A 144,179-nucleotide genomic window follows, 5' to 3' on the forward strand; every position below is an offset into this window, starting at 1 on the left:
CAGCAAGGCACACTATGGGTAGTATTCAAGAGGACAGCAATCATTTCAATTCTTCCTAGGACTCAATTTCTTTAAGATTTCTCAAAGATGGGATTAAAACAGGGTGGGGTTACTTTCTACCTGAAACAATGACTGCAGTTTGGCTCGCTCTCTCTATATATATGTATAAAAATAAAGGGTGTGCTTCCTTCATCTTCTCAGCCTAAATGGTGCCCCACTCACACATTACCATACAGAAAGTGCTGGTGTCAGAAAGTTTCAAATTATATATCCTGAGCTTAATCATGAAAAATTCAAAATGTGTTTGTGAAAATGACATTCTGGCTTTGCAGACTATTTTAAAAGCTAAAACCTCTTCAGTAACTTATTTTCTGTAAGAAGTGTAAACTCAGTGTCAATCTTAACTGTTAAAAAAAAACACCAATCTTGTGTAATGCTTTTATGTATTTTTAGCTTCAGTATAAACAAAAATAAAGCATTTACTTCCCTACCCCCGTATGTATGGTTACTCAGATTTAACGTGTGTCTGTACCACCCTTTTCCAATGTAATCTTTGAGTCAGCTATTACTATTTTTAAATTTATTTTTATTGCAAAGTCAGATATATATATAGAGGAGGAGAGAGAGGAAGATCCTTCCATCCAATGATTCACTCCCCAAGTGACCACAATGGCCAGTGCTGTGCCAATCCAAAGCCAGGAGCTTCTTCTGGGTCTCCACATGGGTGTAGGATCTCCAGGATTTGGGCCATCCTCGACTGCTTTCAAGGCCACAAGCAGGGAGCTGGATGGGAAGCGGGGCCATCAGGATTAGAAACAGTGCCCATATGGGACTGCAGTGCATACAAGGCAAGGACTTTAGCCGCTAGGCCACTGCACTGGGCCCAAGCCAGCTATTATTAATAAGCATTTATGAGTAATGGATTTTACACTATAATCAATAATAGAAATACAAACAGATCTCTGCACCCTATTTTGAAAAGTGCATGACTAAAAAGACATCGTTCTGATCTTGATATTTCTCATTAGAGCTCTGACTATTAAATATTCTAAAATTTAACAATCACTCATAGGAATGGCACAATGACTCAGTGGCCGAAGCCCTTGCCTTCACGTGCCGGGATCCCATAAGGGTGCAGGTTCCTATCCGACATGCTCCACCTCCCATTCAGCTTGCTGCTTGTGACCTAGGAAAGCAGTAGAGGTTGGTTCAAGGCCTTAGAACCCTGCATGTGCATGGGAGACTGGGAAGAAGCACCTGGCTTCAGATCAGCATAGCTCCAGGCACTGTGGCCACTTCGGGAGTGAAAGAGCAGATTGAAGATCTTGCTGTATCTCCTCTCTATAAATCCTACTTTCAAATAAAAATAAATAAATCTTTTCTTAAATAATTACTCATAAATCTATCAGCTGATAAGATAAAGAGGTCAATGCAATTATGAAACTTTGTTTACAACACTAGAAAACCTCACAGGCCTAATGCAATAGAGAAATTTATTATTTTCTACTGAGTACCTAAAGTATGACAAAGGTTGTACATTAGCAGTTTGAATCTGTGAATCAGAAAACCATATAAACCAAGGAAAGGCTGATCATGATTAAATTTAAATACATGTGAACAATACTTCAAGTATTAGCTGCCATTCCCTCTAAGTTTTTATGCTTAACATACCTGACAACAATTATCTTTCCTCCAACTAATTCATATTGCTGATGTTTTATTGTATTTTGTTTTAATAGTTAAACTTTTAGGCCATCAGAACACTGGTTAGTGTAAGTAAAACGGCTTACATTTTAGCTAAATAACTTGTAAGTAGTCCTGGTCCAATTATTTTGGGCATAAGAGTCCATGCTAGTTAGATAAGGACAATTTTAAAAAGCAAAAATGTTTCTGACAATGATTTGTAACCAACATGTACAAATTATCCCTATAATGCAAAAAACAAAAATCTGATCATGTTTCACAAAGGAATACATACATAAAAGTCTAATTAGTACACACATAAAAGTGATCATTATGAAAAAACCTTGGAGAAATGCATATTTAAATCACAAGATGTCATTTAGACACCCACTATAATAGCAAAAAGCAAAATCAAACGACATGACCATATGTTCATGGAGACGGAAAATCTAGAATACTCATACACTGTCGATAGGGATGTAAAATGGTATGATTACTTTAGAAAAACACTCAGCAATTTTTAGCAATACACCTAACCTATGACCCAACAATTCTCTTCCAAGAAGAATGGAAATTAGCACCCACACAACGATTTCTAGAGAAATGTTCATAGTAACCACAGCTTTATTCATATCTAAAAGTCGGAAACGAACCGAGTACCCATCAGCAGAACAAAGCACACAAATAACTACTAAACAGAAATAAAAAGGGAACTATCAAAACATATTAATGAATCCCAAATACATTATACTGAAAGCAGTACAAAGAGTACAAATTGATTAACTTACACATGGTTTAGGAAACAGAAAACTAATGTGTGATAGTAGTAAAAATTGGAATAAATAATTGCAACCTGAGGGATGTGGATAAAAGAAAGGCTTTACCGGGAAGCAGCATAAAAGAATTTTCAGAGGTTATAACACCTTGATAAGGCCTTGGGCTGCATCGGCTAGGATTTGTCAAAACTCACTAAATCAAATATCTAACCTTTCTTGCACTTTACTGCAAGTAAAATTTACCTTAGAAAAAAGTATTTAAGAAACCCTGAACTTGGGCCCAGCATGGTAGCCTAGTGCCTGAAGTCCTCATCTCGCATGCACGAGGATCCTGTATGGGAGCCAGTTTGTGTCTCAGTGGCCCCGCTTCTGATCTAGCTCCCTGCTTGTGACCTGGGAGGGCAGTTGAGGATGGCCCAAAGCCTTGGGATCCTGCACCCATGTGGGAGACCCAGAAGAGCTCCTGGATCCTGATCAGCTGACCTTCCCATCTGTCTCCTCCTCTCTGTATATCTGGTTTTCCAATACTTTTTTTTTTAAGAAATCCTGAATTTTAGTTAATAATATTCATGTTGAGATGTTTGGGGTGAACTGTACTTAAATTTAGGGGATGGATATTTGAAAAAGTATTGTAAAATATTCATTATGCAATCTAGGTGGTGCATACATATCTTCATTCAAAAATTCTTTCAATTTGCTGTCCTTTTGAAAAAAATGTTCTTTAATTGGAAAGGCAGATGAGATTTTATGGAGAAGAGAGACAGAGCTTCCACCCATTGGTTCCTTCTCCAAATGACTGCAATGGCCAGTGCTGAGCTCATCTGTAGCCAGGAGATTTTTCGGGTCTCCCAAGTGGGTGCAGGGGTCCCAAGGATGTAGGCCATCTTCCACTGCAGGCCACAAACAGGGAGTGGGATGGGGAGTGGAGCAGGCAGGATAGGAACCGGTATCCATATGGGATTCCCAATGATAGCAAGATGAGGATTTAGACACTGAGCCATTGCACTTAGCACAGCTTTCTGTACATTTCAAAACTTTCATAGTATTGGAAAAATAAGCAATGAGTAGTGGGAAAAAAACTAAGTTAACAAAAACCAAATGTATACTGTGATTAGAACAATCAAGAAAGGAAGACCTTCTTGGGGAAAGGAAAAAGTATTTCAGCAGAACTAATGGAAAAAGAAGAAAATACAAAATTCAATTGCTAAAGCAAGCAGAACAAATGAAAAGTATTTTAATTAAGGTGAAAATTTTGAGGTGGCTAATATATTTTAGAGCAAGGAAACTAAACAGTTTCTCTAAGCATTTTAGGACCCTAGTACTGTGGAACATTTTTTCCCCTCACAATTCAGCAATCTGAAAAGCTGTACTTAATACACTCACATATACAGAATTAACAAAAAATCGTTAAGATCTTGCAAGAAAAATTTGCTAATCATGTGAAGGAATTCAGAATCCACAGAACAGTATTAATTTAGAACATTAACTAATAACTTTGTCTGGAAAGGATTTTAATATTTTTTCCAAGTGGCTTGAATCCATCAGAATCCAAACAATTATTTGGGAAAAGAACTTAACACTTTTGCCCACATAAAACTGCCTATGATATTTGAGGTAAGAGAAAATGTTCTATATCAAGATACTTTCCTGAAACTTAACACTGTAGGTAGGATGTGGGGAGACAGGTCATGTTCTGCTTACAAATTGTCAGTTCTTTCATAAATGGAAAAATAAAATGCTCAAAATTTCACATCAAAGGAACCGAAATTGTCCAAGATTTAGAACCGTCTAGATCAAGTGCATGCCACACCTTCTCCAATGGATTAGTTCACCTTCCATGATTTATGTCTGAATTAAACTCTCCATGTCTGCTGTTCACATAACAACGCCATGATTTGTTTGTTTATACTTCCTTTCCAAAGCTAATTAAAAGGTTTTCCCTTGATCAAATCATCCAAGGAAATGAAAGCTGTTTTAAATTCACAACACCTGGGTTTCAAGAGTAAAACAGACTCAATCCTTTCATCTGTTCTTAATCAAGGCAGACAGCTACAATTAGTTTTAAGGATACACAATTGACATAAAAATAAAAATGATTTGATTCTTTTTCCTTAAATTGGAAAAAATTCAATGTTGTATCTTTAGTGTATCAGATTCCTATCATTGACAGGGTGGAGGTAAAGGTTCTCAAATAAACCATAATGCCCGTTTCTCCCTCCTTCCATATTTCTAATGATGCAACTTGGTCAAGACAGGATAGCGTAGGTAACATTAAGGACAACTACAAAGGTAGTAAGTAAGTAAAGAAATATACGATATTTCTGCTACAGGCTTTTAAGTCTTAGAGGTTTGGAATTGCCACAGCACCTACTTTTATCGGGCAGCTGCCCCAACAATCACTGCAGTCTTTTGCTACAGGACAGGTTATCTTCAGCCTTGTCTTCCTTGGGTGAAGACTCACTCCTCAGACCCGGCGCGGTGGTGCAGTGGTTAAGGTCCTTGCCTTGCACGCCCCGGGATCCCATATGGACGCTGGTTCTAATCCTGGCCGCTCCACTTCCCATCCAGCTCCCTGCCTGTGGCCCGGAAAAGCAGCCGAGGACGGTCCAAAGCTTTAGGACCCTACACCCGTGTGGGAGACCTGGAAGAGGCTCCTGGCTTCAGATTGGCATAGCATTGGCCGTTGTGCTCACTTGGGGACTGAATCATCGGACGGAATATCTTCCTCTCTGTCTCTCCTCTCTGTATATCCACCTTTCCAATAAAAATGAAATAAATCTTTTTTTTTAAAGACTCACTCCTCAATTATTTCTTAGAGAAGACATATGAGAACACACAAGCCAAAGAATTTATGACTTAAATAGACCACAAATATAGATTACATTTCATAAATATTAGGTCAATTTAGTATACAAGTTGGCTTCAGGTTTTTAAGAAAATAAAAAGCATCTGATTAAATTACAATAATTGTTAATGGCACTCAGAACAAGGAAGAAACCCACAAGTTTCCAATTGGTAACTAAAGGCAGATGTGCCTATCAAAAGCAGCTGAATTCCAGACTCACATTTTTACTTTTTTTTTTTTTAATTGGAAAGGCAGATATATAGAGGAGCAGATACCGAGAGAAATATCTTTCGCTTGCTGGTTCACTCCCCAAATGGCCGCAACCACCAGAGCTGAGCCGATCCAGGAGCCAGGAGCCTCCTCTGGATCTCCCATGTAGGTGCAGGGTTCCAAACCTTTGGGCCATCCTTGACTGCTTTCCCAGGCCACAAGCAGGAAGCTGGATGAGAAATGGAACAGCCAGGATATGAACCGGTACCCATGGGATCCTGGCAAATGCAAGGTGAGGATCCAGGCACTCTTGCCAGGCCCCAGACTCACATTCTTAAGACAGACTACAACCCTCTTAATAAACTGCCCTTGGAAGCGAATCAGTAAACAAATGACTGTTGAAGATACAGGAAATCACTTGTGACTTACCTACACTTGAGAAATGCTAGCACATTTGAAAAATCTGTGGACAGGGCACAGCCTCATGGTATAAGCCTGACTAAAATCAACATTTACGCAAACCATAATTTAGGGTCTACACAAACTTAAGAATCCAACAAGTTAGAAAAGATGCTAAAACACTAATACACTCAGTTACTTTGTTGCAAACATCAGTGCACTGTCATCTAGTTTTAAGTTTTCTGATGCCAATTTCTAGAGCAAGACTTTACATTGCTAATGTATTCAAAAATTAAGCAATCAGAAGTTTTTTTTTAAAGATTTTTTTTTTTTGTTAAAGTCAGATTTACAAAGAGAGAGAGAGACAGAGAGAGAGAAAGAATCTTCCATCTACTGGTTCATTCCCCCAGTGGATGGAGCCTCTGCAGAGGCTCTAACACCTGGGGGCATATTCGTTATCCACCTGAGATGCAACAGCCAGTCAGTGGCTTTACATGCCACTACACCAGCCCACTAGATCAAGGCTTTTTAATATGGAGCCAGAAACAACTGAATCAATAATGTCTACTTATCTGGGATATCCATCACGTTGCAAAGGGTACATTGAAGATAGGACAACTTCTGGGCAATGGCTTCTGCTTCAGTTTAACGCTCACACACCTCTCACTTCTCAAATGGCTCCTGCTGCCAGTGGTGAAGAATCAGGGATTAAAAATAACAAGCACAGTTAGCCTTTAAATAAACAGGTTTAGGATGGCATTGTGGTTCAGTGGGCCAAGCCAGCCTCTGTGAAGCCAGTAGCCCAAGTGCCAGCTCAAGTCCCAGCTGTTCTATTTCTGACCCAGCTTCCTGTTAATGCACCTGGGAAAGTAAAAGACAGTGCAAGCACTGGGATCTTAACCACTTTGGTGGGAAACTGAACTGAGTTCTAGGTTTCTGGTTTCAGTGAAGCTCAGTCCTGCGTATGGCAGCCACTTGGGGAATGAATTAGTGGACAAAAGATGTCAGTTCTCATTCTCTCTCTCCCTGCTCCCTCCACCAATGCTCCATCGCTCCCTTACTCTAGTCCTCTTTAATTCTGCCTTTCAAATAAATAATTAAAAAAAATAACAAAATGGGTTTTAGGGGGGCAGCCAAAGAACACTTGCTAAACAGCTGTTTGTCAAGTGAAATACTGCAAAACATTTAGGACAAATTGTGCTTCAAAACAGAACTAACTGGAATATGTAACATCTTGTTGGACAGATGAATGGGAAAAGGTAAAGGGGCTGATGACATGTCTCACAAAGACAGACTAGTCAAAGTTAGAGAACAAGTTAAAACTAGCAAGATGAAAAACACTAAGTACAGGACAATGGAAAAGTTGAGATTAATGTTCCATAAATGGATTAACAGATATTTCTGAAAACAAAAATACAATTTTAAAAAGAGCATCCTCAGGAGAAAATAACTAGATACAGCAATATGCATTACAGTGACCTCAGATTGAATGACATTTCAAATAACCCCACAACTACCCCCATCAGCACATGCTATAAATTCACATTCTTTTGCAATCAAAATGCCAGGGGAAAAACATGCTGAAATAATCAAATGTCTGGTATACCCTTTGCAGCCATGAAAAAGTGAAAAAGAAAACCTGACACATTTTGGCAATTTTAAATGCTAGTTTTTATTTACTGCTAACTGTGCAAAGGACACCATTCAATACTGTGCAGTAAAAGTTACATAAATCCAGTATTAAACAATAGCATACGAGATAAATCCAAAGCAGAGCACCAAGTGCCTTTAAAGCTGATTGTCACAGAACACAGTTGAGTCCAAACAAGTCTTAAGAAACCTGAAGAGCACTTTCATTTAATATTGAGCTATCCAGAAGCAAGAGCTACTGGTTTTCTTGTTACCTTTTGTAGAGAAAAGTGAAAGTTATTCCAACTTCACATGGATTAATATGAATGACCTCTAAACCAAGGAAACAACCTGTGTGATTTACTTCTCTTACTAGCCATCATCTAACTTAAAGTCAACAAACCAGCTGACAGGAAAGCAGCTGAATGAAATGAATTGCTCAATATGAGGCTCGTTATTCTGTTGTCTCAATTTCTTCATTCGCAACCCAAAATACTATTACTTAAACTACTATTTTAAACGAAAAAATTTTGAACACAGATACAACAGAAACCATTCTACCCATGTAATCATTGATACACTAACATTAAAGACTTTAAAAAAACAAAAACAGCAAGAAATGGCAGTTCAAGAATACATCATACTGTTGGATCTTACATATTCTGAGGTACATAATGAGGTGAGGAAGGTGAAGCAATATAGCCACCTGGCCCAGGATTTGTAGCACCATGAACTGGAGGAGAACCGACATATGCTGTACCAACTGGATGCCATGGGCTAACACAGGGGTAATCTGGCACAACAGGAAAGCAGGCATCATAACCTGGCAAAGGTGGTTGTCCATAGGGATCTGACATTATTGTATAATAGACTGCTCCATGAGGGATCAATACAGGCTCACCATTTGAGAAAGTATCTGAAATAAAGAATGCATATGGTATATACTTCAGACACAAAAATTCACTGAAACAGATACTCATGGATGTTCTGACAGAAGGAAATTGTATCAACTGTAAGAAAGATCACAGCAATGGCAGCAGGGGAACTTTGCATATAAATATTAGTAACTAAGAGAAAAAAAACCAAAGACAGTAAGAACATTTTTCAAATAAAACATTAAGTGTAAGTATACTATGGTACTTCAAAAGTTAGTAGAAAACTGAATCATATCAAAATCACAATGACATTTCATATCACCTCAGTTTGAATGACTTATCATAAGCTGGTATTACGGTATACTGGGTTAAGCCACCACCTTCAGTCCTGGCACTCCATATGGACACCTGTACAAATCTGAGCTGCTCCATTTCTGATCCAGCCCCTTGCTAATACACCTGAAAAAGCAGTGGGGGATGGCCCAAGTCCTTGTCACCCTTGACTAGCATAGGAGACCTAGAAGAAGATCTGGGCTTCACTTCTTCACCTGAGAAAGCAATATCCATTACAGCCATTTGGGTAGTCAATGAGCAGATACATAAACCTCTTTCTAATTCAGCTCCTCAAATAAATGAAATTCACTTTTTTAAAAAAAATCCACTTCTAAGAATATTCTTTTAAGAAGAATGACATTTAGTCCCTGCCACAAGGCGGGGGCAGAGTCCCAGGCCTTCTCCTGGCCCGGGAACACCTAAAGCCCCTCATGGGTGAGTACCCGTGAGAGATGGCTGGGAGCTGGGGTAAATTTCTAGCTCCGCCCTGCACCCCGCCAGCCAAAAGCTGGCGGCAGGACAGGTCGGGTGGGTCCCAGTCTCAGGGCAAGAGGCGGGCTTAACCCCCCCTCAAGGTGGCACTTGTCGAGGGGCGCTCCTGCCGGACGGAACCCCACCGGGGTCTCGGCCACAGTCCCCGCCACAAGGCGGGGGCAGAGGCCTGGGCTCTGGGCAGCCAGTGCACCAAGTGGTGCCAGGCTCTGCCTGCTGGCCACCCAGCAGCGAGCTTGAGCTCTGGGGTTTTTATGATGTGAAATAGCTGCTTAGGGACACCCATAAATAAGACCAGCATTAGCGTAGGTTAGACACTAATTTCTGGTGATTCCCAGGAACAGGGACATGAAACCTTAATGCAAGTGTGGGACTGAGACCTGAAGGTTTAGACTAAGCAAACCTTAGCCCACAAGCATGATTGGAACACAGGGTGGAGCTCAGGACATGCCCAGCTAGGTTTTGGCTCCAACTGGTCCACATTAACCACAGAGTTGAGCCACAGTGTCTAAGGCAGGGGTCACAACAGGTGGATGGGGCTGCGGTCAGGTCTGGATACAGTTGTCATCTCCCATGGCACAAGTGTGGACTGGAATAAGACGTACCGGGCCAGGCCAGACCGCAACACCTTCTGGTGCTTTGGAGGACCAGGGTAGATGTGGGACAGACTAGGCTAGGTCTCAACCCCAACTGAGCCATATACGAGCTATATGGGGGTGTGGACGAGCCGTGGCTGGGCTGAAACATCCTACAGCAAGAACCAGAATGGGATGAAGGCCAGTTAGGAAAGGCCACTGTTCCTGCTAGGACAGGAGGCGAACTGGCACATGGATCCACTGGTATGCACGAAACCTGGCACTTGGAGGGGTTCTGATGGAGGAGCCCAGGCAACTCCTCTGGCAGGACACAGACCCTGCAGGTCGGCGCAAGAAACATGGAAGGTAACAGCAAAGAGGTCATGGAAAGTGTCCCACTGGCATACATTTGGCATGGTTCGGGGGCAGACCAGGCTGAATCTGTTCACGTCATCCACTGGTAAATCCGAACGCCAGAACAGAGTATGGGTCGAACCAGGTCCGGTCGTGACAAAAGAAATACACAACTTGGAATGCCAAGGTGAGGTAGCCTGAGCTGGATGCAGCCGCAGCGCCCAACCAGCACACACGAGAATCAGGAAGGGAGGAGGCAGAGCTGGCAGGGGAATAAGGGGTGGTTCCCTAGCTGAACAGCTACTTCCACTGAGGAGCATGAGCTGGGTAGGGGGTAGACCAGACCAGGCAGGGCCACAGCACCTGCGCACCTCATGTGAAGCAGATTGGGTGAAAACCAGGCTGGGCTGACTATTCCCACTGGTGCAATCTACAATCAGAGTGGGTGAGGGTTGTTGGGGCTTGGTTGCAGCATCAGCTGGCAGAAGCTGGTACAGGGGGCTAGTCATGTCGAGTTGAACCACAGGGCACAACTGGAGTGGGAGTGACCTGGGAGGGAAATAGTGGGCTCCTCCCTCTTGGGTCATCACCTTCCACAGGAGGGCACGGGAACTAGGACAGGGCCTGGGGTGGCTAGACAGACACCCAACAACATCCGTTAGGGCTGGTTGGATGAGATGGTTGGATGGAATTAGGTCGCAACACCCGTTGGCAAGTATATGAGCAGAAGGGAATGTGGGACAGACTGGACTAGTCTGCCATACATACTGGCAAGCCAGGGTAGGGGGTGGGCCCGGTTGGGGTTACTGTGGGCCGCCCTGACTGGGCTGCAGCTCCTACTGGTTTTTGTGAGGGCCAAGTGTGTCCAGGGCGGAACCAGGCCGGACTGTAACACCCATTGTTTCCAGTGGAGGACATGGATGGAGACAGAACCGACCCAGCAACTGCAACCACCAGCTGATTGGGGCGATGGACTGTGCCGGGTCCTATGCTTGCTAGAACACGCAGGAATCTGGACTGGGAATACCTCAAAATTTCTTTGAGGATCTCCCCAGTTGAGACACCGGACTCAGAGTCCTAACCAAGAAAAGACAGAACAAGTCAACCTCAGCTATCTGTTGGCAGCAAAATACTGGGCAAATGGAGACTCTGGAAGCGACTGTGTCAATCAATGGATTCTTCAACGATCACATCGTGCTTGGAGTGGCGAGACTGGTAGTGATCCATGAATGGTGAACTATTGGAACCACTTGATCGAGTATCTCAGAGCATGCCCCACATCCGGGACTTAGGGTGGGTGGGAAACTAGGTGGGGCTTCTTCCTCTATATCCCCCTTTACCTCAGATACATGAAGGAAGTGGTATGGAAGTGATGGTCTTGCCCATTTCCCTGTAGCCCTTGAACCTTTTTTACCCTAATTAAATATGTAAGGATTGTCAAAATAAAAACATATTAAAAAAAAGAAGAATGGCATTTATCCAAAACAGAGTAAACATTGATGCCATTCTGACCTAGTTATAGTGACTATACGTATTACACACACAAAAAAATCTTTCATTACTTAGGCTAATTGAATTACTTCATTCCACTAACACTGCCACTGCCTCACAGCTTACCACAACTAAAAAGAGCTCTACAAAAGTTGTACAAAGATTCAAGGAAAGTTTACATTTTACTACCATGGGTTGTATCACATCAGCTCACTACGGATAAGATTCTATACTAATAACAAAGAGCATTCCAAAACCATTACTAGGCTCTAAAAAAGGAGGAAAAGGATATTAACATTCCAAATATGTGCCAGGCATAATATATACAGGTCACAATTAGTCCTTGTAAAATAGCTGCTAAGTCAGCTATTTTTCACTTTACAGAAAACCATGTTTAGGGAAATTAAACAACTTAACCATGATCACAGTCATCAAGTAGCAGCAGTGGAATGTAAAACAGATTTGGTTAATTAGTTCACACCATTTGTTCTACCTCCTATTGATTGTTCCCAAAAAGAGGAGTCCAAAGATCCACCCTAAATCTCATCAGAATTATGTTGTAAATGCAATGATGGCAACCATCCTCCACTCTGGCACATAGCAGTTCTGAGATATTTTGGCCTCAGGATCACGTTACATTCTTAAAAATGGAGAACTCCAAGGAGCTTTTATTTATGTGCTTTGTATCAATCAAAATTTAATATACTAAAAATTAAAATGAGAAAGTTAAAACATAAAACAGGAAAATACATAAAAATTATATAGCACAAATCTTTACGAAAAAATAAGTTGATTTTTCCAAGAATTTTTTTAGAAATGAGAAAAATGTCATTTTTTTTATATATGTATGAATTTCCAGTGCATGTCTTAATAGATGACAGCTGGAATTCAAATATACTTCTGTATTCAATCTACTATCTATGTCATTTTGGCTGAAATATATGAAGGAATCTAGCCTCAGAGACATAGCTGAAAAAGAGAAGTTCTTAAATAACAAGGCTTTTCCAATAATTGAAGATATCATTTGATGCTATACCAAAAGTACCAAAGTCATTGTCAATATGGATTTTTCATATCCTGCTATATTAGAATCCACTGTTTTATCTCATATTTTGGTTAGATCCTTTAGAAAACCAAGCAAAGAAAACACAATGCATCGGTAATCAAGAAACTAAAATCACTAAGCTATGCAGATCATACAAATGTTAACATATTTCACTATACATTTTAAGAAACTACTTTCATTGCTACACCAGTTTTATTAACAATATTTTTAATTTATGGGAAGCAGGTTCATGGTGACAGATACAAGTTTTCCAAAATTCTAATTTTTATCTGAAGTTTTCTTTGACAACAAATGCTATTTGCTATTTTTCTAGAAACACAGTCACTAGAAAACCATTTGAGAAAACCATAAGACAGGTCAACTAAGTCTGAATAATCAGTTTGTCTATTATCCTTCAACCAATAAGAACATTCCATGAAATTCAGCTGGTATTACTTAAAACTCAACAGTATAAATACTTTTTCTCAAGTTAATCATCATGCCTCACTCAGTGTGCAGACATGAAATATGAACTCCCATTCTATCACAAAATTATTATACGTAATTATTCAAAGGTAAAGAGTTGGTGAAAATCATAGTATTTTTGATGAAACATTAGAAATAAAACTGGAGTTTCTGTACCATAGTTTGGTGCCAACGCCTCAATCTGTATAGATGCCAACAGTTCTACCCATCACTGACTTTTAAAAAAATTTATTTTGATTGAAAAGATTTACACAGAGAAGGCAAGACAGAAAGATTCTCCATCCCTGGTTCACTCCCCAAACAGCTCCAACAGCCAGAACTAAGGTGCAGGTGCCAAGACCTTGAGCCTCTGTTGCTTTTGCAGGCCATAAGCAGTGAGCTGGATCAGATGTGGAGCAGCTAGGACATGAACTGGTGCCCATGTGAAATACTGGCCATTGTAGGTGCAGTATTAGCCTGTTAAGCCATCGCACTGGCTCCCCATCACCGATTTTTACACCCTCAATGTAAATGTAACATCATGAAAGCAGTGGATAAAATCTTACTGCAGAAGCTTTTGACCTAAAGAATCATTTGAAAGTCTCAGGGATCCCAAGGGACCTACATATCGTACTTTGAGAACAAGTGATACAGAGTATGTACCTAATGAAACATCTGAAGACGATTACTAAATTAGACAAATGATAATCCAATTGTCTTGCTGACAATCTCATTACATACTCACCGTTTGCTGATGCTTCTGCCTGTGTGCCATCTGCTCTCCCTACTTCACTGTATGTGTGAGGAGCACTCTGGTCAATTAGCGGAGGTGGTTCAGGATACACTGGGTAATTCTCTACAGGTAGCTGCTGCATGTGTGGCATATAGACCATGGTGTGCCAGTAGTTGTGGTGATAGCACTTGACAGCAAGAAAAAACAACAAAAAAGTACTGTTCCTTTATATTGTAGTACAATTATACTATATAACTTCCCAATTAAAAAAAATGAGTCATGATTTTCAAGTGTGGTAGCAATGCTTTCAACATAAAAAAGGACATTTAGGAATTTATTGTTTACTACAACTCTGAGATTTCTTTCAGCATCTGTTTTTCATACTTGGAATTCTTTTGGAAAACATCCTATGGAAATTAGAGGTACACACAAATACACATACACAAAGATGACTTTTGTAACATTATTTTTAAAAACAAAAACACTGAACCTTAAGTATTCAGCAACAGAGGACCAGATAATTTAGTCATATATCCACAATAGAAAATTATATAGGAAAAAAACAGCCATCAAATATTTCAAGAAATAGGATACCAAGTTAAAAGATTACAAAAATGTATAGCATATTCCATAGGCAGGAATAAAACAAAGGGCTTATAATGAAATACAAAAGGTACTGTGATTACACAGGTGATTTGATTTTTTAAAATCCAAATGCGCTGCAGTGGGCACTATTGCTTCAAATACATTGAAATACCAAAGTATCTACTCTTGAGTAGGAGTTCAGCCTGGAGGATAAAACACTTGCATCCAACATCAAAGCACCTGGGTACCTGGGCATGATAATCAGCTCCAAACCCTGATTCCAGCTTCTTGCTAATTCAGACCATGAGAAGCAGTGGTGACACAGTTCAAGTACTTGGGTCCCTGCCACTCACGGGGACCTCAACTGAGTTCCTAACTTCCAGCTTCTGCTTAGCCCAGCTCCTGTCATTACGGACATTATGTGAGTCAAGTGGTTGATGGGAGCTTGCATTTGCTTGCACGCATCCTTGCTCTCTGTCTCTGAAACACTTCTTAAAAAAATCTATTCTGCATGTCCTGTGATACTGAAGAGTAGAGAGCATTTTTGAAATCCTTAGTCTTGTGGAACAATGTTTACACATGTAACTAGCAAGCTACCATAACTGAAGGGACAAGTAACTTATCAGTTCTTATAAGCGCATTTAGCAAAAAAAAAGTCTCAAAACTATTCTTCATTTATAACTGTGCACTATTTGGGGAAAGGTTTTCTGGCATGTTGAAAGTTCCTGGGAGGGCCCAGCGGCATGGCCTAATGGTTAAAGTCCTCGCCAAGATCGCACCGCTGGGATCCCATATGGGCGCTGGTTCTAATCCCAGAGGCCCTGCTTCTCATCCAGCTCCCTGCTTGTGGCCCAGGAAAGCATTTGAGAAATGGCCCAAAGCCTTGGGACCCTGCACCCGTCTGGGAGACCTGGAAGAAGTTCCTGGGTCCTGGCTTCGGATTGATTCAGCTCCAGCCATTGCGGTCACTTGGAGAGTGAATCATCAGACTGAAGATACTTTCTGTCTCTCCTCCTCTCTATATATCTGACTTTGCAATAAAAATAAATAAATCTTAAAAAAAGGAAGTTCCTGGGAAATCAGTGTCAAGGTTAAGCATTTCCCAGGAGACTGTAATAGTTAATCAGACAAATCTTTAAAAGACATTATTTCTTCTCAGTAACTATGTTATCTTGCATTATCTGAAGTGGTATTTCAGGAAGAAGACTAAAGATCTCTCACCTAAAATCAAAGACACCTGTAAGTAGTATTAATGCATTTGTCAATATTCATTTCTACAATTCAGGGCAGGGTGAAAACAGCATTTGGAAAATATTCATGAGTATATGAGCACTTCAAAAATAATTTAGCTGATTAAATATTTTTGAGCCAGTCATATTTTATCTGAAATGTATAAATGTCCATAAAAATGCCTTATGTAAGATAAATAACTTCATTCTGTACAGAAAAATAGTACAGGGTTGGTAGGTAATATTAAATGTGAAGGCTAATCTAATATTTGCTAAAGTTGTGCTACTTAGAATCTAGTCCCTACCCTTAAGAGTGAGAGAAACTGTAGCGCTTGGAGGTTAAACTAGAAAACTAACCTAGTTCATATGTTCAGATCTCACAGATAAAACTTCTAGGTTCCTCATACTATTCTTGGATTTTAAAGTTCAAGAGTCTGATAATCAATATAGCTTATATTTTGAGTGTATAGCTTATCAAAGCAATTTTTAACAGGATTCTTACCTGCAAGCCAAGATTGAAATAGTACTGTAGAACTTTTGTATCTAAAATAAAAAAAGTTTAAATTTAGTAATTAGATAGACATAAGCATTTGAAATCTTTTCTCTTTGAGGTATCAATGTAGTAACACTACTCCGATTGTTTCTTCACGGAAATACAACCATTTGCCTGTCATATACATAAGATCAAGCACATATTTTGTTTCTAGTCTTAGTATAGAGTCAACGATAATGCAATTCTACTAACATCTAGGAAAAACTGAGTAAAGGCATTTTCTTACTTGTCTCAACTAAAATTCTACTTTAAAACAACTCTGAAGGGTCCAGCATGATAGCATAGCAGTTAAAGTCCTCGCCTTGAACGCACCAGGATCCCATATGGGCGCGGGTTCTAATCCCAGCAGCTGCACTTCCCATCCAGCTCCCTGCCTGTGGCCTGGGAAAGCAGTTGAGGAGGCCCAGAGCCTTGGGTTCCTGCACCCGCATGGGAGACCCAGAAGAGGCTCCTGGCTCCAGATTAGCTCAGCACCAGCCATTGTAGCCACTTGGGCAGTGAACCATGGGACGGAAGATCTTCCACTCTTTCTCTCCTCCTCTCTGTATATCTGCCTTTCCAATAAAAATAAGTATAAAATCCTAAAAATAAATAAATAAACAAAACAACTCTACAACATAGGCAGGCATTCTGGTCCACAATTACTATAACTATTACATGACACAAATTAATATTCTACTAATGCTGACATTAGTGATGTCTGTTGAGACAACAAAATATGAAACAAATCATCTCTTTTTCTTTACTATGGCTAACATACTATTACTGGAAGAAAAGTAGCATGAACAAAGTTACTCAAAAGAACGTGATTGGTCTGGATGCAAACAGACATACTGGACTCTCAGTGAAACAACTGAAAATATCTTGACAGTAGGATGTTGGACTCTCTCACATTGTCCATATCCACAAGGCGAGGAAACACTTTAAAAACAGCATGATTGGACTTATGATTGCTCATGAGGGACTACCCATTGTAATGTTAGAGGGGAAATCAATGGGAGGGGGCAGAAAACTTGAGAAGGGGACTGGTAGTCCCAGAGCCAATGGAATTGTATCATAAATAAAATAATTTTTGAAATGTGATTGAACTTAAATGAACTAGTTGTAAGGAGAAACTGGAAATTGTCTCAGTATTCCAACTACATCTCTATGTTTTCTGTACTGACTGACCTGAGACACTCATCTTATTGTCTTACCATCACTGTTCTCAAAATCTTAAATAGAAAAATCCATAACAGTATTACTAAGAGATAAAAGATGGAAACAATACCGATGTGAATTAACTGGTAAATGTGATAAATGCATGTAACGGAATATCAGCCATAAAAGAATGAATACATGCTACAACTAAAGGAACCTTGAAAATATCTGCCAGGTGAAATTAACTCATCTCAAAACACCATATATTGCATGATTCCACTTATGTGAAATGTCTAGAATAAGCAAGTCTATAGGGATGCAAACTAGAGTTGAGACTGCTAGGGCCAGAAGGAATATTGACTGCTAAAGGATACAAGATTGTCTTTGAGAAGGTTAACAGAAAAAACAGGAAGAGTGCATGGGTAAAAAATTTGAGCAGTCACCACGCCAATTAAAGATTAGGAGCAGACAACCAGGTGCATAAACATTACATAATTGAAAATATGGCTAGAAAGGAGACTACATCACACTAAATCATAAATGCAATCCTTACTTTCCTCAATTTTATACAAACTGAAGAATCGCTAAAGATTTCTGAAGAGAACAGATACAGAGTGGTCTCAATCACAAAGGTGTTGGGAAGCTACTCTAAATGTTCAGCTGAAGTGATAAAAGGTACCACCTAGGAAGGAGGCAGGGGATTTTTAATAAACCAGTCAAGGTTAACATGCAAAACATTCAATATTATTTTCTATGTTAGCAGATCACAATAAGAAAAGATGTCTTGGTGCCTGACACAATGGCTAAATTCTCACCAAGCGCCAGGACCCCATGTGGGAGCCAATTTGCGTCCCAGCTGCTCCACTTCCCATCCAGCTCCCTGCCTGTGACCTGGGAAAGCAGTCGAGGACGGCCCAAAGCCTTGGGACCTATACCCATGTGGGAGACCACCTGGAAGAAGCTCCTGGCTCTTGGCTCTAGATTAGCTTAGCTCCAGCCATTGTGGCCACTTGGGGAATAAACCAGCAGATGAAGATCTTTCTCTGTACTTCTTTCTCTCTGTAAATCTGCCTTTCGAATAAAAATAAATTTTTTTTTAAGATTTATTTATTTATTGGAAGGTCAAATACATAGAGAGGAGAAGAGACAGAGAGGAAGATCTTCCATCCAATGATTCACTCCCCAAGTGAGCGCAACGGCTGAAGCTGTCCCGATCCGAAGCCAGGATCCAGGAGCCTCTTCCGGGTCTCCCACACGGGTGCAGGGTCCCAAAGCTTTGGGGTGTCCTCAATTGCTTTCCCAGGCCACAAGCAGGGAGCTAGATGGGAAGTGGAGCCGGCGGGATTAGAACCAGCGATCCTGGAGTGTTCAAGGCGAGGACTTTAGCTGCTAGGCCATGCCGCTGGGCCCAATGAAAATAAATCTTAAAAAATTCTATTGACAGAGCATTAAAATTCTGAATACATTTAAGTACATAAAGGATGATTACTACCATCACCACCACCACCGTTACTACTACTACCGCTACTACTACTACTACACACACAGAAAATGGTGAAAATCCAAAGGCAGGCTAAATGAATAGACAGATGATATATGTGCATCTGACAATATGTGTGTAGATTCTAAGAGATAACATTGTTAAAACGGCAATTCTCCCCAAAATATAGATTCAATGCAACCTTAAATTCTTAGAAGGTTTTTTTAAAGAGTTATTTATTTACTTATTTATTGGAAAGTCAGAAATACAGAGAGAAGAGACAAAAAGAAGATCTTCCATCTGTTGATTCACTTCCAAAGTGGCGGCAACAGCCGGAGCAGAACCCAAGCCAGGAGACTGGAGCCTCTTCTGGGTCTCCTACACGTTTACAGGGTTCCATGGTTGTGGGCCATCCTCAACTGCTTTCCCAGGCCACAAGCATGGAGTTGGATGGGAAGTGCGGCTGCCGGGATTAGAACCAGCACCCATATGGGATCCTGGTGTGTTCAAGGTGAGGCCTTTAGCCACTAGGCCATGGCTCTGGGCCCAGATATTTAAAAAAAAACTGGTAAAAAAAAAAAGTACCGGGCCCGGCACGGTGGCGCAAGTGGTTAAAGGTCCTCACCTTGCACACCCGGGATCCCATATAGGTGCCGGTTCTAATCCCGGCAGCCCTGCTTCCCTTCCAGCTCCCTGCCTGTGGCCCAGGAAAGCAGTCGAGGATGGCCCAAAGCTTTGGGAACCTGCGCCCGTGTGGGAGACCCGGAAGAGGCTCCTGGCTTCGGATTGGCATAGTATCGGCCCGTTGCGCTCACTTGGGGAGTGAATCATCGGATGGAAGATCTTCCTCTCTGACTCTCCTCTCTGTATATCCGCCTTTCCAATGAAAAAATAATAAAAATAAATCTTTAAAAAAATAAAAGTACCAACCAAATGAAAATGCAAATGACATAGAAAGCTACAAAATATATAGGTGGTATAAATTACACTACTGAACTTCAAAACTTACTATAAAAAGTGTGATGAGGCTCAAGAATCAAAAAAAATAGATCAATGTAAACAAAAGAGAACTCAGCAATAGATGTGCACTTAAAACAATCATTTCGGGCCTGGCATGGCAGGCTAGTGGCCATGAATGCAAGGCTCGTCAAGGTGGATACAAGACTTGTGGAATCAAAGAGGACCATCTCAAGAAAAGATGCTCAAAGACCAGATGCCCATCTAACTGTGACAAAGATCTTTGTTGGTGGCATTAAAGACACTAAAGATCATCACTTCTGGGACTATTTTGAGCAGTATGAGAGAATCAAAGTGATAAAGATAATGTCTGGTCAAGGCAGTGGTTAGAAGAGGGGTTTTGCTTTTGTGGCCTTTGACAACCCTGACTCTGCGTAAGACTATCCTGCAGTCCCCAGCTGTAGGCAACTGCTTAGATTGCCTTGTACATTGCTGGGAGAAAAGCAGCCAGTCACTGTGTTAACTCCATCAGTGTCCCAGCATAGCTGCCCATGTGGAGAAAGTAAAAAACACTGGGCTGGGACATGACACCATGGCCCCTAGGCATGCTGCACCACTGTGCAATGAGGGTGGGCTGCAGACTGTGCAGGGAAGAAAGTATGGAGACATGTTGAAGCGGGCACCCCAAGAGGTCATTTGACAAGTGAAGAGTGATTTCTGGAGGTATCCACAGACCAGGCCACTGCACTCAAGGGAGCTGAGATGTGGTGTTTTAGAGAGGGATAACCAGAAGGCAAGTCTGGGATAGGCCCAGGCAGCTGCCTATGTGGGAGATCCAGACTAGGCTGAGTAGCATCACCTACTGCCCAATGGTACACGTGAAAGCTGGGGCTGGGGGGACTATGCCTGGCTGGACTATGTTGCTATACCTGCCCGTGAGTGTCAAGGCAGGGGGTGGGACACGTCCTGCTGGGCCACAGCACTCACCAGAACATGAGAGATCTGGATCGGGGGTCAGATTCCATATAGAATTTGTAGGCTCACCTCTGTGGGACTGCAGTATCTGCCAGTTTGTGTGAGAGTTCGGGGTGGTAGTGGTCTGAGCCAGGCTTGATCACAGAACTCAATGATATCTGTGGGAGCCAGGGCTTGGAGAAAGCTGGGGTGGGCTGCAACACCTACTGGAACATGCAAAGATTAGGACAGAGGGCAGACTGAGACAAGCATGGCTGCAGCATCTGCCAACATGTATAAGATCTGGGCCTGGGAGCAGACCAGTTAGGGAAACCTGGGGAACTCCCCTGCCAGACCACAGCTCCTGCTAGAGAACACAAGAGCCAGAGCTGGGGACAGGCCAAGCCATGCAAGGCAAGATTGCAGGACCTGTTGACATGCACAAAAGCCAGAATGGGTAGTCTGACTGGTCTAGGCTACAGCACCCTCTGCAAGTGCTAAGACTTGGTTCAAGTCATATCAAAGTGTGGACTCACCAAACAGGCCTACACCCATCCACCAGTGAGACCTCAGATCTAAGACTTTTAGGTCTAGGGGCAGGTTGGGCCAAGTTAAGCTGCAGCACTCATGGATAAATACAAGAGCAAGATAGGATGTGGGACAGTTCAGGTTAGGACTCAGCACATGCCAGCACATGCAAAAACCAGAGATGGGGGTGAGCTTGATGGGGTTATTGGGGTTTATCCAAACTGGATCAAGGTACCCATTGGTGTGCATGTGGTCGGGGCTATGGTAGATTGGTCTCAGCTAGACAACAGCACCCATCAGTTTACATGAGAAATGGGACTGAGGGCAGAACTGACCAGGCAGTTGCATCTACCATATGCGTGTTGGCTGCTACAGGGGATAGACCAAACCTGACCTTGCACTAGTAGCACTCACAGAGTCAAGACTGAGGTCACCCCAAGCGAGGTTTCTAGGGAACTTCCCAACTATATGTATAGACTCAAACACCAGCCACAAGGAAAACTTTTATGTGATCCAACTTTGTAGTTCATGTATCAGCACTGGGCCCCTCAGTTACTGGTTCATATCCAGATGCACACAGGCAACATGACAGCCAGCTTTCCTAGGCCAGCAGAGAATGCCAAGTGCCTCGTCAGAGGATGGAAAGCAGAACAGGTTGGCCAGCTCTCCTGCCTACGCCACAGAAGACGGAAAGTAGAACAGGTTGGACAACACTCCTGCCCAAGCTTTGTAGCAAGAGTCTGGGTCTATGGATGCACACTGAGGTGGATTTGGTTAGCCCAATAGACCTTGGAAAGATTTTCTAATAAGGCTAACAATGTCTCAGACCTACGAAAGCCACTGAAGGTAACAACCTAAGAACACGCTTCCCCATCTGGCGTCTCTCAAATGACTGCACCCCACCCCCAGATGCTAAGGTTTGAAAGCGGGGAGCAGCCCCCTACCCTATAATGCCCTCCCCCCAGTGGAAACAGAAGAAAAAAAAAAGAAGTGAAACATTTGTCCCGCCCCCTTCCTCCATCCCTTGACCCTCCGCATCCTAATTGCAGACCCACATGGGCTTACATTCTCAACAATGTAAATAATATAAAAATAAAATTAAGAAGAAAAATCATATCGTAGATGGTCCCAACTATAAAGGAAAGAAGGCCCGACTAACAGGAGGTGGCCAATTCTTCAACCACCCCAACAGTAGTTATGTAAACTCTGGTATTGACTGTGGAGGTGGTTTGGGTGGCAATGCCACACTTGGTCATTGAGGAAACTTTAGTGGTCATGGTAGCTTTGGTGGCAGTTGAGGTGATCGTGGTGGTTATGGTGGCAGTGGGGATGATTACATTGCATCTGGTAAGGATGGAAGCAGTTGTGGAGTCATTGGAAGCTACAACGGTTGTGGCAGTTACAACAATCAATTTTCAAATCTGGACTCATTCAGGGAGGACATTTTCAAGGTAGAAGCTGTGACCCCTATGGTGGTGGTGGTAGTGGTGAATATTTTATTAACCACAAAACTAAGGCATGGTGGTTTTAGCAGCACTAATTAAAGCAGTTGTAGAAGGTTCTAATAACCACCAAGGAACAAAACTTAGCAGGAGAGGAGATTCAGTTAAGTAGCAGAGAAGCTACAGGTTACAACAGATTTGTGAACTCAGTGGAGCACAGTAGAGGTAGCAACTAGCTACTACAAAGACAACATGTTTTTTAGACAATACTTGTGTGTGTGGGGGAAAACAAACTTGAGGAACGTAAGGACTATATTTGTGACTAAATGTTATAACAGGTTATAACAGTTTCTGTTCTGTAGAAAATGTAAAGTATTCCAGCAAAGAATTTTAATATAGCTGTTCTTTCTTTCTCTGCACCCATGTAATGGATTGCTAAATTTAGTAGTCTAATCATGACACTGAATAAATGTGTCTTTTTTAAAAAAATGTGCTGCATAAAGTTAAGTCTACGCTGAAGCCATCTTGGTAACTTCCACATAAGTATAAAGTCAGAATTTATCAAGGTGATGCCAAGTTTACAAACCGCTTAGGTAGAGAAGCCACGGTCCTCAAGTACTAACAGTTACTCTTATGTCTCTGAAGATCATAATTAAAATAGCCAACCAAGCAGAGTCACAGGAAAATTTGGTTACCAAAAATGATTGCTGGCACATCCTTTGCAATGTCTAAATTGAATGATAGTACCAGATAAAATTAAAGATGGACTGAAGCTGTGTAACAACCCATTATCATGTGTAATCAGCAAACGATTTAATTCTCAAAAAAAAAAGTCATCTTCACAAGTGGTACTGCTCGAATACTGGATAGCTATCCATAAGCAAAAAACCAATTTTCCTTCCTTCCTTCATTCTCTCTCTCTCTCTTTTTAAGGACATCCCTTGTAACACTGCTTCTCCTATGGTCAAAATTCAGTCAGAATGCTAAATAAAAGACTGCAACCATTTTATACACTTGTGAAAACAATTAAAGAAACAAAACAAAAAAAGCTGACTCCTGTCCTAAAGAAAAATAGTGGAGAAAAGCGAAGTCATTATCAACTACCTACTTGCTGATAATGTAAAAGATATCCTCATCTTCCAACTGCTCCCCTTCTACCTTCCATAGTCACTTTCCTGTAATACTGCTCAAGTCCATTTCTATCTGGCTGCCCATCCAGTCTTCTCAGAGGTGAAGCTAAGAGAAATACACACTAAGATTTTTTTCTAAATCTCAGACCGAAATAATCTTCACCAAGTGTCAAAATCCACTTACCTTGAGGCAGGTCACTGCCACTTGGATCACAGGAATAAGGTGGAGGTGGTGGTGGTGGTGCTAAGGTTGAAGCCTCTCCCAGCTCGAGAGGAGGAATTGGAGGAGGTGGTGGTGGTGCTACTGGTACAGAGGCAGCAGTAGCAGGAGAAATAGGAGAGTGGTATGGATAGGACTGTGAAACAATAACTGAAAAAAAAAAGTACAATGTATAGTGTAATACATTATAAACAGTTTATCTTTTGCTTGTCTTACGTTCTCTACACTGTCATGGAACTCTCAGTGCTTATGGTTTCACTTAAAGACAAACACTTGGAAGGGGGGCCCAATGGTGCAGGATAGCACACTGCGCTGCAGCACAGCAGTTTAATCACCACTTGCAATACTGGTATCTCACACTGGAGAGCTAGTTCAAGTTCTGGCTGGTTCTGGCTTCAATTCAACTTGTTGTTAATGTACCTGGAAAGGTAGAAGACGGCTCAAGTACTCAGATTCCTGCCACCTCTGTGGGAGGACAGGAGTGAGTTTCCATCTCCTGGCTTTGGCCTAGCCCAGAACTGGCTGTTAGATCCTTTGAAGAATAAACCAGCAGAGAGAAGATCTCTCTATACATACAGCACTTCTCTCCAGCCACCATGCCCCCATCCCCACTCTATCACTCCCCCTTTCAAATAATAAAATACTAAAAATTTGGAAGGTTACCTAGCTTAATTCACAATATAAACATAAGGATGTTTTCAGCAATCTGTCACACATACTCAAATCAAAAGATACAGAAGCTAATAAGAAACTAAATTGCACACATTTCATATTTTACTACTTCGTAAGACATTCTACTGATAGCAGTGAAGAAATGGGAAATTTTACATGACTGGCCTATTTCTGAGGAGGTACAGAATCAAAAACAAAATAGGCTATAGTATTTTATCCCTTTGCTATTAATTATGTTAATACAATTTAAAAGCAATACTCAGTATATCACAGTTTTGACTTGAGAAATTAAAATGTAATTACATTTAAATATTAATTTTCTATGATTATAAAGGAGAAACAATGTGGCTCCATCCTAGTTCAAGCACGTATCTGCCTTCTCTCTCACACACACACACAAATATACTAAAATATGCTAGTCAGGTTTGTAACAATTGACAAAAGATGACCGATAGATACAACTCATTAAGTTTAACTAAATCAAATAAGCCTATTTAGAAACTAATGTGCGAAAATTCATCATTGTATGACCTGTGTTATTAGTTTTGCCCTTAAAATAGAAAGTTTAGTATAATCATTCATTAAAGGCTTAAATTCAGAATTTTAGCACAGTGGGTTTAAAACAGGAACAGTCCATACAAGTTTAATTTGTTACTGCAATAATTTAGCAATAAGTAATCCACACTGTTTTCATTCACTGACAAATATTAACAATACTACAATATATCTTTTCTATAGTCACAAGGTAATGGTTATACTATATCCCAGGCTAATCTAAAACTTGGTTATCAATATGGAAAGAAGTCAAGTAGTAAAACTTGCATTAATTAATACAACTCTACTCATTTGTCAAAATTCCTGTAACTCGGTACCCCAAAATGAATTTTTCTGTATATAAACATCATTTTTTTTTTAATTTTCTCAACCGACCACCTGGAGATTTGTTGTGCATTCAGAAATCTACATTTGCAATTTTGGCATAATTTAATTTTTACAATATCGGCAACTGCTCTAAATCTATGACTTTGTTTTCTATAGAACAGCTTATCCAAAGCTCTTATTTTTTTTTAAATTAACACTCATATTAAGTCACATTTAAAAAAAACAAAAAACAAAGCAAATGAAGTAAATTCAACTAGAGTACAATGGAAGAGAATGACTATGATAATTAGGTAAAAAATCCTACTACTAGAGAAACATAGCTAAATAACTTTTCGCAGATCTCAGAGATTCAAAGGGAAAATAATTTGAAGGTTACACTGGTTGAAATCATCTTCCGTATAAAGGCACAGTATGATAATGACTATTTACTACTCTTAGCAAAAAAAAAAAAAATTTTAAGATTTATTTTGTAAATTTAAACCATTATTTTAAAACTAAGAAAAAAGGAAAGAGGGAGGGTGGAGGGAGGGCCAGATGGAGGGAAGGACAAATCAATCTGTTCTTAGAAGTGTATCTGCAAATCACATTAAATTTGTTAAAAACCAATTAAAATTAAATTAAATTTTAAAAGCTTTAAAAAAAAGATTTATTTTTATTGCAAAGTCAGATATACAGAGAGAAGAAGAAACAGAGAGAAAGATCTTCCATCGGATGATTCACTCCCCAATTGACCACGATGCCTGGAGCCGAGCTGATCTGAAGCCAGGAGGCAGGAGCTCTTCCGTGTATCCCACACGGGTGCAGGGTCCCAAGGCTTTGGGCATTCCTCAACTGCTTTCCCAGGCCACAAGCAGGGAGCTGGATGGGAAGTAGGGCCACCAGGACTAGAACCGGTGCCCATATGGGATCCCGGTGTGTTCAAGGCAAGGACTTTGACCGCTAGGCTGGCGCTGGGCCCTCTAAGCAAAAATTTTTACAGTCTCCAGTGACTCTACAGAAACATAAGGATCTCATAGTTAACATGGGCTCTACAGGCTCAAGAGTAACCTTCAAGAGACAGAAACAACATTTTAAAAACACTAGGGGGGGGCCTGGTGCGGTAGCCTAGCAGCTGAAGTCGTCACCTTGGGCGTACCGGGGTAACAATATGGGCGCCAGTTCAGGTCCTGGCAGCCCAGCTTCTCATCCAGCTCCCTGTTTCTGGCCTGGGAAAGCATTTGAGAACAGCCCAAAGCCTTGAGATCCTGCACCCATGTGGGAGACTCGAAGGAGGCTTTGGATTGGCTCAGCACCAGCCATTGTAGCCACTTGGGGAGTGAATCTGTGGACCAAAGATCTTCCTATCTCTCCTCCTCTCTCTATATTTGACTTTCAGATTAAAAATAAATAAATCTGAAAAAAAAACATTATACAAACTTTTCTTAGCCTCTTCACATTTGTATCATCTTTTTTCCAAAATTATAATCCTGGTTCACAAGGTCATAGGATAGTGACAAAATCAAAAGATTCCAGAATCATTCATTTGTTTTAGCTCATATTACATGATCTCAGAATAATTCAAGTACTCGATAAAAGAAAATGATTTGATTACTCAAAGCACTAAAAAAAAAAAATGTCATGACTGTTTTTCATTCTATTTTCTGAAATAGCTATAGCTGCATAACTTCAATATCCAAAAATTAAGGTTTTTTATATAAACTACTTTTTCTCAATTTCTCAGTCCTCATAGCTTGTCTTAATTTTACAGGTAGATTATATATTTAATACTTAAAAATCAGGCCTTACTTGGATATCCCAAACTGCTTTTGTAGTCTAAATCTTCAAGGTCATTCGACAGTACACTGGTGTCCAACACTGCTTTATATAATGGTACAAGTATCTGTTCTGTTCAATACAGTAGCTACTAACTATATATGGCTTTGAGCACCTGGCATGTGGCTAGTGCAACTAAGCAAATAAAGGTTTGCTTTACTGTAATCAAATTTTCACATCCGGTTAGTGATTATTATTGTTTTTTTTAAGAAAGACTTAACAATTACAGAGAGAGAGGGCTCTATCAGCTTCTGGTTAATCCTCAAAGGCTGTAATGGCCAGAGCTGTGCTGGTCTAAAGCTCAGGGCCAGGAGCTATTTTCAGGTCTCCCACATGGATGCAGGGTCCTCTTCTGCCTTTGCAGGCCATAAGCAAGAAGCTGGATCACAAGTGGAGCAACCACAACTCGAACCAGAGCCCATATGGGATGTTGGTGCTGCAAGCAGATTAACAAGCCACAACACACTGCAGTGCCCACCCCCACAGTAATTGTATTGACAGTACAGACCTATTATTTTCTTCAGGAAGCACTCTCCAGAACCACATCCTGATTGTGATGCACTGTTGTTCCTTGTGCTTAAAAATAAGTTGGGCTGACTATACATTCATTGGTTGACAAATTCTTTCCCTGAGTATCCTGTTATTCCACTGACCTCTAGCAGAAAGCATTGCTGTCAATATCTGATTACTATCATCTCATTTCCCTTAAATTCTACAGGTTGTTATTTAGATATGGAACAGACCTTCTTTTTCATTATAGCACAGTAGTTTTACCAGAATATCCCATGGCTGATTATTTTGGGTCAATTTTCTCAGTTATTTTGAGAAATTTCAATGCATACTTTTAAAGTTTTTAAAAATGTGTCATATTTTTTCCTTTTAAAAATGTATTTGAAAGCCATTGTTACAGAGGGATAGAGAAAGAGAAACAGACACACAGAAAGTGATAAATCTTCCATTTGCTGACCCACTCCTCATGGGGCTACAAAGACCAAGGCTGGGCCAGGCTGAAGCCTGAAGCCAGGAGTCTCGTCTAAGTCTCCCACACGAGAAGCAGAGGACCAAATACTTGGACTTCCTTTTGCTCCTTTTCCCAGGCACATTATCAGGGAGTTGGATCAGAGGTAGAGCAGCTGGGACATGAACTAGAGTCCATGTAGTATGCCACCATTACACCATTACCAGCTATACTACAACACTGGCCTCAAGTTTTCAAAATTACAGATTTCGGGGCCTGACGTGATAGTGTAGTGGTTAAAGTCCTTGCCTTGAATGTGTTGGGATCCCATATGGTCACTGCTTCAATCCTGGTGGCCCTGCTTCCCATCCAGCTCCCTGCTTGTGGCCTGGGAAAGCAGTTAAGGATGGCCCAAAGCCTTGGAACCATGCACCCACATGGGAGACCAGAAGAGCTCCTGGCTTCGGATTGGCGAAACACTGGCAGTGAATCATCGGACGGAAGATCTTCCTCTCTTTCTCTGTATCTCCTCCTCTCTGTATATCTGCCTTCCCAATAAAACTAAATCTTAAAAAAAATAATAAAATTAAAAAAAAACCAAAATTACAAGTTTCAAAATTTGTTTTATTTTCTTATTCATTGAGAAACTATCAAGGATTAACAGCTTTTGTCTAGCTTGAATGTCATTTGACAATCTTCTATTTTTAGTTTTAGATTTTTCCTTTCTTATGTTCTTATCCATTTTAAAGTTTTAAAACATTATCTGCTATACGCATTTGTTAAAGCTTGCTATATTTTAGTCTTCATTATAGAAGTGATCTACTTCCCTAATTCTTCAACAAAATTAACAACTCAAAACTCATAAAACGAAGACTGTAATCTAGAATTACCAAGTTCTAGACCTTATAGTCTTGATCAGATTCACAGGAGAATGATTTACTACACAGGAATTTTATAGTAAATGTTTCAGGAATTTATAACTTGAGAAGCATTTCTGTTAGTTTTTGCATAATAAAACAACTCAAAGTCTGAGAAACTGGTACAAGTCCTTTAACTATTCAATGGGTAACAAAGTAAGTATAAATGTTATTAAAATTTTTTGCCACATTTGCAAGAATAAAAAACCTTAAACATTGACTCTCACATCTCAAGGATTCCTCAATGACAAAACAAACTTAAATTTTGACAGTTATCTATTCATTGTAATAGACTGTAATACTTGTGGGAACACATTCTTAAATAGGAAAAGAAGTTTCCAAAGTAAGCAACTGTTGATAACCTACCTGGTATACCTCGTGCGGGTGTAGACATACATAGAGGAGGTAGAGTATTCTGTGTGGAAATTGAAGCGGAACTGGTAGTTTGATCAGCTGCCGTACAGTTAGGTAAGACTGGAGGTGGAACATTATTGGCACAGGAAGCTGCAAGTACCGGAGAACTTCCCATCACCTGTAAGTGCATAAAAAGTTCAGGACTCATAATTTTCGTTTCTCAAGGAGATAGCTTCTCATCTAATACTAAATTTAAGTAAAGACAATGTTTGTTTGGTAACTGAAACACTAAGATGCCTATCTTTACATAAACCCTATGTAGGAAGTTTATTCAAAGATCCTGGCTTACTTTGAAAGTTTCAACATATTTTATTTATATGAAAGGGAGAGATGATATGATATGATATGATATGATATGATATGATATGATATGATATGATATGATATGATATGATATTATCAAACAGAGTATCTACTGTTTCACTCCCCAAATGAACATAATGGCTGGGGCTGGGCTAGGCCAGGCAGAATGGAGGAGCTTCATCTAGGTCACCCACATTGGTTCAGAAGCCAAGCACCTGGACCGTTTTCAGCTACTTTCACAGGTGCATTAGCAGGGAGACAGATCAGAAGTATAGCAGCCAGAACTCGACTCGATGCCTGTATGAGATGCCAGTATTGCAGACAGTGACTTAACCTGATATGCCACAACACTGTCCCAGAAGTGTAACTTTTAAAGCTGTTATCTTTCTGAAAATGTTAATAAGATTCAAAAATTAAGTATCAAATTGCATACAATGAAGTTTCCATCTAGCCTGGCTGCCATTTGCCTACTTATCTTTTCCTCAAATAGGTAACCTGTAAATTTTCTAATGTTATTCCGGAGATTTAATACACATTTAGTTTCTCATTCGAGGCCAAGTGCAGTGCTCAATTGGCTAATCTTCCCCCCTTCAAGAACTGGGATCCCATATGTGTGCCGATTTGCATTCTGGCTACTCCACTTTCCAGCCAGCTCCCTGCTTAATGGCCTGGGAAAGTAGTGGAAGACGGCCCAAAGCCTTGGGACCCTGTAACTACTTGGAGACCCAGAAGAAGCTCCTGGCTCTTGGCTTTGGATCTGATCAGATCTGGCTGTTGTGGCCATTTGGGGAGTGAACCAGTGGATGGAAGCTCTTTCGCTCTGTCTCTATTCTGAGATTACAATTTTTTTCGTCTGCTTATGCCACAACTCTGTAACACACTTCCCCTCAGCACCCAGTACGAGTTTTGCAGATATTAAGTGGCAAGACTTTTCTTGAGCATCCTGTCTTCACAGGTAATTCCATTTCCTTATCATCCATAGAAGTGAGGATAATACCCTCTCTGGTCCTCTAAGACTGCATTCAAAATCACGTGTAATCTCCGTGGCAACAAATCTTCATAAAGCTATTAATCCTGATGTCACCTGATCCCTTAGCAGCAAAGGAAGCTTCTTGAAATATTCCCTTACTGGGGTTTCCACATTAATATACTCTCCTACTTCTCTTCCTTCTTGACTGTTACTTTTCTATCAAATTTGCAAAAGTGAATGATTCACAGGCTCTGTTCTAAATGCTTTTCTCGGGCCCGGCACAATGGCCTAGCAGCTAAAGTCCTCACCCTGAACGCCCCGGGATCCCATATGGGTGCCGGTTCTAATCCTGGCAGCTCCACTTCCCATCCAGCTCCCTGCTTGTGGCCTGGGAAAGCAGTTGAGGATGGCCCAAAGCTTTGGGACCCTGCACCCGCGTGGGAGACCCGGAAGAAGTTCCTGGGTCCTGGCTTTGGATCGGCATAGCGTTGAGCACTGCGCTCACTTGGGGAGTGAATCATCAGATGGAAGATATTCCTGTCTCTCCTCCTCTCTGTATATCTGACTTTCCAATAAATAAATAAATCTTAAAAAAAATAAATAAATGCTTTTCTCAATCTCTTATGATTCCCAAGAAGAGTAGTTACGCCTAGGTCTTCAGGTACTTTTTCCATGCCAACTTCCTATTCTTATGGGGAAGCTTTAAATTTGTTTCAATAAGACAGTTTGGTCATTTACATTAACTCACTCATCACAGAAGAGGTGCACAGTAAACTATGAGTAGTTTAATGACAACACATGGAACAGTGTCTGGGACACAGATTTTCAATCAATTCTATTGAATTGATTTACATAATCACTGTGTCATCTATCATAAGGTATAACGCTACTTAAAAGAATACGATCAGCTGTTTTTATGATAGATATAAAAGAAAATTCATTTTCATTCAGACCTTTTGTTATTTGATAACAGTATACAATTACCTTCTGGGGGTAGCTGTATGAAGTAACTACATCCTGAGGCACAGAACATGGTCTTCTGTCCTGAAGAGACTTTAAGAAACACAGAAAGCAGTGTTTGCATCCTTCTACATCGGCCTTAGATAAGATGCAGTCAATCAGCTAGCCCACCTCTGTCCCAAGCTACATTAGACAGAATGTATTCCATTAAAAAAACTACTACTACTAGTTCTACTTCAAAAACAAGAAAGGGCATCTAGAAACTATTTAAATTTCAGTTACATTTTCAAATCTGCCTTGGGACTAAACACATGTGATCAGAATCTTTAGGTAGGTTATAGAATGACTCCACAGATCAATTTTATTTATTTGGTGTTTCTCTAACAGATTATGAATGTGCAGCTCTTAGGAGAAGTGGTTTATAAAACCCAATTGTAATATTTATTGTGTTTTGATAACTGTTGGAAAATTTAGCAAAAATATGAGAATACTTCAGAAAGAAGAAAAGCAACTTCAAGGAGGCTATTTTGGTCTTAAAAATCAGATTCACATATACTTTTCCATAATATTGACTTTCTATTAAAGTTTTTTTTTAAGATTTATCTATTGATATTGGAAAGGTAGACTTACAGAGAGGAGAGACAAAGAGATGCTATTTCACTCCCCAAGTGGCTGAAATGGTCGGAGCTGAGCTGATCAGAAGCCAGGAACCAAGAACCTCCTTCAGTTCTCCCACATGGGTGTAGGGTTCCAAGGCTTTGAGTCGTCCTATGCTGTTTTCCCAGGCAACAAGCAGGGAGTTGGATGGGAAGTGGAACAGGTGGGATCAAAATCAGCGCCCTCAAGGAATCCTAATGCGTGCAAGGAGATGATTTAGTCACTAGGCTATCACGCCAGGCACTCTATGAAAATTTTGAAGACATGTAATAAAGAATTACCAACTATAGGCCAGAAATTAAAGCAAATAGTCCTTGCATGTAGGAACATAAGAAGGATTGAAGAAACAACTGCTGGGCCTGGCGTGGTAGCCTAGTGGCTGAAGTCCTCACCTTGTAAGTGTCGGGATCCCATATGGGCGCCGGTTCTAATCCCGGCAGCTCCACTTCCCATCCAGCTCCCTGCCTGTGGCCTGGGAAAGCAGTTGAGGATGGCCCAAGGCCTTGGGCCTTGCATCCTTGCACCCATGTGGGAGACCTGGAAGAAGTTCCTGGATCCTGGCTTTGGACTGGCGCAGCACTGGCCATTGTGGCCACTTGGGGAGTGAATCATCGGATGGAAGATCTTCCTCTCTGTCTCTCCTCCTCTCTGTATATCTGACTTTGCAATAAAAATAAATCTCTCAAAAAAAAAAAAAGCAACAACTGCTACAATCCTAAACTGTGAAAGATAAAATTATTATAAGTGAATTTCTCAGTAAAAGAATATATGTGCCAGTACTGAAAACCTTTTAAACAGGATAAAAGCAATCCTTGAATCCACACAGTTACAACCAACTAATGTCTGACTAACGAGCTAAAATCAATCCCTAAAGAAAGGACAATCTCTTCAACAAAAGATTCTGGAAAAATTAGATATCTGAATGCAGAAATATGGAACAAGCTCCTGATATGACATCCTATTAAAAAATCAACTCAAAATTGAGTAGGACATGCATTTATGACCTGAAACCATCAATTTAGCACAGGAAAGCATCAAAGGAAATGCTGTAAGACATAGGCTTAGGCAGACGTTTTGGAAAAGACCCCAGAAACACAGAAAAGCAAAACAAAAATAAACAATTGGGAACACATCAAGCTAAGAAACTTCTGCACAGTAAAACAACAAAGTGAAGAGCCAATAGAAAGAATGGGCAAACGACATAAGCAGGCTGTTTTCAAAGGATGAAATTCAAGTGGCCAACAGACACAGGAATAAATGCTCAGGATTACTAGGCATCAGGGAAATGCAAATAAAAACCACAATAAGATTCTGAAACTGTGTCACATAATGCAATGTAATCAATTAAAAAAAAAAACCACAATGAGAATCCACTTCATCCAATTTTCCAAGTATCAAAAAACAATGAATACCTCGTAACAATATGAGGCAAAAAATACTCCAATACGCTATGGGTTTAAATGTATACTAATATAACCATTATGGAAGTCAATATGACGATTCTACAGAAATCTGAAATTAGATTTACCATGTGACTCCCACTCTTAGGAAATGACCCAAACTAAATGAAATCAGCATATGAAAGAGTTATTTTGACCATCATATTTACTGCAGGTCAACTAACAAAAGGCAAATTAGGGAATCAACCATCAACTGATCACTGGATAAATATATAAAGAATACTACTTATCCATAAAGAATGAAATCTTGTATTCTGCAAGTAAATGGATGTAATTGGAAATGATTATGCTTAGTAAAATAAGCCAGTCCTCAAAATACAAATAGCATGTTTTCACCTATATGTAGTAAGTATATGTGATAAAAACATATATAGGTATGAAATGGACAACCTGTGATTTGATTGTTGTTTGTAGCCCTTGTTTATACTCCTATGGAACTGTCATGTTTCTAGTTCCTACTTTTTGAATATTATGACTAATGGTGCATTAAGCCTGTGATTATGGAGTAGACTGAAATTTTGTTTTTGAAAGAAAGGAGAGTATTGAAATAACCAAGAGACCCTAAAAAGAACAAACCAAAGAACAGTTCCCCATGACCAAGCTGGGGTTCTTCATATTGTCTGCCCAAGATTTCAGAATTGCTATGGGACAATAATTAATGGTTTTACCAATTCACTCTTTCCAGGAATTTATTTAAATTTTCATCCCCTGCTCTATAATTGTAGCTTGAATATGAGTGGGCATGGTTAAATCTTCCATCTTGCTTTAGGCATCACAACCAAGAGGTGTCACACCTGGACCCAATATAGAGAATTTAACACATTACCCAGAAATCCTTGGCTTTGAGTTTGAGTACACTGAACTGTACTTGTAGGTTTATCTCTTCTGGGGTCAACAGGAAATATTTTTTTTGTGGAAGGGAGGTCAAGTTGGATATTGTAATCCTTACCACTGTCAACATTTTGCCTTTCAAGCACAAGGAAACAGGACTTATCAGTTGAATCTGCTCTGGTCAACACAATGAAAACAAGTGCTGTGTGTCACTTCTGTTAGAAGCTCTTCTAGGACTCAACGCACCATTTATCAGTTTTTATTTCCCCTCTTGGCAATCAGAGTGGAGCGTCTATCGTTATGTGTCCCTTAGTGCTTTATAAACCTGTGTTGGATATGTAACAGAACCAAGAAGCACACTGTTGCTGTATTAAATGATTGAGACTTATGTTCCATTTTAACTCATTCAAAAATCAAATACAATCTCCTAAAGACCATCACTACTATGTTAAAATTTTCTCTTATACTAACAACACACATTAGGAATACTCCAGAATAGATCAATTTCAGAAATGCAGTATGATCTCGGATAAGTTATTTAACTTCTGCTTCAATTCACCTAAGAAGTGATAATAATCCTTAACTGCCCTACACATTTGATTTGAATACATTTTTATGTATATTTCCTAGAACAGTGCACTAGTACATAGTAAGAACCACAAGAATTCGCTATTATTAATACCTACCAAGTTTGCTGTAGATGCAGTTGTGCTGTAAACACCTGAAGTTTCATAGTCTGGTTCTAGAAGACAATACTCAAAGTAAAATACAAGCATTATTTTATAACTTGAAATTCAATAAACAATGAATCTCAGATTATATCTACATCTCACTGACCTGAAGGATAAAGATATTCTTCATGATAATCCCCTAGAAAAAAAAAGACAGTAGCATATTTACAAAGATTTTCTTAGTTTCAGAGAACCAAATGTCTAGCACTTACTTTTCCTGTTTTTTTGTTTGTTTGTTTGGTTTTTTTTAGATTTATTTCATTTTTATTGGAAAGGTGGATATACAGAGAGGAGAGACAGAGAAGAAAATCTTCCGTCCGATGATTCACTCCCCAAGTGAGCGCAACGGCCAATGCTATGCCGATCCGAAGCCAGGAGCCTCTTCCGGATCTTCCACATGGGTGCAGGGTCCCAAAGCTTTGGGCCATCCTCAACTGCTTTCCCAGGCCACAGGCAGGGAGCTGGATGGGAAGCGGGGCTGCTGGGATTAGAACCGGCGCCCATATGGGATCTCGGGCAAGCAAGGCAAGGACCTTAACCACTTGCACCACCGCGCCGGGCCCACTTTTCCTGGTTTTTACTCACCTGTTTTTTTCCCTTAAGCTTCATAGCTGTATGTTCAAAACTAAAATGCATACAACCTTAGAAATCATTTCAGCTTTCATGTTAGCTGATACTGAAGCAAAAGATTAGCTATAAACAATACAAATTCTCCTGAAAACGCTCCCTCCTTTTCTAAAGAGAAAATTTTATTTTATATTGTACAATTTTTCAGGAATAACAAAATGCCCTTAAGAGTTCCAGCAAAGTGAATAATCTAGCTGTGTTCAACTTTTCCCAGTGAGGCAGTGCAGTGTGACAGCACACAAGGCCTGGAGCTGGGATTGCCTAGATTTGAATCTTGATTAGCTACATTAGGTAAGTTATGTCATCTTTGGGCCTCAGTTTCTTCACTGTAAAATGGGTAAAAGCACGTAGCTCATATTGGGTTTTGAGGATAAAGCAAAAAATATTTAGAATTTATTTAACGTAATACACTCAAATGGTGATTATAACCTGAGTATAACTCAGTTTCCTGAGGTAGACAATAAAGTGATATGGGATGCCTCATATGTTCTATGCCTGTTTTATATCAATAATATAGCTTCAGTATAATTTTTCCTGAAAGGAAGGCTCAGTATAATGAAGGACCTGGCTATAAGGTTAATGCACTGCTGAAACGAAGAAGTCAATGTTCAACTGGACAGTTTTCCACTACATAAAACTTTACCAGTCTGAACTGAATCTGACTCTTTAGTATAGCACTTATCAGCCACATTTTCAGTCAGCTTCTTTAGACAGCAGCACTGAAGGTGAGAACAGAGATCTGGTTATATTAACTGTGGCACTATGGGCAAGCAGTTTATTTGATGTTACCCAAAGGGCTAAAAAGAGAAGACAGGAAGCATCCTTAAGAACATGCATGCATGGGCCCAGCGGCATGGTCTAGCAGCTAAAGTTCTCGCCTTGAACGCCCCGGCATCCCATAAGGGTGCTGGTTCTAATCCCAGCAGCTCCACTTCCCATCCAGCTTCCTGCTTGTGGCCTGGGAAAGCAGTTGAGGATGGCCCAAAGCTTTGGGACCCTGCACCCGTGTGGGATACCCGGAAGAAGTTCCTGGGTCCTGGCTCCAGATCGGCATAGCATCAGCTGTTGCACTCACTTGGGGAGTGAATCATCGGACGGAAGATCTTCCTCTCTGTATATCTGACTTTCCAATAAATAAATAAATCTTAAAAAAAAAAAAAGAACATGCATGCAGTTTGACACTGTACCACAAATGTCAGCACACACTTAAATAACAGACTAATGGAATTATAACTCCTCATAAAGGACTACACTAATATAACATGGGGAAAATCAATCAGGGGTGGGAATTTGTGTGTGTGTGTGGGGGGGGAAATCCCAGACCCTATATAACTGTACCAAAAATCTATTACACAAACAAATAAATATTTGCATTAAAAAAGAACATGCATGCACACAATTACATTTTCACAAATCAACCTTGTGCTATATTTTTTGCTCCTCAAATTGGTAGAAATATATACTGCATTTTCTTCTACTTAATATAAGAGAAGTCAAGTTGTACAAAATATCTCAGGTCACCTAATCTGAACTGTTCTGCCATATTATCATTTACTAGTAAGATGGAAAAAAATAAACATATCCATGATGGGAAAGCAATATAACATCTGTTGCGGGCATACATGTATGCATACATAGTATCTAGAGTCAGATACACACGAGTCCAAGATCCATCTCTGTCCTCACATAGGGTCAATGCTATTTTAAAAAGTTGTAGAAAACAAATTCAAACAATGCATATTTTACATAAACTTTATGAAGACTCTTATATTACAAAGACCAGAACAGGTAAATCCCTAGACATAAAGAGAACATTGTTACCAATGACTGGCCACAGGGTGGTTACTAAATATGGGAAATAGGTGCAAATGGGTACTAAATTGATTTCTAGAGTGACAAAAATGCTCTAATACTAACTATGATGGTTATGCGATTCTGAATGTAATAAAAATCATTGAATTATACACTTTAAAGAGGTAAAGTTATATACTAACAAAACTGTTACATAAATATTACATATCTGCCATTTATCAACATTATGACCTTGAACATGTCATTTGAATTTCATGTCTCCTCACAGACAAAACAGGAATAACATACCCCTGAGGATATTACAGGAAAAACTATATTAAAGTTATAAACACAATTACTTTAGGATTCAACAAATAGCAGTGTTTACAGGTCCACTAAACTTCTTTGGGTGAAAAGACATTCTAAAACAGTCTTGCAAAATAAAAGGTAGCCATATGAAAAGGCCAAAGTAATTAAACAAATGCTAAGGAGAATTATTTAAAAATGTCTTATCTATTAAGGATATATTTTTATACTACTATCTTATCAAGTAAAAATCATTAAGACCTATGCTAATGCACTCACCATTGAGAGCTGGACTGGGGTCAGAATAGGTTGAACCGGGCTATAGCACATGTTGGTAAATGCCCAGACTGAGGGATGTGCCATCTCAGACTTGGCTGCAGCACTTGTTGCAAAGGACAAGAACTGAGGCCTGAAGTGAGCCTGATAGGGTAACCTCAGAGACTCCCCTGCTGGGCCACTGCTTCCACTAGTAAACGTGTGAGCTGAAAGTGGGGAGGTTGGCCAGGCCAGGCAGCACAGCACCAGCTGACACAAATGAAAGCCAGAACGCGTGTAGGCCAGCAGGCTAGGAGCAGCACTAGCTGGAAAGAGCAAGGACTGGGTTCAAGTCATGTCAGCCTGGACCACAGTATCACCTGGCAGGCACAAGATCCAAGACTGGGAATGGACTCAGTAAGGAAACTGTGGGCACTCTCCCGCTGTGCTATAGCTCCTGCTGGTGTACAGGAGAGCCAGGGCTCGGGATAGGTCAGGCTAGTTAAGGCAGCAGCACCCATCAGCATATGTGCAGGCCGGGGTTAGTGGGGTATAAGGCTGAGCTAAACTGCAATACCCATGGCTGTGCACACAGTTAGATGAGATGCCGGATGGTCGGGGCTAGGCTGCAGCACATTCTGGCACACATAAAAACCAGGGCTGAGGATGGGACTGGTAGGAGGTTATTAGAGGATCGACTGACTAGGTCAGAGCACCTGCGGTGTGTATGAAGATCATGTCTGTAGTGGGCTGGACTGGGCTAAACTGCAGCAACTATCAATTCATGTGAGATGGGAATTTGGGTGAACTGACCAGGCAGCTGCATCCACCAGTATGTGTGCTGGCTGGTGCAGGTGACAGACCAAACCTAACCCTGCACTAGCTGGTGCTCACAGGAGTCAAGTCTGAGGTTACCCTAAGTGAGGTTTCTGGGGAACTTCCCACTTAGATGGCTGGATTGAAATCCTGGCCACAGGGAAAATCACGATACATGGTCCAACCTTGAGGGCATGTATCAAGACTGGGTCTCCTCAGTTGCTGATGCTGGACGGTAAATAGCATGCCCAGATGCAGAGTACGTGACAGCTGCTAGGCTGGTAAAAACAGGATGCTGACCTGTGGAAGGATATTGTGACCTAGAAGGTCAAGGAGCACAGCATTACAACTGATAGGATAACATTTGTATGAGAACAACTGAATGTGTACCATTCGTATAACTAAATGTATAACTAAATGGATGAGAACTGAGTGGATAGCATGTGAATGAGAACACTTGGTGAGATATACAAAAGAGAAGAGTTCCAAACAAGGGTATAGAAACAACTGATGGATTCTGTAGAGAAGCTCAATACCTCCTCTCTTTTCCTATGTGACCCTTGGTCTATAAAAACCTGATGCCAGGGCCCGACGCTGTGGCCTAGCGGCTAAAGTCCTCACCTTGAATGTGTTGGGATCCCATATAGGCGTCGATTCTAATCCCAGTAGCTCCACTTCCCATCCAGCTCCCTGCCTGTGGCCTGGGAAAGCAGTGGAGGATGGCCCAAGGTCTTGGGACCCTGCACCCGTGTGGGATACCCGGAAGAGGTTCCAGGTTCCCGGCTTCAGATCGGCACAGCACGGGCCGTTGTGCTCACTTGGGGAGTGAATCATCAGACGGAAGATATTCCTCTCTGTCTCTCCTCCTCTCTGTATATCTGACTTTGTAATAAAATAAATAAATCTTTTGAAAAACATCTGATGCCAACAATAAACCTCGGCTATTGATCATCAGTCAGAGTCCAGGCGTATTACTATAGGCTCCATGCAACAAGTCCATCGCTGCAGCACAGCGAACACTGGCCTGAGGCAAAGTGAGAATAATCCATGATGGATCATGCAGGCCTTATTTCCTTAAGAAGGTCTGGAATGCCCTACAGGATCCACCCAGACTTTGTCTCAACCCACCATCATGAGTACCCTGCGCTACAGATCATTCCTCATATGTGCAAACCCAGGAGTTACAGCCTTCTCCCATCCCCTGCGCCTAAGATGTATAAAGCCCCAGTGCTGTTCACCCTGGATGGCCATTTCCCTCATACGTCATCCCGCCATGCGGAAGTGGTCCTGAGTCATCTCCCGCCAGGGAGACTCATTCTCCTAATAAAATCCTTCGCCTGAATTAAAAGCCTCTTTTTCTTTCATGTGTCTGAGCTTCCCCTAAACCTAACATTTTGGTGCTGAACCCAGAAAGAAGTGAGGGCCCAGCCTCTGACTCAAGTCAGCTCTACAGGTAGGAGCTCCAATGAACTCTTCCTTTTCTTCAAGGGTCCCTTTGTTTCTGTGGCAAACAGAGAGCGAGGGCCAGAGTGACCACTGAGCCCCCCTGGACGACTCTACCCACCTGGGAAAAGCCCCAGGCAGGCTGTCCCAGGGGTAGGATTCTCTTCCATCTTGCCTTCCATCTCTCCCCTGCACAGAGATGGCCGACTGTCTCACATTTGCTCTCTCTGCTCTCTCTACTCAGGAATCTGAGCTCCCATAATCACTTCTTCTGACTCCAACTTGGACTAACTTGTGAAGGAAACCTCTCATAGCCTCTCAGCCACTGCTGACTCCATACGCCACACTGATCAGATCAACAGTGGCCTATCGCTCGCTGTGGTTGATGGGTAAGTGTAACCTCTCCGCGAGTCCCTTTCCCATTTGTACTCTCAGACTTTGCCCTCTACGAAAATCCCCACTCCCAGGAATCCTCCTGTAAGCTCTGGACTGTAATAGGTTTGGCCCAACTCCCCGTGAGAAGGGTCCGGGAGGACTGTGGCGATGTCCCTTGTCTGACCGACCTTTCTGTGGTTGTGTATCCCACCACCTTGGGCTCTGGACATTATAGCAGGGCGGCAGAGTCCAAGCCCCCTAGCGTTGCCACTTGCCTGCCTCCTAAAAAAAAAAAATCTCAAAAACCCTACCACTTTGACATCTAGCCTAATTTTCTTCTGCAATACAGTTTACACTGGATCCAACTCATTTTCCTCCACAAGGTGGCCTAAAATTGACACAAATTAGGCAATAACTCAATTTGACAAAAAAAAAAAAAAGAAGAAGAAGAAATTTGACCTCTGAATTTTCCATGATCCAGGTAAATTCTGTCACCGCAATGGGAAATGGTTAGGTATTGCCTATGTTCAAATCTGCTTTTTCCTTTATTCTCACCTTCACTCTCAATCCCGCTCACTCTCTGAATTCTGAATCCCCAAACTCTTCACCTGACTCACTCTATTCAATCTGACTTCCAAGCATTCTACCCAGGAAAATCCACCTCTCTTACTTGGCCTCCTCCATATGCTAACCCCCAATCACTTGCTGCCCAACCACCTCAGGGACAAAACTCTGGCTCTTTCCCCCTTCCACCAGCAGCAGTCACAACTGCTCTCCTTGCCCACCCCCCTGGCATCTTTTGTAATTACTCTGTGTTAAACCAGCTACTCCCAGTGGCTGCAGTTTCCCAAAATGTCAGTTTAAACGTTCCTTTCCTCTCTTTGAAATGCGGTGGCAGCAGGTAGGAGGTACGTCAATTAACATCATCTTTAAAAAACTAGCTTGTTACTTTCCAAACTTATTTTGTAACTTAACAGAGCCCACCAAAAACAATGGTTCCTGCTAGAGACCCCCTAGAGCGATTTATGCAGAGTTAAAAGTTTTAATTTAAATATTTTCTAAATGTAATCTTAAGTATTCTTATCCATTTATATTGTATGAACAACATTTGTACTGTGATTAAATATAACTCTTCAAGTATTGTTCACAGCATTCTCTAAAAATGTAGCATTAATAGCAAAGATAAACTGGCATAGAATTAGAATTGAATCCTCTGCTAAATTGTTCCAAGTTATGAGATGAACACATGTAGTAACTTGTGAAGTTTTTTTATTTCCATTTTGGTGACAGACTAGAGACACAGATTTCATATTCTACTGAAGTAATCTTTATGTTCTTTGTCTCTCGTTAAGTTCTCATTGTTAAAAAAACGTGTTATTGGTGAGGAAGGATACAATATTCTTTAGAACACTGCAGCATTTTAAAATTATTTATCATTGATACATGGATACATCAATTTATCATTGATTAGGAATTAAAACCTAATCCTCTATTAAAGCTAGTTTCAAAATACACATTACTGTAACATCTCCTTTTAAATGATTTTATCTAATTGGTGACAATAAATTTTCTATCTAGCTCCAATATGTCCTAGCTCTGACTCTGTTGAATTGTTGAAAGGTGTAAGATGAACCAATGAGCCTCTGCCCACTAATGTTCTCGAGGAACCCTCCCCAAACTTCAACATGTTCCTGAGCCTGTGAATGCACTAAGGTGAATGTAGTTACCCAGTAAACCTTGGGAACATTTTCTCAACCCTGGTGCAATGTCTCAGAAATATCAAAGCTACTCAAGTAACATCCTCGGAACACTGCCATATTGGGGTCTTACTAAGACATCATCTAGCAACTGTCCGCCATTCCTGCTTGCTGATGTAGTTTGACAGCAACCAGTGGTTGCCTCTCTTTCCCCTACTGTGGACACAGGAAGAAAAAAATCCTGAAACATTCGTCCCACTCAGCTTCTTCTGTACAGTGACTTTCCCCACCCTAACCAGAGGCCCACATTGGCTTGCATCCTTTTCAACTATGTAAATATCAAAATAAAAACAAACATTTATGCAAAGAACTAAAAATGTTACACCTAGCTATAGACAACTGCCTAGGCATCCTAGTACCTATGCAAGTGTTCACTGCTGGAAGAAAAGCATCCAAAAGCTGGCAGGCATTCTGGGCCTGGTTAAAACCAAATCTGTGTTTACACTATGGTACCAGCATAGTTGCCTATTCTATTTTTTTTTTCTATTTTTCTTTTTCAAAATTTTCAGTATATGTGGGGAAGGTGGGGAATCCCAGCCCCTAGGCTGCAGATTGCCCAGGAAAGGAGGTCTGGGGACATATTGGGGTGGGAACCACTGAGGGCATGTTTGAAGGGGAGGAATGACTTCTGGGGTCTTCCATGGACTGGGCCACTGTGTCATACAAATATGACACAGGTAGGAAAGGAAACTGATACCCAAGTGGTTTAAAGGGGACAACCAGAGAGCACTTCTGTCTGGGTCAGGCCAGGGTAGCCTCCTACAGGGGAGACCTGGACTGGGCTAAATGGCATCACCTGTCGAGCACTGGTACATGCAAAAGCTGGGGTTGGGGGAATGCCTGGAAGGGCTAGGTTACAGTACCCACCCACATGTCAGAGCAGAGGGTGGGCCACCTCAGACTGGGCCACAGCACTCACTGAATATAAGAGAACTGGATCAGGGGACAATTCTGTAGTGGACCTGTGGGCTTACTTCTGTGGGGTCTGCAGCACCCTCCAGTTTGCATGGAGAGCTAGGGATGGCGACAAGCTGAGACAAGCTGGACTGCAGGACTCAATGACCCTCACATGAACCAGGAAGGGGCCGGAACTGGAAAGGAGTCAGGCTGGGCTAGGCTGCTACACCTGCTAGTGAGAGCTGGGAACTAAGGGTGGGACGGGCCAGTCTGTAGCCCCTGCTGACAAATGCTGAGACTGGGGGCAGGTCATCTCAGACTGGGTTGTAGCACCTGCTGGCACATGCAAGACCAGGGGCTGGTAGTGAGCCTGGTAAGAAAACCTTGGGGACTACCCTGCTGGGCTGCAGCTCCTGCTGGTGAGCACAAGAGCCAGGGCTAGGGATGGGACATGTTAAGGGTGGGCTAGGCTGGGCTAGGTTGTCACAACAGCTAGCACACATGAGAGCCAGAATGGATGCAGGTCAACTGGGTTAGGCTACAGCACCCAATGGTAGGTGCTGGGACTGTGTTTAAATCATGTCAAGTTGGGACATAGTACTCCTGGCTAGCAAACGATACGGGGCTGGGAATGGGCCCAACAGGATTATGGGCACTGCCCTATTGCACTGCAGCTCCTGCTGATGACCAGAAGAGCCAGGGGTGGGAGTGGGCCAGGCTTGGTCAAGGCAGCAGTATCCACTAGCATATGTGAGCTGCCGTCTGGAAGCGGGTCTGGCTGAGCTAAGCCGCATCACACATGGGTGTGCACAAGAACTAGATGGAATGCAGGACAGATTGAGCTAGGATGTAGCACATGCCAGCACACATAAAAACGGGGGTGGGGACAGGCCTGGTGGGGAGATTATTAGGGGTTGTGCCTGAGTAGGCCACAGCGTCCCCTAGTGTGCATGAAGACTGTGCTTGTGATGAGCTGGCCTGGGCTAGGCTGCAGTTCACACAAGAAATGGGGCTGGGGGAAGAACTGACCAGGCAGCTGCATCCATCAGTATGTATTCTGACTGGTACAGATGATGGACTGAACCTGACCCTGCACTGGCTGGCGCATACAAGAGTCACATCTGGGGTCATCCCAGGCAAAGTTCCTCAGGGGACTCCCAAACTAGACCACGGACTCAGACCTCGGACATACAGAAAATCGCAGGATGTGTGGTTCACCCTTGGAGTACATGTATCGGGACTGGGCCTCCCTTAGTTGCTAATGCTCATGCAGGGGACAGCATGTCCAGATGCACACAGAGGATATGACAGCCAGTTCATCTAGGTCAGCAGGGAACGCTGAGTGCCTCTTCAGAGGATGGAAAACAGAATAGGTTGGACAGTTTGGGTCAAGTTGTGCAGCAAGAATCTGAGTCTATGGATGCACGCTGAGGTGGACTTGGTTAGCCAGTAGACCTTGGAAAGATTTTCTCAACAAGACTGACAATGTCTCAGAACTATGAAAAACACTTAAGACACACCTTCGGTGCACTTTTTCCTAAGTAGGGGTCTCTAAGGTATTATCAGATGACTGAACCACATCCCCAGGTGCTAATGTAGTTTGACAGCAAGGAGCAGCCCCCTCCACCTCTCCTACTGCAGAAACAGCAGAAAAAAATATTGAAACATTTGTCCCATCCACCTTCCTCCATGCTTTGACCCTTCCCCACCCTAATCGGAGACCCCATTGGCATCACTCTCAACTATTTAAATATTAAAAATAAAAGTAAATAAAAGAAAGAAAATGAACAATATGATGGCCTATTGAAATAAAAACCTGTCCTGCCAAAGATCCTGTCCTTCAATCAGTCAGCAAGTTCTGAGACAGGACTTAAAAATGAGCTACCAGAACAAGACCCAAACCCAAACCTTTGGTTTATTTCATGGCCCTGATGTACAAACTCACTAAAAACCAACCACCGTTTGAAAAGCATTAACAAAAACGATTTACAAAATATAAGAAACATTAACACTGACTCACCACTGTCACCCTGGCCATTGCTCTCTTCTGAATTCAAGGTCTGTTTTCCTGCAGTATGTCCTCGCCTCGAAACACAGTATCCTGAAGTAGCAGGCACCATTGCAGTGGGTCCTCCATGATTCTGCACCAAAGAAAAACCCACAATTGTATTCTCTGTATAGTCAGAAAACAAGCTAGAAGATATTTTGAAAGGCAATCAGTAATACAGTAAGTAATAATGTGAATTGCTACTGTCAGAGAATTCTATAAGTAAATCCCTCATTATGCATCAAAAGAAAAAAGCAATGAAACTGGAACCAGTACTATAGTTTAGCAGGTTAAGCTGTAACTTGCAGTGCCCACACCCCATATGGTCACCAGTTCAAGTCTCTGCTGCTCCACTTCCAATTTAGCTCTGTTTAATGCACCCAGGAAAGTAGTGGAAGACAGCCCAAATCTTTGGGCCACTTTATTCAAGTGGGAAACTCAGAAGACGTTTCTGACTCCTAGGTTTGGCCTGGCCTAGTTCCAGCTGTTGTGGCTATTTGAGGAATGATCCAGGGGATAGAAGAGCCCTTCCCAATCTTTCCCCTCTCTGTAACTCTTTCAAATAAATAAATATTTCTAAAAAGTAATGACCATCAGAAAATATTAATACATATGTATGTAAGATTATTTGTCTACCTCTCTACTATTATTTAACAACAGCTTAAAATTCTCTTCTCCTAAAAGCTTTAAGATGAAAACTCACATTCTTCAGAAAAGTACTGGGTTGTTCAGACAAAAAGCTAAAATTTATTGACACTGCCTTTACTCAAAAAGAAAAAAAGCAAACAGCTTTATTTAGTAAAGCTTTGACCCACTTACAGGTAAAGTTGGATAAGCAGTGTCATCCCCTTCTTCAACTTCATAAAAAGTAACCGTTTCTTCCAAGCTCCTAGGTATCTGTCCATTTTCTGGGACAAAGCCATACTGACAGTCCTTATTCATACAATGCATCTGGCGGTGACTATGTCTAAAGGAGCTTAAGTAGTTTGGAGAATGAAAAACAAGAAAATATGTTTCTCATTTCTAAACATTTCAAACATTGAAAGTTAATACTTGTAGTCTATGTTATCACTGTTCAGTAATGAAACAGATTTAAATCATTTTTTTCCTGATTTTTGAACCCTTAAAATACTTACCGAGATCTATAGGAGAAATTATCATAGTTTTGGCAGCACCTTTTACCTGGGCCAGAGTAAAAACCAACTTTAGGGCCTGCCATGCTTTGCCTGTTTATAAAGTGGGATGAATCCCTGAGAATAAAGGAAAAAGCGAAAATAAAACTCTCTTATGCCTTTGATATTAAGTAGCAATAAAACACCTTCCTAAAAATATACAACCAGCAAGATTTTCTCTTCCTAACATATTGGCATATGGTCTACCCATTACTAATGGATAGAGCGGCACATGAACATTCACATTCATGACATTTTATCTTCTAGCATCTCTCCAACTTTTAACCCTTCTCTACCCTATGAAATAAATATGCCAACAGATTCATTTGATAAGCATTTAACAATATACATGTTCTATCCTAAATACTTCCTTTAGGCAGAAATCATAAAGAATCTGAACTAATAAGATATTTTTGCATTCTTCCAGAAATTCTAAGATCTAAACAGACATAAGGTATCTGAGAGCCTTTAGTCTTACCTAGGCATCCCATATCCCCGACCTTGTCTCTGAGTTGAGTACTGAGGATGGAAGTGTTCATTAGGCAGGACATTCGCTGCTGTCTGTGAGTAGTGCACTGGATGCTCATGCCCATAATGCATGCCATGCTGAAGCCTGGGTGGGAGGAGGGCGTCTCCCCTGCTATAAGCCATTGTCATATAAACCTCTTTTCCTCGAACTTTCTTGAATATCTTCTTCCGTTGCTTCATGTCCATGTCTAACATAGCTTTCAGGCATACAAACAAGTAGCAAGTAAATTTCACAGCCAAAGCAATACACTTGGCATCCTCTAACTCCCATGTTGCCTCAAACTCTTAAATACTTTAGTCATGAAGAAACCAAACATATACAGGGAGAAAACTTTCGTATTCTGCAATGCTGTACTAGATTTTCCATTTTGAAGGGGAAAATGAGGTAAATTTTACAACGAGTGTGTCTCAGTATTACCTTTATAAGTAAAACTGACCTCTAAATATTAAGTCATCCAGTCACCATCCAATCACCTATATCACCTTTTTTTCTAAGAAATTATGCCTATCAATATTTTTACCTGTTTCTATGGAGGTGTTTTGCCAATTCTGACAAATTTTCCCCTCAAGCTTTAGAGGCTAAAATTTATACCGGCTTAAGTTGACACAAGGTCCCCTAGAACAGTGACTCTCAACCAGGAATAGTTTTCTTCTTCCTTCAAAGTATATTTGACAATTATCTGCAGATGGTTCTAGTATTCTTAAGTAGAAACAGAGGGTGCTGCTGGCAACCTCTGGGTAGAAACTAGCAATACCGCAAAACATTCTACAACAAAGTGTTATCCATTAGAAAACATTTTTTTTTTTAATTACAACGTAAGTGGGGGCAGTATGCTAACATAACAAGACAGTCCTCTGCCTGCATTGCCAGCATGCCATACAGGTTCCAGTTAATGCCTTGGCTACTTTACTTCCAATCCAGCTCCCTGCTTATGGCGTAGGACAGCAGTAGAGGATGGCCCAAAGCTTTAGGGCTCTATACCCGTGTGGGAGACCCAGAAGAAGTCCCGGGTTCCTGGCTTCAGATCGGATCAGTTCTGGCTGTTGCAGCTATTTGAGAGTGAAACAGTAGATGGAAGAGCTCTCTGTAATTCTGACTTTCAAGTGAAAAAATAATTCAAAATAAAAAAAAAAAACAGAAGAAAATGGCTCATAAGAAAGAAAAAGTAAAAGCCTTTTTAGTATACAAACCCATTTCTGGAACATAGCCCCCAGACATTTTCTGGTAACCTCTTCCTTTCCGACTGGTTACAGCATTCCAGGCAGGAATGGGTGTCACTTGGGTAACTGGTTTTAGGTTAGCCAGTGGAACAACATGCCTTAAAGTTAAAAGTACCACCATGAAGCCATTGTAACAAACTCCACTCTTATTTAACACATACACCCTAGACCACCTGCTTCATTTTCTACTACATCTACTTAAACTTATTGACACCAGCCTACCTGTTTCACTTTTTGTTTGTTTAGGGTAGAAAACCTATGTGTGTAGCACTTATCCTATATCTGGAAGAAAAACTGGTAGATTGTAATAGTTCATAAATATTTGCTGCCCCTGCTCAGAGGAGGATTTTATTTTCCCACTCTAATAATGTCAGGCTTTACCAGAAAAACCACTTTGGCCACTAACATGCAATAACATGCAGAAGAATCAGCAGCTGGTTTGTCATATTCTCTTTTCTTTCCATGCTTGTTCTTATAAAAGCACATGTCATTAGAGAGCAACTAAGGACTCATTATGGACATGGTAAAAGAGAGAAATGAAATTTACTGTTTTAAGCTCCTGAGATTTGACTGTTAGGGCAGTACAGCCTCATTTAGTGGTTCTTAAAGTAGACCAATAACATTGCCATCACCTGAAAATTTGTCATAATTTCAAATTCTTAAACACTATTAGATCAGAAAACCCTGGAGGCGTAGAATATTAATCTATTTTCATAAGCCTGCTAGTTAATTCTGATACATGTTTTAGAAGGAGGACTGGTCTAGCTTGACACTGGCAGAGGCTCAGTTAACCAAACATCTTTCCAGTGACTATGAATAGTTTTACATCAGAATTCCCTTGTATTTAATTTTTATATTTCCTATAAGTCAGTTAGTACCTAGAATCTGGAAACTTTTATACAAAAGTGCTACCTAGCCTACATTGTGATTTCTACTTTAACATATTTTTGGTAATTCAATGTAAGACCTCTCAGGTAAATACCAAATAAAATTCTGGTTATTTTATTAGCATCCTATTCTCAAAAGTTAGTATTATAAAAAGCCACCCGGAGCCAAAGATTTTAGTAATTCAATACACTGTTTTGCTCTTACTTTTCTGCCAGTTCTTCAATGAAGACTGTTACAGAATTGTTCTCATTTCCAACTTCCTGAATATGAGCATTATAATATTTTCCACCAGATTCCAAGCGAACCTGAAAGTGGGAAGAGATAGTAAGAACATTTCTAGTCTCATTATTTTAGTATCATGCATTGATAGATGGTTTCTATCAAACACCACTCTTGCCCCAGAGGGCATCAGTGTTTCCTTTGTAAAATAACTGACATCAACACTGCCTGTCTTAGTCAATCAAAGTGACACATGCTGGAAGACAGCTGTAATTAGCCATAAAAGTTCATTATTAAAATGCAACACAAACATCAAAAACATTTTGCTAGCATTTTGTAAATAAGTCTTGCTCAACTTGGGAATGACAGAAAGTTCCATCTCAGACGAATAAATTACTGCTTTTTAAAATGAACTAACCTGACACTTGTCTCCCAAATAGTACTGCCTTCCAGCATACTCCATGTAATCAGATTTTTGAAGTTCTAGGTAAAAGAAAACAAGCATTCAAATTCAATTGAACCAGTTAATGTTCCAATTTTACACCACTCAATTTCCTAATTTATTCTTACCATGATGTTTTCGACAATGCTACAAATAAAATCTATGTGGGGAGGGGAAACACTCCACAAAGGCCATTCTATTGCTCTTTACAGGTTCATTGGTCAGTTTCAAGTAACATGAGAACAATTTTGTACTGATTTTTGTGCTGAAATTCAAATATAATCTGAGTTTATCAAACACAAATAAGGTATAATTTCAAAGTAACATTATCCAGATACTTTTATTTCAAGTATTTATTTGAAAAGCAGAGTTACAGAGACAGATCCATCTACTGGTTTACTCCTAGGCCTCGAGATGCCTAGGGCTGGGTCAGCCTGAAGTCAGCAACTGCATTAGGGTCTCTTGCACGGGTGGCCATGGGCCAAGCACTTGGGTCATCTTCTGCTGATTTCTCAGAGTGCCTGGATTCGAGCCTTGGCTCCAATTCTGATCCCTGACTCTGGGATTCAACAGGTATGGCTCATGTGGTTGTGTTCCTGGCATCCACGGGGGAAACCTGCACATATGGGAGACCTGGATTCAGATCTGAACTGCTGGCGCCAGCCTGGCCCAGCACCAACAGATAACTGGATAGTGAAATTAGCCAATGAGCAATCTTAGTCTTCTTGGAATTAAAAAAAAATTATGAGCATTAAAATGTAAATTTCAGAGAAGGTGTTACAATAAACTGTTTTTCATCATGCAATTTAAAAATACAGAAAAACCTTAGCTATAGGTTACAGAGAAATAGGTTGTAGGTCAGATTTGATTCATAGATGTAACATATTCACTTATCAGTAATAATCTGAATACATTTAAAATGGACTTGTTTCCAGTCACTGAGAGTCAGTCTCTAGCTCTAAAGGATCTTGCAAAGTATACACAAAAATGAAGTCCCAGATAAGCATTACATTCTAAATGATTACTCCCTATGAATCTATTTGTTTCCTTCTTTCAATTTAAATCATATGTGGGGCTAAGATTAAAAGTTCTAGTCTGTTTTTGACAAAAAAAAAAGTTGTAAACATGTCCTAAAGTAACTTCTCTTGGTTCATTTATGTGTTTTTTTCTTGGTTCACTTATGATTTGAAAGAAAGCTGTTGAGGGGCCCAGTACAGTAGCCTAGTGAATAAAGTCCTCGCCCTGCATAAGCCGGGATCCCACATGGGCGTTTTTTTGTGTCCCCGCTGCTCCACTTCCCATCTGGCTCCCTGCTTGCAGCCTGGGAAAGCAGTGAAGGACAGCAAAAAGCCTTGGGATCCTACACCTACATGGCAGACCCAGAGGAATCTCCTGGCTTCAGATCAGCTCAGCTCTGGCAATTGCAGCCACTTGGGGAGGGAACGAGCAGATGAAATATCTTTCTCTGTCTCTCTTTCTCTCTATAAATCTGACTTTACAATAAAAATTGGTTAAATCTTTTAAAACAAAGAGTCTATTGAGTACTTACCTTTTCTGCTGTCCAACCAAACATCAAATTCTACATTACGATAGATTTCTGGATCCAGGGCTTTGAGTACCTTATAGGGGAAGAGCATCTTGGATGGATTTTCTGGAGACTAAAGAGAAATAACCATGCCACAAGCTCACCATCATTAGCTTAAATATGCCTTCTTTCAGTAGTGAAGAAACAAGGATCACCTTTTTAAAATTATGTACAAATGCTCCCTCTTCTTTATTAAAATAATAGCGCAAATTATACTGTATTTTAAACATCAGAAAATTAAAGAAGTAAAACATAGGCCAATGCAATGGATCAATTTGCTAATTCTTCCCCCTTTAAGCACTGGAATCCTACACAGGAACTGGTTCATGTCCCAGTGGCTCCACTTCCCATCCAGCTCCCTGCTTGTGACCTGGGAAAGCAGTCGAGAACGGCCCAAAGCCTTGGGATTCTGTACTGCTTGGGAGACCTAGAAGAAGCTCCAGGCTCCTGGTTCTAGCTTCAGATTAGTTCAGTTCTGGCCACTGCAGCCACTTGGGGAGTGAAGTAGTAGATGAAGATCTTTCCCTCTGTATCTCCTCCTCTCTGTAAATCTGCCTTTCTAATAAAAACAAATCTTTAAAAAAAAGTGAATGCCAACTATATACATAAATTTAGATGGCAGAAGGGAACCATTGCCTGGAAAAACCAACTGAGGATTCTTCTTACAATTAATATAACACAACCCAGAATTAAGAAGTATCTGACAAATGTCATCTTGACATACGCTGATGTGCGTTTCTGTATCCTAAATTTATTGGGAAACATTTGAAATGTTAACTTGTTTTGGTAAGATGGGTATACTTTTCAAAGGAACTATCATTTTTCTTTTGCTTTCTTAGAATTTTACCATATTCAATACTGTCCCAAAATTATCAGCGCTTGGGATTTACGTAGGTTGCTGCATTAGTATTTGCTCTATTAAGTAGCCTCAACCTGAAGGCCCCTTGATCTTAGGCCTATAGAAATGCTAAATATTCTCTCATCCCTTTACCACACCAGGATCATCACCTAGTTTCTTCGGATATACTAGGAGTAAGCATTCTGTTCTTAAACAAACAAAAAAAGTAATATTATCAGAAGATTGATCAAACTAATACCTAAATATTGCATGTATATATTATTTTAACTTGAGAACAGCTTCTGAAATTTGAACAAAATGAAGTACATGGTTTACATCTGAAGCTAAGTGAGACATCCACAAAATAAATAAATAAATAAATAAACCATGAGCAGCAATCCCTGAGTACCATTTAGTTAGAATGGATCACCTGATCTTAATCAGTTTAAGTCATGATGGTATAACTGAAGAGTATGGAAATTATTTTCCATAGAAAATAGCCAACCTTTGATTCTTCTGTCCCTTGATTGCACCCCTCTGGTTTACTTTCAACATTACAGCAGGCACCCCACTCTTCAGGCCTGAAAGATCAAGAGCAAAGAGCTTTACTTAAGTATAGCAGCTACTTATCTAATGACTATACCACCACCTAGTGGCAAAGCAGATCAGTCTCCAAACCAAATATATATTTTTTAAACCCAATATTTGCATGCAAGCTTCCTTTATTTAAGTATGTGTTATGACACATATGGATTACCTCTATATTTCGTATCTCCCATGAGGACATACTTAAGATGCTCCCTGCCTTCAGGTTCACAACTCTGATTCCCCGCTGCTTCTAACCAAGACAGAATGCATGTAATTATGTTACATAAGAACGCAGGGCCCATGTTGTTAGTCTCACGCCTCTGGTGCTCCATAAAGATGCAAGCAGTGATATCCACCAACATGCATGTCAAGGAGATGATGGCTATCTAAGAGCTAAAAAAAAAATCTTAGTCTCAACATATGGAAGAACTGAATGTGCCAAGAACTGAGTTAAAACGTAGATCTTCCCTCAGTGAAAATTCCAGACAGGGACAAGCATATGACATGTAGGTTAAGCTACCAGCTATAATGCTGGAATTGTGTATGAGTGTTGGTTCTGGCTGCTCCACTGCTGATTCAGCTCCCTAACAATTGCCTGGGAAAAACAGCACAAGATGGCCGAAGTGCTTGGGCTACCGCTACCCATGAGGGAGACTAGATGAAGCTCCTATCATTGGCCTGGCCTAGTGCTGCCTGGCCACTGTGGTCACATGAAGAGTCAATCAGCAGATGCAAAATCAATCTAACTTTCAAAGCACACACTTACATACACGAATGAATGAATGAATATTTTAAAAAAGAAATAAAGCTACTAGTCCTAGGGCAGGTATTGCGGCACAGCAAATTAACCTGCTGGTCACATATCCCATTGGGTGCCGCTTAGAGCCCTTGGTGTCCCAGTTTTGATCCAGTTCTCTGTTAATATGTCTGGGAAAGCAGAAGATGGTCCAAGTATTTGGACCTCTGCTGGAAAAAACTCCTGGCTGATACATGGTTGCTACTCCTTGAAGTCCCAAACACATAAAAACTCTACGTAAAAGGAAAAAAATTGCAAGCATCAATCATCCAAGAAATAGAACTGCATAACAAAATCGCAGACGAAGCTAACTGGCACTAAACCTATCTGAATTTCCAGACAGAACTGGAAATCAGGACATTCACTTTATTATCAAACCCAAAGTTTAATTAGATCTATCAGTTGCATCCATGTAAACACACATCTATACTCCCAGAGTACACCAAAGGCAATACTCACAACTTCAAACTCCTGTTAGCACCAGATGCTCTACTAGCTACATGTTTTTCTCAAGCAACAACTCAACCTTGGTAACCAGTAAAAGAAAGATGGTGTGGGTTGATAATCTCCTTTTTTCCTACCAAAAGAATGACCAATAGCCTAGGTACATAAAAATATTTGCAAGTACTCCTTTAAAACTGTAGATTTCAAGGTGCTGGCATTGTGGCTTAAGGAGGGTTAAGCCACCGCTTGCAACACTGACATGCCATAGCAAGTGTCATTTTGAGTTTCAGACATTCTTCTTCCAGTTGAATTGCCTGCAGATGTGCCCCAGGAAGGCAGTTCTTAGGGGCCTTTCACTTGTGAGAAACCAAGATGGAGCACTTTGTTTCTGGCTTTGGTCAGACCCAGACTGGCTACTATATTCATTGGAGGAGTGAACCAGCAGATGGAAAACTGATTTTGTCTATGTGTGTGTTTAAATATATTAATGTTTTATTTTTTTGTACAGGCTTTGTGTTTAAAAATCAGCCAGAGGGCCCAACATGGTAGCCTAAGGGCAAGTGTCACTTTGTGTCCCAGCTGCTCCACTCCCCATCCCACTCCCTGTTTGTGGCCTGCAGTGGAAGATGGCCTACGTCCTTGGGACCCTGCACCCACGTGGGAAACCCAGCAGCAGCTCCTGGCTTCAGATCAGCTGAGCTCCAACCATTGTGGTAACTTGGGGAGTGAACCAGCAGATGGAAGATCTTTCTCTCTCTCTGTATCTGTCTGTTCAATAAAAATACATTTTTTTAAAAAATCAACATGATCAGTCATATAGAAATACATTAACTATTTCAAAAATATTGTAACTACTGGTAAGATGCTTTCAACATAAAAAAAAAGTGGGGCCAGTGCAATGGCACCATAGGTAAAGACATGGCATGCAGCACTGGCGTTCCATATGGGCACTGGTACATGCCTCAGCTGTTGCACTTCCCATCCAGCAACCTGCTTGTGCCATGGGAAAGCAGTGGAAGATGGCACAAGTCCTTGAGACCCTTTACTCACATGGGGGACCCAAAAAGAAGCTCATGATTCCAGGTTTCAGATTGGCTCAGCTCTAACTGTTGCAGCTATTTGGGGGAGTGAACCAATGAATGAAACAAATCTGTTTCTCCCTCTCTGTAACTCTGCCTTTCAAATTTTAAAAAAATCTTAAAAAATAGAAGGAAATATCACATTTTGGCCTTCTGACTAAGATCAAGTGTAAAACCAGAAGGAAATAATAAAAACAGTACTTTAAAAAAAAGATTCGTTCATTTTTATTGGAAAGTTAGATTTACACAGAGAGAAAGATCCTCCATCCTTTGGTTTACTGCCGAAGTGGCCACAATGGCCAGAGGTGAGCCAATCTGAAGCCAGGAGCCTTGAGCCTCCTCCAGGTCTCATAAGCAGGCGCAGGGTTGCAGGTTTTGGGACATCTCTTCCCAAGCCACAAGCTGGATGGAAAGTGGAACAGTCAGGACACGAACCATACAGGATGTTTGCACTGCAAGTAGAGGATTAGAGAACTATGCCACCAGGCTGTGCCTTACACGTAATCTTTCTGGGCCTGGTGCCAATAGTCTAGTGGCTAAACCCTTGTCTTGCATGTGCCAGTATCCCATATGGGTGCCAGTTTGTGTACCAGTTGCTCCACTTCCCATCCAGCTCCCTGCCTGTGGCCTGGGAAAGCTGTCGAGGATGGCTGAAAGCCTTGGGATTCTGCACACATGTCAGAGACAAAAAAGCAGCTTCTAGCTCCTGGTTCTGGACCAGCTCAGCTCCAGAAACTGCGGCCACTTGGGGAGATCTTTCTGTCTCTCGTTGTCTCTGTAAATCTGAGTTTCTAATAAAAAAATAAATAAATCCTTACAAAAGGAAAATGGTACTCTTTCAAAATTCATTCTTCAGGGAGATATGTCTGACATCTTCTGGCATGTTGCTACTCAAAATGTGTTCTATTGGAATGGCTCAGGCTTGGCTGTTACAGACATTTCAATAGTAAACCAGCAAATGGAAGTTGTGTTTTATCCCTCTCTATCACTGCCTTTCACATAAATCTTTAAACATCTTTTTGGTTAATCTTCGCTCTTTTGAAAATATACATGTCTGGGGCCCAGCGGCGTGGCCTAGCAGCTAAAGTGTTCGCCTTGAACACTCCAGGATCCCATAGGGCGCCGGTTCTAATCCTGGCAGCTCCACTTCCCATCCAGCTCCCTGCTTGTGGCCTGGGAAAGCAGTCGAGGACGGCCCAAAGCTTTGGGACCCTGCACCCATGTGGGAGACCCAGAAGAGCCTCCTGGCTTCGGACCGGCATAGCATCGGCCCTTGCGGTCACTTGGGGAGTGAATCATCGGACGGAAGATCTTCCTCTCTGTCTCTCCTCCTCTCTGTATATCTGACTTTCCAATAAATAAATAAATCTTAAAAAAAAAACTTAAAAAAATATGTATGTCTGACACACATGAGTATGTATGCATATGTAAGAGGTTGTAAGTTTGTCAGCCCGATTCCACTTTGACCAGATGATGAGGAGAAAATAAGTATCATGTGGCTGGCATCCCCTGCCCCTTTATTACCTATCCGGGGATGAATTCTTGTAATCGAGATGAGCATCATCATTGGCAGTCAGAGCACTGTTTCTGTTCTTCCTGGAATTACTTCGAAACAATTCAACTGCAGTTTTCAACACTTCTTCATCCACAACAAACACATCTTTATAGAGAATTTCATATAAAACAGCTGAAGGAGAAAAAATGGCCAAGAGCTCAACTGTCAAAGCAAGATTGCTTTCATATCAAGGTGAAAATAGGCCAAGCCCAGTATGTAAACTAAATCAGTACCCACAAGGTTTTAAAAGAATTGTCACAGGTACTTCAATTTACCAACTGGAAACATTACCTGAAATTATATCCAAATACTCACAAAGCCTTCACTTACCCTGACAAACAGCTGCACTTGACTGAAACTGTTTTGAATACACAGAGTCATAATGACCACTACTGGAAGAGCATAGCAGAATCTGAAGAAAAACAGAAAAATTAAAATGCTATTCCATATTACAAGCATCTAAATTGATAATTAACTTGAAATTAGGAACTAATCAAATGAATTTAATATTTTAAAATATCTAAATCCAAGTAAATAAGCTAATGCTAGGACATTTCTTGACAGCGATCTTAAATAACGATATTGAAATCATTACTGAAGTTACATCTGTGAGCCTCAATCATATTCCTTTCATACACTGAATAAGTCCTGAAGTACAAATTTTCATTATGATGGTAGTTTTTACAAATTGAGTTACTGAACATGAAGAAGCCTAACAAGTAAAAAAAAAAAAATCAGTTTAACTTCTAACTAACTGCAGAAACTAGGTAAAATCCCAGTCTGATCAAGAAAAGCAAATTCATGGGCCCGGCGCGGTGGCGCAAGTGGTTAAGGTCCTCGCCTTGCCCACCCGGGATCCCATATGGGCGCCGGTTCTATCCTGGCAGCCCCACGCTCAATTCGGGAGTGAATCATTGGACGGAAGATCTTCCTCTCTGTCTCTCCTCTCTGTATATCCACCTTTCCAATAAAAAAATAATAAAAATAAATCTTTAAAAAAAAAAAGAAAAGCAAATTCAGACTTATTTATTCAAGATTATCCACTGCACTAAACAACAACATACCAATACATAACAGCAGTAACTGCTGGAAAGACTTTCTCAATCAGGGCTATAGACATAAGAAGTTAGTGTCATAAGAAGTTAGTGTTTCAGCTGTTTCCTCCATTCCCTAGGTGTTTTTTTTTCTTCAAAACAATTCAAAGACTGCTTGCTAACCCAATTTTTTTCAGCAAAAATATTCCATGTGATAAAAGCACAACAAAGCACTTTTTTTTTAAAGATTTATTTATTTTTATTGGAAAGTCAGATATACAGAGAGGAGGAGAGACAGAGAGGAAGATCTTCCGTCCGATGATTCACTCCCCAAGTGACCGCAAGGGCCAGTGCTATGCCGATCCAAAGCCAGGATCCAGGAACCTCTTCTGGGTCTCCCACATGGGTGCAGGGTCCCAAAGCTTTGGGGTGTCCTCAATTGCTTTCCCAGGCCACAAGCAGGGAGCTGGATGGGAAGTGGAGCTGCCAGGATCAGAACCAGTGCCCATATGGGATCCTGGAGTATTCAAGGCGAACACTTTAGCTGCTAGGTCATTGCACTGAGCCCACACCAAAGCATTTATAAGGTTCTGTTTTAAAAAGTCTGCCTTGTTTGTCTACATGATAGGCAACCAGCAAGTAAAAAGTATGAACCTATCTATGTTTTAAAAACAAATCATGCAAGGTTACAAAAGGATCACTTTCAGCACTTACTGCCTGGTAATGCATGAAATGGAAGAGCATGCAATATTACTTGTTACTCTACAATGTCAGATTTAAATTTTACTTTGCTTTTAAAATACGTGTTTTTATTCTTTCTAGACACATTAAATGAGTACAACTTTCAGTAACTGAATATATTTAGGAAATTGAGGATAAACACAAAGAATTAAGCCGAAAGAGAAGGCGAAAGGTACCAAGGTATTTATTAAGGTGTTTATACCCTTGAAAGTTTTCTCCTAAATATATTTTAGAAAAATCATTAATAATATTTATTACCTTTAATAGTTATTTACGAAAACCCAAACAACTCACATATAAATGCTAAGAGTCTGGATATACACTTTTTTTTAAGGGAAAATTAAGTGTCAACACTGTAACAGCACCTGGCTTTTACATAAATCTGCATATGAACCAACACACTTGCAGTATAAATGGTATGGCCTAGTTGTATGCACTCAAAAGACCAGACATCTGTTCTTACGGAACTCAGTAGGTGATGTCTATACAGGATACATAAGACTCATTTAGAGAAAAGCACCTTTTGTCTAGTGCCTTGTTGCTCATCACCACTGCAATGACTGAATTGTCATGACCTTTCTTTTAGCCTTTTTTTTTTTTTTTTGAACTTTGCTTGTTTCTGGGAGAGGTTTGGTCAATGCCAGGCAGCTTCTGCAAGTGGTTATCAAGGCGGTAGGCACCTTTGGAGGTTGGCGTTCAGTCCATACAGTGGGTAGCGAGATCTCCACGACCTGGAGTTCCACAGCTTGCAGAAACTCCACACCAGATCCCTCCTGGGCTGTGCCCTTGCACTTTACTGCCCCCTGGCTGTCTCATCGTGACTTGCACACGAACCTCCAGTCCTCTCAAATAGCTCTGTGAACAAGATGCATTTCAGGATGGCTTTGAGGGGATCCCCAAATGCATCTCACAGAACAACTGGCAGTCCCTCTGGGACATTTGTAAGTCCCTCCGGCCCCACTCACAGTGCCAGCCACATGGGCTGGTTCTCAATCTTCCTGTCCCACAGCAAGGGCTCAGCAAATTCATGGATGGATAAGGGTGTTCATGGAGAGGCCTACATGGTGAAATGCTATCCTAACCTGTATGCAACTGAAAAGTAAGATCCTGTAATCCCTACTTGGGGGAGAATGAGGAAGAAGGACTTTCTGGAAAATTCGTTTGATGTTAAATGTTATTTGCTGTGCTTTATCCAACACTGAATTCACTGTTTAATCTGGAAATACTTACGCTGCGTCAGAGTCAAAGCTGTTCTATTCAGTTCCTTGTCTTTCCCACCAAGTTCACTCAGGCTTTTTTTTTTAATACAGAAAATAAGACCTAACACATTTGGGAAATCTGTCACTATAATAGATTGTACATTGTTATGTTATTGTTTTTTAAATCACCCTAGAAAACTTCAAATACAGATAGAACTATTGAAAGAAATTTAAAAATGTTATGAATATATGGTTGTCAAAATAAAACATTCTTCTGAATATAGACCTGTTTGAGCATGTGAAATTCATATAAACTGTCTCATTTTTATATATAGTTTGTTTTCCAGCAAATACAATAAAATATAAGAGCCTATTTAAGTCCAAAAAAAAAAAAAACCTGAACCATCAGGCCCGGCGGCGTGGCCTAGCAGCTAAAGTGTTCGCCTTGAACACTCCAGGATCCCATATGGGCACTGGTTCTGATCCCGGCAGCTCCACTTCCCATCCAGCTCCCTGCTTGTGGCCTGGGAAAGCAATTGAGGACACCCCAAAGCTTTGGGACCCTGCACCCATGTGGGAGACCCAGAAGAGGTTCCTGGATCCTGGCTTTGGATCGGCATAACACTGGCCCTTGCGGTCACTTGGGGAGTGAATCATCGGACGGAAGATCTTCCTCTCTGTCTCTCCTCCTCTCTGTATATCTGACTTTCCAATAAAAATAAATAAATCTTTAGAAAAAAAAATGAACCATCGACAGCTGCCATGTGCATGTGTTGAGCTGTCCCCGGGCCTGCCTGGGCTCCGGGGGCTGCTCCCTTAGGGGTGAGTACACCAAGCCGGGAGGTCTCCATGACTGTGCAGGTCTGGGACTCACCCGCTGCCCTCACTGGGTGGTGAATGGGATTGGGGAGGGGTGCAACCTTGGGCCTGGGAGTTTAAACTTCCAGCAGCATCCTGGCTGCTGGTGGGTCTCAGGACTGGGTGTCTCATGCCTGGATCCCAGACGACAGCCACCATGTGCACGTGGTGAGCTATCCCTGGGCGGCCAGTGAGCCATTTATTGCCAGGCTCTGCCTGCTGGCCGCCCAGCCAGGGAGCTCTGGGGTTTTGGTTCTTTGAGTTGCTGCTTCGTTAGCTCCAGGTTGAACCCACTGTGCTTCTGGGACATGAAGCAATCATAAAGATCCCCAATGACAGAAACTCTTTCTGTGAAAAACTTGTAATCACCAAACAATGCTGACCATCAAATACCAGTCCATGCAAAAGCTATGGCTCAGGGCTTGTCCAATAGAATCATACCCTGTTACCAGACATGATGATGGATCAGGAGAAGGGTCACATTAAGCAGAGCCATTACATTAACTATCACTAGAACCATAACCAGGGACAGATTCTTTGAGGGATATGTGGGCCAAACTGGAAATTCTAGCCCCACTGGTTAACTCAAGAGATGGGGTGGTAATGGACTAAGCTAGGTGTGACCAAGGAGCCTGTCATCATCACAGGTAAAGGAACCCCCAACAGTCTGGACTGGTCAGGGCAGCAGTACCCAAATGTGCATCCTGAATAGGGTGTGGGGTGGGCCAGGCTGCAATGTTCACCAGCTTATACAAGGCCAAATGGAAGGCCAGACTTCGCATGTATGAGAACTGGGTCTGGGAGTGGATTAAGTGAAGGAACTTGGGAAACCCCCTGGCGAACCATAGCTCCCGCCAATGAACATGTGGTCCAGACCTGGGGGTCAGACAAGCTGGGCAAAGTAGCTCCAACAGCTGGCTAATGTTGCAATTGGTAATGGAACAGGGTGGACCAGGCAGGACCAAGCAAACCTTAGCCCACAGCAAAACTAGAGACCAGGAGGGAGCAAAGGTCATGCTGAGCTAGACTCATGTACCAACTGGTCTGCGTGAGCTAGGAACACTAAACCACAGTGTCTAAGGCATAGGTCAGGACAGGGGAGGAACTGAGCCAAGCTGAGTCAGAGCAACCACTGGCATGCATGTGATCTATGGCTGGGAACAGACCCGGCTAGGGAGCTAAGGGGACAACCCCAGCTGGGTTGAGGTTCCCACCAAGGGGCGTGTGGGCTGGAATGGGGTCTGCGTTCTGAACAGGACATGGTTGTAGTCTCCCTTGGCACAAATGTAGACTGGGATTGGATGCACCGAGTCTGGCCAGACTCCAACACCCTCTGGTGTCCGGAAGGACCAGGATAGATCTGGGATGGACTAGGCAAAGTTGCAACCCCTACAGAGCCATTCATTTGTGAGCCATATGTGGGTATGGACAAACCATAGCTGGGCTGCAACATCCAACAGCAAGGACCAGTTTGGGTTGAAGGCCAGTCAGGAAAAGCCACTGTTCCTGCTAAAACAGGAGGTGAACTGAGTAGGGCTGGCTCATGGACCCACTGGTCTGCGCAAAATCTGGCACTGTGAGAGGTTCTGATGGAGGAGCCTGGGCAACTCCTCTGGCAGGACACAGATCCAGCAAGTAAGCGCAAGAAACATGATAGGAAACAGCCCAGAACAGGCCATGGAAAGTTACCCATGGGCATACATCTGGCATGGGTCGGGGGAGGACCAGGCTGAATCAGTTCACATCATCCACTGGCAAATCCAGGCACCAGAACAGTGTGGGTCAAGCCAGGTTCGGTCGCAACAAAAACTAGTGCACAATACAGAATGCCAAGGTGAGGTTGCCTGTGCCAGAAGTGACCACAGCACCCAACCAGCACGCATGAGAACCAGGAAGGGAGGGGGGTGGAGCCGGCAGGGGAATAAGGGGTGGTTCCTTTGCTGGACAGCTACTCCCACTGGAAAGCATGAGCTGGGATAGGGGCAGACCAAACTAAGCAGGGCTACAAAACCTGTATGCCTCATATGGACTAGATCAGGGAAAAGTCAGGCTGGGCGGATTATTCCTACTGGTGCAAACAAAATTAGAGTGGGTGAGAGTTGTTTGGACTTAGCCACAGCATCAGCTGGCAGAAGCTGGCACTGGGGGCTAGTTCTGTCAAGTCAAACCACAGAACTACCTGGAGAGTGCATAATCTGGGAGTGGGAGAGGCCTGCGAGGGAAATAGTGGGCTCCTTCCTCTTGGGTTACCACTTCCACGGGAGGGCACGAAAACCAGGACAGGGGCTGGGGTGGAATGGGGTGTGGGACAGACGGGACTACTGCTACACATAGTGGCAAAGCAGGGTAGGGGGCGATCCTGGTGTGGGTTATTTTGAGTCACTCCAACTAGGCTGCAGCTCCCACTGGTTTATGCGAGGGGCGAGAATGTGCTGGACAGCACCAGGCTGGACTGCAACACCCATTGGTTCCAGTGCAAGTCGGGGCTGAAAACAGAACCAACCCAGCGATCGCAACCACCAGCTGATCAGGGCTATGGACTGAGTCGGGCCCTGTACCTTCTAGTACATACAAGAATCTGGTCCGAGAACACCTCAGACAAAGTTTCTTTGGAGATTTCCCCAATCGAAATGCTGGACTCAGAACCCTAACCAAGAAAAGAGAGAAGACAGAACAGGTCAATCAACCATCTCAGCTATACGTTGGCAGCGAAATACAGGGCAAACAGAGACTCTATGAGGGACTGTGTTAATCAGTGGATTCTTCATAGTGCTTGGAGTGGCAAGATTGGCAGTGATTCATAACTGGTGAACTACCAAAACCATTTGAGCAAGAACCTCAGAGACACCCAACATGCGGGACCTGGGAACAGTGGAAAATTGGATGGGCCTTCTCCCTTAATATCCCCTTTAAACATGAAGGAAACAATATGGAAATAATAGTCCTACCCACTTCCCTATAGTCCTTGAACCTTAATACCTCAATTAACTATGTAAAGATTGTCAAAAATATAACAATATATTAAAAAAAAAATTGAACCGTAAAACTTTAGGAATTAAGTAGTGAGTTTATGGTTGCTAACTACATATGTCTTTTCATTTTGTCTCTGCTATTAAAATGTTCTGAATGAAACGTTTCCAGAAAGAAGCTAACTGGAAGGTTTCAAGATCTTTGGTGAGCAGCTCAATGTATAAATTTGAAGTTTCAATTAACTTCTCTGTATAACGAAAGGCCAAATTTTTTACAGGCTACTCTACCCCCACCATGTAATTCCAGTCTATCTTTTCAGCACTGCCTTCTTCACATCCAACTAAGGTCCTACAGGATCTCTTCTTGCACACATTTGCACACAGGGTTTCTTCGGAATACAACTGTTCCTTCATACTTAATGGACTTATTTTCTGATACTTCATTTAAATCTCACTACCACATGAAGCTTTCTCCAAGCAGAGAGCAAGGCATCTTCTTTATGCTTTGCGAAAGATTAATGTATCAATTTATTTACTTAGCAACCAGAGTAAGACCAATCTTTAATCCATTGGTCCATTTCCTAAGAAGCCAAAGGCCAAGAGCCCAAGAGTCTCCCATGTGGATGGCCGAGGCTCAAGCATTTGAGCCATCTTCTGCTACTTTCCAAGGGATAACAGCAGGGAGCTGGACAGGAAGCCAAAGAGTCAGGACTTGAATTGGTGCTCCAACATGAGTTGTTGCCATCAACAAGAGCAGCTCATCCACTGTGCCAAAACACTGGCCCCTTTTATGCTCTTTTGCACATATTTTACTATAAAATGCATTATTGCATTGTATGTATTTGTATGTCCTCATAGTCCCTTAAGTCTTCAGTGGGTGCAACGATTTCATCATTTCACTTTGGTCTCCCAAAAGCCCAGAGAAAATGATTTTTATACAAAGGGTCTGTCTGCTAAACACATTAGCTGGTGGCCACTGGTAAAGCAATGTCTCAACTGCTTTTCTTATAAATTACATGCTACCTTAAAGCAACTGCACCTTATAGACGCACCAATTCCTTTCCCTGCAGCTCAACTTTCAATCCAGCTCCCTGCTTGTGGCCTAGGAAAGCAGTGGAGGATGGGACAAAGCTGTGGGATCCTAAACCTAGGAGGGAGACCTAGAAGATGGTCGTAGTTCCTGGCTTAATGTCCCTTAGAACCACTGTGGCCATTTGGTGTAGTCCTATATTAACTAATTAATCAGTGTAAAAAACCTTTTCTTAAAAACTTTCTGTAAGTAAAAAATTTTTAGCAAATTACATGCTGTAAAAACAATTTGGCTATCTGCTGAGTAGGTGCAACCAAAACAACCTTCTCCAAACACATTGTTAGGCAGATTGTTATACCCGCTTTCAAGAAACTTTCAGACTAATGAAACAGACATTAAAAACAGATACAATGTGAGGGATACATCAATTACCTGGAAGCTGCCAGGCAGACAAGGAGAGGGACTTACTACAGGGGAGTTGGCAAAGTCCCAGAGGAACTGACAATTGAAATACAAACAGACTTAAAAGTATGAAAGCCACAGGTATACTAAAGATGGAAGACAATGAATTTGGAAACTTGTGGGACATTACGATGCTGAATGCTTAGCCTCACAGTTTGAGTCTCTCTAATCAACATCCATTTACCATCTTACCTTGTCTTCATAACCATTATCTGTGACATAAGTTGGAGGTTTTCCAGGATAACGATAAAGAATGAAATCCCGACTACAAGGAGTAAAACACAAAGGGGAAGAGATAATTTAATACATAGAAGATAGTTAGAGAATTATTTGTGCTTTATACGCCTACCTTATTCACAGAAAACAATTCAACTGTTCAGTTTAATGTTTGGCATCAAATTTAATCAAGCAGCTAAATGATAACAAGAGGCACAACTAAGTCTGAAGTTGTATGAATTTTTAAAAATATCTCTTAATTTTGGGAGCCCACAAATTGTGAATCGCACATTTCTGACATTTGGTGATACTCTTTCTTTGAAAAGCAGGAGTTGGCTTTTTTTGACTTTTTAAAAACAAATATGTTTAAGGATCTCTTAGCCATATATGCACACACTTCATAGCTGTACAAAAACACAAAGCACACTAATTAAAAGCTGTCCCCTGACCAATGCTTATTCTAGAATTTTTGCTAGATTTTAGTGAGAACAAGCAGACTAGGAAGCATTAACTTTACAAACCCTGATAACAAGAGTTCTGAGTCTACCAGAGTATTATAGAACTATCTTTCAACATCCTAAGCTTTCTTATATGCCACCTTTGCAGTTTGTCATTCCACAAATATACCATATATTTTCAGTTTATGCACTAAGATTCTTCCAAGGAGCAAAACAATTAACTTTTTTTTTCACCCTTTCAAACTGAATTTCTACCTTACAGAGTGATATTGTCCCACTGAGAATTCACGCAAAAGAGATACAAAGTCATGGGCCTGGCGGCGTGGCCTAGTGGCTAAGGTCCTTGCCTTGAACACTCCAGGATCCCATATGGGCACCGGTTCTAATCCCAGCAGCTCTACTTCCCATCCAGCTCCCTGCTTGTGGCCTGGGAAAGCAGTGCAGGATGGCCCAAAGCTTTGGGACCCTGCACCCATGTGGGAGACCTGGAAGAGGTTCCTGGATCCTGGCTTTGGATCGGCATAGCATTGACCGTTGTGCTCACTTGGGGAATGAATCATTGGACAGAAGATCTTCCTCTCTGTATATCTGACTTTCCAATAAATAAATAAATCTTAAAAAAAGAAATACAAAGTCAAATATGCAATAATTTTTTCCAAAATGGATTTTCTAATTTCTTAATGGATAATACCAGTGGTTCTTATGCTACAAGTCCTTATGCTAAGAGTGTCTGTAAGATTCTCCATCCAAAAATCATATCAAGCTGACATTGCTTAGAATTCTTCACTTTACATTATCAGTATATCAGATCATAAGTTTTCCAAGTTCTAAAGGGAGTTTATTAGCAACCTTACAAATTCATGGATGCATGCGTGCACACTCACACACATTCACAAACTCAAAGTGGATAAAACTTACTTGTAAATTAGAGACAGTGCCTTTATTTCCAGCTGGCCAGCACTTTCCTAAGGACAAATAACATACAGTTTCTAAAAAATCATTCTGTAGTTAGAAGGTAGAAGATTTGCAAGCTCAACATTTTTCTTAACTGCTTATTACTTTTTTACATAAACTTGTAGAACACACTTCAACTTGTTTTGAGGCTTGGAATACTATGATAGCTACTCATTAAAATAAACTTATCCTGGGAAAGAAAACCATCTAAACCTTTCTTAGTTTGCCATTAAGTAATAATGGCCTTTCAAAAGGGAGTTTTGAAAGGCACTATAAAAACTGGAACTTAAAAATGCAAAAGTGGCAGGATATATTCAGTAAATGTGGTTTCAGTAAAGAACTACAAAATGAATTGTATTATATAAAGATTATGTCTAACTGAAGTGTGTTTATGAATTTCACTTATACAAAATGCTGGTAACTACAAATCAGAGAACTGCTTAATAACAATCAAAATAACATTCATCACCACCCTCCTCCCCCATTAAAGTGAAAAGGCCTAAATTTGTCCTTTTCTCAAGCAATGTGTACTCTCCCACTAGCCTATGGATCTGATTAATACACAATTGTCAACATTTAACAGAAAACTATAGGTACATTGCCACACTCTAAACTTTTCCAGCAACTGTCTGACTCAACACAGCTGACTTGTTATGAAAATATTTTGTCTGACTACAGCAACATGGATGAATGTTTTGATTACAACTCTAAATAACTCTGAAAATATTAAGTCCTTATATTTGATCTTACCTTGGGATCTCCCAACCGTTCCAGGTATTTCTCAAAAGATCCCTCCACATACTTCAAAAATAAAACAAACTTGACTTAACCAAATATATAGCATTATTGAAATTCAATCATATTTTGCAGTATTATATTCCAATGGGTTTTGTGGACAGCTCAACAATTATGGTATTAAATTACTATTTTGCACAGCACCTCAAGAAGATTTGCACATACATACACAACAGTTATGAGTGGAGAAAAGTCGTCCTATCAAAATTTTTTGGGAATTGGTTCTAGCTTATTCACACACCAATGCATTCCCTCAAATGGTTTGGCCCTGAGCTTCTTCTGAAATACCAACTTAAAGTGACTTGAGGATTTTCATGAATCAATTAAGCCCGACAATTGTAAGGATTTGAATTTGGCAAGAAACATGCATTTAATAAGTTAAATGAGGAACTTTAAAGAGAACTTCACTCATTTCAAAACAAGCCTAGGCACAGCAGAACCCTTAGGGGTGATGGAAATGGTCTTTATATTGATTATGACAGCAGTTGCATGATTATGTTACTACAAAATTAAAAATGCTAAACTTAAAATGACAAATTGTTGAATGTAATGTATGCTTCAACAAAACTGAAATTACACTCAGGAAATATAGATTTCTATTTTGATGCAAAAATATCATTAGACTTAAATCAATTTTTAATTATTCCTCATTTTGTTTTTAAGAATTTTGAGGGCCGCTTACCATATAATACACTAATTTAAATGACACAAATTTTTAACTTATAAATACATCCAAGAAATTCTCTTGATTCAGACAATAAATATATCACAATCTTATACATTTCCTTGTGCCTCTATATACCTGATATAAAGCCACTGCTCTACACACAAGCAGTACAGATTGGCTTCTATTTTTCTAGAGCTTTACATAAAGCAAAACAGAGTATAAGCTTTTGGGGAGGGAGGGAGGTGCCTGGCTTCTCCCATTCAGTGTATTTTGAGATTGATCCATGTAGTTTCAAAATTTTACATACATCTTTGTTATTCAAAATGTGGCCCATGAACCAACCGCAAGCATCACTTGGGAGTTTGTTAAAAATGCAAAAATCAGACTCCCGCTAAGACCTACTGAATCAGAACTGTAGTTTAACAAGTTTCCCAAGTGATTTGTATGCACAAAAATACTTGAGATGCACTGCTTTACACCACAGTCTTGCATTTGAAGTAAGGCAATAATCTTTTCCCAGGTGTGAAGAAGACTATCATCAAGCTTCAAGGTAATAAGCCTGAAACTCAAGAAGCCTTCAGATACTTTACTGAAACCTGTTGAGAAAATTAAGAGTAAACCTCAAACAGCAGGCAGGCAAACACCCACAAAATAGAAATCAAATAGTAATGGGAAAGCTTAGAAGGGTCTGAAAAATAAACAGCCACACAAAAGGCACACTGCACATGAGACCTTGAAAGCTGTTTTACTTAAATTCAATCATTAGCAGCAGAACTCCAATATCACAATTTGTAACAGGAAAAAGACTTGGGAGTTTAGAGTAATTTGTTCACTGGCAATTACATTTTATAAAATTCCTTGTAAAGACTGTGTATAGCATTAGCAAAGGAATAAAAGTGGGTTCCCATTTGTATACATTTATATATATATAGGTTTCGCTATTGCTATTTTAGGCTTTCATAAACTAGTTAATTTTTCAAAGAAAACATTAGTACGGATAATACAAACACCAGTCAAAACGTCACTTTTTAAGGTTTGGATTTTTGTTGTTCTGAACAGATAAGACACAGATAATTTTTCAAATTTTTTAGACTACAAAACAACTTAGTTCTGAGATGAGGTCTAAGTATGTTAGCTAGTGGGAGGCAGCCAGCTGGGAACTATATATTTGCTGCTGTGAAGAGATTGCACAATATAATCTAACTTTCATTTGGAAGTGCCCAAAATTCTTTTTCCTACCTGTTACAAACTCTAGGAACAACTCCCCCTTGAGTATTCTACTTACAGATTCAAAAGCTTGCTGATTTTCTTTCATATACGAAACACAAGCCTTTCTGATTTCCAAATGATGAACCTGGCTGCAAAACAACTAAAAAGAAAAAAATCACCTCACCATCAGTAGTCATTTGAAACAAAAGCTTCTAAATTTAAGACTATGAGCTGGATGCTAAACTTCCTGTACTCAGAAAATATGAAGGAAAAGGGGAAATTACAGTCCTCCTCCAATGAAAATGTTTAGTAACTTCAGTGTGATTGGAGGGATTCTCTTATGCTCCCCCTTCCTCTTTCCTACTTCTGATTTGCACAGCTTCTAGCTTTTCTTATGCATAAAATCTGGAGGAAGAATGAGATACTTACAAACGATCAAGACATATTTCAAAGTTTTCTTTAACCCCGTTATCTTATCATTCCTACAGAATGGTATTTACAAAACAGAAAAATAACAGCAAAGATATAGCAATATATTTCAACTAATCAGCAAAGGCACACACCAAGCTAATAAGATACAGATGGGCTCTTTCCAGGACTTAATCTGCCTGAATGTTTCACTAGAAAATAATAAATGGAATTTTCTGTTCTCACAGGAAGGCTACGGGGATGTGCTACAAGACCACGCCATATTTCAAACTCTTAACATTAAATTTAGGAAAGAAAGATTTTTTTTCTTTTACCTGCTCCGATTTAGGGAAGATAGATTTTTCTTTTACCTGCTCCGAAATAGCCCGAAAGAGACAGGAGGCATCCTTGGCAGTCAGCTTTCGAAACAGCCCTAAGCTGCCTAAATATTCATCCATTGATGTCTCACTCAGAGACTTCTGGCCGCAGTACTTTTTCCATCCTTTATTCATTTTGCAGGGTCGTAGAGGGCAGAAGGAACAGAAGTGTGGCAAAAGAGAAGTAGCAGAATGCAGGGAAGAATAAATAGGAGTGACAAGGGCTGGTTTTATGCAGGTATCTGAAAAACAGCCCCACGTCAAGGCATGAGAAGGCAGTTGAAGTCAGCACTGCAGAATCTTGCCACTTCCAGAAGCAGAAGCAAAGAACTGGCTTGCCCAGGACAGGTGGAGACCCTGCGAAAAGAAGAGGAAGAGCCAATGCTCCTAAGAATGAGGAAGTGGAGAAGCAGACTAGGGAGGGTGGGAGTAAGGGAGGGTGGGAGTAGGGGAGGGAGGGAGGGAGATGGCGCTCACAGAGCTATCTCATTGGGGAAGGGAAGGATTAACCCAATCAGCCCAAGGTTGTGAAAAGTATGCATAAGCAGCTGAGCTTTGGGACCAGCAGTATGCAGCTTAACTCAGGGCAACTGCTGCACGAGGCTGCAAAGAGGACTTTGATAAGGTTCAGGTGTGTAAAACAGCCTGGTCCACAGCAGACTGCCTTAGGATCTCTGCCAGATTTTTACAACTACAGTCTCAACCCAAATTGTCTGCTTTCTTCCTAGCTGCAGGAAAATACATAACTAACTAACTACTAAGAATATCTTTTCAAAAACAAAGAGGGAGGCAGGGAGCGCCTTTGATTTGATGGAGTAGAGGTCACAGCTCAAGCAAAGTAAAATACCAAAGCAATTATCTGGATATTTCAAGTACGGCAGCTTAAGTAATCTCATTTTAATTCTAAGATAAGCAGTAACCCTGCTAGGATCACAAAAACAGTCTATTAGCTGTGCTTTTAAAAAACCCTGATACATTTTTTCACTAATGTCTCCAAAGTACTGTAGGACACTATGAACAGCAGAAAAAAAAAAAGTGTTTCTTAAAAATGGGAAAACATGAGCATTTCAAACGAAAGCAGCATACGTAAAAACGCATTATCCACATACTTTCTGGTAGACTGTATGTAAAATACTGTGGCACTGTGTGAGAGGGGCTGGATACGAGAGGCATGTTTCAATGTATTATTAGAATACTACTCCAGGAGAGAAAAATCAAAGTAAAAAATAAAGGGAAAAAGAGGGCCAGTCACTTGTATTACTTGATTTTACTATGAAGTGTCTTATTTTTATTTAAATGTCAAAATCCAATTTCTTCTCTGCTTTTAAATTTCAATCGCTCTAAAGCCGGATTTGGAGAAGTGCCATAGTGAGCTGCTTTCAAATTATTTTTCTTACAATTGTGCATCCAGTAGTAAACATGACTATACTCCCTTTAGAAAAAATGTCAACTACTAATTTTATCATTTACGAACAACATACAAAAGCACTGTAGAAAAAGGAATAAAATCTTCCTTCAACAAGCCAATCTGAAATTACTTTCATTCATTTTTAAATAAATCATAATAAATCATAACCCTAGGGAAATGAAACCTTTTGCAAAAGTTCTGAAGCACTGGGAACAGGTATCACTCTCTAAAGCCACTAATTCACTGAACAAAGTAGTAGTAAGGGCTCTAGTTTAAAAGTTAATTCATCTTGATATATTTTACTTGTAGAGACAAAAATGTAAAACCTTCATAACTGTTGATTGTTAAACCAAAAACAAGATATAAAACTTTAACTGATGAAATCTATAAACATCATTTTGAGGAACGAGTAATCAGGAGAATCAGAAAATAGAAGAAAATCAGAATTAAAGAAAAACCATGAAAAGAAAAAGTAACACACAAGCTATGCTCACAGAGCTAAACCCACACAGAGATGCTCAACGGATTTTTGACAAAGATGCAGGAGCAGTTCAACAGAAAAAATTACAGTACTTTCATCAAACGGTGTCAGTAGAAATGACAATTCATATGCAAAAAAATCAACCTATATCTGTTTGTACAGTGATATACTCAAACTAGATCACAGATCTAAATATAAAACAGGGAGCTGCACTGTGATTCGTGCATCCCATTTTGTAATGCCAGTTTCAGTCCAAATTGATCCATTTCCCATCCAACTCCCTGCTAAAATGTGCCTTGGAAGGCAGCAAAAAGACCCAGCCATTGGGTACCTACCAGCCACGTGGGAGACCCAGATTCAGTTCAAGGCCCCAGCATTGGTCTGGCCAAGCCCTGACTATCAAGGTCACTTGGAGAATAAACTACTACATGGGTGTCCTTTTCCTCCACCTATCCCCTCTCAACACTGTTGTGCTTCTCAGATAAATAAATGTAAAATAAAACATCAAAGTTTTTAGAAGAAAACAGAAAATGTTCAAGGCCTTCAATAAGTAAAGAGGAAAAAAAATTGAAAAGAGGGAAAGAGGGAAAAAAAATTGATGAACTAACTAGACTTTACCAAAACCAAAACTTTTACCTTTGCTGGGAGTTTGAAAAGCACCAAACTGTGAGGAAATATTTCAGTATCATATCAAGCCAAAACAAGTCAACAAGAAAACAGTTTCAGGCAAATATACCATGGCTCAACAGGCTAATCCTCCCCCTTTAAGCAATGCCTGGATTCCATAACGAGGCAGATTCATGTCCCAGCTACTCCATTTCTGACCCAAGTTTCTGCTTATTTTCTGTGAAAGCAGAAGATGGCCCAAATGCTTGGTACCCTGCACCCACATGGGAGGCCTGGCAGAGACTCCTGGCTCCTGGCTTTGTATCGGATCGCTCTGGCTGTTGCAGCCACTTGGGGATGAAACCAGTAGATGGAAGATTCCCCTCTCTCTCCTTCTCTCTGTAACTCTGCCTTTGAAATACAAATAGATAAACTTTAAAGAAAAAATTAATTTTTTAATTAAATTTTCTTAAATTTTTAAGCAGGCAAAAGATTAGAGAACATTTCAGAAAATAAATAAATTGCTTGTAAGCACATGAAGCATTCGACCATCATTAGAAAATGCAAATTAAAATCCAAATGACTGGGCCCGGCACAGTGGTCTAGCAGCTAAAGTCCTCCTCCTTTTATATATGACTTTCCAACAAAAAATTAAATCTTTTAAAAAATCTCATGACTAAGATGAGTATAACATAGACAAAAAGCTTTAACCAAAGATGTAGTTTCTTAACAAAAGAGACCATTTGTAAAATCTTTATGATCTCAAAAGAATCCATTCATATGAGATCTATGGAAACACAGAGCAGATCAGTGGTTCCCTGGGGCTGTGCTGAGAATAGACGTGGACAACAAACAGGCACAAAGAATCTTTTTGGAATGAAAAAAAAAATCTAAAACTATTTCTTGATGTTTACACCATTCTGTATAATCATTTAAAAATACTGAGGGGTGGAGTGATAGCACAACTGGCTAATACTCCACCTACAAACGCCAGCATCTCACATAGGCAACATTTTGTGCTCCAGCTGTAGCACTTCCTATCCAGCTCTCTACTTACAGCCTGGGAAAGCAGTAGAGGATGACCAAAGCTTAGAACCATGCACCTGTGTGGGAGACCCAGAAGTTGTTCCTGGATCTTGATTTTGGATGGGCTCAGCTCTGACCTTTGTAGCCATGTGGCGGGGGAGGGGAATCAGTGAAGGCTAAGATACTTTGTATTGCCTTCTCTCTTTACATCTTTCCAATAAAATTTAAATAAATATTTCAAAAATTATTGAATTGCATTTTTTTCTTGGAAAGTCAGATATACAGAGGAGGAAAGACAAAGAGGAAAATGTTCCATCCATGGACTTATTCTCCAAGTGGCCAAAACGGCCGCAGCTGAGCCAATCCGAAGCCAGGAGCTAGGAGCCAGGAGCTTCTTCCAGGTCTCCCACACAGTTGCAGGGTTACAAGACCTTGGGCTGTCCGCAACAGCTTTCCCAGGCCACAAGCAGGGGGTTACAAGGGAAGCGGGGCTGCCAGGATTAGAATCAGCACCCATATGGGATCCTGGTGCACCCAAGGTGAGGACTTTAGCCACTAGGCTACCATGCTGGGCCCTGAAGCCTGAACCGTGTTTTTTTTTTTTTTTTTTAAGATTTATTTATTTATTGGAAAGTCAGATATACAGAGTGGAGGAAGGACAGAAAGGAAGATCTGTCCATCGATTCACTCTGCAAGTAGGTGCAGCGGCGGAAGCTGAGCTAGAGTTTAGCTGCTAGGCTAAAATCTAAGTCCTTAAAGACTTTGGAATCTAAGTCATTAACCAAAAATTCACCGGCCTCAATAATTCAATTTTTGCTGTTGTCTTTTTTTTGTATACTAAGGATTGGGAATTCGCCAACAGATTTTTAGTATATTCTCACTACCACAAAAGGAAACTCTAGGGCCTGCTGGCTAAAGTCCTTGCTTTGAGCATGCCGAGATTCCATATGGACACCAGTGCTGATCCCGGCAGCCCCACTTCCCATCCAGCTCCCTGCTTGTGGCTTGGGAAAGCAGTCGAGGATGACCCAAAGCCTTGGGTCCCTGCACCAGCGTGGGAGACCTGGAGGAAGTTCTGGGCTCCTGGCTTTGGACTGGCTCAGCTCTGGCCGTTGCGGCCACTTGAGGAGTGAATCATTGGGCGAAGATCTTCCTCTCTGTCTCTGCTCCTCTCTGTTTATCTGACTTCCCAATATAAATTTTCAAGTCCTTTAAAAAAAATGAAACTAATACAAAAGGAAACAAAAAATACTTTGAAACACATGAAAATGAAAACAAAACATATAAATACTTACAGGATCCAACAAAAAAAAGTCCTGACAGGGAATTTATGATAAACACCTCCACCAAATCTACTGGAGATGGGTCCTTGTGGGAGCAGCTAACAAGCCACTTGGAATGCAAATATTTCCTATCTTGGTGTCTGGTTTCAGCCTGGCCTCCACTACAAACTTCCTGACTGTATACCATGGGAGACAACAGAAGATGGCTGAAGTACTTGGGTAGATAAGAAAACTGTCAAAGTACTTAAGTACTTAACATTACACTGCAGGGAATTAGAAAAAGTAAACTCAAAGGAGGGAAATAACAAAGATTAGAGCATAAGCAAGTGAAATAGACTAGAAACAGAACAAAAGCAATAAAACCTAGTTACTGGAAAAGACAAAACGAAATCACCTTTATCTAGACTAAGAAAAATTTTCAAATAAAATCTGTAAAGGGAAGGCATCCATACAGCAAAGGAAATGATCAACAAAGTGAAGAGGCTACCAACAAAATGGGAGAAAATTTCTGCACAGTACACAATATATAAGGGACAAATTTCCAGGATTTACAAAGAACTTCAGAAACTCAGGGACAGCAAAACAAACAACCCTATGAAGAAATAAGTGACAGAATTGAGCAGGCATTTTTCAAAAGAACAAATTCAAAATGCTGAGGCTCCCTCTCTTAGGGAGATGCAAATAAAAACCACATTGAGGTTCTATCTAACTCCAATGAGACTGCCCTATATTTGGATATTTACTAACAACACCCAGGGTAGTGTTTGTAAGGAAAAAATTACATACCTATCCACCTATTGGCGGGAGTGTAGGCTCCTGCAGTCACCATGTAAGTCAGTATGGAGAGCACTAAGACAACTGAAAACTGATCTACTGTATGATCCAGCTATCTTACTCCTGGGAATATATCCAAAGGAAGTGAAATCTGCATTGAGAAAGTGACTTGCAACTGTATATTTATAGTAGCACAATCTACCATAGTGAAGAGATGGAAACAATCCAGCTGCCCATTCAAAGAGGAATGGATTAAAACACACACACACACACACGGTACATCCATTCTACTCAGTCATTAAAAATTTTAGAATGAAATTCCAGCATCTGCAACAAAACGGTTCCGACTGGAGACTATCACACTCAGTGAAATAAGCCAATCCCAACAGGACAAATATACAAAACAGATAAGTAAACATGTATGCACATATATTTTTTTCTTTTTACAAAGCATGATTTATTTAGGAAAGAGAGAAACAGAGCTCCTGTTTGAGTGACAGGAGAGGGCTCCAAGGTACGAAAGACCCCATATACATATATTCTTATAAATAAATGAACTGCATAATGAAAACTAGCATACTGGGAAATAAAAACATGTTTCAGTAAGCATCTGTACTTTTGAATAAAAGTAGCACTCCCAATGAACTATACTTTGATCCTTGCTTCCTGAGGCTATGGAATTGTATAATGAAAAACAAAAATTAAAAATAAACATACTGGGCCTAGTGACGTGGCCTAGGGGCTAAAGTCTTGAACGCTTCAGGATCCCATATGGACACCAGTTCTAATCCTGGCAGCTCCACTTCCCATCCAACTCCCTGCTTGTGGCCTGGGAAAGCAGTCGAGGACAGCCGAAAGCCCTGGGACTCTGCAGCCTTGTCGGATACCTGGAAGAAGTTCCAGGATCCTGGCTTCGGATTGGCAAAGCACTGGCCAGTGCGCTCACTTTGGGAGTGAATCATCGGACAGAAGATCTTTCTCTCTGTCTCTCCTCCTCTCTGCACATCTGACTTTTCAATGAAAATAAAATAAATCTTAACAAATAAATAAACCTACCTTGACAATATGATACTAGATTTTCTACCACTGCCTATACCTGCAATCCTGATATTCTTAAATAGCAGAATGGGGGTGATAGAGTGGGGAGGAATAAAAAGGAGGGAGGAAAAGGGTGTGGAGGGGGAAAGCCCTATACCTACAACACCGTATGATGGAAAATAACAACAACAATACAAAATACAAAAAAGCAACACAGAAATACATAGGATGTAGCACAGAAATACACAGGATCACAAAAGATAGTAAGTATATGACAAAAAATCAGATAACCACAAAAATGGATAAATCTCAGACACAATCTACCGAAACTAAATTATGAGTAGAAAATATGAACAGGCTATGTTTAAAGACATCAAATCAGTAATAAAGTCTCCTCCCAAAATAAAGTCTCTCATCAAAGTAAAATCTAGGATAGAACAGCTTCTCTGGTGAATTCTACCAGAATTAAAGAACTGGTAACAACCCTGAAATTCTCTCAGAAAACTGTATTTACAAAGCCATTACCCAAATACCAAAGCCAGACAATAACACAGGCCAATATCCGTGACGAACACAGATGCAAAAATTCTCAACAAAACCATGCATATAGAATTCGACGAACACAGATGCAAAAATTCTCAACAAAACCATGCATATAGAATTCAAGAAAACATTAAAAGAATCATTCACAATGATCAAGTGGGATTATTTCTGGTATGTAAGGATGATTCAACACATGCAAACCAATGAATGTAATATTTGAATAAAATGAAGGATACAAAGATTATATGATTAGGGTTGGTGATGTGATATAGTGGATGAAGCCACCACTAGCAATGCATACATGCCATCATTAAGGTCTTTTGTCAAAGTCTTTTTTTTTTTTAAAGTCTTTTTTAAAAGTCTTTTGTGGTATACCAGGTAAAAAGTCATATGGATGCCAGTTCAAGTCCCAGCTGCTCCGCTTCCTTTTTTTTTAAAAAGATTTATTTATTTTTATTACAAAGTCAGGTTTACAGAGAGGAGAGGAGACAGAGGAAGATCCGTCTGATGATTTACTCCCCATGTGAGCACAACAGCCAGTGCTGTGCCGATCTGAAGCCAGGAGCCAGGAACTTCCTCCAGGTTTCCCACGCGGGTACAGAGTCCCAAGACTTTGGGCCATCCTTGACTGCTTTTCCCGGCCAAAAGCAGGGAGCTAGATGGGAAGTAGGGATGGCAGGACTAGAACCAGCACCCATATGGGATCCCTTGTGTTTAAGGCAAGGACTTTAGCCACTAGGCTACCGTGCTGGGCCCCTAGCTGCTCCACTTCTAATCCAACTCCCTGTGAAAGGCCTTGGAAAAGCAGTGGAAGATGGCTCAAGTGTTTGGATCCCTGCCACCAACATGGGAAATACAGATTAAGCTGCTGGGCTTGAGGCTTCAGCTTGCCCAGCCCTGTCCATTACAGTCATCTGGGGAGTGAATCAGCAGATGTAGGATCTTTCTTTCTTTCTTTCTTTCTTTTTGGCTCTCCTTCTTTATACGTAATTCTGAACTCCAAATAAATAAATAAATATTTTGAAAGTAATAAAATAGATTACATTTTTTGTATCTCAGCTACTCTGCTTCCAATCCAGCTTTCAGCTAACATGCCTCAGAAAGTAGTGCAAGACAGTCCAAATACCTGAGCCTCTGCCACTCATGTGGGAGACCAAGATGGAATTTCTGGCTCCTGGCTTTGGCCTGGACATTTGGGGAGTGGATCTTTAGAAGGAAGTGCCAGCACCTCCAGTCTTTTTTCCCTGTCACTCTTTCAAGTCAACAGATAATCTTTAAAATCATTTGATCATATCAACACTGTAGAAAAAATATTTGCTAAAATTCTGTTCTTTCTTGACCTCTCAATGGTTTTGGTGTAGAGAGAAAGTAACAGCACAATAAATGACATATATGACAAGTTCATAGCTAAGAACACTTTCAATAGTCAAATACTGAAAGCTTTTCCACTAATATCAAGCCAAGACGAAGAGTCTCTCTCACCATTCCCTTTCAACACAGTATTAAGTTCTACCCCGAGCAATTATACAAATTAAAAATAAACTGTTTCCTAACAGAAAAGTGAATTTTCTGTATTTGTCAATAAGCATATGATCATATATACATCTATAATTTATATATTCCTAAATATACAACAAAAACTGTTGTGACTACAAAGTGAATTCAGCAACATGCAAAACTCAGTAACATTCCTATATACTATTAAGGAATTATGCAAAAAGAAAATCAATAATCCTATTTATAACAATAAAAAATAACATATAAATTTACTCAAAGATAGTAAAAGACATGTATACTAAAAACTACAGAAAATTCATGATGTAAACTGAAGGAAATACGAATCAATGGAAATGCATAATGCATTCATGAGTTGGGAGAACTTATATTGCAAAAATGCCCATATTACTCAAAGTAACACACAGATTCAGTACATCCCTATCAAAAGTCAAATGACATTTTCACAGAAATATAGTATTACAAAGATGCCAAAACAACTTTGAGGGAAAAAAACCAAACCTAGCAGTATCTTACTCCCTGATTTCAAAACATTATGAAATGATCATAATCAAAACATCATTGTATTAGCATAAAGATAATATCATACACCCTAGAACCAGACAAAAAGCACAGAAATTAAATCACCTATTTACAGTCAATTAACTTTCCATAAAGCTACCAAGGACACAATGGGGAAATGACAGTCTTCATTACGTAGTGGTATCTACCTATTAAAGCATGAAATTGAATCCTTGTCTCATATCACACACAAAAATCAAAGTGGATTAAGAACTTTAGAACCTAAAATTAGAAAATATAAAAGAATGCTCCACAATATTAGTATTGACAACTTTTTATATGACTCTGAAAGCAGAGAAAACAGATGTAAAACATTTCGTACCCATACTTCTCATTTAATTGCATTTTTCACACAATTTCCAAAGTACATTCCTATGTGTGAATTCTAAAAAGTTTTGCTCATAGAAGTAGAGTAGAATATTTACCAGAGGCTAGGAGTGTGGGTGGATGAGATGGGGAAAGAGGCACTGTGGATGTTCAACAAAGGATACAAAGTCTCATACAGACAGGAGGCCTAAGTTCTGAGTAACTACAGTCAGCAACATACTGTGAATTTTGATATTTTAAGGATTTGTTTCTTTGAAAGGCAGAGTTCCACCTACTGGTTCATTCCCCAGACGGCCAAAACAGTCTGGTTTGAGTCTGGCTGAAGCCAGGATCTTTACCTGGATCTCCTACATTGACAGGGACCCAAACATTTTAAGGCATTCTCAGGTTTTAGCCCAGGCAATTAGCAGGGAACAGATAGGAAAGGGACATGAATCAGAATCAGAGCCAAAACCAGAACTCACTATATCCCAATGCTAGTGCCAGTGTAGTTTCAAATGTCTCACCATAAAAAAATAGGTTGGGGTCTGCTTTATGGTTTAATGGGTTAAGCCATCATTTTTTTTTAAAGATTTATTTATTTTTATTACAAAGTCAGAATATACAGAGGAGGAGAGACAGAGAGGAAGATCTTCCGTCCAATGATTCACTCCCAAAGTGACCACAAGGGCCAGTGCTATGCCAATCCGAAGCCGGGAACCAGGAACCTCTTCTGGGTCTCCCACATGGGTGCAGAGTACCAAGACTTTGGGCCGTCCTCAACTGCTTTCCCAGGCCACAAGCAGGGAGTTGGATGGGAAGTGGAGCTGCCAGGATTAGAACCGGCGCCCATATGGGATCCTGGAGTGTTCAAGACAAGGACTTTTAGCCAGCCACTAGGCTACGTCGCCAGGCCCAAGCCATCACCTTTAATGTCACCATTCCATAGGAGCAGCAGTCCCACGCCTGACTGCTCCATTCATCTGATCCAGCTTCCTGCTAACGCACCCGAGAAAGCAGCACATGGCCTAACCCTTATCCCAAACCCACGTGACAGACCTGGATGGAGTGCCATACTCCCAGCTTTGGCCTGAGCCAGTCCTGGCCAATGTGGCCATTTGGGGAGTAAACTAACAGATGGAGGATATATATGTGTGTAACTCTGTCTTTCAAAGAAATAATTTTCAAAAGCTTTTAGAAAACTGTTCGGTGAGTTGCATAAGCCAACCAGCTTGATTTAATCATCCCAAAATACATGCATGTATTGAAGTATCATTGGCATACATTTATTATTCAGCATTTATTTCTTTTTTATTTTAAAACCAGATTAACAAAGAAGAGAGCGAGCGAGTGATTCTCCATCTGCTGGTTCACTCTCCAAATGACCACTTTCTTCAGGTCTCCCATATGGGTGGAGGGTCCCAAAGACTTGGGTCATACTTTGCTGCTTTCCCAGGCTATAAGCAGGGAGCTGGAAGGGAAACAGAGCATCTGGAACATCAAGCAGGGCTAATATGGGATGTTGATGTCACAGAGTGGAAGATTAGCAAATTGAACAATGGCACCAGCCCTATTAAAACTATATTTTTGTCAAACTAAAATAGAGGTTGTGGGCCCAGCACAAGAGCGTAGTGGTTAAAGTCCTCGCCTTGCATGTGCTGGGATCCCATATGGGTGCCAGTTCTAATCCCGGCCACTCTGATTCCCATCCAGCTTCCTGCTTGTGGCCTGGGAAAGCAGTCGAGGATGGCCCAAAGCTTTGGGACCCTGCACCAGCATGGGAGACCCAGAAGAGCTCCTGGATCCTGGTTTCAAAATGGCTCAGCTCCATCCGTTGCAGCCGCTTGGGGAGTGAATCATTGGACGGAAGATCTTCCTCTCTGTCTCTCCTCCTCAGACCTGCCTTTCCAGTAAAAATTTTTAAAAATCTTAAAAAAAAAAAAAATAAAATAGGGCCCGGCGGCATGGGCTAGTGGCTAAAGTCCTCGCCTTCAATGCCCCGGGATCCCATATGGGCACCGGTTCTAATCCCAGCAGCTCCACTTCCCATCCAGCTCCTGCTTGTGGCCTGGGAAAGCAGTTGAGGATGGCCCAAGGCTTTGGGACTCTGCACCCGTGTGGGAGACCTGGAAGAATTTCCTGGATCCTGGCTTCGGACCGGCATAGCATCGTGAATCATCGGATGGAAAATCTTTCTCACTGTCTCCTCCTCTCTGTATATCTGATATTCCAATGAAAATAAATAAATCTTTAAAAAAAATAAAGTAGAGGTTTTGAAGTGATCCTCTTACATGTAGAAAGCCTAAGGAAAACATTCAAGTTCCAAAAACAAAAATATGACTTGGACATATTACTTATAATCCATACAAAATAATATGGTCACCTGCAAGAAGCAAGATCAGAAATCAGGAAAATGGGACACTGACAGCAGTTTGTTGCTATAAGCTTTGTAGAACTAATTAATATTTTAAATTATATGTATTAAATTGATATATAAATTTAATATAAACATTTTTATTGCTAGTGAGCAAGAAATGACATAATGAACTGGGAAAATCAGTGAAGCTTAACTTTACAGCTACAAAGTACACCTCATTTTACAGATGAACAAATTATGATTAATTATGAGACATGTCTAAAATTTCATATATTCAGTAACAGTGTTATGAAGAAGTATATGCCAAAGCAGGCTGAACAAAGGCTGAAGTGGTAACTGGTTACTTTCTCCATATTAGCACAATAGAATTTTTTTTTTAGAAATACCCTTAAGACAGACTCTATCTTGTTTGTAACAAAAAGCCATTTCATGGTATTGACCACCACCACCAATACCGACTTCACTTGAAATCCCAGTTGCTGACTCTAATGGGATCCTAAACTACTCTAATCCTGTACACCACCAAAACAGTGATTTTTCAGAGGGCTTTTTAAAAGCAGACTGCTTCTTCCCAATATTCTGATGTAGTGGCTTTGTGATGGATTCCAAGAATTTGCATTCCTAGCAAACTCAAGTGATGCTGACCTTGATCCTTGGAAAATACTTTGAGACCCACTGCTCTAGAACAGTGAGTTCCATAAATTATGTTTCTAAAAGGATTTCAAGGCCATTTATTTTTCAGGAAACATTGTATACTACAATCCCATCTTTCTCATTCATAATGCCTACAAGCAATATTAAAGACCAGAAGGAATGCTTAAAGTTATTGCTTGATTTCACCCACCATTTATTGTTAATTTTCTGAAATTTAAAATGTTACTGTACTTATTTTTTCTATCCTTTAAAACCTGAGATGACACTGGGATGTGTGGAAAGTTGTTTTCCCCTTTGTTTCTCCCCTTCCCCAGGAACAAAAAGAAATAGCAAATTTGGAAGCAAAGAATTCACCCAATTTTCCCTAAACCTTGATCCTTCCCACCCTGATCAACCATGTAATCATAAAAAAATTTTAAACAAAAAAGTATTATATAAAATCCTGCATGTTTCACACACTAAGCACTTAATTAAACATGAACTGCTATTAGCTGCTACCTGAGAGAGTATTTGCTGAATTATTCTTTGGTCAAAAAGAAAAGGTAGACAGGAATGTAGCACAGCACGCTGATTTGGGGATACATCACAGTGTCTGTGAATTCTGCCTGCATTCCCAATCCAGCTTCCTGTTAATGCATCCCTGAAAGGCAATAGATGGTCACTCAATTACTTGCATGCACCCATGTGGGAGATGTGCATGGAACTCCTGGTTCTGACCTGATCCAGGCCTAAATAATTTGAGAACTTGGGGAATTAACCAGGGATGGAAGATCTCTCTCTCTCTCTTTCTTGTTCTACTCTCTGTTTTCTGCCTCTCAAATCTTTTTTTTTTTTAAACAAAAATGCGAGAATCAGGGCCCAGTAAGGTGACCTAGTGGCTAAAGTCCTCGCCTTGAATGCACCAGGACCCCATATGTGGGCCAGTTCTAATCCTGGCAGCCCATCCAGCTCCCTGCTTGTGGCCTGGAAAAGCAGGCAGCTCTTTGCCTGTGGCCACTTAGAGAGTGAATATTTTTCAGATTTATTTTTATTGCAAAGTCATATAAACAGAAATAAAATGTATTTTTTCATTGGAAAGTCAGATATACAGAGAGGAGGAGAGACAGAAAAGATCTTCCGTCTGATGATTTACTCTCCAAGTGGCCACAAAAGCCAGAGCTGAGCCTATCCCAAGCAAGGAGCTTTTGGGTCTCCCAAGCAGTTGCAGGTTCCCAAGGCTTTGAGCAGTCCTCCACTGCTTTCCCAGGCCACAGTCAGGGATGCTGGATGGGAAGCAGAGCTGCTAGAATTAGAACTGGCGCCCATATGCGATCCAGGTACATTTAAGGCCAGAAGATAAATCTTAAAAAATAGCTCCTTGTCACGTTTCCCCACTCTTGCTGGGATTCTTTTTAGGAACTGTATTTCTAGGTAGAGATTAAAATCGAATTAAAGAAAATTAAAATGAAAAATGAACATTTGAGTTGCCTTGAAACTAATGTGCTTCAAATTTACAAATTAGAACCTTTTATATTGAAATAGAGAAATTTCACTTCTGGTTTTCATTGCAACATTTTGGAAGAAATGAGGGGAGTGGGAATCTTTGTAATATGACACATTACTAGTAGTGATTTTAATTCTATAAGTCTTTCATGTTTCACCCAATAGAAGTATGTATATTGCCAGCATGTATTTTTAAAGCATGTTATCTGTCACATCTAAGGTATAGTTGTAAATATATAGAACATAATGGTTTTACTTAGTTTCTGAGAGGTAATACAGTATCATGAAGAGTATTAGGTACTTGGAAATGCCACTTAAATTTCTCTAGCTTTGCTCATCTGTAAAAACATATGGGGTGAAGATCTCTGAGCTTTCTTTCAACTCTAAGGAATTATTCTGTGATCCAATGATGGATAAGAGATTTGTTCTTTTTTCAGGTAATCCAAGCTGTGATCGACAATATCCATTAAAAACAGCTGTAGTGATGTCCGTCTACTATCCAAACAAAAAAGTGGGACTGACCTACAGAAAACTGAATAAATTTGAGCTTACCAAATGAAATAAAAGTTTCTAGACTTCTATAAGCAACTTGCAATAGAACCTTTTCCCACTTGATGTACAACAGAAATGGGCGAGGGGGAAGATAGTACTCTGCATTAATATATATCACTTTACCACAGAAATAAAGGGTTGTGCTGCTTTTTCTTTTCCAAACCAAGATAGCTGCAGTTTCATCAGTCCTGGGACAAGGGACTGGGGAAAAGGAACAATAAATAGCAGAACACTGTTTCTAAATAGTAGAAATTCACTTAAACTTCTAAATAAATTTTAATTCTCTAATCATAATTACAACTAGAAACTGAAAGTGAATGAAGTATGAAATTCAATTAAGACTGCTTTCTGCATCATTCAGGGCTATAGACTGAATTCTAGGGAAACGTCTCTACCTATTTCTACTTAAAAACTAGTGGAGAGTGGGCCCGGCGGCATGGCGTAGCAGCTAAAGTCCTCGCCTTAAACACGCCCCAGGATCCCATATGGGCACTGGTTCTAATCCCGGCAGCTCTACTTCCCATCCAGCTCCCTGCTTGTGGCCTGGGAAAGCAGTTGAGGATGACCCAAAGCCTTGGGACCCTGCACCCGCGTGGGAGACCTGGAAGAGGTTCCTGGATCCTGGCTTCGGATTGGCATAGCATTGGCTGTTGCGCTCACTTGGGGAGTGAATCATTGGACGGAAGAGCTTCCTCTCTGTCTCTCCTCCTCTCTGTATACCTGACTTTCCAATAAATAAATAAATCTTTAAAAAAGTGTTGTTTGAAAGGAACTACTTTTTAAATTTCCAAATATGCCACACATTGGGTTTATGTCTTAGAACTTATGTATGAGGAAAGCTAGTGTTATTAATTCACAAATGAGGAAACTGAGACCCAGAAAATCAATAATTTAAGCTAAAGGTTTCGGAGTATTTTTCACTAACTTTGGGGAGTTTCTTAACCATACAGTTCACTTTCTATGTAGCAAAACTATTTTATCCTGTGCCAAAGGAGAAATGGTCAATGAAAAAGCTGCAACATAGCTTTTCACAGATTATCATCTGAACAGTGCCTACAAGATTAGAAAACAAGTATTTTAGAAGCACACTTCATAGTAAATAAGCAAAAACAATACTCTATTGCCTCACTGGTCATCTTTGCCAAATAGCCTAATATAGAACATAACCTAAAATGATTTTTAAAATTCCATTTAGTCTTTTGCAACAGTAAAAAACACTGCTCCATAAGGCACTATGGGTTAGACACTGAATTAACAGCCTAGAGTATTAAGGATAGTTTCCAAACGTGTTGTTTGATATTTTCAAGTTGATGAGAAACGCTTACAATTACCATTGGATTTTAAAAACTGGATATCTCTAAACAAATGTAATTACAAGGGTTAATTGAAAAGATTTACACAAATGTAAAAATAAAAGAATTTAGCAGTTATCATCAAAACTAATAATCAAGTACTAAACAATGCACTTAATGAAGTTGGCCTCAAACTAGGGACTTTTAAACATGGGACCTACAGGCATCTGTGACTGTTTTGCATAATGTGTGTGGGGGGGGAAGGAGAAACAGTTCCATGTATTTTCAGGAGAAACTTATTCACTTAAGGAATAAGACTGCAGCCAGCAAAACGAAATCATGTTGAAAGTTAAGTCTGCATTTTAAACAAGCAAGAATTTGGCAAGGAAGTGGCCAAATAAGATAATCTAGAAGCAAAATAAGATAAATGTGTATGACAGCATAATAGGTCCTTCAAACTTTTTCTCAAGACTCAATATCAAAAAAGCATGTATCTTTTTGATACATTCCTATAGATTTGTCTACCTTTTGCTTAGCCACCTACAGATACATAAGGAATAACATATAGATAAAACTAGCTTATTCATGTAGGTCATCCACTACTTAATAAGTAGCTATATATTATTTGGTAGCATTCTAAACTTTTCTCCATGTAATCTTTTACTATAAATCTCTATACGTAACGTTTTTATATACTTGATTTGTAACATCACATTTTACTACAGTTCATCAACAGGTAACATTTGATAGCCTCTTAAATACCGAAAGGATCTTTCCTAGGATTAGCACTGTTATATTTGGGATGCTATTCCTGTAAATGCTTGAATTTATGAACTTCACCATAAAAAGTGATACCAACATCTTTCTTCTGAATAAGAAAAACACCACATATTTAGGAATCAAGTCAAAGTACAAAATAATGTGGGCAAATATTTCTTAGAAACAATACCTAGCCCCAATGAGGATAATCACAAAACAGTACAAGTTTACAGAAGTGTAGTCATCACTTATGTAAAGCCTATTGTTTCAGGCAGAGGAATCCAGAATGAATAAAACAGCCTCCACAACAACAAAGCAAAGCTCCTTCACAGAAGGGATCAAATGTCTTTGAGAGCTCTGTTGATGCAAAAGATGGGTTCTCATCAAACATTTGTATTACAAGACTGAATTGATAAATACATGTACTTTGGATGCTTAGGAAGTAAAGCAAGAGTACTTGGGAAGAATGTGTTAAAACCTCCAGGATTCCATTAATAGAGACAAGGATCTTGAAAAAAATTATTTCAGCTTGGGACACACAGCATTTGAAATGTTTACAGAATTAAGACAGATCTGGCCAACAGGCAATTAGCAATATCATTACGAATTTCAACTCCAGAGTTAGAAAACACAGGTAGGGGAATCAACAGTAGTATAAACTCTAGAAAGGATGAAAACTCCAGGAAAAAATAACATGGACATTTGAGGGAAAACAATAATGTTAAGTAATCAGTGTGATTTTCAGTAGCATGAAAAAATCTAAGTATTGTTATATACCTGTCGCTAACATACAATCCGAATTTGTTGTAGTAGCCCTCAGATTTTAAATGCTTTGTTTCTACCATTCCCACAAATGATGGACTTTAGATGTCCTAATAAGTTCTTGGACAAGGTGTACTTTAAAAATGTATAATTTCAAAAATTTTCACAGTAAAATAACCTTGTTTTTTTATTTCCATTTTGCACACACTTTTAAAAGTACTTTTATACTGGTATTCAGTGTTCCAATTACAATTTCCAGACTATTTCTTCACAGCCTTAAACGGCATAAAACTTTTGAAATCCCTTCCTCAGCTTCAATCCTTCAAATACAAAATGGGATAATAACAACTATTTTAAAGGATCATTGTAAATACTATGTGAATTCATAATGTACTTTCACTATTAGCGGATGCAGAATCAACAAAGGTTAACCACAAATGCTATTTTTCATTTCCTATTCCCCCATTAAAACATGCTATTAGCTGTGAAGCAGAAAACTGATCCTCACATGATGACCACCCATTCCAAATCTTTTGCCAAAAAAAATTATTAGTTATCCAAACATCTCATTTCTCATACTGTATATAGTTTTCCTCATATCTGCAGCTTAAATCATGAAAAAAAGACAAACAAAAAATTAAGTGCTTATAACAAGGGCCAAGAAATTTACAGTATTACTAGTCATCCCTGAATCTCAGAAAATTCTAAGTTAAAGCAACAATCTACATTGTCCTTTGTATCTTTTTATGAATTACTTTATAAAAAGCATACTTTTTATAAAAAGTAGAACGCTAAGGTATCTAAGATCAGAAACTTGATAATATTTTCAGCTGGTGACTACTTTTTAAGTGTTCCTGAACTCTGTCAAATACTATCTTATCACCAAATCCTCCTAGTTAATTTCCTCCAAAGTTGTACACAGTCATCTAAAATCTTAATTCCCCCAAATCTAATACCACCGCTTCCTATTTTCCATCGATTCTTACACTGTAAACCTTCTATTAATTGTCTATACCTGAACCTAACCATAGCATAAATTTCCCAAAACCAAAATCTCTTCTGCTTTCGTGGTCCTGGAAGCTTAAATACTTCTAATAGAAAACTGCTAAATAAATTGAATTCTACTTAGTCACTGATTTCATAAACCTGAAATCCTGTAATGAAATCAAGTTCAAATGTATTGAGCAAACATTTCAATTAGAATTTTGTTTAGGGACTTCTATTGACCAGCTATAAACACTTAAGATTTTTTCCCTGGATTTGAACAGGACCTTGCCTAAAGCGTAACATTAATATACAATTGTAGTCACAGTTCTGTGAATTCTCAACTACATAGATATAGATTACTGACTTTTTAGATTACTCTCAGCAAAATTTTAATCTTGGTTGGTTTCCTCCTGCTACCCAGAGTACTTCTCAGCCATCACCTTCTACCATTAGTAAGAATCGATTTTAGCATTAGTCTAAGTAAAATCACAATCAAAACATACAAAACATCGTCCCAAGTTAAATGTTTGAAATACTTAACATTTTGGGATGATGACATAAGATTGTAATATAGCAAATGCCTACTTTTATGGATAAACTACATTGAAACTATCTATCAAAGAACTATAGACAGTTAAGGATAATCTAGTTTATTACAAAGGTATTGAAACCACGCACTGTTATCCAAAAGAATTTAATAATGTATCTATTTCAAGTTATCACATGAAATTTAAAACTATATATTTAAGTCATTATGCTTACCTAATTTGTTGTGAAACCAATTTTATAAGCACACAAATTGCCAACTTGTGTTACAATAAATGCTTCATTATGAGAGGTAATCTTAAAAAAAAAAACAGCAAATTCTACTGGTACAAGTTCCTTTCGGTTTAGGCTTCTCAAACCACAAGATCTGACATTGAGCAAGATTATTTTGTCACTTCTTACTTAGATTTCAGAGGAGAAAGTATACATATCCACTTCACCCTGTTCTTTAGGATAAAAGTAGCTTCTCCAAGTAAAATAGATCAATGGATCTGGTTATCTTTTTCAGACAGTTCTTCAAATCTGTACTTCATACAGCGTAATTTCTGCTTTAAAAAAAAAAATTATTCCCTGGATTATGAAGGTAAAGATTCTGACTCTCATGGAAAACTTTTCAAAAGTTATTAATGTTTCACTTATTATTCCCAAGAACATCAAGTTGACTACCTTTCTGGTTCTTGTCAAAGTTTCCAAATTTTACTTTTTTTCCCATGATTCCAAATCCATTTGGAATGCTAACAACAAAGCCGTCAATTCTCACCACACCTTGAATACTGGGGAAAATCTAATATATACTTAACTGCAATTAGGATTTTGACCCAAATGCAAATGTGCATACCATAAAAATTTCTATATTTGTACATTTTATAGATGTAGGAAGATAACTAATTTATATTTTTTGCAAATATATTCTATACATTTAATTTAATCATATCACATAGGCTGGATTTGGGGGGTGTTTTTAAAGGACTGAGAATTTAGTGTTCATTTTTGTAATCCAACAACTTTATCCAAAAATGCAGAAAATTTTTCTGGTTGGCCAGGAAGGTAACATTTCAGTGTTGACAAGTCCATTGACTGTAACAGCCCAGGAAGCGTGCTAAAACAAAAGAAGAGAAGTATTAGGTAACATGGGAGAAAATGTCATAATTCACCTGCTGTCCACTTGATGACAAAACCTAATTTCCAAGAAGAGCAATGTTTTTTTTAAACTGTACATGTAATTTTCATATGTTTTATTTATAGCCATACAAATTTGTTAAAGCAACACAGAGAATACTATAGAGCATTAACACCAATTCAACAGATACACTCTTTTTAACATCATATAATATTTTAGAAATGTTACTACATGGAAAAAGTGTAGATGTGGCTTTGTAATACTTCTCAGGACTAGGAAGATATAAATTAAAACAAAATTAATTTATGAAAACAGAATAAATGAAACCAAAATAATATCTGGCAGAATAGAAAAAACATTGGGGAGACTACCAGACCATGCAGGAAGTAAAATAAGTTTCTACTTCTATTCACTATCATAAATCTATATACAATTAAGCAATAGACAACCATTATACAACATTGGAAATAAGGATATATGCCACAAAATGAAACTTATTTCAGAAGTTTATTTAAATTAGTCACTTAAATGGGACACACTAACCAGTCTAAATTTGGGAAAAATAAACAATTTACCTATAGTGAAAGTACAACAAATTGTTCATTTTTACTACTTTTATGTGTGTAACTTTCTTGAAATTAATGTAAGAAAAACTCTTCTAAAGCTGTGGGGAAAATGAACAATTAATAACTTATGGTTTCCTTTTTGGCCTCAGTGGAACAACACAACATGTTTGTGAAGTCCATGTTTCTCCTTTTTATGCACCCAAAGTCACAGCTGACTTACCACTGTAAGTGAAAATGTATCTGGAAAAACTGATCCACATAAATTAGTTAGAAAAATCAGTTTATTCCTTTTAACCCCTAGTGATCATTTACCCAAGGGCAGATATGCCCACCATCCATAGCATACATCATTTTGTCTAACTTTGTCACTGATGCACAATACTTCAAGACTGGCTTCTATATTACACAGTCCCCTAACACTGATGTTCTTCCACAGTAAACAGATGAGGAAAGTAACAGTTCTACTCCAAAATTTCTGAAGCTGTGTCCTTTCGATGAGAATAGGAATCTGTTTTGTTTACTAATGTACAGCAAGTGCCTGTAACAATACCTTGCACGCAGTTGGTGCTCAATAAATATTAATGAACGAACAAGTATTGACTGGGCGCCTAAGAAATAAAACATGAAAATTAAAAGTTTATTATTATCTACCCACGTGCTTTTATGGTTTTATTTTAAATCAATTTCAATTTATTGTAACAAAAATCTCTAAATTTTAAACACTTCTATGAGGTTTTTACCCTTCAAAACGTTAAATTAGGAGTTTAAAGTCAAACAGGAAATACTGACATGGCCCTTTTAGAATGAAAATCTGCAATTTTCTTCATCCTCTTTACTCAGTTCTTGCTGAATTCTAACACAGTTCTAGCAAGTAATGCTTCTTACAATAAAGTAATTCCCCTGCTTAAAACGCTCCAATGACTTCTTACATAACACAGAATCTCAGCTCTTACGTGAACTATCCCTGCCCAGCCTTATCTTATACTACATTTGCCCTTTCCTACTATGTGCCTGCCACACTAACCTTCCCTCTGTTCCTCAAGGACAAATTCCAGCTTCACTCTTCACTTTTGACCTTTTACCACAGTTGTTCCTCTGCTTCTAGAGCTTTCTGTGACTGGCTCTTCCATCAAATTCAGCTCTCAGCTCAAACATCACCCTATCTTATTTTGTTTGCAAGACATTTCCCTATGTGAAATTATCATGACTATGTACTTTTTTTTCCCACTGTCAATCACCCACCATCACAATGTAAACACTATGAGCACAGGGACCTCACTCTTCCATACCACTATACTTACAATGCCTGAAACAGTACCTAGGACATACTAGATGCAATTCACCTGTACAAGAATGAGTACATTTAATTGAGGGCTGCCAGTGGGCTTACTAATGGTAAAACCTTAATTAATGTAAGTTAATGTCTCTCTTGAATACTGAAAATCTGAATAATGAACTCATAAATTTGATACTCAGAGATCTGTACACTAAGCTAAGCACATATATCCACACTCAGATATTCACATGCAAAGGCCTAGCCACAAAGATGCAACGCAGTGATCAAAGTCAGAAACTAACGTGATGGTATCACAGGTGAAAAGAATCAAAGCACGTTTGATAAACAGGAGAAGAAATGGGTTAGGTGCATGGGTAAGAACAGCTAGCAAGGAATTAGAAGACAGTGGTGACAGATTCATCCTTTAGTATACCTGCAGGTACAGTAGAAAAGATGCCCCTCTTTGTGTAGCTGCTTTGCCAGTTCTAGCTGGTGATTATTCATCAACTTCTCATTTATAACTACTACAAGTGGCTTTCTTTTTTCCAAGGTCTCCAAACAGCTTCCTGCACCTATGGGAAAACAAAGATCAAATTTGTTATTTGTACTCCTCCCTTTTTAAAAAGATTTATTTATTTTTATTGTAAAGTCAGATATACAGAGAGGAGGAGACAGAGAGAAAGATCTTCCATCTGATGATTCACTGCCCAAGTGACTGCAATGGCTGGTGCTGCGCCAATTCAAAGGTAGGAGCCAGGAACCTCCTCCAGATCTCCCACGCAGGTGCAGGGTCCCAAGGCTTTGGGCTGTCCTTGACTACTTTCCCAGGCCACAAGCAGGGAAGGGAAGTGGAGCTGCCGGGATTAGAACTGGCCACCATACGGGATCCCCAGCACACTCAAGGCGAGGACTTTAGCAGCTAGGTCACCGTGCCAAGCCCTAATGCATTCTCTTTAACATCTATTTTTATTTGAAAGTAAGATTTAGAGAGGAGAGACACAGAGATCTTCCATCTACTGGTTCACTACACAAATGGCCACAACAGCCGAAGCTGAGCTAATCTGAAGCCAGGAGCAAGGAGCTTGTTTCGGGTCAAGTCTTCCATTCAGGTGCAGGGGCCCAAAGGATTTGGGCCATTCTCTGCTGCTTTCCCCAGGTTATAGCAGGGAGTTGGATGGGGAGTGGAGCAGCCAGGACATGAACTGGCACTCATATGGAATGCTGGCATGCAGGCAGATTAGTCTATTATGCCATTGTGCCGAGCTCTGTTAATGTACTTCTAAAAAATGTATTTATTTGATAGGCAGAATTATAGAGAGGGAGAGACAGAGCCCTTCCATGCACTGATCCACTCCCCAAACGGCCCCAGTAGCTGAGGCTGTGCTAGGCCAAGGCCAGGATTCTGGAACTCCACCCAGGTCTCCCATATGTGTGGAAGAAGCCTGAGTACTTGGGCCTTCTGCTTTTTCAGGTGCATTACCAGGGAGATGGATTAGAAATGTAGCAGGTGGGACTCAAACCAATGTTCATATGGCAGGCTAGCATCACAGGTAGCAGCTTAAGCCACTATACAACAAAAATCTAAAAATCCTCTAAATAAAAGTTTAAAATATATTCTGGGAAAAACAACTGGAACTGTAGTAAACATGTACAGGATTTTATTTGTACCAGGATACTTCAAAAAGTTTGTGGAAAAATGAAATCTGAAGTTTATTTTCTGAGTGGTCATTGTGGTATTGTACCCAGGACTTAATCCAGCCTCCAGCTTTTTCTTTGTTTTCAGAGTCGGTTTCCCACTTAGAGAATAGTTTTCTAAGCAGGTTTTTATTTATTTGAAAGGAAATGAGGAGGGAGAGAAGTAGAGCGTATCACTCATTTGCTGGTTCACACTCCCAAATGGCTGCAAACATTTGGGCTGGACCAGATCTAAGTCAGGAGCTTAAAGTCCACCCAGGTCCTCCACATGAGTGACAGGGGGCCAAGTATTTGGATCACCACCTTCTGCTTTCCCAGCTACGCAAGGAACTGGATTAGAATCACAGCAACCAGCTTGCTGGAATGGGTACCTATATAGGATGGTGGCGTACGTGTGTTAAGCTGCTATGCCAGGATTCTGGTCCCCAGCTGCCACTTTCTTTCTTTTTTTTTTTTTTAAGATTCATTTCCACTGGAAAGTCAGATTTACACAGAAAACAGAGAGAGAGAAAGATCTTCCATCTGTTGGTTCACTCCTCAGCTGCATCCACCTGAACTGAGCCGATCTGAAGCCAGGCGCCAGGAACCTCTTCTGGGTCTCCCACCCAGATACAGGTCCCAAGGCTTATGGCTGTCCTGCTTTTTCAGGCCAAAAACAGGGAGCTGGATGGGAAGTGGAGCAGCAGGGAAATGAACCAGCACCCATATGGGATCTCAGCACTTGCAAGGTGAGGACTTTAGCCACTAGGCTACTGCACTGGGCCCTCCAGCCTCCACTTCTAATCCAGCTTTCAAGCTAATGTTCACCCTTGCAGGCAGCTATCTCAAGTAACTGAGTCATTGCCACCTACTTGAAAATCCCAGATGGAGTTCCAGGCTCCAGACTGCTGGCTTTAGTCTCATGTAACTCTAGCTGTTGCTGGTATGCAGGGAGTGAACCAGCAGTAATTGTTTTAAATACATAACATTTTTAAATAAATAAAATTTAAAAGTTCTTTTTTTTATATATTTATGAATACCGGTCTTCTAAAAGTTCATGGAAAATGCACAATATGGATAATATATGGATTTCAAAGTTTTTGTTATTTATTTGAAATGCAGCAGAATCTCCCATCTGCTAGATACCTCCCCACATGGCTGCAACAGCCATAGCTGGGCCATAGGAGTCAAGAGCTTCTTCTGATTTCCCATTGAGAGCAGGGGCCAAAAGACCTTGGTCCTCCTGTACTGCTTTCCTGGACCATAAACAGGGATCTGGACTGGAAAGTATAACCACTGGAACTCGAACTAGTGTCCCATAATGGGATGCTGGAACTGTAGGTGGGGGTTTAGCATGCTAACCACAGCACCAGTACTGGATTTTCAAAATTTTTGGCATCAGTCAACTTTTTTCATTTTCCATTAAAAAAAAAAAAAAAAGCCTTGCACAACTACTACTTACATAGTATTTACACCATTATTAAGTATTGTAAGCAATCTTAAGCTGATTTAAAGTGCAGTATATGGAAGGATATATCTAAGTCCCAGGCAAACACCATTCTACCTTGTAGTAGGGACTGAATGTGCACGTGGTCTTGGAATCAATCCCGCACATTCTAGGAGACAACTTCAGTTTACTTCTCCTCAAACAGAAAAAGCCTAGGACGTGAAAAACTCAGAGAGCCTCTGACCACTCCTTACGAGTCTACCTGGGAGGTACCATTCCCAGAATGGCTCTACTGTTAATGAATTTTCACCCATGAAACATTAGAATCAAGCCAATTCTGCATCTAAAAACTACTCAGATATTTTAAGTAGGAGCAAGAAGACTGGTGAACAGAAAGTTCCTTTTATGGAAGCCTAGCAAAATAAAGTATACATCTCTACTTCCAACACAAAGATGGACTCCCAATGAAACTGTTAAATATATCTTGACAGTAGGATGCTGGACTCTGCTAGCAATGTCAGGATACCCCTAAATAGCAGAATGATAGACTTATGACTGCTTATGAAGGACTGTACTACTGTATTATATAGAGGAAATCAGTGGGGAGAGGGAATTTGGGGAGGGGGGTAAAGGAGAGATCGCAAAGCCTATGGAATTGTATCATAAAATAAAATAAAAATACACAATAGGGCCCAGAGCAGTAGCCTAGCGACTAAAGTCCTCGCCTTGCACACACAGGGATCCCATGTGGACGCTGGTTCTAATCCTGGCAGCTCCGCTTCACACCCAGCTCTCTGCTTGTGGCCTGGGAAAGTAGTGAAGTACAGCCCAAAGCCTTGGGACCCTGCACCCGTGTGGGAGACCTGGAGAAAGCTTCAGGTTCATGGCTTTGTCGGGGCAGCTCTGCCCATTGTAGCCACTTGGGGAGTGAATCAATGGACGGAAGATCTTCCTCTCTGTATGTCTGACTTTCCAATGAAAAAAAATCAATCTTAAAAATAATAATAATAAAAATATACAACAAAAATGGCTTCAGAACAAGCTTGTTATCTAGCCACCACTTACTGACTGGACGAGTCCCTTAACTCCTGAGTTTCCTCACTGTAAAATGGAGAAAATACGGGTATATAAAAAAATGTACAGGAAAAAAAACATGAATCATGAAAAAAAGTATGTCAAGTATTACAATATTTTTTTTTTTTTGCACAGAAACAAATACCCTTTCATTGCAGCTGCCATGAAGGTCTTGCAATTTGCTTGTTTTCACTTCGTATGGGAGAACTAAATGAGACATAACACAGAAAACATCCCAAGGAGTTTCAAAAGCTCTTTTTTTTTAACATACTGCATTTATTATTATTATTATTTTTCATGATATGATTCCATAGGCACAGAGATTCCCTTCCATCCCACTCACCCCATTCTCCCTCACAACTAATATTGTCACAACAGTATAGTCCTTCAGCAACAACCACAGGCCCATCATTCTGCTATTTAAGGCCACCATGGCATTGTAGGTATAGGCAATGGTAGATAGCCTACTACCCCACTGTCCAAAAGCTCTTTAGCTACTATGTTATAAGTTTTTAATTACCAATCTGTCAGTGTTTCTCTATTGTGACTTTTCTGTCCTCAACTATACTGTTTCAGATCTATATTATGTATAGATATAAATTATATATTATGTATACACATGTATCCATCCTCCCTCATGGCAGTGCAAATTGGCATGCTCCCTAAATGCAATCTGGAAGGAACTGGTTCATTATGGTGGTCGGTTCGCTGAAGGGCAGACGGTGATACCTGCATGATCCACAGTTGTTCAAGACTATTTCTGACTGAATTCATTTTGCACACACACTTTTAATAGAAATACGAAAACAACCTTTCAAAGCTAAAGCTAATTTCACTGTGACTGATTCAAACCAGGAGCAGGCTAAAACACTGCTTCAGATCCAAGGCGCAACAGGAATTCCGAGCTGCCAGTCAACCACACATGTCATCAGTGAACTACTTCGTCCTCTGGGCTCAGGGTTTCTCAGTGTACAGCTGAGCAACAGTGAGTTTTCCATTGCTTCCTTCACCAGAAACAGTAAATTCCAGTAAGGTTCTCTCAATAGTTCCATTCAAATAATTATAGTAACAATTATGCCCAACAGGCCTATTGGCAGTTCTCCTAGTGACTTGAGCTCAGAAGGGTCTCTGTCAGCAGGTTAACTGTTCCGTCTCAAAGACCCAATGCTGAAATCAGAAGGGATTTTACCTGCGTGACTAATAACAAGGTCTGCTTTCTCGAGGTCTTCTTTCAAGGAATCCTTGTATCTGTAAACATCTAGAGTAAAGGACTCGGTACTGAATGGCTCCGGCACCACCGTTCCTCTGCCAATCTGGAGGATAAGTCGGTGGTAGCCTAAGCTCTTGAATATCTGAAAAGGGAAAACAAGAAACCGCGGGCCTTTGAAACGTGTTCTTCCAGAAAAAGCGCAGTTACAAAGCAGGAAGCCCGCGTGCAGACCCTCCCCCCCCGCACCGCCTCCCCATCCACCGCAATGTTCCCACCTTCACCGGTTCCGGGCGCCACCAGGAAGCTCACTAACCCTAAGGGAGACCCAGCTCGCCAGGGAGGGAAAAACAAAGCAAGACAAAACAACCCCCCGTGCCAGGTAGGGGGGGAGAAAGGGGAGGAGGAGGTGGTGGTGGTGGTCGCAAAGCAGCCGGGGAGAAGCCCGGTTCTACCTCGGGAGAGAACCGCGAGCCTTCAGGGGCCGGACGGGGGCCGCCTGGGAGACCGCAGGCCGCGGGGCCCAGCTCCGGGCAGGCAGAGCCCGGCGGGGCGGGCCGGCCTGGGCAGCAGCCCCAGCTCTGGGGGCGGAGGCGGAGAGTCAGCAAGGCGGGGGGGAAAAAAAAAAAAGCCAGGGAAAAGGAGGAGGAGCCGCCGTAAGGACGGGGAGGCGCGGCCCGGGAGAGACGGCGCGGGAGCCGGGAGCGGGGGGCGGAAGCGAGGGCCGCTGGGGGCGCTGAGGAAGCGGGACGGGAAAAGAGCTCCTCGCGGCGGCACCTGAGGTACAGCGGCGGGGCGTTGTTTGCCGTAAGTGGCGGTCGAGCAAGGTTAGCGGGCGCAGCCGTGGAAAGGCGGCCGCCGCGGCGGGCGTGACACGCAAGCGCTGCGCCTGCGCCCCCGCCCTCACCTGCAGACTCTCGCGCGCCGAGACGCACGCTATGAGGTCGTCAAAGCTGGTGGTCCCCACGGTAACGAACACGCACTTCATCGCTCGGGTTCCGCACGGCCGACTCGCAAGGGCCGGATGTGACGTAGCGGAGGCCACGCGCGCCGTGGGGGGGGCCGTGTTCTGTGGTAGAAACGGAAGTCGATCGTGGGGCGTCGCGGGGCGGTGAGCCCCGGTGTGTCACCGGTGGGGAGGAACCACAGACCTCGTGGGCTGTCGTGCTCTCAGGGCACGCGGGTGTTATTTATTTTTTTTTAAGTGACCTACCTACCACAGTATCCTGAAGATTATGTTGGCATCATTTTTTTGGATCCTACACGATGTTTAATGAACTGAAGAGTTTCTCCAAGTTACTTATTCACTAGTGTGTTTTGCCTAGGTACATTTGAGTTTTAATTCGAGTCAGTGAAGATGGGCTGAGTGAGAGAGGGTGAAAAATAAAACTGTACCCCCCCCCCCCCGCTGGAAAGACACTACTCTCAGGCTCTCCTTCCAGCTCTGGTTGTCTAAACATCACAGTCCTGGAGGGTCTCGGAAGTTGCGAAGAGACTGGTCAGTTCCCTCAGCAAACATCCAGTGTAAAATGCGGCCCGGCTCAATGGTGACCCAGACTAATCCACCCGCCTGCAGGCACTAACATCTTAAAAAGATGGCCAGTTCAACTCCCAGCAGCTCTGCCCTTCCAGCTCCCTGCTTGTGGCCTGGGAAAGCAGTGGAGGATGGTCCAAAGCCTTGGGACCCTGTACCCACTTGGGAGACCTGGAAAAAGCTCCTGCTTTCAAAAATTACTTCCGTTGAGCACCGGTTTCCTCACTGAAAAACAATCAATTCACATTAGAAGGCCTTACGATACTTCTTTTTTTACTCTACCCTGTAACTTTTTAAAAAGGTTTCATTGGGGCCAGCATTGTGATATAATGGGCTAACCTACTGCCTGCAGTGCTGGAATCCCATATGGACTGTTCAAATCCTGACTGCTCCGCTTCAAATCCAGCTAAAGAGCCTGGGAAAGCACCAGAGGATGGCCCAAGCAGTTGGGTCACTGAAACCGTATGGGAGACCCAGAAGAAACTCCTGACTCATGGCTTTGTCCAGCCATTCCTCCCATTTGGGGAGTAAACCAGCAATGGAAGAGTCTCTCTCTCTCTCTACCTCTATAACTCTGCATTTAAATTTTTTTTTAAAGCAACAACAAAAAGGGTATAATTTATTGCAAAAGTGAAAAGAAACAGAGCTTCCATCTGCCAGTTCATTCCCCAAATGGGTACAAGAGCCAAGGGTGGGCCAGACTAAATCTAGGAGCCATGAACTCCGTTTCAGCTCTCCCACTTGGATGGCAGGGGCCAGGTACTTGGGCTGTTATCTGTTGCTTCCCAGGCACATTAGCAGGAAACTGGATGGGATGCAGAGCAACCTGGACCCAAAACTGTTGCTCTGATATGGGCTGCAGTGTTGTAAGTGATAGCTTCATATGCTATGGCTCATGACTTTAAGAGCAAATGTTCTGCCATTTAATAGTGAAGCAGGAAAATTAAATTTCCTATATATTTACATTATATTTAATATATAATAATATTCTGAAATAATCATACTGATGCTTAAATTAACATTTTTTAAAAATTTGTTTACTTTTATCTGAAAGGCAGATTTATAAAGAGAAGGAAAGACAGAAAGATCTTACGTCCGCTGATTCACTCCCTAAGTAGTAACAAGAGCTAGAGCTGAGTCAATCTGAAACCAGGAGCCCAAAGCCTTTTGTGGGTCTCCCACATGAGTGCAGGGTTGCAGGGCTTTGGGCCATGCAGTACTGCCTTCCCAGGCCAGAAGCAGGAAGTTGGCTAGGAAGTGGAGCAGCTGGGACAAAAGCCAACGCCCATGTAGAATCTTGGCACTTGCAAGGCCAAGATTTAACCACTAGGCTGCTGCACCAAGCTCTGAATTAACATTTGTTAAAAGCTTCCTTCCTGTTTTGTCTTTAATAACTTACACACACACACACACACAAATGTAACTGATGGCAGCAGTAAGTGGGAGTTTAGTTTTATAGAATGACTTTGATTTGTCTTAATAGATTACATGGGTTAGTAATAATGGATTAAAAAGCCCTATTTGTTGGGCAAGAGATGATGGAATACATTTATTATTTTTGTTTATCTGTTTGTTTTGATTTCAGATAATTTAAGAGCTTATACCACCAGAAAGAATAGGATTGGTGAGAATTTGTATTGTAGCTTAGTTTGGGGTGACATTTTATGCTCTGTCTCTCTCTGTGGCTATTAAACGCAGAGACTGCCAGCTCTTATTCTCCCTACATCTGGAAGACATTAAATGAATACCATTGTTCGATTAAATATCGTTAAGTACATATATAAATTGAATGTTCTTAAATTCCCACAAAATAAGAAAATTAAATTTCTAACACTTTAAAAATGTGTAGACTTTAATAAGACATCTAACAAAAACTAACAGGAAAAACCAAGATTATATATTCTTAGCATGATTTTTAGCTTATGTCTTTTCCTCTAACTTACCAATATTAAAAGTAAAATACAAGCATACATTTTGTTTTACTTAAGTGAGTTTCTCCTAAATTGGCCTGCATTTTCTGAACAAATAAGTTAACATGATTCCTAACGATGTTTACAGTTTCAAAAAAGTAAATTGAATTCAACTAAATTAGAGAATTACTCCAACAAATTTTATTTCGGTAGTAACTATGTTTTGAAGTCTGTCTGCTTGAAATTTTTTTCCAAGATCTTTACTTGAAAATCATGGGATGGCATTAAATTGAATGAATTAGTGGATAAGCATTTGTAGACTAGATACTTCCTAAGGAAAATAGAATATTGAAATATTGTTTTAAATTAAGAATAAGTATTTTTCCTTCTTGTTTTCGAAAGCTACAGAGAGGCTACATCATTTTTCTTTTAAAGAGTTATTTGTTTGAAAGGCACAGTTTTAAAATAAGAATTTATTTATTTAAAAGACGGAGTTACAAACAGAAGGAGAAAGAGATCTTCCATCTGCTGGTTCACTCCCCTAAATGGCTGCAATGCCAGAGCTGGGCAGGTCTGAAGTCAGGAGCCAGGAGCTGCATCTGGATCCTCCAGTGGGTAGCAGGACCCCAAGCACGTGGGCCATCTTTCACTATTTTCCCAGGCACATTAGCAAGGAGCTGAATCAAAAGTGCAGCAGCTGGGTCTTGAACCAGTACCCATATGAGATGTCAGCTTTAGATGCAGTGGCTTTACCCACTATGCCGTAGTACTGACCCCTAGTTTTTCTATAATATGCATTTTTGTGAACTTTGGATGCTTTCAAATTTATTTATTATTCTTTTTTTTTTAAGATTTATTTTGTTTTTTATTGCAAAGTCAGACAAAGAGGAGAGAGAGGAAGATCTTCCATCCAATGATTCCCTCCCCAAGTGATTGCAGCGGCCAGTGCTGAGCCATTCCGAAGGCAGGAGCCAGGAGCTCTTCCAGGTCTCCCATGCGGGTGCAGGGTCCCAAGGCTTTGGGCTGTCCTCGACTACTTTCCCAGGCCACAAGCAGGGGGCTGGAAGGGAAGCGGGGCTGCCAGGATTAGAACCGGTGACCATATGGGATCCTGGTGGGTTCAAGGTGAGGACTTTAGCTGCTGGACCACCCTGCTGGACCCAAGCTGCACCCATTATGTGCCAGTATCACTACTTTCCTACTTCTGTCATTTTAAAAGGAGAGTTTAAATATTTATCTATTGATTTGAAAGGCAGATGAGAGAGAGAGAGATCTTCCCTCTGCTGGTTCACTCCCTGAATTGCAGTGGCTGGAGCTTATGCAGGAGCCAGTAACTCAACTGATTCTGCCACATGGGTGGCAAGGGCCATCATCTGCTCCCTTCCCAGGCATGTTATCAGGAAACTGGATCAGAAGCCAAGCAGCCAGGACTGGAGTCAGAGCTTTGGAAATGGGAAAACCGATTGCAAGCAGCAGCTTACCTTACTACACCATAGTGCCATTCCCATCATAAATCTTTGATGTATAGCTATGTCATTTTTTTCTCTTCTGGACTGTGATATCCTAAAAGGTAGAGATTAAGTGTGAATCACCGCTGAATTTTCAGTATTTAGTGCTGTTGCAGCAATGTGGGTGATAGTTGCAAAATGTTCATTGAACTAAATAAAGTTAAATTCTTAGGTGCAATGTTATGCCCTCTGGGAATTGCAAAGACAAATAAAACATAATACTTATATTCTCCTAATAGTAATTACTTGTTTTACTCATTGGATTATGAGTGATGTAATTATGAATTTTAGGAGGAACCATATAATCCATTTTTCCCCTCTTTTTTTCCGGACAACAGACCAATTTTCCCAAGGTTACTCTGGTAATGGAGCTAAGGGTTGAACCCACCCCTCTTTGCACCTGTCCAGTGCTCTCTACCCTGTGCCAATTCATCCCTTAACAGTGAGCCTGCCATGTAATCATATCTTCATCATGATCTAAGCAACAACAGCAATATCATTCTTAGAGAATGATAAACCAAAAACCTTTCTTTTTAATCTTTCAACATAGCATGTAACAAGATCCTTGAGGTGCCTTTAGATTTATTTCTTTAGTTTTCCGTCATTCATCAAAATTCTCTATCTTGTATTATTCAAGTAAATTCCTTTTATCAAAGGCAAGAAAATGCAAGTTATAAAACACTGGCTTTTAATCTCCGCTTTGTGGATCTCTGTGTTCCTCAGAAGCTGCCAACTCTGACCATCCCTTTCCTATAACCCGACCCTTCAAATATTATTAACAGCTGTTGTCTTTACTTTCAAGGACACAAAAATAATGATTCCTAGCTTCCCTGTTCAAATCCAGAGTTAAAATGTAATGGAGTCCATTTTTAGAGAGCCATAAAAAAGCCATAAAAATGTTAGTGTTTTTATTTCAATGCTGTTTAAACTGTTCAGAACAGATTGCCTGGTTTCTTCAAGATCCTAACAAGTAAAATGAAGGACTTCATTTACCCAAGAATGTGCAAGAGAGCCAACAGAATTTAAAAAAAATAAGATAATGAGAATATAAAAGAAACACTAAGCCGAAATAAATCAGATCAAAGTCTTAGACTAAGGTTAGAAAGAAAATTGGTGACTGTATTGGAATTTTGATGGTCTATAACAAGTAAGAGTTGGCTATATCACTATTGAGTCATCCGAGGCAGGGAAGCAAACTAATGTTTATAGAAAATCACTAATGTGCCTAGCAGGATAGTAGACACATTTCTTGTCTGATCTCATTTTACAGGGCTAAGATTTTTGCAAATCCAATTGTAAATGAAATTGCTGCTTATAAGAAACGCACAACCAATCATATTAGAACAGCGATGTTACTGAACCAGTAACTGCTACAGGCTTTTCATTAATTACTTCATGGCAAATGGGTAGTGGTCAAATGGAAAGTTGAATTTAAGTAGTATGAAAGGAAGGACAAATGGGTAAAGAGGAGGAGAGAATGGAGTATTTCCTAAGAGTTATGATAGCCTCATTTCCTTCAACTCCCCCATTCTTCCTTTTCACTGCTGTAGGGTTACTTACATTCACAGCATAATTTTAAACACTGTCCTTGTAATTTTTCTGTTTTTTTTTAAAAGATTTATTTTTATTATTTTTTCATTGGAAAGGCGGATATACAGAGAGGAGAGACAGAGAGGAAGATCTTCCGTCCAATGATTCACTCCCCAAGTGAGCACAACGGGCCGATACTATGCCTATCTGAAGCCAGGAGCCTCTTCCAGGTCTCCCACATGGGTGCAGGTTCCCAAAGCTTTGGGCTGTCCTCGACTGCTTTCCCAGGCCACAGGCAGGGAGCTGGAAGGGAAGCGGGGCTGCTGGGATTAGAACCGGCGCCCATATGGGATCCTGGGCGTGCAAGGCGAGGACCTTTAACCACTTGCGCCACTGCGCCGGGCCCAATTTTTCTGTTTTTTAAGCATGTTCATATCAGATTAATAATTTGGAACTTGCAGCTTAGCTTTGATTAACATTTATAATGTTTGAATTACACCCAATTCACTTTTTTTTTTTTGCTTTTTTTTGTTTATTTGTTTTGTTTTCAAAATGTACATCAGATCCATTGTAAAAGGAGAGAATAACAGTGGAACAGGAAGAAAGTATAACATGCCAAAGAAAAATTGTCTTAAAAAAAACAATAAGGCTGTTTCTGAGTAACCAGATCTTTATAAAATTCTTAGGTATAAACCAGGCTGCAGTGAATCAACAAATATTCAGTCAGATAAATTAGCAAGATCACATTCCAGAATATGCATAAGATTGGCCTAAGGTTAAAGGAAATAACCAAGAGAGGTAATGAGGACTTAACTACAAACATTACTAAAGCATAGTTGAATCTGCAGATCTTTTAACATGGAGAATTTTGCATTTTTCTTTTTTTTCCCCCTCTGGTAAACAAACAAGGTAAGATTTCTTTTTTATGGGATTGGTGTATACTATATACCTCCTCTGTGCAAGAAACTATGATTGGCATAATGGAGAGGAGCCTAGGAAGTAAACATACTGCTTGTTATACCACAAAGCCCATTCATTATCTAGTGTTGAGGATGAAACATATGTAAAATAACTACTAAGTCCTATAATATGTGAAAAGTGTCACATAAATGACGGAAATATTTCCGTTTTTCCATCTTACCAACTTGCAATATAATTATGTAGGTTACATTCCAGATCTGTGTTTCTTTCTACATCATTCGCATAGGGCAATCTTCTATAGTAGCTCCAGATTTGTACTGAAACTAGGTACAGCTAATCTGGAAAATGGGTTGTCAGCTGTGACACATGAGAGAAGACTTGCTGATTCAGAGAGGTATGCGTTTAATGGAATATATGAACAAATTTTTGAATTTTGCAACCAAATGTATTAAGTATACCTCCTCATTAAATTTCCTAATAGTCGTGTAAGGTTAGTTACTATTTCTGTTATCACTTTACAGATGGAAGAAACTTAAGCTCAAATTTGCTTGCCCAAAGTTACGCAGCTAAAAATGATAGAGATAAGAGTTGAACTTAGTCTCTTTTTATACTCTGGTCTGCACTTGAAGTTATCTGTCTGTTTGGAGAGGCAGACAAGCAGAGTGGCCATCTGCTTCTTCAATTCCCAGATACCCACAGCAACCTGGGGACCAGTGCCATTAGCTAGGAACTCAATCCGATCGCTCACATCAGTAACAGGACATCAATCACCTGAGCCATCTTTACTGCCTTCCAGGTTCTTCATTATCAGGAAGCTATAATCAGGAATGCAGCCGATACCAGACTTTTTTTAAATAATAAATTTATTTTTGATGATATTTACATAGTTAAGAAGGATGCATGCCCATGTGGATCACTGATTAGGATGCGGAGGGTCGAGGGATGGGGGAAAGTAGATGAGACAACTGCCTCCAATCTCCTTTTTTTTTTCTTCAAAAAGTGGGGAGGAAGGTGAGGGGGCCTCTCTCAATAGCCCAAGTGCATCAGTACCCAGGTTTGGAGGATGGTCATCTGATGTCATCCCAGCGTCCCCAATGTGGAGCATGTTCTGAAGGTACTGCTTAAGTGGTTTTGATAGTTTTGAGGTGCTGTTGCTTTCATTGCTCCAAGGTTCAGGAACTGCTTCCAAGGTCCATTGGCTGACATAGTCCACCTTAGAGTCCCCACACACCCAGATACTCATGTCAAAACTTGACCAGGAGAGTTGTCTGTTTTGTTCTGTCCTCCGTGGTATAGGACATCTGCAGGCCTCTGTGAACTGGTTGTCAGCCCCCCTGCCCCATGCATCTGTGCAGGCCGTCTACTACACAGGCTTCAACAAAGGAGACCCAGTTCTGACACATGCATTTAACAATCAGACCCTGTGATTGGAGATCTGAGTCCAGCAGTCCAGTTGGGGGTTCCCCAAAGAAATTTCACCAGAGGTGACCCCCATATCTGACTCGTGTGTGTGTGTGTGAGCTGGTGTAGGGTCTGGCTAAGTCCATCACGCACATCAACTTAAACACACATTGGCGGTTGCAGTTGTTGGGTCAGTTCTGTCCCCAGCCCAATGGATGCTGCAGCCCAGCCCCAGTTCCTGCATATGGTGGTGTGTGCAACAGACTGATCCAGGCCATCCTGCATCCCATTCAGCTTTCATCAATGGGCACACATCAATGGGTTCTGGAGCCTAGCTCAGCCTGACCAACCCCACTATCCAGTCCATACTCTTACCAATGGGTGCCACTGCCTGTCCAGCCAGGCACACCCCAAGTCCAGGTTCCCATGCTTACCAGTGGGAACTGTAGCCCATCAGAGGGGATTCAGGATCAAACATATGCAAATAGTGTAAATGATTCAATCTCTCATCTACTGTAATACACAATGACTAATAATTCACATATTACTATCCACCATTTCTACTTTTGCTCTTTCTTTTCCCAAATGGAACTCTCTAAAAGTGATCACTCCTACACAAAAATACATCTACCTCTTGGAAGGCATTACAATGGATTAAAGCAGTGTGTTAGGAAACCACAGTCCTTTGTTGCATGTGTGCACATTGGCCAATTACTTGAACTCAGCCTCATAGTCATCAGCCAACCATGTCACAACTACAAATTGTTTATTAATCATAAAGGGGAGCTCACCAATATATGAATCAATATATAAAGACAGGCTTGATGGGAGAACCAGCAGGGACCAGGTCACCTGGCATGGGTCCTCGGACCCACCTGCAACAACTGGTCCTCTTCAGTGGAAAAGACAGAGCAGTGGATGGCAGGCCCTGATGCACATAGAGGATATAGCACTCCATCGGGGTCTGCAAAGGACATCCGGTACCATGGAAGAGAATGGAGAACAGAACAGATTGGACAGCTACCACAGTCAAATGATGACAGCAAAGTTATGGGCAAATGGAAACTGTAAGGTCAACCATGTCAGCCAATGGACATCAGAAGGCCTTCCACATCCTTGGATTGGCATGAACGACAGCATTTCAAAGCTAGCAAAACCACCTGGGCAGAACCCTCAGAACATGTGGTACGTCAGGACCCTTGGTTTATATTGGGTGGCTGTTCCCCATCCCCGGGTACTGAAGCGGTTGGTAGGCTGGGTATGGCTTCTCCCTTTATCTTCTACCTTCCCCCAGAAACAGGAAGAAAAAAATAGGAAAATTTTCCCTAACCCTCGATTCTTCCGACTGTGATCAGCTATGTAAGCGTCATCTAAAATAGATACATAGATTGAAAAGGCCTGAGTAAGGTCTAAATTGGCATCTTTGCTGGTTTTGAATTATTTCTCCTTCATAAATGAGTTCTATGAGCCTCATTCTTCAGTTACAAGGAAAAGAATCAAGAGAAATTGTAATGTCCTGGGCCTACTGGATATGTTTATTTGTAAAACTGTGTTTTATTTTACTTGAAATGCAGAGTGATAGAGAGAGAGAAAGTGATCTGCCACCTGACTTACTCCTCAGATAGCCACAAAGGCTACGGCTGGGCCAAGAGAAGAGAGCCGGAACCTGGAACTCCGTTCTGATTCTCCCATATGGGTAGCAGGGGTCAAAGGCACTTGAGCCATTTTTGGTGCTTTCCCAGACACATCAGCCAACACTGATGTGGGTGCAGGTGTAGCAGGTAGCAAGTTAATCCACTGCAATATACTGCTTTTAATATTTATGCGACAAAATTTTATTTAACAAAACTTAATGCAGATTTTTAAATAATCACATATATTGCCTCTTCAATCTTAGGCTTTCATATACTGACTTTTCTGATATATCTTTTCTCATGACTCAGCCTCATAGTCATCAGTCACCCAGTCACCCAGTCAAAACGAATCACAAAATAGACAATAAACATTTAAAAATACCTTTATGTTTACTAAAATGTACAGGTTGTACAAGGTTCCCACCTTGAAGAGTGTTTGCTTTATCTGTATTATGTTACTGGCGTTTAATCACAGGAAATCCACCAGATGGCGACCTCACCCTCATGTGAAACATCCTGTATGCTGCTCTGTAACCCATTACAGGTCCCTTGAGCCAGATGCTCGGATTGGTGGCCGATTTCTGTAGTGATCCCAGCAAAAGAATAATTGTAGTCACTTAACGAGTTACTGTTTCAAGGTGGGAGATAGATGTAACTGACATATTTAGCACAAAGGGAGGAAGATTTTTAGTAGCATTCTTGTTTATTAATACAGATAGCAAAAATTATAGTGTGTTATCACATTTCCCTCTAAACAAATTGCTGACTTGAAGCTAAAGGCATTGATTTATTCCTCCCGGGTATGAAGCCACAGACAAAATTATTTTTCATGGATCACAGGTTATTCTAGTTGATTGCCTGGTCTTTCATGACAGTCTGATAGCTCACCGGCTTAGCACTTAAAATACAGTCTTCCTTATTCCTAAACCTGATAATATGCGGAGAATACTTCTGGGAACATTTAACATGTCCCTTATTGTTTTCTGTTTATGAACAACCTGCCCTGAGGTACTAATTAGATGGAAGATCCTGCATATATTTAGCATAACTGTTGTGTTTTTCCATACAAATAAATCTGTGGTCAAGGTGAAACTTGTTTCTGGGTTGCAGGTAAGAGCTACAGAGTCCTCAAGGGTGAGTGTTATAGTAAATATTCCAGAAAAATTTTGATTGCATCTTATATTTAATAAATGCATTTCTGAAGTGACATGTTTTATCTTTATTAAAGTACAGCTGTGTGAAGACATCTGTTTGAATTAAGTATCTGGAATACCTAACTTTTTTTTTTTTTTTAAATTGTGATTGACTTTTTCTATGTCTGCATAAAGGTGTCCCTCAACTTAGGATGGGACTGTATCACCACAAACTCATTGGAAATTGAAAATATTTTAAGTCACAAATGCATTGGGGAGGGGGCGGTCATTTGACTAGCGGTTAAAATGCCAGCCAGGATGACTATATCGCACATCAGAGTGCCAGGGTTCAATATCCAACTCTGGCTCCTCACTCCAGGTTTTTGCCAGTGTAGACCCTGGGATGCAAAGATGATGACTCAAGTAATTGGGTTCCTGCCACCCATTAGGAATACCTGGGTTGTTTTCCTGATTGCTGGCTTAAGCCTCCACCATTGTGTGCATTTGGGGAATAAAACATCAGACAGGATCTCTGACTGGGCTCCTGGCTTCAGATTGGCTCAGCTCCAGACATTGTGGCCACTAGGGGAGTGAATCAGCAGGCAGACAATCTTCCTCTCTGTATCTCCTCTCTGTCAATCTTTCAATAAAAATAAGGTTTTTTTTTTTTTTTTTTTTTAAGATTTACTTATTTGAAACACAGAGTTAAAGACACAAAGAAGGAGAGACACAGATAGAGATCTTCCATCCACTGGTTCACTCCCCAAATGGCTGCAGTGGCCAGAGCCAGGATTAAGCCACAAGCAAGGAGCTTTCACTGAGTCTCCCAAGTGAGTGTAGGGGCCCATACACTTGGGTCATCCTCCACTGCCTTTCCAGATGCACTATCAAGGAACTAGATTGGAATTGGAGTATATCGCAGCTTGGGGATACTCAGAATGCCTCTGTCTTGTAACAGAGAGTACTTGGGTGTGAGTCCCAGCTCTGCTTCCAATTGCAACCGCCTGCTGGTGCGCACTGTGGGAGAGCAGGTGATAAGTAGTTAGGTCCCTGCCATCCATGTGCAAGATCCAGAGGCAGTTTCCAGGTCACAGGATGGGCATTTGGAGAGTGATGCAGCAAATGGAAAACTTTCTTTCCCCACTCCCTCCTTTCTGTCTCTACTTTCCAAATCAATGAAGTAAATGAAAATTTAAAAAGAAAAATATAAAAGCTGAAGTTTGTTTTTAACACACTGAGTTTTACCTTTCTTGAACTAATAAATGAGAAACAGAAAAAAATATTTTTAAACTAGTGCTGTATAGATTTTAAATTTCAGGCTGCTAACTTTAAGTTCCAAATTTCTATTTAGTACACATTTTATTAGCATACTTTTATCTTCAATGTAAATCATTCAAAAATTAAAAATTATAAAACAATATAAAAATAAATTAAATACAAGGAACTGTATGCAAGATACACACAACGTAAAGTAGATACTTAAATCTCAACATGACAAATGGGACCAACATCATGGTTCGGCGAGTTAAGCCACTGATTGTGACACTATCATTCCACATCAATGTCGGTTCAAGACCTGGCTGCTCTGCTTCTAAGCTGACTTGCTGCTAATGCACCTGAGAAATCAACAGCAAATGATCCAAGTACTTGCACTACTGCAACCCCCATGAGAGACCCAGATGAATCTTCTATCTTCTGCATGGCCTGACCTGGCCATTGTGGCCTTTAAATAGTGAAATTTCAGATGGAAAATCTCTCTCTTTCTATGATCTCTAAATATATGATCTCTAAATATATAAATATATTGGTGGGTATGTATAGTCTGCCTGTCTCTGCCTGTCAAATAAATTTAAACAGACAAATAAATTTAAAAAATGTAAACTAATTTTCGTATGATTTAGAAGTTTTACTCCTAGGAATATACACTGGGGAATGAAAACCTATCTCTAAACACAAACTTCTTCATAAATGTTCATACTGAAAAAGAGTGGAAACAACACAATTTTTCATCACATAATGAATGGAGAAATAAAATGTGACCCAAGCAATGGAACAATTTTGGGCATTGCAAACAGTGAAATATTTTAATACGTGTTACAACATCGGTAAATTGAAAAGTGAATGTTAAGTGAGAGTCAGACATAAAAACACACATTGGACCCAGCACAGTAGCCTAATGGCTACAGTCCTTGCCTTGCATGCACCCAGGTCCCGTATGGGCGCTGGCCCCTGTCTCGGCTGCTCCACTTCCCTTCCAGCTCCCTGCTTGTGGCCTGGGAAAGCAGTAGAGGATGGCCCAAAGACTTGGGACCCTGCACCAGCGAGGGAGACCCAAAACAGGCTCCTGGCTCCTGGCATCAGCTCAGCTCTGGCCATTGTAGCCACTTGGGGGAGTGAATCAGTAACTGGAAGGTCTTTTTCTCGGTCTCTCCTTCTCTCTGTAACTCTGCCTTTCCAATTAAAAAATAAATAAATCTTAAAAGACTACATTTATTATATGATTCCATTTATATGAAATGTCTGGAGTAGGAGAATCTACGGAGAGTAGTTAATGGTTTCCTGGGGGTAGGCTGAAGGGAATAGGGGGTTATTGGTGGACATGGGGATTATCTTCGTGCAGTAATGAAAAAGCTTTAAAATTATATTGATGGTTGCACAAATCTGAATGTATTAAAACATGGATATTTCCTTCCATCCATCCTTCCTTTCTTCCTTCCTTTTTCTTTCTTTCTTTCTTTCTTTCTTTCTTTCTTTCTTTCTTTCTTTCTTTCTTTCTTTCTTTCTTTCTTTCTTTCTTTCTCTCTCTCTCTCTCTCTCTCTTTCTCTCTCTCTCTCTCTCAGATTTGCAGAGAGACACAGAGCGAGATCTTCCATCCACTTGTTCACCCCCTAAATGGCCGCAGTGGCTGGAGCTGGGCTGCTCCAAAGCTGGAGCTCCTTTTGGGTCTTTCATGTGGATGCAGGGACTCAAGGAGTGGAGCCATCCTCCACTGCTTTCCTGTGCCAGAAGCAGAAAGTTGGATCAGAAGTGGAGCAGGCAGGACACGAGATGGCGCCCATATGGGATCCCAGTGCATGAAGGGGAAGGATTAGCTTGCTGTGTCACCATGCCAGCGATGAATTGTCACACTTTAAATTGGTTGATATTTTATATGTGAGATACAGAACAAATATGTTTTAAAAGTACAACAATAACAAAATATTTTAAATTAAATGAATTTCATTTGGTTTCTTTCTTGTGCCATGTGGATCATCTTGTTAACACCCTGTGTTGTACATGTCCACTTGGAAACCTCTGGTCTAAATGAAGATCCTTCTTAGTGATTATGAAAAACAGTTATTTGGGTTGCCAAAGCTGCAGGTAGCTAAAATGTAATTCCTCCTATTAATGATTAAAATTGAGAGCTCAGCAGTAAATTTAGAGAAGGAAAAGTTAGCAACTTAATAATATTGATTTGGACGTCCGTTGACTTTTATTTTCCTATTGGATCTACATGTGTTTCCTCAAACAGCAGTTTCTTTAAGCAAGTATATCAGCTTTGGTCCATTCTCAATTGCTTTCCCAGGCCACAAGTGAGGAGCTGGAAGGGAAGTGGAGCAACTGGGACACAAACTGGTGCCCATATGGGACCTGGGTGCATGCAAGGCAAGGACTGTGGCCACTAGGCTACTATGCCAGGCCCAAACCATACACTTTTATTTATGATTTTTTTTAAAGTGTTTGTGTATTTTATTTCCACCTACTTGAAACGCAGAGTAAAAGTGAGAAAGAAATATTCATCTGCTAGTTCATTCCACAAATGCCTGAAGAGCCAGACCTGAAGCCTGGAACTCCATCCGATTGTCATGTGAGTGGAAGAAATCCAAGTACTTAAGCTTTCATTCACCTTCTTCCAAGATGTATGAGCATGAAGCTGGGCGGTTGGGACCGGATCGGCACTTGAACACAGCAAGCAGGCATCACAAGCAGCAGCCTGACCACACTGTGTGGCAACACCACCCCTGTTTGATTTTTATCTGGTGGTTACCAATGTTTACAGGCTTTAAAACGTCAACCTCTATAATCAGAGCCCTTTTGAGTCCTCATCAGAATTCAATCTGCAAAACACAGAAAATAAACAACTGTGCATCTGCTGAAAAAGGATAGAGCAATACATGGGGGAAACAAGAAACCAGAAGGAATATGGCAGGTCCTTTACATTGAAGGATAAGTGGGGGTGAAGGTCACAGTAGTATTTGTAAATGTTACAGCGAAATTGAAATTCAAGCCCACTCTCTTTACGACTAGACCTCTACATTACATTTGTTCATATTATTCCTTATTACTGTACTACAATTAATCTTCAGAAAATTCATGGGAAATGTGTATTATATAAAAATGTATACAGATTTCAGCTTTCTGTATCAAAATCTTTTCATTTTGTTTCTCCATGAGCTTACCCTTATATTATTTTCACCCATCTTATCCTGCAAAAGTTTTACAAATGTATCAAATGCCAGCTGTAGTGCAACCCATCAGTGAAGGATTTTGGATCCATTTCCACTTCCCAAGCTAATGAGCTCTTTCCTTTGGATTTGGGATATGATAGGAAAAGCCGTCAGCACTGGAAATCAGGAGAATGTTAGGGCACTGAGAAGGGGTTGGGATTGCCTTGGGCATCTTTTTTGGCCTGCTTTTTTGACTAGATTTTCTTTGATGCCAGAATCCTTGCCCAGAATCCTGAACCAAGTCTCAGGTGGCAGGAACACAAGAGGATGGAATGATTATTGTCTATGTAGTCAGTCATCAGGGACCTCATCCCTTACAGTCTCTTAATAAATGTGGATTTTTCTCTACTTCTTAGAAAACCAAAGAAAGTATTGATCTCATGTTTGGATGTTGTAATGTCTGTACTCAGATAAAATCGGATTCCTGAAGACTGGTTTTACTTAAAACAATTATCTGAAAGAGGAAATGAGAAAGTGAAAAGAAGAAGTGTGTCACACACTCAGTCAGAGGTCCTTCAGGATTCCTGCATGTTCACAACACTGCATTATATACCATGAAAGCCACTGGATAAATGTGACTTGAATACTTCGCCTGTAGCTATGACAAGATGTGCAGAAACTATACATCACTCATTACATAGTATAATGATATTTTGTGTTAAATAAATTATTAATTTCATGTATTTTCACCTTTTTAGTATGGCCACCAAGAAATTTAAAAGCACGCATGTGACTCACATTTGAGGCTTGGATAGTATTTCTGTTTTTTGCTATAGATCCTTGTTAACACAAAAATGTGGTCCAAGAACTAGCATTGTTGTATCATTTGGCAGCTACCTTGGCCCTACTCCAGATCTTGTGAATTGGCATTTATATTTGACTTGATCCTTACTTGATTCTTTTGGGCATGAATGAGAAGCTCTGCTCTAAATACTGCACAAACATTAATTCTCGCATCAATTTATAGGAAAAAGATTTGGACTGTGAGCTAGTTAATTTTGTGTTTCAACCTCATTAGGCTGTGATACTCAGGTGTGTAGTCAAAACTTGTCTAGATGCTGATTTAAAGGTATTTCTTTAGATGTGATTAGCATTTACAGTCAGTAAACTTTGAATAAAGGAAATGACTTTCCATGATGTGGGTGGATTCATTTAATCGTTTGAGATCTTAAGAGCAAAGCTGAATTTTTCCTTGGAGGAAGCATCTCTCTCACTCTCTCTCATCCTCTCTCTCTCTCTCTCTCTCTCTCTCTCTCTCTCTCTCTCTCCCTCTCTCCTTTTATTCCAGTCAGGAAAAATTAGCTTAAATCTCTATGGACAAAATAATTTATATTATTATTTTTCACAACAGAATGTGTTGTGAATTAGACCAAAGACAGTGAAAGGCATGCAGCCCCAGAAAAGTAGATAATCTCAAGAGGCTCTCCTAGACAACATCTAGCATTCCTTTGAAAGGACATCCTGTAATAAATTTGCCTATTTTTCAGTCCTTTCTAAATTTTACAGACAAAGCAACATGTTGGTCAAGCAGTGCTAAGTTTATTATGCCTACTCTGGTCAGAGAAAATGTCACAATTACAGTCTAGATACTATCTGAAAATAAAGATATTAAGTATGCAATATTTTGGGTTTTTAGGATCTGCAACGGTAGATTTTAAGATAGTAACCTGAAAAAGATTGGACAATTCATGGCATAATAGCTTGAAATTGTTGAGCACAGCAAGGTTTGGAATTTTAAAGAGAATGTTGATATTCAAAGTATTTTAATTGGCTCACTTTCCATGAGTAAATGTTTCCAGAAATGCCTATCTAAGCTTTTATTTCTGGTCCCAGTTTAAAGACATTAAAGGATACCCGATGTCAGAATAACAAAGGGACAGGAAAATATTCCTTCTCTCGATATTCTGTTGTGTAGACAAAGGAAACCATGTTGATGCCAGCTTTCACTAGTATCTGACGCACAATATGCCTTGCCCAATTATTTGTATACTTGCTTAATCTGTTTGCTTAACTTCCTCAGGTCAAATTACCTGCTCTAACTTTTTCTCCAACTTTGTTGAAGTATAGTTCATAATGCTCTGACCTGAACCCACTGCATTCCAAACTGACTTTTAGTCAGAACTCCAGGGTTGGCATAAAGATTAGTTTAAGCTCAAGATATTTGAGATTCAACAGATGCAGCAAGAAGCTTTCTTGAAGCTTCCCAAAACTTCTGAGAAATGAGGACTGCCATAAATTCTCTCTTTGGGGAAGTTTCCACTGCCAGGAGAGAGAGTAAAACTAAACCTGTCATAAATCCTCTCCCTAAGGGAACAGCAATGCCATAAAGAAGATAGACCACTTGCACCTGCATAAACAAATATCACAAAAACTTATTTTCCATTTTTCTTCAAAAAACTTATTTTGTCTTTCTGAAAATCACTATTTGTTCCTCCTATGAAATTCCCTCTACTTCTCCTTCCCATTCCCACTTAGGTTTTTTTTTTTTTAAAGATTTATTTATTTTTATTGGAAAGGCAGATACACAGAGAAGAGGAGAGACAGAGAGGTAGATCTTCTATCTACTGATTCACTCCCCAAGCGGCCGCAACAGCCGGAGCTGTGCCTATCCGAAGCCAGGAGCCAAGAACCTCTTCCAGGTCTCCCACGTGGGTGCAGGGTCCCAAAGCTTTGAGCCATCCTCTACTGCTTTCCCAGGCCACAAGCAGGAAGCTGGAAGGAACATGTAGCAGCTGGGATGTGAACTGGTGCCCATATGGGATCCTGGCACATGCAAAGCGGGGATTTAGTCAATAGGGTATCGCAATGGTCCCCAAGTTTACAATCTTTTAAGAATACTCAAGTTAGCTGTGATTAGTTCTGCTTTCAAATGCATAGTATTTAATTTTACATCAAGGTTTAAAAAACATATTACTTACAGACCTGCTACAGTGGGAAAGAAAATCAAAGGGGCCCAAGAGAAAGACCATAAATATTTTTGTAATAAAGAAAAAAAAACTGTGTGTGTGTGGTGTAAGGAATGGACAGGATTCTTACACACAAAAGTTATTTCCTGTAATGAAATACCCCTTTCCTCCTCCTATGTCTGGTCAGTCTTTGACTTTTTTCAAACGTCACCTCTCGGATCCTCTTTTTCTGCTTCCGTTATCCCTATCTTTATTTTGTCCAAATCACTTGTTTGTTTTTCCGTAACACATTACGTGTGCATGATAAGTTATATATGGTTGTTAATAATTTGTTCTGTATCCTTCTCACTTGCTGAACTGTGTATCCCACCAAGGCAGAAATTGTGGATTAATTATTTTTCTAGCCTCAATACTTAATTGACTAGTTCATTTAGGAGACATGGCACACTTATGCATGTCTACCCATGGATAGCAAATCAGCATTCTAAATAGAATCCATGATTTTGCCAGGTACATTTAGCAAGCAATGATTTACTAATGGTGTGAAGTAGCCTAATAATTCCTGTTAGGGTGGGGCTTTGTGGCCCAGCAGGTGAAGCTGCCACTTGGAATGGATATCTCTGGTTCTAGTCCTGAAACCCTAGTCCTGTTGTTAATGTGATACTGGGAGTCAGTAGGTAATGCCTTAGATGGGTGAAGCCTTGACACCCACTTGGCAGACCTGGCAGGGGTGCCAGGCTTTGGTCTGTCCCAGACTGGGCTTCAGACCAGCTCAGTTCCAGCTGTTGTGGCCATTTGGGAATTGAACCAGTTGAAGTAAGATCAAGCTCTCTCTTAAATTTTTTTTAAAGAATTATTTATTTTATTCGAAAGGCAGAGTTACAGAGAGATAAGTACACACAGAGAGAAGAGAGGGGGAGGGAGGGAAGAAAGAGAGAGAGAGAGATGAAATTTTCCATCCACTATTTCACTCTCCAAGGCACAACACCTGGAGCTGAGTTGGTCTGAAGTCAGAAGTCAGGACCTTCCTCCAGTTCTTCCACAGTGATTCAGGACCCCAAGAACATGGGTCATCCCCCACCATCTTCCAAGGCACATGAGCAGTAAGGAAGATCAGAAATGGAGCAGCTGGGAATTGAACCAGTGCCAGTATGGGATGCTGGTGCTACAAGTGGAGGCTTAACTCACCATGCCATGGCTCTGGCCCCACACTCTCTGGTTTTAAATAAAATAAATGATACAAAGAATTTCTGTTGATGACTAGCGAAGTGTTTTTAAAGTACTGCTGAATTTCTTTGAAAATTGATAAAATCTAAAAGACAGTTAAGTTCCTAATTTCATTTCAGAAGGTCCTGATGAAGAAAGAAACAACAAAACAACAAAAACAAAAATAAGAGCCCCCTACAATAACATGGTATTCTTGGTCAGGTTAAATTTCATTAGGGTTGCTTTGTGTGATTCTGCTGGCTAAGGCTAGCATTCATAAATCGGTCAATGTTATAGTTGCTAGGGAATGTTGTGTTTTGCTTCTACTATTCCAGTCAGTTTTTAAAAAACTCATCAATCTCATTTGTGAGTGCATCTTCTGCACATTGCAAGTTGAGTGAAATAATAATAAATACTCTGTGAAATATTATGATTATGACTAGTATATGTCAAGGATGTGTAAATCTGCATTACTCATACGCCACTCCAATTTATTGTTACTTTATGCTAAGCTCAGCCAGGAAGTGGTTGAGGGTCTTCGAAAAATCCCGCTGTTCCGCCAATTTTATTAGTTCTAAGTGCTTTGCTCTTTTCCCCTGTGAGAATACATCAGCTTAGCGTAACAGATTCGATTTTCAAAAGGCTCTATGTGATTTATTTTTTCATCAGTCCAACTTTCAGCCTGCAGGAAGTAAATATGCAATGTGCTTGTATTTAAGTAGCTGGATTCCCCATACCAAACTGGGAAGTGGGATTATGGATTCAGAAAGGTTTATTAGCCTGGCAGATTTACAATAATTAGCTGTGAAGGAGAATTCGTGTTTTCACCCATGCTAACAGGAAGTAAAGACACAGGACCTTAGGGTTTTAAATGCTCTCCCCTGGAGCAAGCGTTTGACATGGTTGAGTTGCCACTTGGGGCACTGGTATCCCAGGTCAAAGTGTCTGATTCAAAATTCTGTTCCTTTAGTTGTGATTCAGCTTCCTGCTAGTACAAACTAGGAGGCACCACACGATGGCCCAAATACACGGGATCCTGCCAATCACACGCAGATTGAATTCCAGGCTCCTGGTTTAGGCTGGACTATACCTGGTTGTTGCAAGCATTTGGTGGTGTGAACAAGCAAATGGAAAAATTTGAGGGGGCACATATATGCATTTGTGTGTGTGGCCTTTCAAATAAAATGAAAGTAAATAGATAAAATATTTGCCAGACTAGCATTATGGCAGAGCTACAACCTGCCTGCAGCACTAACATCCCATGTGGCCATGTGTTCATATCCCAGGTACTCCACTTCCAGGTCAGCTCCCTGCAAATGGCCTGGGAAACACAATGGAACGTGACACCAAGTGTTTGGGTACCTGTCACTCATTTGAGAGACCAAAATGAGCTCTAGGTTCCTGGTTTTATCCAAATCTAGTCCTGGCTGTTGTGGTTATCTGGGGAGTGAACCGGAGGATGAAAGGTCAGTGTGTGTGTGTGTGTGTGTGTGTGTGTGTGTGTGTGTGTGTGTGTTCTTTGTAACTCTTTCAAATAAATAAATAAATATTTTAAAAAATTCTCCCCCAATCAGGGTCAGCATTGTGGCACAGCAAGTTAATTTGCTACCTGCAGTGCTGACATTCTATATGGACACTGATTTGAGTTCCTGCTGCTAATGTACTTGAGAAAGCAACAGGAATAGCCCAAGTCCTTGGGTCTCTGCACCAACTTGGTGAACCTGGATGGAGTCTCAGGCTCCTGACTTCAGTTTGGTCTAGCTTTGACTGTTGTAGTAACTGGGAAGTAGATCAACAGGTGCAAGATCTCCCTTGCATTTCCTCTGTCTCTGTAACTCTGCCATTCACATACATAGATAAATATTTTAAAACTCTTCTCCCATTAATTATAAATGATGCTTGACCGTATGGCAGCAAAATGGATTGCAGATGGAATTAAGGTCCATAGTAATTTGTTTTTGAGTTAAACATACTGGAGATGATCCTGGATGGCCTTGACCTAATCAAATGAGAACTTAGAGACATAATGCAGCATAATAGACATGATCATTTTGGCCTTAAAGGTAGTCATCCTGAGTTCAAAACAGTTGCAAAGAAATTAATTCTACACAGAATCACGTGATTCCAGACAAGAGCCTAGAGGCTCAGATAAGACCTCAGCCCTGGCCAGCCAGCACCTTGGTTTTTACCTAGTGAGACTATTATCAGAGAACCTAGTCAGCCCATGTTCACATTCCAGACCTATGGGAAAAATGAATGTTTTTCTAGATTTGTGATATGTTTCTATGCAGCAACAGAAATGCAAACTTTCTTCTAAGAAGTATTGTGTCCCATAATTAAGTGAATGGACACCCAAATAATTAAGAAACAAACAGGAAGACAATCTGCTGGAATTATTTGAGGTCTTAATTATGATAACTTGACTAGGGGTACTTTGAATAATAGTTGACCATCCGATAATCAAATAAGATAGTCAGAATCCCTGAAAGAAATCTCTGCATCATTCTTTTTGGTTTTGTGTTTTGCTTTGCAATTATGAAGAAATACCTCTTCCTCTTGCACAATTTGGAAACCACAGAAAAACACAGCATTAACATTTTGGAAAGTTTCATATCTGTGATTTTTAAAGAATTATTCACTTATTTGAAAACAGAGCAAGAGCAAGAGAGCTTTCATTCACTGGTTTACTCCCCAAATGGCTCCCAACAGCCACATCTGGGCCAAGCTGAAGCCAAGAACCAGGAACTCTATCCAGTTCTCCCATGTAGGTGGCAGGGATCCAAGAACTTGGGCCATCTTCCATTGTTTTTCCAGGCACATCAGCAGGGAGTGGATCAGAAGTGAAATAATGGGAACTGGAATTAGAGCTTCCATTCAGGATGTCAGCATCACAGACACTGGCTTAAAATGTTGTGCCATGGTATGAAGCTCATGATTATTTTTCATACACCATCATCATTCTTGCCCAGTACTGATCCAAGGATTGTATTCTAGAATGATGCCTGACACATAGTGGATGCTAAGGTAATATTTATTGTGCATAAGAAAGATAGGATGAATGAATAAGGCAAACTTTGGTTTTATTATTTCTTAAATATATTTTCAAACTATCTCTAAAACATGATTAACGTCCAGCCAACATTTTGGCACATCCATTGCAGACATCCACAAAGGGACCCAGTTTGACTTCTGACCCAGCTCCTGGCTAATGCAACTGGGGAAGTAGCAGGAGGCAGCCCAAATTCTTGAGCCTCTGTCACCTGTTTTGGAAACCTGGATGAAGTTCCAGGCATCTGACTCCAGCCTGGACCAGCCCTAAACTTTATAGCCATTTGGGAAATGAACCAGAAAATGGAAGATCTCTCTTGCTCTCATTTTCTTCCTCTAATTCTACTTTACAAATATTTAAATATATCTTTTAAAATGGTTAATGCAATTCCTAAGGAAATGGTAAACAGTATGGCTGAATGCAGTATGCTATGAACAGTAAAATACCAAATAGCAACTCATGTAAATAGAAAACAGGAGACTGATAAGGAAGGTCTTAACCATACATGTGTCATCATTTACAACTACAAAGCGCTTTAGAAACTTGAACGACGGGCCCGGCGCGGTGGCGCAAGTGGTTAAAGGTCCTCACCTTGCACGCCCGGGATCCCATATGGGCGCCGGTTCTAATCCCGGCAGCCCTGCTTCCCTTCCAGCTCCCTGCCTGTGGCCTGGGAAAGCAGTCGAGGACAGCCCAAAGCTTTGGGAACCTGCACCCGCGTGGGAGACCCGGAAGAGGCTCCTGGCTTCGGATCGGCATAGTATCGGCCCGTTGCGCTCACTTGGGGAGTGAATCATCGGACGGAAGATCTTCCTCTCTGTCTCTCCTCTCTGTATATCTGCCTTTCCAATAAAAAAATAATAAAAAATAAATTAAAAAAAAAATAAACTTGAACGAGTTGATAGACAATTCTAATTGCTATCAGATATTATTTTAAAGTTAACATCTTAATTTTGAAGATAAAACAGGGTTGGGCATAATGGCATAACTTACCTTACAAGTGCCAGGATTCCATATGGACACCGGTTCCTGTCCTGGCTGCTCCATTTCCCATTCAGTTCCCTGCTTGTGGCCTGGGAAAGCAGTCGAGGACATCCTAAAGCCTTGGGTCCTGCACCTACATGGGAGACCCTGATAAAGTTCCTGGCTTCTGGCTTCAGATCAGCTTAGCTCCAGCTGTGACGGCCACTTGGGGGGTAAACCAGTGGATGGAAGATCTTTCTCTCTGTCTCTCCTTCTCTGTATATCTGCCTTTCCAATAAAAATAAGTAAATCTTTAATTTTGAAAATATATGTAAAAAAATTTTATATATTTCATATATGCAGGTTTTTAAAAAAAAGATTATTTATTTGAAAAGCTACAAAAAAGGAGAGAAAGAGATCTATCTACTAGTTCACTCCCCATATGGCTACAAAGACAAGAACTGGGCTGCTTAGAAGTCAAGAGCCAGGAGCCAGGAGCTTCTTCCAGGTCTCCCACACAGGTGCAAGGGCCCAAAGATTTGAGCCACCTTCCATTGGTTTCCCAAGCCATAAGCAGGGATCTTGACTTGGAAATGTCACAGCTGGCACATGAACTGGCACTCATGTGGGATGCCAGCTCTACCAGCAGACGCTTCACCTACTGCCTTATGGCACCAGCCCCATATATAAAGTTTTAAGAATATGGTGCTTCCTACCCTATCCTGTCTCCTTCCCTCATTTCTATCCTCTCCATCTCTAGGAGCTGGCCTTTTAGATTGTGGCTCAGCAAATTAAGCTGCCACTTGGAACACCAGCATTTTTTAAAACTATAATGCATCTAGGAAAGCAGAAAAAGATTTATTTATTTTTGTTGGAAAATCAGATATACAGAGAGGAAAGTCTTCCATCAGATGGTTCACTCCCCAAGTAATCGCAATGGCTGGAGCTAAGCCAATCCAAAGCCAGGAGCTTCTTTCAGGTTTCCCCCAAAGGTGCAGGGTCCCAAGACTTTGGGCCATCCTCGACTGCTTTCCTAGGCCCACAAGCGGGGAACTGGATGGGAAGCGGGGCTGCTGGGATTAGAACCAGGGTCCATATGGGATCCTGGCGTGTTCAAGGTGAGGACTTCAGCTGCTACACTATCACGCCGGGCCCAGTATGGTGAACTTTAAAAACAATGTGCATGCAGGAAGGCAATCACAAAGGATCATGCAATGTTAGGTAATATTTTGTTTGAGTGAAATGTTAAAAGCAGACTCTAAGAGTGAGAGCACTCTGATGTTTGCCTGGGATCATAGTCAGGGTTTGGAGGCAATGGGAAAGGATTGCTAACAGGTGTAGAGTTTCTTATGAGGATTTGCATTCTAAATGCTTATTGTGTGGATGGTTTCACAATTCTGTAAATAAATCAAAAAACATCAAATGATACAGTTGAAATGTATCATATGTACGAATTATGAATTATAGTCTAAGGTATTAAAAAGGAATAAAGTGGCAGAATTTATAGCTAATGAAATAAAGATATGAAAAGTCAATAAAGTATAAATTCTGACAACGTGAGCTTGGTGTTGGGGCGTGGACAGTAAGGCCACTCTGCATTGCTGGCATCCCACATTGGTGCCAATTTGCCTGCTGTATGCTCACTTCGAATTCAGCTCCCTGGCAATACATCTAGGAAAACAGTGGAGGATGGTCCAGTTGCTAGGGCCTCTGCATCCACATAGGAGACCCGGAAGAACCTCCTGGCTCCAGGCTTTGGTCAGGCTGCAGTCACCTGGGGAGTGAAGCAGTGGATGGAATATCTCCCTCTGTTTGTCTTTTCTTCTCTGTAACTCTGACTTTCAAGTAAATACATCTTTTTAAAAGTTCCGACTTCAAAATATTCATTCATCTGTCATCTATGTAAAATATTTGAAATAAGGGAAATAAAATCTTATCAGAATCTATTCCTTTGCACTGTTTTGAAGTTCTTTTGTAATAGCAATATTTAACAGTTGCTGATTTCGATGATATTAAGTAACAATATTTTGACATTACGGTGGTACCAAAGTGACATACATTCACTACACATTGTAAATACACAAGGGAAAAAAACAGGCTGAAAGCTTTAGGGGTTGTGTATGTGGATTTCCTGCTCTGGGAGAAATCAATGCAATGACAGTGTACAGCATAATGATTTCTAGAAGTGAACTACTAGATATAATCGTCAATTTTAATCCGGTTTTTCTAACTTCTGCCACTTAGTCTAGATGTGTCACCCCAGCCTTGTCCCAGTCTCCAGGAACTATCTTTTTGTTGGGAAGGCTGAAATGCAAAAGCTCCCAGACTCCTAGCTCAGTCAGCATAAAGTCAGCCTTCCTACCAGTGCCGTTCCAACGTACTAGACCAGACTCATAAACAGGCTCTTACCTGTGTCCCATGAATAAGCTGAGGAAGTTCCAGCTTTACAATCCAGCTCCAGCAACTAAATCTTCCCTACAACTACTTCTCACATTAGCTCTCATTTCTGTGACACTGGGTGGGGAAAGAGAATTTCAACAGGCACCTTCTTTTCTTATTTTGAATAGATAGCTTCAAGTATCTACATTTATGTGATTTTATAATTCATCTGTGGCGTGTATGCTTCTGTAAGTGTGCAGTCCCAAGACTGAGAATCAGAAAGACTTAGAGTTAAACCTCAATTTCTCTACTAAACTACAAAAACATTGAAGCTCACAGAACCTCAGATTCTTCATCTGGAAAGTGGAGATAAAATGGTTTTTCTATAAGGGTTGTTGGATGGGTTAAACAGTGTGCACAAAAGACCAAGCAAAGTTCCTAAAACAGATGTTCAGGTGTTTTATTTTTAAAAAATATATCAGATGAAGGGTTTGGGAAGTCAGTTAAGATGCTGCTTTGGGAAGTCCACATCCCATATTGCAGTGCCTGGGTTGGAGTCCTGGCTTAGCTTCACTTTTCAGCTTGTTGGATAAAGCATCCAGGAGGGAACAGGTGATGGCTCAAGTGCTTCGTTCTGTGCCACCTGCATGGAAAACCTGGATGAAATTCCTGGTTTCTGGCTTTGGCCTGGCCAATAGCATCTGGGGATAAATTAACCAATGGAAGCTCTCTCTCTCCCTCTTCCTCTACTTCCCTCTCTCTCAAATAAGTAAAATAATTTTAAAAGATTTATTTATTTTTATTGGAAAAGCAGATACACAGAGAGAAGGAGATACAGAGAAGAAGATCTTCCATCTGCTGGTTCACTCCCAAAAGCAGCTGCAATGGCTGGAGCTGCGCCGATCTGAAGCCAGGAGCCAGGAGCTTCTTCTGGGTCTCCCATGTGGGTGCAGGGTCCCAAGGCTTTGGGCCATCCTTGACCGCTTTCCCAGGACACAAGCAGAGAGCTGGATGGGAAGCAGGGCTGCAGGGATTAGAACCGGCGGCCATATGGGATCCTGGTGCGTGCAAGGTGAGAACTTTAGCCACCAGGCTACTGCACTGGGCCCAAGCAAAATAATAATAAGTTCAGATAACAATCATGTAGCATGAATTTAGTCTTCCTAAAGTGTGCAATTCAGTGAATTTAGTACATTCATAGGATCATACAATGTTAGCTTTTATCTAGTTCCAAGACATTTGAATTACAATGAAAGGAGATCCAGAGTATCAACTCTTTTATAGAGCAAGCCTCCAAGAAACCATAGAGACATCAAAAGAAATGGAATCACAATGAGAGTAAGTTGACGGCTAAGTACAGCACTCTATTCATTGTTCTCTAACTTCTGGTGTGAGGACATTTGTGGAAGTTCAGTAAAATTGTGATCTAATTCCTATCCTATTTACTTGATGGATCACTTTGAGACTTCGTCATCTCTCATAAGGTCAGCTTGTAGGATTTTTACAGTATGATTGCCCTTTCCACTTAGCATCATTTCATAAAGTTTCATTTAAGCACATTACTCAGATAAGTTCTATGCCAGTTTCTTGTAACACAATTTATCATTGACCCATATAGGTATTTGCTAATTCACTCAGAATTAATTATGTACTTTGATAATTTTTATTGAAACGGTTCCCATGTCTGTAGCTTCTGTGACCATAAGTACCAGGTGCATACTGATTAAATTTTTCCCGTCAGTTGTATATAAGGTATGACTATAAATTTTCTCCTTACTATTTCTTCTGTGACTCATACACTGGCAGAGAAAGCCATTTCAAATAAAAGAGCAAGAGGTTTGCAAATGATTGCGGTATCCATGGATTAATGTTCTTTTTCTCTTAGGAGAGTATTCAAATAAATACATTTTGATATGCAAAAATAATCTAGTGTATCACAGTTATAATTAACATTTCCCATTTCAACATTGTCCTTTGAATGTTTGTTTCTTCTGAGAATTTTCAGAGTTTTTTTGGTTGTTTCTTTTTAGAGGATTAAAAATATGAGGATTGGGCCCGGTGCGGTGGCGCAGTGGTTAAGGTCCTCACCTTGCACGCCCGGGATCCCATATGGGCGCCGGTTCTAATCCCAGCAGCCCCGCTTCCCTTCCAGTTCCCTGCCTGTGGCCCGGGAAGGCAGTCGAGGACGGCCCAAAGCTTTGGGACCCTGCACCTGTGTGGGAGACCCAGAAGAGGCTCCTGGCTTCGGATCGGCATAGCATCGGCCGTTGCGCTCACTTGGGGAGTGAATCATTGGACGGAAGATCTTCCTCTCTGTCTCTTCTCTCTGTATATCCGCCTTTCCAATAAGAAAATAATAAAAATAAATCTTTAAAAAAAATGAGCATTTTTACATTCATCTTTTTAAAAAGCAGTTTTTAATGATGCAGCCATGTGTTGTAATAGGTGAAATGTAATTTGCAAATAGATGGTGAAAAAAGCAGTTAGTGCCATTCATAATCTGTGCCAATTACTGTTTGGCCATAGGGTTTGAATGAAAAAACACCAGACGAAAAAGTCTTTTAGGGAATCTGAATTCTGATCTTTAGTCTGTGGTTAAAGAACTATAATTTGTGGTAAGCTACAATCTCATACAAAGACATAGTTTTTTTTCCTAATAATATCATATTTCTCTTCCTGTATAAAATGATATAAACTCTTGAATAAACTTACAAAGGACCATTTTATTGAGATAAATGTCAACATTTGAATGACACCTACTTATTGTATATAATGGTATTATATAACACCTATAATTATATAATTGTATTCTATAATTATATATAATTGTATTAGTGTTAATTTCCTGATTTTGATCATTATGCTGTGGTATGTAAGAGCATCTATCTATAGTTTTCCTCCCCATGATTTTTTGAGAACTTTATTTTCTGGAATGCAGGGTGTTCCAGAATCATCTTACTTACTTTGAAATCTTTCAAAAAGAGACAAAATCAAAGTGGTTAAGTGTTATCACCTGGGAAATCAGAGTAAATGTTATTCCTTAGCCAAAATTTGTGGGCTTGTGTGGGCTTTCAGATGGCTGAAATTTTCAGATTTTGCCATATTTGCACAGACTTTACTGATTGATAACTCCTAATCTGATATTCAAATCTGAAAATGTTCCTTTATCTCAAACTTTTGAAGATGATATCAGGGCTCAAAATGTTTCGTATTTTACATTTTCAAATTAAGTACATTTGAGGCCAGCATTGTGACAATGCAAGAAGCGGTTTGAATTCCAGCTGCTCTACTTCCAATCCAATCCAGCACCCTGTCAACGCACACCTGGGACAATAGTAGAAGATGGCCCAAATGTTTGGGCCCGTGAACTCAGGTGGAAGACCCGGGTGAGGCTGCGACTTCTGGCTTTGATCTGGCCTAGCCCTGGCTATTATGGCCGCTTGTGGATCGAATCAGTAGATGAAGATTTTTTTCTGTAGTCTGAATTTCAAATAAATAAAATAAATCTTTAAAAAATTAGATTCACTCAACCTGTGTCACAATGATTTAACTACTGTTGGAACTTTTTGAAATATTTAAATTCTTTCATAATAAAAATGGCAATTTTTGAGAGGCTTCTCAATAAGGTAATTAATCTATTTATATTTATATAATTACAGATATATTTATACTGGACCATACTAGCAAGTTTATGGTTTTAGTTGTCATTTTTTTTTTCATTTCTCTTTTGTTCTTTGTATCTCTTGATCATTTGTTTTTTCTTTTATTTTTCTTCTTTCAAAGGTAACTATGTTCTTCCTGTGCATCTGGTTGGTATCTTAACACAGAATTTATAGTTTTTCTTAAATCAGAATCTAGATTTCATTAGAATCTAGATTTCATTAGGATCAATATCCTCTGTTGAATCAGACAACAGTCTTAGTGACTTAACGAAAGTTTAATTAGTTGAAAGAGGGAGAGCCAGAGACAAAAAGAAATTTTCTGCTTTCTGATTTACTCCCCAAATACCTGTAACAGGCAGGGGTAAGCCAGAGCCAAGCCAAGAGCCACAAATCTCCTTCCTGCTGTTTCCCAAGCCGTGTCCTCTAGAGATTAGTGTTCGAAGCAAATATTGAAAAAAAAATGTGACATTATGCTTCTAAAATGACGTGGGCTTGTCTACAAATTTTGTTTTCTGTCTCTTGTTTACAGATGCTTCCTACGTTTTTTAATTCTTTAAAAATTCCCAGTGTTCATAAATTTTACCGCAATGCATTTATATCTGAAACTTCTTTCTTATCTGGTTTAACATTTAATGGTCTCTTTCCGTTTGAAGAATAATATCTTTCATCATTTCTGGGAAATTATTTCCTATTTTGAATTTAGTAATTTTTTCACTTCGTTCTTTCTCTTCTCTCCTTTTGCAATTTCTGCCATGTGGGTGCTGAACTTGTGGATCTAAATTTTAGGTGTGTTATTTTTTTCCAAAATTCTTTTTCCTCTTGTTCTGTCCTGTGAGAATCTTGAAAGGCAGAGTTACAGAGAGAGGGAGAAATAGAAAGATCTTCCATCTACTGGATCACTCCCCAAACGGCCACAATAGCTAGAGCTTTGCTGGTCCAAACCAGAATATAGGGGCCCTGCATGCAGGTGCAGCGTCCCAAGGTCTTGGGCTATCCTCCACTGCTTTCCCAGGCCAAAAGCAGGGAGATGGATCAAAAGTGGAGCAGCTAGGATGCGAACATGTGCCCATATCTGATGGCATCTCAGGCACTTTCCATTTTGAACCAGCATGCTCCCCCACCTTCATACACTTTTAAGCCTCCAATGCGGTACTTCTGGCTGAAGGCACTTTAGCTCACTTTTAAGGAACCGTTGTATCAGAGCCCATTCACAATGGGGACCTGAAGAACCACTGGAAAAGAAGAGTGCATTCACAATGATAAAGTAACTAAAGGAGCATTGTGGGCACCCACCTGAGAAGGTAAGGTAGCATGGCCTTCTATCCTACCCCAGTGAAGTGTGCCTCATTGTGGTGTGTATTAATAGGAAGATTTCTTTAAGTTAAAAATTATATGAGTGATCTTTTAAGTCATTCCATATTAAACAGAAGTAATTTTTCAAAAATTACTTCTACTCAGTTTCTCTCTCTCAAGATTTGTTTACTTGTAAAGTCTGAGCTAAAAAGAGAGAGAGGAAGAGACAGAGAGAGATCTTCAGCTGGTTTGCTCTTCAAAGGGCCACAATGGTTGGAGATGGGCCATTCTGAAGCTGGGAACCAGGAAGTTCTTCCGGTTCTTCTACATGGTGCAGGGGCCCAAGCAAATGGCCATGCTCTGCTGCTTTGCCAGGTCATAGGCATACAGCTAGAAAGCGGAGCATTGGGGACGTGAACCAGCAGTCATAGAGATACTAACACCAGCAGGTAGAGGATTAACCTTCACACCTACCCCTCAGTTTCTCTTAAAAACCAGTGGGATAAATGTTCAGTATGTCTTAGATGTTTACTTTCCAGCTTTGATCACTAAGCCTTGCATAGCTGATATGATTTTACTAATTAGTAGTTTTGTGAAATGATTAAGGGCATGGATCCTGGAGTTAAATAACTTCATTCCTAATCCCAGTCCTGTAATTTGGTAGCCATGTGACCTTGGGCAAGTTGTTGAATCTGCTTTGAATCTTTTCATTTTTTTAGTTTCTTCATTTGTAAAATGAATAAGAAAATAGCATTTGGTTCATTTCACTGACTTTCTACTTATTTGTTTGTGGACATTTGGGTTATTTCTACTTTTTTAAATTGGAAAGTCAAATATACAGAGAGGAGGTGAGACAAAGAGGAAGATCTTCCATCTGTTGATTCACTCCCCAAATGGCCACAATAGCCAGAGCTGAGCTGATCTGAAGCCAGGAGTTCTTCCAGGTTTCCCACGCGGGTACAGGGTCCCAAGGCTTTGGGCCATCCTTCACTGCTTTCCTAGGCCACAAGCAGGGAACTGGATGGGAAGCGGGGCTACCGGTATATGGGATATTGGCAAATACAAGGTGAGGACTTTAACTGCTAGTCTATCGCACTAAGCCGTGTTCCTACTTTTTTTGTTCTTATGAATAATACTGCCATGAACATTTGTATTGAGTGTATCCAAGAATAAAATTGTAAGATAACACTTTGAGGAGTAGCCATACTATCCCAGAATGGCTGCACCCTCATACATTCTTACCAGCTGTATATCGGTATATGAGGGTTCCAATACATTCACTTAGGTACTTATTCTGCACCGTTTTTTGTTAGAGTCATTTTGTGGTTATGAGGTTGTATCTCGTTATAAGTTTGATTTGCATTTACTTAGTGACTAATGAAGGTATCTTTTCTTACAGTTGTTGCTCATTTGTATGTCTTCTCTTGTGAAATGCTTATCCTGATCTTTTACAGTTTTAATTGAATTGTTTTTCTTTTTGTTACAGAATTGTAAGAAGTCACCATATATTCTAGATTTAAATCTCTCATAATACATGTTTGCTGAAAATGTTCTCTTCCACTTTCTTAGCTGTCTTTTCACTCTTTTTAAATTTTTATATCCAGTTTTCTATTTTAAATTTTCATATCATTTGATTTGACTTTTTTTCTTTTATTATTTGTACTTTTGGTTTCTTATGTTAAATCTCACTAACTAATCCAAGGCAACAGTTTCATTTTAAACTACAGGTGAAAAATAATCACATACTCAAAACATTAATAGTTTCACAACTGTTTTTGGTTGCTGGATGCTTCGCTATCACTAAATCATATTAGTATTTCTGTGTTTTTACTTTACCTAAATACTCGAAGTAGCATTGAATTCAACAAAATATTACAGTGTTGATATATGTTACGCTCCATGTTAGGCCCTACGTTTTCAAGGATAATTTAAATGGTGTCCTAAGGAAAGATAATGAAAACTTACCTATAACATATTTTATATAATGGAGACAACATACAGAATGCGATCCTCAGATGGAACAAGGTTACTTGAGGTGGTGAGAGGACTAAGGAAAGGTTTGTTAAAAGAGTTCAACGAGCTAATCAATGCGTGTTTACTAAATATCTGTTCTGTGGTAGACATTGTGTTGGGTTTCAAGAATATCTTGTATATTAGTCAGCTTTTCCTCACCGTAACTAAATAACCCGAACAAACTACGAAGAAAGGAGGTCAATTTTTACTCATGATTTTAGATGTTCACAGTCCAAAGATGGGCAGTTCTCATTAGTTCAGCCATCTGGTGAGGCCTGGGGATGGCCACTGTGGAGCATGTGTGGGGGAAACAATTATATGTTAGGTCAGGAAGCGGGGAGAAAGAGAGGGGTGAGAAGGTGAGCGCCCAGCTCAGCTTTTGTAATCGCCCTTCTCTTGAGAATCACCATGTGAAGCCTACTCTGAATGACCTAAAGACCTCATCAGGCACACCTTCCAAATACTGTAATTGAATCAAGTCCTCACCCTCCCAGTACCATTAACTTATGACTGGGAATTAAACATCTGTATGAGTTTGGAAGCCAGATCCTGTTGAAATGGCTTAGTAGTGAACAGTTCTGAGATGGGTGTAACTTTCAGGAAGCTGACAATCTAAAGCAGAATGGTTTTAAAGTAAGTATTTATTTATTCATTTTATTTCCCCTAATGCTTCAAAAAATGGACTACAGCTAAACACTGGGAACTTAATTCAGGTAGTTGGCAGGAACCCACGTACTGAGCTATCACATGCTCTCTCATAGGGTTTGCCTTAATAGAAAGCTAAAGCCCTGAGTAGAGTTGGAGCTCATACACAGACACGCAGGTTTCTCAGTTGGTGGCTTAAGGGACAGGCCAAATACCTGCACCAATTTTATATTTCTAATGAGTTGTAGATATCCACAAAAGAAACAGATATGATCCACAAAGTTGTCATTTAAAAAAATGTTTATTTTTGTTTGAGAGGTAGAGTTATACAGAGAGAAGGAGAGACAGAGGGAAAGACTGAGAGAGAAAGAAAATCTTCCATCTGCTGGTTCACCCCTCCAAAAGGTCACAGTGGCTGAAGCTGGGCCATTTTGAAGCCAGATGCCTCCAGGGATTTCTTCTAGGTTTTCCACTTGGATGCAAGAGTCCAAACCTTGCACCATCCTCTGCTGCTTTTCTAGGTCATTAGCAAGAGAATAATAATGGACAGAGCAGTCCTTCTAGAATCTCTCCCTCACAGAATTTTTTTCCAGGTCACATCTGATGGTTTGCCTCTTCTGTTTTTTATTCTCAGATTTGTTTCAGCGTCCTCAGTCTGCTTTGAGAAAGGGCCTCATCTCCTGATCCCATTAGTGATTGGGAGCTGGTAATATTCCATGAGAAAAGACAGATAGCTTTTTGAAATATTATCCTTTTTTTTCCTTGCTGGTATGAACATACAATTGAATAAGTTGTCAGGCAGATACTTAGGAAAAAGTATTGATTTAGCAATCTCTTCTCTTTCCATTATCTTCCCTCTCCTTGGGCGTATGGCCCATCTGTCATCCATACAGTTAGTGAACTCTGCCCTTGCTAGAGTTTGATGGATAAACAAAACTAACCCTGGAATCACTTTCATAAAATTTGGTAACATTAAGCTACCAGCAAACTATCTTCTGATTGGTCATGAGGCTGATGTTTTCACTCCATTAGAGTGAACATAAATGCTGATGGTGAAGGAATACCATCTCTACCATGTCATCAAATTCAGAATGCTAAAAAGCAGATCAAATCCTGAAGGGGGCGGACATTTAGTCTCACGGTTGAGATGTCAAGTGAGGCACCCTCATCCCATGTCAGAAGACCTGTGATGTGGATTTGGGGAATCTTTGGCCACACACGAGAGAAACCTGGATTAGGTTCCCAGCTTTGAGCTTTGACCTGGTCTAGCTCCTGTTCCTGTGTGTGGTTGAGGTATAAAGGGGTAGATGAGCACACTTTGTATCTATGTTTTTCTTCTTCACTTTCTCTCTCTCTATATATATATGTGTGTGTGTGTGTGTGTATATGCTCTTATTTACTGGAGAATACATATACTTATATATATATAAATATATATATGTGGACATTCTTTTATATATCCTTATTTACATATATATATATCCAGTAAATAAAAGCATAAAATGTGTAATATTAAAATGATCAATGGGTTGGAGGGTCGTCTGTGGCATAGTAGGCTATGGCTCTGCCTTTGGCACCATCATACCAGATGGACACTGGTTTGTGTTGTAGCTGCTCCACTTCCAGTCCACCTTCCTGCTTATGGTCTGGAAAAGCAGCATAGTAGGGCCTAAAATCCTTGGACCCCTGTGCTCATGTGAGAGACCCAAAAGATGCTTCTGATTCCTGACTTTGGATTGACCCAGCTCTGGCTATTGCAGCCACATGGGAAGTAAACCAGTGAATAGAAGACCTTTCTCACTGTCTTTCCTTCTCTCTGTAAATATGCCTTTCAAATAAAAATAAATATTTTTATTCTTATTTTTTAAAGATTTATTTATCGTTATTGGAAAAACAGATATACAGAGAGGAGGAGAGACAGAGAAGATCTTCCGTCTGATGACTCACTCCTCAACTGATTGCAATGGCTGGAGCTGAGCTGATCTGAAGCCAGGAGCCAGGAACTCTTCCAAGTCTCCCACATGGGTGCAGATTCCCAAGGCTTTGGGCTGTCCTCAACTGCTTTCCCAGGCCACAAGCTGGGAGCTGGATGGGAAGCAGGGCAGCCAGGATTAGAACTGGCGGCCATATGGCGCTAGGTCACCAACACCCAAATAAATATTTTTTTAAAAAACATTATCAGTGACCACCTGCCACCTATGATGTGAGTATCCGCTGTGGGTACCATACTGCATCTTGGCTACTCCATCTTTAAGCCAGCTCCCTGCTGATAGTCTGGGAAAAACAGCAGAAGATAGTCCCATGTAGTTGGGCATCTGGTACCCATGTGGGAGATCTGGATGAAGTTTCTGGCTCTTGGCTTTGGCCTAGTCTATCACTCTGGTCACTTGGTGAGTGAAGCAACAGGTGAAAGATCACTCCCTGTCTGTGAGTCTCCCTCTTTCTCTGTCACTTTGCTTTGCAAATAAATCAATCTTTAGAAATATTTTCAGAATTGATTTTAAAAAATCAAGTATTGGAAAGTATGAAAATATAGTGTAAGTACTATGGTACTTAGCATGACTATTAAAACATACGCAAACATTTATGGCCAAAGCGGGAATGTGATGCTTTTTTTTTTATTACTACTAAGACAAAATTGAAATTTTTTTCTTATTCTAATGTTTTCTTATAAAACTGTTAAAATTTTATATCAAATGTAAGAATTTTACAGGGAACACATATATTCTCAATACCTCTATTTTTTAAAAGATTTATTTATTTCTATTGGAACGGCAGATAGATATACAGAGAGAAGGAAAGACAGAGAGAACAATCTTTTATCTGCTGGTTGACAGGATATGAACTGGCCTCCACATGGGATCCTGGAGCATGCAAGGCGAGGACTTTGGCCAATAGGCTACTGCATCAGTGCCCTCAATACCTCTATTTTAGCATCAGTATTTTACTTAATTGTTTCATTTCATTCTGTCCTTGCTATCCATCCATTTATTTGTCCATCAGTCTAGAATTGAGGACTTAAAGTACTTTTCTTTTTTTTTAAAGATTTATTTATTTTTATTACAAAGTCAGATATACAGAGAGGAGGAAAGATATAGAGAAATATCTTCCATCCGATGATTCACTCCCCAAGTGAGCGCAAAGGCTGGAGCTGAGGCAATCTAAAGCCAGGAGCCAGGAACTTCCTCCAGGTCTCCCACATGGGTGCAGGGTCCCAAGGCTTTGGGCCATCCTCAACTGCTTTCCCAGGCCACAAGCAGGGAGCTGGATGGGAAGTGGAGCTGCCGGGATTAGAACCAGTGCCCATATGGGATCCTGGCATGTTCAAGGCGAGGACTTTAGCCACTAGGCCATGCCGCTGGGCCCTAAAGTATTTTCTTTAGGCTTGCTCAAAGGTCAGGTGCACAGATAGGCTTTCTGATGGGTATGTCCTTAGCCTATGATCTGATTTGAATTGAATCTTTCATTTGAATAATTTAGTTTTCATGTATTGATTATTCTGTAAAGACTAATCTTTACTACTAAGCTCCTATCTAATTGAAGGGGATTAATTTGGTTTTATGGCTTCTAGTGGTTTATTTGTTTAAACATTCTTGAAATTGCTCAGTATGTGTCCAGAAAATCAGGATAAAATATGAATTCCATTCATCTTAATAATCAGCTATACATACATTAATAATTATATTAGATGTCACTTCTCATCCCCAGCCTTTCTTGATTTAATCCAGGATGATTCTATTGCTGCCAGCAATTTTTGTGAACTGCTCATGTTAAATTAATTATAAGATTTAAAACATGATTATCTCTATTCATATTTGACTTGATCTTTGTCCTTTTCACCCTTTGAAGTTTCTTTTGTACACTTCATATTTCTTCATGTTAGTGATAGCAGTGAGTATGAAAGGCATGGCAGAAAGGATTAAACATAGAAAACTTGACAAAAGGTCATCAGCCTCAGATTCCAAAATACACTTACAATTTTTTCTTTATCACAATGACCTCTTATTTCAAAACATTATGTCACATTAAAATTCATACACAAAAGCAGTCAAAGAAACTGTATGACTGTAGAGTGCAGTATCACTTGCTCCCTTAAATCTTGAGATTTAAAAAAAAATAAAAGAAAAATGGATCAGGCCGACAAATTTTCCCAGAATTCAAACCTTTAATTGTTGGGGGGGGGGGTTGCTTTGTATCCTATCATAATGAAACCATAATATCTCTATAGCAGAACTAACTGTTCAACTGCATCAGAAAATTAAATTACTACATATCAGTGAAAGAAAAAAATGTCTCAGAATTCAAGATGTTTCTTGAGAGCAAGAATTACATCTTGTTGGTTATTGTATACCTGAGTGCATGGCACATGAAGGAAAAGTATGTGCTAATACATATTTTCAAGTAACCAAAAATGTGATCCTTCCATGTCCGTGTTTTTGCTTGTGGAGCAAATTCAGTAGCAGCGATCCTGTAGTCTTAGAGGGTTGGGCATTTATGGTTCATGAGTTAAACTGAGCCACCTACACAACCATGTGCATTTGTCTGTGTATGCCTTTGCCTGCTTTCATGCTCCAACAGCAGTGTTCAATAGCTGGAAAAGAGCAATAAGGCCCACTAAATCTGAAATAATTACTACCTGTCCCTTTACAGAACGGGTTTTCTTTTCTTCTTTTTGTATTTTTAATTTTCCTGGAAAGTCAGAGTTACAGGGAGATATGGAGAGCAAGAGTGAGAGTGAGAAAGATAGAGATCTTCCATTGCCACTGGTTCACTCCCCCAGTGGTCACAATGGCCAGAACTGAGCTAGTCTCAAGGCAGGAGCCAGGAACTTCTTCCAGGTCTCTTACATGGATACAGTGGCCTTTGGCCATTCTCTGCTGCTTTCCCAGGCCATAAACAGGTAGTTGAATCAGCTGGTACACAAACCAGCAACCGTATGTGACACAGACACTGTAGGCTGAGTATTAGTCTGATGTACCACAGTGCCAGCCTGCCAGAAAGTGTTTTCTAAAAGCTATTCTAGGGGAAATATTTAAGCAAAAACAAACAATAGGAAATTAAGAAAACGCAATCAAAATCACAGTAAGATGCTACTTCACAACCATTAGGATGGCTACAGTTTTTTTAAAAAAACTAAATAACAGGTGTTTCCAAAAGTTTGAAGAAATTGAAACCTTCAGTCATTGCTGGTGAGAATGTGAAATGGTACTGCTACTGTAGAAAATAGGTTGGAACTTCCTTAAAAAGTTAGGTATAAGATGAACATATAATGCAACTGTTCTATTACTGGATATATATCTAAAAGTTTTGCAAGTAGGAATCAGATATTTGTGTGCCAAAGTTCGTTGCAGCATTATCTACAACATATTGTGAAATTGTACACATTAAATTGTTAAAATGGCAAATTTTGTTTCATATATCTTATTAATAATGATTTTATTATTTTAAATACTAGAAAGCATGTGTTGCGGAATGCAAATGGTTGATTTATGTGCTATGTAAATAACATCTCCATAGCCTGATTAAAAAAAAAAAGAAACAGGATATGGGCATTTAATCTAGCAGTTAAAATGCCCATGTTCCACCATCAGAGGACTTAGTTCAATTTTCAGATCTGGTTTCTGATTCCAAGTTTCTTGTAATGTATGTCCTGGGAGACAGCAAAAGACTGCTTAAGTGCTTGGGTTCCTACTACTCTCCTGGAGTGAACTGAGCTCCTGGCTCCTGGCTCCTGGTTTCAGCCCAGCCCCAGATACTGCAGCCAAACCAGGAGAGATTGTGGTCTCTAGACCTATCTATGTACATCTCTCTCTGTCCCTTTCCCCCTCCTTCTCAAATAAATTTAAACGGTAAATAAAATTTTAAAAATTTAAAAAACTTTGAATAAAGATGTTTTGCAAGTGAGGGAAACGTGAAGCCAATTATACACACATATTGTACTGGATAATCCCGTGGATAAGTGTGTCTGTCCATACTGATGTTGACCATAGGAACAAAAAGCAGCTTGAGTTTGTTTTCCATTTCTTAGCTGGAGAATGCATGGGTCTAGATTAGGTGTTACTTTTAACTGGCTGATTTAAGTTCTTGTAAATATGAAACGTCCCATGTATACTCAGTGTGCCATAAATACTAGGTGCCTCATAAATATTTAGTGTCTACCTGGTTCTTTCATCCCTTCTGGTCTATGTTCTGCACACACACATCCTACTTTATGCTTAAAATGTCTCCTGCTCGGGCATATGTTTGTTGCAGTGGCTAAATTGCTACTTGGGACTCCCCCATCCTACATCAGAGTGCTGATTCAAATCCCAGCCACTCTGCTTCTGAGCCAGCTTCCTGCTAATGTATACCATGGAAAACAACAGATGGCTGAAGTACTTAGATCCCTGTCTCTAGTGTGGGAGGTACAGAATGAATTCCTGACTCTTGACTTTGATTTGGTCCAGCCTTGGCTGTTGTGGACATTTGGGCAATGAACCAGTGAATGAAAAATTGCTGTATGCCTGTTAAAAGATATCTATGGGGCTAGGACACAGATATAACAAGCTAATCCTCAGCTTGCAGTGCCAGTGTTTGATATGGGTGCCTGTTCATGTCCCGACTGCTCCACTTCCAATCTACCTCCCTGCTTGTGGTCAGGAAAAGCAGTGGAAGATGGCTCAGGTGCTTGGGAGACCCGGAAGAAGCCTCTGGTTTCAGGTCAGTTCAGCTCTGGGCATTGCAGTCATTTGCAGAGTGAAACAATGGGTGGAGGACCTCTCTCTGTCTCTCCTACTCTCTCTGAAAAATTTGCCTTTCAAATAAAAGTAAACAAATCTTTTAAAAATCTACTAAAAAGTCTAAGATGTGCTTCTTTTATCCATAGTTAAAGCAACTATAGCAATACCAGGTAAATTATTAATTATCATTGCCAATACTGAAAATTGAATTTTATTGGTGAAATATGTGGCTTCTTAACAACATAATTAATGCTAGCAATGTATTCTTTTTGTTGAAATTAAAGACAGTTAACATACACAGTTTGGCTTAAGCCTTTTGGAATCACATCTTTTTAGATGAGTGGCAGGAGAATCGAGTGTAGTAAATGCCCTTCACCATTAGGTGGAGCATGTAAAGGCAAAACACACAAATCTTATAAAGGTATAAAGCTCCTAAAGGCCAAATACATACATTTTATGGCACCACTTGGTGCACTGGCTGCCCAGAGCCCAAGCCTCTGCCCCCGCCTTGCGGCGGGGACTGTGGCCGAGACCCCGGCGGGGTTCCGTCCGGCAGAGGCGCCCCAGACAAGTCACCAACACTTCTTTGAAACAACAATTGTCGGTTGAAGAATCAAAGACTCAGTGAAAAATATCAGACTAAGGAAGTTGAGCTGGTAAATGATTTCGTCAGTGATCATGTTACATATACTGGCTCTCCAAACATCACTAAAATAACCTCTTGAATGGACTAAGCTGTGTTTATTCTTTGCAAATCAAGAAGGGGTATATTTGAACAGATTTAATAACATCTAAAATTTGGGAGGGTGAAGTCCTGATATTCATAAAACTTAATGTCTACTGTAAGGCATGTCTTTCAGTTGAGGAATGGGTTTGGTTATGATTGGCAAAGAATTTGTAACTATTATATTTCTGGATAAGAATTTCCTAGAATAAGTATAATCATGCTGATGGAGGAACTGGAAAAGTCACATTAACATAGATACTAAGCCGTGTGGGTGTAGAAGTCCTAACTTTTAATTATAGAGAAGACAATAAAGAACAGGAGAAGAAATTAAAAGACACTCACAAATTAAATAAGCAACAGTGGATATTGAACAATTTCTATTTCTAATCATATTATCATTATAAACTGACCTAAGCCAATTTGATCTCACAAGTTTTTGTAGGTCTCCTCCTGCACAACTTTGTTACTACACAATGTGTTACAATGGATGGATATCTTCAACTGAATTACCCCACCAATATAAACGTTTATTAACAAGCAGACATGAGGAAGTCTTACAGCCTTTTACAATAACCCCAGAAAAATCTCTGCATCATATTTTTGAGCACTTGCCCAAGCATCTTGCCCTACAGTAATTTTTACTACAAGGCAAATGTCCTGAAAATAAGCTTACCTAATATAGTTGAGTCATGGAGCAAGAAACTATATTACTGGTATGGGGTTAGGGGACGGGGAAAGAAAAAGTCTGGAAGAGAAAGACAAGATGTATAAGCCAATTAAGGAGGTGATTTTATTCAGGTTATTGCTATATGGAGAACAAGAGAGTCACCTATGAGTCATGAGAAGGATGTAGATGGGTGTTATCCGAGAAGATATGAAAGCAGAGTAGTCCTTCGTGATAAGCAAGAATACAAAGGGGTTGAGGAGGATTCTTGTTGTTGCCTCTAGAAATACAGAGCTTAAAGGTCTGTATAGTGGCATAACAGATGATCCTCTGTCTGAAGGCACTGGCATCCAATATGGGAGGTAGTTTGTCTAGGCTGCTCCAATTCCAATCCAGCACCCTGCTTATGGACTGGGAAAGCAATGGAGGGTGGCTCAAAGCCTTGGGACACCATACTCATGTGGTGGACCCCAAGGAGGCTCCTAGCTCCTAGTTTTGGATGGGCTCAGCTCTAGCCATTTGGGAAATAAATCATTGGATGGAAGACTTCACTTTTTGTCTCTCTTTTATCTGTAAATCTGCTTTTTAAATAATAATAATGAAAAATTAATCTTAAAAAAAGAAGAAAAAGAGAAATAGACAGATAAAACTCAGCATTTTCAGGCACACTCAGGAAAATATAGACTGCTGAACCACCAGGTACTTATAGCCTATTATACTGGTACTTTCTGTAGAATATTTCTAGCCCATGTATATCTTTATAACAGTACTCAATACAATTGGATGTTTTGAGAAAATCAATTCAGGTAAAGCCAGAGGAGGCCTCTTCACCTGAATTGGTAAAGTGAGCAAAGGAGGAAGTGCATTCCACAAAGAGGAACAGTAAGTGTCAAGTTTGTGGCGCAGAAATAATAATGTGGAATTCAGTGAGAACAAGGAGAGGCTCTTGATTGAAAAGTTATGATAGCATGAGAGTCAGTAGCCACTATTACTTTCATTGAGCAGAAGCAGAAGCTTAGAAGTGTGTATAGAAGAATGAGGTGGTTTTTATTATAGAGAAAAGAATGACTGCAAATATGCGCCAATCCGAAGCCAGAGGAGCCAGGAACTTCCTCCAGGTCTCCCATGCAGGTGCAGGGTCCCAAGGCTTTGGGCTGTCCTCAACTGCTTTCCCAGTCCACAAGCAGGGAGCTGGATGAGAAGTGGAACAGCCGGAACATGAACCGGTGCCCATATGGGATCCTGGAACATGCAAGGCGAGGACTTTAGTCAGTAGGCTACCACTCCAGGCCCTGATCTGATTTTTTAAAAGATTTATTTCATTTTTATTTGAAAGGCAGAGGTACAGAGAGAAGAAATGAGAGAGAGATAGATTGATTTTCCATTTCCTGGTTCCCTAAATCACTGCAACAATTGCAGCTCAGCACGTCCAAAGCTAGGAGCCAGGAAATTCTTCTGGATATTCCACATGGATGCAGGTGCCCAAGTACTTGAGTCATGTTCTACTGCTTTTCCCAGGTCATATTGAGAGAATTAGATTGGAATTGGAGCAGCCAGGAAATGACCCTGTGTCCACATGAGATGCCAGTGCTGTAGGTGGAGACTTAACCTCCTATGCCTCAGCTCCAGCCCAAGCTCATTTGCTTTTAAACAGTTATCTGTTCTGTAAGACTGTGTCCTGATCCATTTTTCTGTTTCTGCAATATATGATACCTGTGACCAATTGATTTAAAGGAATTGTTTACTTTGTTTAACAAATGAAGTGTTTATGGGGCTCAGTTCTGGAGGCAGGGAAGTTCAAGAGCATGACATTGGCATCTGCATGGCATCTGGTGAGAGCCTCCTTGCTGTGCCATAACATCGCCAAAGGTCTCACAATGCTGAGACTGAGCAAGGTGCTCATTCTGGTTATTCTTCCTTTTTGTTTATAAGCCCTTGATGGAGTCAATGTTGAGGCATAGAGGGAAAAGCCCTCACCTGAGATGCTGGCATCTCATATGAGTGCTGCTAAGACAATGAAAGAAGTAGATGGCTTTGGAAGCATAAAATGAGAATGGGTTTGTGAATCCGCATCTGACAATCAACATCATAGTAATAATCGACAAGCAGATTATGAATATTTTGCTTTTTTGATGAAGCTCAGAAGGTTGGAGCCGAGTGTTTATTCCCAGGTAACAGAAGAAACAGGCAGATGTAAGTATAAAGTCATGGAAAAATGGATTCACAGTCAATGATGATTTCAGAAGTTATTCTGATGGTAAAAGTCAGCAGTTTCAGAACTCCATCATAAAGGGGGAATTGCCTTCAGTGTCACGGGAAGTTTTTGATAAAGAAGTGGATATTAAAGTTGAAGATAATGAAAATGAAGTGTGCATGCTAACATAGCCTGTGTTGCGGTTCCCAGCCACTGCCTGGGAAGTGCCACACAAAAATACTGTTTCTAAAAGGAAAATTCTTGAAGTTGAAAATAAAAATGATTTGTCTGCTGTCCCACCGAACCACTTGGAACCCATCACTACTGTACAGATTTGGCTGGCCAGTGGGAAAAGGATTGTCCAGAAGTTTAACGTTTCCTATAGGGTAAGTCACATCAAGGACTTCATGGAGAAATAACAAGGATCTTGAAAAGGTCCTCCTTTCTCCCTGACAACAACCCTTCCCTCCCTCTGATTGCTGGACGAAATGCTTACACTGGCAGAAGCTGATTTGCAGAATGCTGTCATCATTCAGAGACTCAAGAAAACAGTTGAGCCTTTTAGAGACGTCCGTAGCATTTCTGATAGATAAAGTGGGACATTTACTGTAAGTGGGCACACAAACCAAAGTGAAGAGAGAGAAAGGCCAGATTGGCTGGACTTCTGGTTTGAGTACCATTTGACCCTTCTGATTAGATGATTTTTAAATTAGTGCATGTTAGGAAAGAAATGTGTGACTAGAAACGATGCTTGTTCTATCTTTCCAAAGGCCACTCAGAAAGAAACATGTTTATTTTCAGATGCCAGTTAATCAACATTAGATATATTAAATGTCTGCGTTACTTAGGATCTTTTTTTTTAAAAGATTTATTTATTTATTGGAAAATCAGATATACAGAGAGGAGGAGAGAAAGAAGAAGATCTTCCGTCTGATGATTCACTCCCCAAGTGAACACAATGGCCGGTGCTGTGCCAATCTGAAGCCAGAATCCAGGAACCTCTTCTGGGTCTCCCACGCGGGTGCAGGGTCCCAAAGCTTTGGGCTGTCCTCGACTGCTTTCCCAGGCCACAAGCAGGGAGCTGGATGGGAAGCCAGGATTAGAACCGGCACCCATATGGGATCCTGGCACATTGAAGGCGAGGACTTTAGCCGCTAGGCCATGCCGCCGGGCCCTACTTAGGATCTTAATAAAGAATAAATTAGAAAGATATGTTCACAGCATGTCACTTAAACATCACACCTAAATAGCAGGGATTTATTTAAATGTTAGGTGTCTCAAAAGTTTTAAATGGCAATATGTGAAAAAATTAAGGCAGGGTAAATGCATGGAGATAATTATTTTCAGTACTCAGAAGACCACAAGGACTTTTTTTTAAAAAAAAGATTTGTTTGTTTTTATTGGAAAGGCTGATACACAGAGAGAAAGAGATACAGAGAAAAAGATCTTTGGCTGCTGGTTTACTCCCCAAGCGGCCTCAATGGCTGGAGCTGAGCCAATTTGAAGCCAGGAGCTTTTTCTGGGTCTCCCATGCGGGCACAGGGTCCAAAGGCTTTGGGCCAACCTCCACTGCTTTCCCAGGGCACAAGCAAAGAGCTGCATGGGAAGTGGAGCAACCGGGATTAGAACCGGCACCCATGTGGGATCC

At 40.4% G+C, this 144,179-nt stretch overlaps 1 protein-coding gene, 1 long non-coding RNA gene and 1 pseudogene across 2 annotated transcripts; 1 reads left to right on the forward strand and 2 right to left on the reverse strand.

Annotated features, from left to right (window-relative positions):
* Nucleotides 1–7,648: 7,648 nt before the first annotated feature.
* Nucleotides 7,649–99,071, reverse strand: ALG13 (ALG13 UDP-N-acetylglucosaminyltransferase subunit). Its single transcript, XM_041000107.1, is given in 29 exon segments — nt 7,649–8,458; nt 13,918–14,092; nt 16,222–16,262; nt 24,088–24,273; nt 29,731–29,896; nt 32,036–32,104; nt 35,646–35,701; nt 35,797–35,829; nt 45,978–46,098; nt 46,824–46,980; nt 47,141–47,254; nt 47,655–47,901; nt 48,896–49,023; nt 50,018–50,118; nt 50,451–50,515; nt 52,024–52,132; nt 53,403–53,478; nt 57,329–57,491; nt 57,690–57,771; nt 65,845–65,917; nt 67,245–67,291; nt 68,031–68,081; nt 70,028–70,111; nt 70,731–70,967; nt 70,969–71,050; nt 71,052–71,093; nt 93,084–93,222; nt 98,035–98,197; nt 98,960–99,071. Coding segments are annotated over 29 exon segments (3,351 nt in total). The 5' UTR covers nt 99,041–99,071; the 3' UTR covers nt 7,649–8,195.
* Nucleotides 90,644–93,077, reverse strand: LOC121169521. The gene is made up of 2 exons (XR_005885850.1): nt 91,925–93,077; nt 90,644–90,787 (listed from the first exon to the last, which is right to left on the reverse strand). It is a non-coding gene; the product is annotated as an uncharacterized LOC121169521 (long non-coding RNA).
* Nucleotides 99,072–142,352: 43,281 nt separating the features above from the next.
* On the forward strand, nt 142,353–143,124 carry LOC121169501 (annotated as a pseudogene).
* Nucleotides 143,125–144,179: the final 1,055 nt, after the last annotated feature.

This window comes from Ochotona curzoniae, unplaced genomic scaffold (genome assembly GCF_017591425.1).
Source record: "Ochotona curzoniae isolate NIBS_2020 unplaced genomic scaffold, NIBS_Ocur_1.0 scaffold_1852, whole genome shotgun sequence".
Classification (NCBI taxonomy): domain Eukaryota; kingdom Metazoa; phylum Chordata; class Mammalia; order Lagomorpha; family Ochotonidae; genus Ochotona; species Ochotona curzoniae.